Source organism: Uranotaenia lowii, chromosome 2 (genome assembly GCF_029784155.1).
Source record: "Uranotaenia lowii strain MFRU-FL chromosome 2, ASM2978415v1, whole genome shotgun sequence".
Classification (NCBI taxonomy): domain Eukaryota; kingdom Metazoa; phylum Arthropoda; class Insecta; order Diptera; family Culicidae; genus Uranotaenia; species Uranotaenia lowii.
In genome coordinates, this window is record NC_073692.1 from 40,265,733 (window position 1) to 40,409,911 (window position 144,179).

The following is a 144,179-nucleotide window of genomic DNA, read 5'->3' on the forward strand; positions in this document are numbered from 1 at the left end:
AAAAATAATAAATTTAAATAAAATTTTATTATGTGAAATCCACAACTGCATAAGTAGAATAATTTCTCAAATAAAAGTGAAACAGACAGATTGACAGACAGAAGAAATGGACTGCCTAACTTACAGATTTGCGCAAATACCGGAAAAAAATATGGCAAGAATCAGGGATGAGCACTCCTTTATCTTAATGATCCACCAAAATTTTAACCAATTTGAGACCTTGCTTTCCCATATGTTGAATTTTTATTTTCATCGAATACCAACAAAACCTTCCTCTCCTCACAGGCTGAAGTTTGCGGATTTTGCAAAATATGATGATGGGTTCGAGTATGTTTCCAGTTTACAATCCACTCATGATTCTCCCATTATTGTCATAATCACCGATTGATGAAACCCTTCATTGGAACACAATAGATTGAGGTTTTTCTAAGGACAAAACATCACTGGAGTCATCCACATTTATGATTGTTATTATTGTTATCAAAACAATCCCAACAACAAGCATGGAACGTCTTCTTCTGGTTTCCAAAAAAAAAAAACAGCATCAATTCATTCAGAACACACACTAGGAAGAAACTGTCCTTTGGCTATTGTTGGAAGCAATTCTTATCACTGATGTACCCTTCCAATAGAAGCCAGCTAAAAGAGAATCGCTCCCGTCAAAGTGGAAAACAAACGGAACAAAAAGACGGTTCGCTGTCCGTCCAGTCAGCTTGATTCTGTTGTAAAACCGCAAGAAGAAAAAAATATGAACAAGCAAAAATCCTGAAGCAATCTGCCAACAATTTGAAACGATCTCTGATGGGTTTGTCGTGAGTGGAAAATTGAATGAGTTCGTATGTTTGGAGGGGAGTTAGATATCTTCTACCAATATAGGGGAACAATTCGAGTAACGTGAAACCCTAACCATACATTCGCAGATGGAAGTGGTAAGGGGGGATGATCGGTTGGTCAGAATCAGTCCAGGAAAAGTCCCGTCAAGGGAAATGATGGAACACGCTTCGGGGTGTGTTTTCTTATATTGGAAAAAGATTTTCACGATGCGAGCATTGTGAGATTGGAGCGAACACCGAGTTACCCCTCTATTATTGAATCGATTGGTTTCTAAATTAATTTACGTTGAGTTTGGTTTGGTTATGAATGAAAGGAAATAGCATCGTTCTTGAATTGATATATTTAACTCAGAAAATTCAAATCAAATATAAAATACAAATAAATATGAGTTCAAAACTTAAAACATACAAAGCTAGAATTAAAATTGTCGAAATTGTCAAAATTGTCAAAATTGTCAAAATTGTCAAAATTGTCAAAATTGTCAAAATTGAAAAAATTGTCAAAACTGTCAAAATTGTCAAAATTGTCAGAATTTTCTGGGGGGGATTCAATATCTTGTTCAGGAGGAATCAATCAATCAAAGTAATTCTCTCTATTTCAACCAGCTTTCATTCTCAGGTAGCATCAATGTGACATGAAAATATAAACGTTTACATGGAAGGAATATCAAAGGTTTCGATACCGGACACCAATTGTCCCCCTGGAGACAAATTTTGATCCTAAGATCAAAATCCTTGCTAGGATGTTTCCATTTCAGAATCGGGTCCAATCCAATCAGGAGCTTAGAAGAATTCAAGGAATGCCTTCTGATGACTGACTTTGGTACTTTCAAAGAATTTATTGAAAAATTATTGTTTTCAAATTACCTTTTTTAGGACACTGACCCGACAATATCGAAATACCTCCTCTAACTTTCCCTGTTTACTGAAGAAACATTACTCTAATAGCTTTCAAGGAAATATTCATGACTGATAAAAAGGCAAATGACACATTCCTCAAACAGATACCTATACACAAGTATGGATTGCTCTTGGCAAAAACTCACTTAACTTTTAGCTTAATCAATGAAAGGCACCCAGCGCTGGCCACCTAACAAAACATCTATGCTCAGATGCTGTTCAGATGAATGGCTGAGGTCAAGTATTGAGGAGACGACAGTTCAACAAGTTATTACATGATTGAGATGTACAAAGATTCGATGTGGGTAGCACATAATTCCAGTTTGTTGATGCTCTGCACATGAAGGGGTGAAATATGGGCAGATAAACCTCAAACGCAAACAAAATCTTCAGGACATACACATAAACACACACAAATGTTTGTCAACTCTGATCTGAATTTAATTTCGAGAGTACGAAAGCAATCGAGCGTGTGAATTTCATATGAATGATCTTCGATGAGCCGTTTGTCAATATTAAATCACACAAGCTCAGAAAGCTAGGATTTGCCTGTCTGCCTTTTGAAATTCAATTTTCATTTCTGGGAATAATGTAGAGCAGCATTCTGTAATTGCTTTCAAAATCTCATCAACGCCACCATTCCCTGAATTCGAGTTCAAATTTTCGAAAAGAGGCTTACATGAAATAAACAACATTAATTTCCATTAATCATTTGTCAGCTTCTCGGATGAATTTTTGAACTTTTTTGTGATACCACCCATTACCTCATTCGCCATCTTGTTCCACCACTTTTCCATTTGAGCGGAGTTTTTCATGGTTTTGCCTCATTTCTTCAGTTTTCCCTTAACTATCGCCCAATATTTCGCGATGGGACGATAATCCGGACAGTTTGGTGGACTGATACTTTTTTCAACAAAATCGATCTTGTTCTCCTTATACCACTTAACGACATCCCGGCTGTAGTGGCAGCTTGACAGGTCCAGCCAGAACTTCAGCGGACCTTTGTGGGACCGAATGAATGGCAAAACCCTCTTCTTGAGACATTCTTCTTTGTAAACATTTCCATTCATCGTGTCCCCAGTGATGAAAATCTTAGTTTTCTTCCCACAACTACAGATTCCTTGCCAAATCATCAACTTACGAGCAAATTTATCTGCGAAAACAAACTTGAATCTACCCGCAACATTCCCTTTACGCTTCGCAAGGTAAAATTTGTTACCGGGTATTTGTCTAAAATTTATTTTGACGTAAGTTTCGTCGTCCATCAAAATGCATCCGTTGTACTTGGTCAACACTTTCTCGTACAACTTCCTTGTCCTGGTTTTGGCAACCAACCAGGTTCTGTTTCAGCGTCCTGTTGGGGTGTTTGCTTGCATGATACAACCGCAAGCCTTCTCGCAAACAAATTCGTCGAGCAGTACAGTGGTTCGTCTTGAACTTTTTCGCCAAATCACGCAAGGAGATTCCAGGATTATCGTGAACTGATCGAATCACCTTTGCTCGCAGCTTCCGGTCATATGTTCCACTTTTTCGCCTGGTTTGTTTTGCTCGATCCACCGTAAGGATCTTCCGGTAACATTGCAGCACCGAATTCACAGTCGATTTTGGATATTTCAGGAATTTCGCGATCTTTACCCCTGACCACATGCGTCGGTTTCTCTACGTGAGTGTGCAGAATTTTCTCTCGCCTTTCGCGTTCCATCGTCGATAACTTTTGACTGACTGCTTCAATCTTGATGAAATTTTCACCACTAAGTAGACAAACCATCCGGATCAAAACGCTGTCAATAGATTCGCGATGTGACAACTAGGAGCGCTGCAGTAAATGAAAATATGCGACCAGATTCTATGTGAAACAGACTTTATGGATGCGGTATCTTGTTTGTCAACGTTTGTTGAACTGGCGTTCGAGTTCTAAAGAGGTTGCTCCCTCGGCTAGTTTACTTTAGGTTTTATTTTTGACACTTTACCTGCATTGTGGCATTCGTGATGGCTAGTTTACGGTGTAGAGTTTTGTCTACTTGAAATTTTCTTCTAAGCCATGGAAGACATGCAGAGATCTTAAAAACAGCTGTTCTTGGGAGGTGTAGGTCTGAATCGCTCATAACTGATGAGGAAAGAGTTTGCTTGAATCCTGGGTCGTTATCCCACCCCCCCCCCCCCCCAACTTTCTTCGGAGCTCAGATCTTTATCACTATTGCTACTATTACTACGTTCGCTTGTACTGTCATTTGTTCTGGTTACGTGGTTACGTCGGTTTCAATATTAGGCTGCGCTTGGCCTATTGCTAATCGCGTGCCGTGTACAGCATAGTTCGCTGGTCAATTAGTGCTTTTAGACTTGAGATTCCAGTTTCGGCTTGGAGACTTGCAATCGGGTTGATTCTGAACGCTCCTACTATCGTTCTAAGTCCAGCATTATGCACCGTTTCCAGAGATTGAAAAACTTTCCCGTCCATGAATGACAACCTTGGTGTTGCCTACAGAAGTTTCTACTAAATTGTCGCCCGGTACAGTTTGAGCAACGCGTTCCGATCTCCACCCCAGGTCCTTGCAGCTATGCTCCGGATGAAGAGGATTTTTGACGTAGAATTACGTCTTACGGCAACACTATAGGGGGGCAAATTGAAATTTGCGAAAAGATCTCGCGTCACGAAAACTTTCCATTTCACGGACATCCTATCTAACAGATAATGACGTCATCACCAAGCCTGCTTTGATGGATTTTGTTTTCCCTGCCTTAGGAAGGTATAAAACAAAGTGCCCGCCCGTCGTCTCGGTTTGAGTCTCAGCTTGCCCGTCGAGCTGAACAGAGTGCGCTGCTCTTCGATCGGCGTTTGGACCCCCCCCCAGTGGTAATCAAACACCAATATCGAATAGCAGTTTTGTTCGGCATCAAGTGTAGAGGCATGGATCTGCCAGAGACAGCGAGTCGCGCAGACTACAAGCGGCGGAGAGCTCCAGTGGCAGAGAATAGGGTTACATCTTACAGCGTAGCAAGCGGACCGAGTAAGACTTTTAAATTTCGTTGCTGTGCGCACGTAAAATGCATGGCACCGGATACGGACGGAGCTGCTTGGAGTTCTCGTTCGCAAGCAATGTTGCGTGCGGATGTGCTCTGATGGCGGCTGGTCGCTGAATCGGCGCGTATTAGAGGGGCGTAGTCAGGAGAGATGCTGTTTAGGAGAGTGTATATTGGTTATTCGTAATAGGTCATATATTTTTCTTAAGCCTAGTCCGCACTCGGCAACTTGAGCGATTTCGGATTACTGAGACTTGTTTATTTTACATTTAGAACTTAACGAAGAGATGCATGTCTCAAGTGTTCCGACAAGTATGGGAGACTTTCAGCATGCTAAATGTAAACATAAACAAGTCTCATCGACCAGAATCGCAGTTCAAGCAGCCGAGTGTGAACTAGGCTCTACGAGCATGCCCATCTTTGGTTCCACAGTTGCTTCACCGAGAAACTGGGAAAACTCCGAGAATTTCAGCTCAAGACTGAGAAAATTTTTCAAATTTGGCCTATTTATTCTCGATTAAGGTTTAAAAGAGAGATTTTCGCTCGTGATGTGTTCTTAGCTAAAACAAACTCGATGCATTTTTCCGTGAGGTTTTCTTAACGGTGCAAGTTCAGCTCTGTCTCATGTATGATGTTTTATACGAGCTGCAGCTTAAATTACTAGAGCATTTATAATCAAAGCATATCTTCAATACTTCACAATATTTGAACTTTCTAAAAGTTAATTATTGATTCGAACAAATTTCAGATTTGGCTTAATTGTTCCAGACGATTGAAGGCATTTTGTACATAACCTTCGGTGTGCTTAGCGTACCGAACCTTGGCACAGGCGGTTTCCATAGTCTTATTGCTTGACATTTTCCCGTTGATTGTAACTTGAAATGTCCTTATATGTAACATTGCTTTTAAGAAACGCAATATTTTTCCCCTGATACTACTATTTGCCAATTGCTCCCGGTTGTTTCGTAGGCTTTGCTGATATCCAAGAAGGCAACTTGGGCTACCTTGTTTTCATCGAACGCTTTCCGAATGATTTCTTCTAAGGTGCAAAGGTGGTCTGTTGTGCTTCGTCCCTTCCGAAAAGCATATTGGTGCTCGTATAAAAGTCCTTTTGTTTCGAGGAGATGAACCAAGCGGTTGTTGATCATCCTTTAAAAAACCTTGCATATGCAGCTGTTGAGGTAAATTGGGCGATAATTACGTAAGTGGGTTTGATCGTTGCCCTTTCACTTTAAAAATGGGGACGACTAGAGATTTTGTCTATTCCAATGGGAAAATTAATTTCTCCCACAAGCGATTGAATGTTTCTAAGAACAGGACTTTCCCATCAAGAGGTAGGAAATCATCGCAAAACGGATGTTATCTGGCTCAAGTCCTTTGAGTCCTTCCAGGGCTTTGTCGAGTTCATATGCGCTAAATCTTTGGTTGTGTTGGCCTGTATCTTCGAGTATCAACAGAGGATTTGATTCGATGTGCTGATTATGGTTGAGAAATTGTATCGAGAAATTTCCCGCGAGTTCCTCCCAGCTTTTCCTCTTTGTTATGATGATGACCTCTTTAGCTGCGATTTTCGAGTTTCGGAAAACTAACTTGAGTTGCTCGTGGTTTGATCTGATAGACTTTAACTGTCCTAATGTCTTTCTTCTCTTTTATACCAGTTCCTCGATTTCTGCGTTCCACTATGGGACGCATTTTTTCCCTTTAACTCCTTAAGTTTTTGGGATGGAAAGTTCAGCTGCATCTAAAATTGATTGGATCATAATCTCGAGTTGCCATTCAACGTTGTCGTTACGAGAGAAGTTTAGTTGTCCTCGATACTGCTCCCAGTTAGCATCTTCGATTTTCAACCTGGGATGACACTGGTTGGCAAATGATCGCTGCTAAAGGCATCTTCAAGCACACTCTACTCAAGAAGTCCGGCTAGATCGTTGGAGCTAAGAAACTTCTAGACATGAAAGACTTCCGTGGCGTTGGTCGCCATAGGTGGGCTGCACGTTGTTCAAAACAACTAAGCTGCTTTCCTCTAAAAACTCTGCTATCGCGCTACCTCGCACGCTGACGTGGTTCAAGCCCCACAGTTGAAGTCACCGACGATCAATAAAGGTTTCAGAATCTGGGTTATAATCTTGTTAATAATTCTCTCGGTGGCAGGTAGACGTTGAGAACGTTGACATTGAAAGGCGTATCAGTTTTTATGACGATGTAGCATTAAAATTTAGTACTTTTAGTTATTTCGTCTTGAGTGTGTGGTCATTCCTACCAATGGAGTATAAAAGAAGCCAAAGATGCGTGTTTAATTTTAAGAGTGTAAGCTGTCAAACGAAAACCGCATGGAAAAAGTAAACTTTCGAAACCAAAACAACATCAAAACAAGAAGACAAACTCAACAGCCGATCTCGTGATCGTTTTTAATAAATTTCCGAGTGAGCCGTTACTGCGCCGAGAATTTCTGGAGCCGAGAATTTTGCCGTCCGAGAGCTGTGATATTACTGTTATTTGTGTTAGCTGTCAGATGTTTGTATTTAAAATAGGTTCCAGCTCGTGAGTAGAAATTATGTTAAACTAGCTTAGGTTTTGAGAACGTAGTAAAGGTAAATTGTGATTATTGCTACAAAGTTTTGGGTTTCGAGTGTTTGTGTTTTGGGTAAAGTTAGCCGTGCAGCACACACTGAAAGTCAGTGGTGCTCAACTTGTTTCAATGATGGCTTCAAATGGGCGTTCAAGTTCAATTTGATCTTTTCGATGGTTTCCACTACAACCCTTCCCACTTTCTCGGTCGTTTTCCCCTGTGGACAGGGGTGGGGTGGCTACTTTCTCTTCACCAGTCCCCAACCAGTTTTTGTCATTCGTCATATTTTCTGTAGCTCCATTAGTTTCGTCAAAGTTTCCTAAAATGTTGTGTTGATAGATGCCGTGGGTTCGATTTGTTACATTAGAGTTTCCTGTTGGGTCGCGTTCGGTAAAACCAATTATTCCAGTGTCGTTTTCAAGTGCAAGGTCGTTCGAATTCCAATTAGTTTTTTCATTGCTAGCCATTTCTGGTTTTGGTGGTCGGCCTCTACGTTTACCTACAGTTTCAGGTTATGGTTGACTCTCAAAGACATCTTCAGATTCTGTGGAAAGGGTATGACCGTCGAGGTGTTTTACCCCGCTATCTCCAGCTGTCACTTTTATGGAGGCTCGTGGTGTTTTAGGTGTCCAGTGGGTATTCGTATCTTCCCCTATTCTCCAACAGGTGTCTCACAGGCATCAAGGAGACACTGCTGATGATGAAGCTTTTCGCTCGCAACTAGACGGCTAAAGCTTAAGTCAAGCAAGCTTAACTTGCACGCAATTTTGCATGTAGCTGCTTTCTAGTTGGCTTATGATCAGTAAAACACTGAAGACTAATAACACAAGCCGGATCAAACAGAATAGTTTTAAATATTGGTTTTAGAACGCACTTCGCAAAAAACCTTCACTTTCTACTAACACTTCTTTTTCCGTTTGTGGTGACCGAAGAAGGAATTGTGATGACCGGAGACGGAATTACTTATTGATGTTTCTCAACCACTCGCGCACGAACTTTTCTTCCCGAAAGACGCCAAAAGAATGCCCGTTTTTTTTTCATTCGATTGCATCATCCTTTCTCCTCGCACAGACACTTTCAATACCATCTTAATAGGATTCATTCTGCTCATTTTCTCACACCCACACTTCATTCGATCAATGAATGCGTTACCGAATCATAGGCCCAATGATAAATAACATGCCGTGTTGCCAGAGAACGTTTATAAGCATAAATTATAAACAGATTTAAATGTTATATGTATATTATAATTTATTTCATATCGAACTGCTTATTTGTACTCATATCTACCACATTCGCCCTTTCCTCTACTCTTAAAGATTCGGGGTACACATTTATTTTTAAATATGTTCTTGAACAAATAATTATTGATTTTTTTTAAATTTTACTACTGAAAAAAAAAATATATATTTTTATCATAGCATTTGAAAATCCCTTTTTTTGTAAATCGCTAAGCAAATCAAAGTTGGATGAAACTGTTTTTTTTTCTTTCCTCAATCACGTTTTGTTTTCTATGACACAAACAGTTCCATACGAAGATTGCAAATCATTTTTGTAATAGTATTTATGGTACCAATGGTTTTATAGCTATTTTGGAAGATTTTGTTGTTTTGAATTTAAAACATTTGCCATATTCTCGTTTCGAAAAACAACGCTTTAAAAAAAATTCCTATATTTTTTTAAAAATTTGTATCACAACATTCTCTAACATCACTGAAGGACGTCTTTTAATATTTGATATTAAAGATTTTCATTCATTCAAGAACTTTATTGGAGACTTACGATTCTACTTATAATTAATAAAATATCTAATGTTCAATTTGAGTTTAAATTTCTAAAAAAATCGTTTAAATTGCCGTATTTTGCAAAATTGTGAAAATAAACGATAAGAAAACTTATATAACTTTTTCTCAAAAGTCATAATTATTCACGATTTTGGGGAAAATTGGTCATTGATTTAAAATATTTGGTTTATAAATCTGTGTGCAAAATCGATTTATTGATTATTTACAGATTTTCCAAAGTTATCTCGAAAACAAGGTCTGGTACGAAAAAAAAACTATTGCATATTTTGGATAAGTGCCTTTGAATAGATCAAAATTCGATCTTTAGTTCTTGCACTTCGGAAAATGTAAATTGTGTTGCCTTATTGTATCATCAATGTTTTAAAACGTGAAACATTGCAATGCTTTAACACGCTCTGAAGTGCATTTAAGTTTATGAGAATTATTCATTGTCCAACTGCTGGTCTAAGTTCATTAAAACGAAAACCGTATAAAGTCGTCGTAGTCCTTTTACAAATTTACGGGTAAATTGTAGGGTATTTGTGTTGAACAAAAGTGCTCTTGAAATAAATATCTTATAATCTTAAAAAATCGCCAGGTATTAAATAAAACAAATGTAATAATTAAATTGAAATTCAAAAAATTATTCACTACGGTGCTTGATTCTATGAAAAATAATTGGGACTTGTCCTCTGCAAGCCGTCATAGTTCAAATCATTAAAACTTCCATGGGGACTTGTCCTTAGCAAGCCATCTTTTAGTTCAACTCATCCAAACTTCCATGGGGACTTGTTCTTAGCAAGCCGTCTTTAAGTTCAACACATTCCAACTTCCATGGGGACTTGTCCTTAGCAAGCCGTCTTTTAGTTCAATTCATCAAAACTTCCATGGGGACTTGTCCTTAGCAAGCCGTCTTTTAGTTCAATTCATCCAAACTTCCATGGGGACTTGTCCTTAGCAAGCCGTCTTTTAGTTCAACATATTCCAACTTCCATGGGGACTTGTCCTCTGCAAGCCGTCTTTTAGTTCAATTCATCAAAACTTCCATGGGGACTTGTCCTTAGCAAGCCGTCTTTTAGTTCAACTCATCCAAACTTCCATGGGGACTTGTCCTTAGCAAGCCGTCTTTTAGTTCAACATATTCCAACTTCCATGGGGACTTGTCCTTAGCAAGCCGTCTTTTAGTTCAATTCATCAAAACTTCCATGGGGACTTGTCCTTAGCAAGCCGTCTTTTAGTTCAATTCATCCAAACTACCATGGGGACTTGTCCTTAGCAAGCCGTCTTTTAGTTCAACATATTCCAACTTCCATGGGGACTTGTCCCTAGCAAGCCGTATTTTAGTTTATCTTATTCAACTTCTATGGGAGAAAATCGTCTTTAAGTTCAATTCTTTCAATCTTCCATGAGGAGCCCTCTGCAAGCCATTTTTATCAAAATACATAAATATAAGGACAAACTACATAAAAAATTGGGACCTTAAAACTTTTACGGGGACTCTTTGAAAATTGTCTATAAGGTAACAATTTATTTTTAATAGATCCAAAAAATAAATTTTGAGATTTTACATCACCTTCGAGTATGATCAGCAAACCGTCTTTAGGTAAGAAACTATTCGTAAGAAAAGAATGGTCTTTTGCAGACTATAATTAAGTTGAAAATCTGCCATGTTTAGGAACTCATTAATTAACCTTAGTTCAAACCAGTCGACATATCGTAAGAAACTATCTGATGTTATCGTATGTTGTTGTTGTGTAAAGATCTATTCTTAGGTTAAAAGCAGTCTTCCGAAAATCAATCAAAACAAACACTCAGGATGCGTTTCCTGTTGGAAACATTCAGATTGTATAATGGGATAGCGCCTCTCGCAACTGCTTCGCCTGGCTGGTATGCAATCTCGATCAGCGCTCCTATCAGCTATGCAAACCGAGTCGCATCATTCAGAATCATCGGTTTAGCAAACATCGCATATCGGAGATGAGTGAGATACAAACTGATCCATTCTGAATGTAGCTCACTCAGTATCTGCCTGAATTATATGAAATTCAAAATTATGTTTTGCAGGACGAGAAAAATCAAACAGTTGTGCGGGACACCATAAATTCTCAGTAGTTTTAACGTGACGGACGACAGTTTAATAAGAGAACTTGTAAAATTTTGAAAAACATGGCGAAAGTGAACATCTTTCCCTCACAAACACAACTTCAATTTGATTTTGATCATACTGATGTTAAAAAACGTTATAACAACAAATAAATTTATTAATTTGCTATATATCAAATCAAACAAAATACGCTAATGATCGGCTTCATGTATCACTCACTCACTGCCTGATCCATTCACTCCTGATCGAAGACCAACAAGATTCGCCATATGCATTGCGCATTGGTGAGATTCCAATTTGATGATGGTGCTGCACTGTTTTGACAGCAAGCATCGTACGAGGTGATCTGTATTTTAGCGATGAATTGAACGATCGATGATCGGGTAGGTCCAGTAGCAATAAATAACGAAACCCGACCGTTGTACGTTCAGTTGCGAAGTGCAATCAGAAACATTCATCGAAAATGAGTGATATTCGGAACACTGGTTAAAAGCACTCTAATATTCTAACCTTTTAAAAATCAGCGGAGCTTGACATCATTTTAAAAGCCATTGCAGAACTTTCAGAAGCTAGTCGCAAGTACTTCCACTATAAAACTTTCGTGTTTGGTCCATCATCAAATAAATTTCAACAAACAATAGATTCTTTGCAGAAATCATGGGGTATCTGTTTAATTGGAACGTTATCGTTTTTTTTGTAGCCATTCGTTTAGCAGACCATCATTTTGCTAGTCATAGTTTCATTAAAATAAGCTGATTGAAAGCAATGTGTTTTTTATATTGACTTAGAATACCTCTAAGAGATTCTCGAATGAAATTGATTGACATGAAATACATTATAATTGGTATACAAAATAGCATTTTTCATCACTGTCAAAAAACGTTGGAAAAAATCTGTTTAAGCCAAAAAAAGAACTTTTATGGTTAACGTCAATTGAAAAAAAGTATTCAAAAATTACTATTTATTATATTTAGTGACGTAACTTATCAAGTTAAGCTGGATTGGACATTCAGAATTTCTCTTTGACGTATTCAAGTAGATAACGTAATTTCTTTTCGTTTTCCCTTTTTTTATTTGAAGTTTTTTTTCCCAGATTTTAATTTTTTTAAATATCTGTCTATTAAGATTTTTATTTGAAGTACTAAAAATCACTTATGAAGATTTTAAAATGTGCAGCTCACTAATAATATTTTAAGTTAAATTGCTGTCGATGATTAAAATGATTGTTCAACCCAGCTACGAATTGTGTAAGAAATATAATAATCGATTCTTTAGGTCCGGTCAACTTAATTATCTAATTGAATAAGATTATGAAATTGGTATTGTATCTTATATTTATAATATACTAGCTGACCCGGTGTGCTTTGCTACACCTTTCAAAATCGAATGATATTTGCAGAATTTATTCATGTTTTTATTGTTTTGTTGGCATTATTTTAAATCAAACTATAACAAAATTCATAAGCAACCGCTATAAAATGAGAGCTGCAGCTGGAGTTTCGGATTGCAACACAAAAATAACTAAAACTAATATTCTGAATCTTGATTTATAAATTTGTGTTAAAGATCTGACAATTTTAATATGTTTCTATAAGCTTCGCACTAAAAAGGTGGGTCTCGAATAAATCGTACGCAAACAATCCAACTGGTAAAATATGGTTGTTTTTAGTTGATATGTTCTGGATTTAAACTAAAAAACTGATAAGAGAGCCCCCTCCCCATCTGTCCTTCCCTTCCCCCCTCCTTTCTTCCCCTTACTACACTGTAAGGCGTAAGGTTCTATAACAATCGTAGAAACATATCTCGTAACTAAGTACCTCTCCATGCCATATTTGTTTCCATTTGTTGGCTTCGTTAGCATGAATGGAGAACTTAGACTTACAAAATTGTATTGGGCTCATCTCCCTCCTCCTATGTACCTATTCAATGAAAGGAGGATGGTGTGTCAGATAATCATAGAATCATACCAAAATGATTTTCCATGTTAAGTTTTGTCCATTTCTCGGATTTTGTTAAAAAAAAGTTAAATGTAAGCTTTCCTCTTCCCTTCCTTCATTCTCAATTCTATCATCCCTATCATACATGCAAGGAAGGAATTGTTTGACATAATAAAATTTCTCGTATTGAAATACCATTCCATGCCAAATTTGGTTTTATTTGCGTTGTACTTAAATTCTTGAGTTATGCATAAACTTGAAAGGAAGTACCATCCCCCTTCCGTTCTCCCCATTGAATGGAAGTAAGGGATTGAAAGGGAGACCTCTTCTCATCCTTTTCATCCACCTTTTTGAAGGAGTAAGGGATACCAAATATTCATAGAAGCATTTCTCGTACCCAAATATCGTTCCATGCCAAATTTGGCTCCATTTGCTGTTGTAGTTCTTGAGTTATGCAATTAAAATTGTATGAAACTTCCCTACCCCTTTCCTTTCTCCCCGCTGGAAGAAGGAAGGGGTCTCAAACAATCATTAGAACATGTCACGTTCCCAAATAACCGCTCATGCTAAATTTGGTTCCATTTGCTTGATTAGTTTTTGAGATATGTAAAAAATTAAAAAGAGGGCCCCTCCCCCCTTTATATCTCCCTACTGGAAAGAGGGAGGGGTCTCAAATAATCATAGAAATATTTTTCGTATCCAAATACCTTCCCATGCCAAATTTGGTTCCATTTGCTTTATAAGTTTTTGAGTTATGTAAAAAAAATATGAAAGAGGCCCCTCCCTCTTTAAACAACAAAGAGGGAGGGTTCTAAAATGATCATAGAACCATTTCTCGTATTCAACTACCCTCCCATGCCAAATTTGGTTTCAATAGCATGATTATTTTTCCAGTTATGTAAAAATTTGTAAGATAGGCACCCTCCCCCCTTCTTATATCTCCACTGGAAGGAGGGAGGGGTATCAAATATTCTTAGAAACATTCCTCGTCCCCAAATACCCATCCACGCCAAATTTGGTGCCATTTGCTTAACCGGTTCTTGAGTTATGCAAACATTTGTCTTTTGGTTGGGAGGCCCCCTCCCTCCTTCCTGTGAGAGGGAGGGGTCTCAAACCATGATAGGAACCTTCCCTGGCCTCTAATACCCCCAACTGTCAAGTTTCATGCAGATCGGCTCAGTAGTTTCCGAGTTTATAGGGAACAGACAGACAGACAGACAGACAGACAGACAGACAGAAATTCATTTTTATATATATAGATTATTATATTTATATTATATTATTTCATTTATATTATATTATTATATTCATATTATATTTTATTATATTGTATTTTATATTTATATAATTTTTATATTAAATATTTTGCTTGAAATTTACTTGCTTTAAAAGTAATCTGTTTTTTTTTGGTTGACAATTAATCTGTTTTTAAAGTTGAAGAATGATTACAGGAGATATAAATAACGAGCTTTGCCATGCAGTTCAAATTTTCAAGATTTTTGTTTAATGTTTTTAAACTTTCCCCAATTTTTTGATAAATTTTAAAATTTACTTTGATTTTTTTTTTTTTTTGAAGTCAAAGGGATTAATCAGCAGGATAAATTAACAATACTCGAACACCGTACTTTTCATTGAAGTATTCAATGGTGGAAAAAACTTTCAAAAAAATTAAAAAATCTTTTTACAAACCAATATTTTGAAGGTTCTTTTTCAAAAGTGATTTTCGAATCCTACAAATGACCTTAAAGCGAAGATATATGTTTGAACTATTCAACATTCAAAGTTTAGAAAAACGAACCCACTATCAAGTCAAGTGAATATAGGCCTTCTACTGCCTTTAAATTTTAATCAGTGTATTTCGAATTATTGAAAATTATGAATAAATTGTTATTTATTTTCCGGAAATGCTGAAAAATCAAGGCGTTGCCTGCGCTCACATATGTCGGTGCAATAAATAAGATATTGATTTCTTTTAAACAAACAAAAAATACTTAGCTCTGGGTTTTGCAGCCGCCGTCCAATATATAGAGACCTTTAAATCAGAACACTTGGTAATCACCTGGCTAAAACTTTTTTTCAATTATCAAACACTTTCTTTTTCACTACAGATATCCAGTCTTCACATAAAATAAACCAAACTATAACTTATCACCGCCCGAACTTTCTTTTTATTCTCTATTCCGGGAGCATGACTTACGCCATTGTGGTGACCGAAGAAGGAATTGTGATGACCGGAGACGGAATTACTTATTGATGTTTCTCAACCACTCGCGCACGAACTTTTCTTCCCGAAAGACGCCAAAAGAATGCCCGTTTTTTTTTCATTCGATTGCATCATCCTTTCTCCTCGCACAGACACTTTCAATACCATCTTAATAGGATTCATTCTGCTCATTTTCTCACACCCACACTTCATTCGATCAATGAATGCGTTACCGAATCATAGGCCCAATGATAAATAACATGCCGTGTTGCCAGAGAACGTTTATAAGCATAAATTATAAACAGATTTAAATGTTATATGTATATTATAATTTATTTCATATCGAACTGCTTATTTGTACTCATATCTACCACACCGTTGACGATATCGAAACACAATTTTGACAATTTTGACATTTTTTACAATTTTGACAATTTTGATTGGAGGATTCTATAGAATTGATAAACAAAAAAAATCAACTAGAAGTTCAATAACAAGTACAATTCAATTCAATGGTACGGAGCACAAGGAATACCATGTTAAAATGGAAAAGATGACTGTCTAGCAACTGCCATAGTGATGACGATGTTTGTGCAGCGAGCACCAATCCCGTGGGAGATTTTCGGCAAACTCACCAATGGAATTTTTCCGATGCTAACCGATGAGGTGGAAAGTTTTTCCTGTTACATGCAGGTTGAATGTGTGTTTTTTTGTAACCATTCGTTTCCGATAGAGAGATTTGAACTAGCCTCGGGTGGGCTGCTGCATAAGATGAAAATGCTTGTTTTTGTGGAAGTCCTGATGTCTTTTTTTGGCTCTGGATATTCCCGGTGGCAGTTTGGGCAAATGGAGAAACTTTGCCATCGTTGCACATTCCTTGGCTCTGGTGAGCTAAGGACGATTGTTTTTCTTGGAGCTTCCTGCTGGAAGATGTATGGCATCGGTGGGACCAGGAATTGGACAGATACGGTATGTTCCTTTATTTTTTAAAGGTAGGGCGATCAGATTGACGATTGTTAAAAAAAAGAAGCTTCATTTACAGCTTATTTCATCTAAAACTCAAAAAGACACTTTATAAAAAAAATTGAATCGGGAGCCATGTTTAAAAATTTGCTGAAAAATAACTAAAAATTGTGTCATTAACAGAACTATGATTCGAACCATCAGGATCGACAGGTTTAAAAAAAACAAATAATATCAAGCCAAGAGCTACGAAACATGAACATTGGATTGAAATTTGAAAAGTTTAATTCATGCCAAATGTTGATCTGGTCACCCCGAGAGAAGATATTTTCCTTTCAAACCCTCTACCAACAGCATTCCCAAACTAAATCCTCCGAGGGAATGAGCGAAAAGAAAGTAATTTTCAATAAATAAAATTCGATATCATCGTTCGACACTCAACTGGTGAATCGTGTCCAGCATCAGCGCTTCCGTTGAATCATTCCGAAAATTTATTTCTCAAACGGTGCAAAACGCAAGCCGTGGGAAAATGTGCCTGATGCTTTTTCAATGATCTATTTTTTTTTCTCTGGAAAACACCTGTTTAAATGGTCAAATTGAAAGATATGGCATTATTTTTCTCAATGAGAAAAAAATAAATCCTTCTAAAAAAAAAACAAGTTATCAATTAGGTTTGAAAATTATTAAAGAAAGTCATGAACACCTTTTCAGAGTTTTTCTCACCTTCCCTACATATCATCGTGAGATAATTTCCCCGAATAACTCCAAGAATTCGCATCGAAAGTGACAGTTTGCAGGTGGAAAATTACTTTTCACCATTTTCTGAGCCACTTTTTTTCCGCTTGTCTTTCCTTTTTTGGGCCAACTTTTTTCGCCGCAGTCTTCCTTTTACTAGCGCAGCTTGATGAAGTGTGCGACATCACTTTCAATTATCTTGATTCTTTTCGTCCAATTAAATTAAATGAAGTCGTTGAAAGTGATGATTCCGACATTTTGCCGCGCGCTTCTTTGCTACTCATGGTTGTCATTTAATTTTCGTTACGTTTGAAAGATGACATCCGACACTGAACAGAACTTTTCGTTTGACTGCCATACTCCAAGGGCTTTCGAAAGATTTCTCTGAATTATTTAATTAAACTTAGAAAATTCTTTCAAAACTCGTCTAGGACAGAATCCTTGTGAAACCACATATCCCTTTCCTATTTCAAAAATTTCTTAATTTGTTTTGAAACTGATACAAAATCGATGGAAAGGATTTGCAGCTTCCGAAAATAATTTATTTACAATCGCTGATCGGGGAAAGTTTTCTTTCTTAGGGACAAGAATCCCATCCTTTGTCGTCGACTTACAGTTGAAATGTTTCTTTCTTAATGCAGTTCTTTTCTTTGGGACAGTGAGGCACATAATTCTATAAACACATATTTGATTATAAGACTTTCGATCTCTCGACTTTCGAATTTGAACTTTCGAAGCTAAGATTTTCGACTTTCAATTTTCTACTTTGAACTCTCTACTTTCGACGTTCGGCCTTCAACTTTCGGCTTTCGACTTTCTATTTATTTTCGACTTTCGACTTTCAACTTTCGCATTCGATGTTCGACTTTCGACTTTCGACTTTCAACTTTCGACTTTCGACTTTCGACTTTCGACTTTCGACTTTCGACTTTCGACTTTCGACTTTCGACTTTCGACTTTCGACTTTCGACTTTCGACTTTCGGCATTCGACTTTCGACTTTCGACTTTCGACTTTCGACTTTCGACTTTCGACTTTCGACTTTCAATTTTTTACTTTTGACTTTCGAATTTCGACTTTCGACTTTCAACTTTCAACTTTTGACTCTCGACTTTCGACTTTCGACTTTCGATTTTCGGCTTTTGACTTTCGACTTTCGACTTTTGACTTTAGACTTTCGATTTTTGACTTTCGACTTTCGACTTTCGACTTTCGACTTTCGACTTTCGACTTTCGACTTTCGACTTTCGACTTTCGACTTTCGACTTTCGGCTTTCGACTTTCGACTTACGACTTTGACTTGACTTTTGACAATTTTGACAATTTTGACAATTATCAACATTTTGACAATTTTCAACATTTTGACAATTTTCACAATTTTGACAATTTTGACAATTTTGACAATTTTGACAATTTTGACAGTTTTGACAATTTTGGCAATTTTGACAATTTGGACGATTTTAACAATTTTGACAATTTTGACAATGTTGAATATTTTGACAATTTTGACAATTATGACAATTTTGACAATTTTGACAATTTTGACAATTTTGACAATTTTGACAATTTTGACAATTTTGACAATTTTGACAATTTTGACAATTTTGACAATTTTGACAATTTTGACAATTTTGACAATTTTGACAATTTCGACAATTTTGACAATTTTGACAATTTTGACAATTTTGACAATTTTGACAATTTTGACAATTTTGACAATTTTGACAATTTTGACAATTTTGACAATTTTGACAATTTTGACAATTTTGACAATTTTGACAATTTTGACAATTTTGACAATTTTGACAATTTTGACAATTTTGACAGTTTTGACAATTTTGACAATTTTGACAATTTTGACAATTTTGACAATTTTGACAATTTTGACAATTTTGACAATTTTGACAATTTTGACAATTTTGACAATTTTGACAATTTTGACAATTTTGACAATTTTGACAATTTTGACAATTTTGACAATTTTGACAATTTTGACAATTTTGACAATTTTGACAATTTTGACAATTTTGACAATTTTGACAATTTTGACAATTTTGACAATTTTGACAATTTTGACAATTTTGACAATTTTGACAATTTTGACAATTTTGACAATTTTGACAATTTTGACAATTTTGACAATTTTGACAATTTTGACAATTTTGACAATTTTGACAATTTTGACAATTTTGACAATTTTGACAATTTTGACAATTTTGACAATTTTGACAATTTTGACAATTTTGACAATTTTGACAATTTTGACAATTTTGACAATTTTGACAATTTTGACAATTTTGACAATTTTGACAATTTTGACAATTTTGACAATTTTGACAATTTTGACAATTTTGACAATTTTGACAATTTTGACAATTTTGACAATTTTGACAATTTTGACAATTTTGACAATTTTGACAATTTTGACAATTTTGACAATTTTGACAATTTTGACAATTTTGACAATTTTGACAATTTTGACAATTTTGACAAGTTTGACAATTTTGTCAATTTGACAATTTTGACAATTTTGACAATTTTGACAATTTTGACAATTTTGACAATTTTGACAATTTTGACAATTTTGACAATTTTGACAATTTTGACAATTTTGACAATTTTGACAATTTTGACAATTTTGACAATTTTGACAATTTTGACAATTTTGACAATTTTGACAATTTTGACAATTTTGACAATTTTGACAATTTTGACAATTTTGACAATTTTGACAATTTTGACAATTTTGACAATTTTGACAATTTTGACAATTATCAACATTTTGACAATTTTCAACATTTTGACAATTTTCACAATTTTGACAATTTGACAATTTTGACAATTTTGACAGTTTTGACAATTTTGGCAATTTTGACAATTTGGACAATTTTAACAATTTTGACAATTTTGACAATGTTGAATATTTTGACAATTTTGACAATTATGACAATTTTGACAATTTTGACAATTTTGACAATTTTGACAATTTTGACAATTTTGACAATTTTGACAATTTTGACAATTTTGACAATTTTGACAATTTTGACAATTTTGACAATTTTGACAATTTTGACAATTTTGACAATTTCGACAATTTTGACAATTTTGACAATTTTGACAATTTTGACAATTTTGACAATTTTGACAATTTTGACAATTTTGACAATTTTGACAATTTTGACAATTTTGACAATTTTGACAATTTTGACAATTTTGACAATTTTGACAATTTTGACAATTTTGACAATTTTGACAATTTTGACAATTTTGACAATTTTGACAATTTTGACAATTTTGACAGTTTTGACAATTTTGACAATTTTGACAATTTTGACAATTTTGACAATTTTGACAATTTTGACAATTTTGACAATTTTGACAATTTTGACAATTTTGACAATTTTGACAATTTTGACAATTTTGACAATTTTGACAATTTTGACAATTTTGACAATTTTGACAATTTTGACAATTTTGACAATTTTGACAATTTTGACAATTTTGACAATTTTGACAATTTTGACAATTTTGACAATTTTGACAATTTTGACAATTTTGACAATTTTGACAATTTTGACAATTTTGACAATTTTGACAATTTTGACAATTTTGACAATTTTGACAATTTTGACAATTTTGACAATTTTGACAATTTTGACAATTTTGACAATTTTGACAATTTTGACAATTTTGACAATTTTGACAATTTTGACAATTTTGACAATTTTGACAATTTTGACAATTTTGACAATTTTGACAATTTTGACAATTTTGACAATTTTGACAATTTTGACAATTTTGACAATTTTGACAATTTTGACAATTTTGACAATTTTGACAATTTTGACAATTTTGACAATTTTGACAATTTTGACAATTTTGACAATTTTGACAATTTTGACAATTTTGACAATTTTGACAATTTTGACAATTTTGACAATTTTGACAATTTTGACAATTTTGACAATTTTGACAATTTTGACAATTTTGACAATTATCAACATTTTGACAATTTTGACAATTTTGACAATTTTGACAATTTTGACAATTTTGACAATTTTGACAATTTTGACAATTTTGACAATTTTGACAATTTTGACAATTTTGACAATTTTGACAATTTTGACAATTTTGACAATTTTGACAATTTTGACAATTTTGACAATTTTGACAATTTTGACAATTTTGACAATTTTGACAATTTTGACAATTTTGACAATTTTGACAATTTTGACAATTTTGACAATTTTGACAATTTTGACAATTTTGACAATTTTGACAATTTTGACAATTTTGACAATTTTGACAATTTTGACAATTTTGACAATTTTGACAATTTTGACAATTTTGACAATTTTGACAATTTTGACAATTTTGACAATTTTGACAATTTTGACAATTATCAACATTTTGACAATTTTCAACATTTTGACAATTTTCACAATTTTGACAATTTTGACAATTTTGACAATTTTGACAGTTTTGACAATTTTGGCAATTTTGACAATTTGGACAATTTTGACAATTTTGACAATTTTGACAATTTTGACAATTTTGACAATTTTGACAATTTTGACAATTTTGACAATTTTGACAATTTTGACAATTTTGACAATTTTGACAATTTTGACAATTTTGACAATTTTGACAATTGTGACAATTTTGACAATTTTGACAATTTTGACAATTTTGACAATTTTGACAATTTTGACAATTTTGACAATTTTGACAATTTTGACAATTTTGACAATTTTGACAATTTTGACAATTTTGACAATTTTGACAATTTTGACAATTTTGACAATTTTGACAATTTTGACAATTTTGACAATTTTGACAATTTTGACAATTTTGACAATTTTGACAATTTTGACAATTTTGACAATTTTGACAATTTTGACAATTTTGACAATTTTGACAATTTTGACAATTTTGACAATTTTGACAATTTTGACAATTTTGACAATTTTGACAATTTTGACAATTTTGACAATTTTGACAATTTTGACAATTTTGACAATTTTGACAATTTTGACAATTTTGACAATTTTGACAAGTTTGACAATTTTGTCAATTTGGCAATTTTGACAATTTTGACAATTTTGACAATTTTGACAATTTTGACAATTTTGACAATTTTGACAATTTTGACAATTTTGACAATTTTGACAATTTTGACAATTTTGACAATTTTGACAATTTTGACAATTTTGACAATTTTGACAATTTTGACAATTTTGACAATTTTGACAATTTTGACAATTTTGACAATTTTGACAATTTTGACAATTTTGACAATTTTGACAATTTTGACAATTTTGACAATTTTGACAATTTTGACAATTTTGACAATTTTGACAATTTTGACAATTTTGACAATTTTGACAATTTTGACAATTTTGACAATTTTGACAATTTTGACAATTTTGACAATTTTGACAATTTTGACAATTTTGACAATTTTGACAATTTTGACAATTTTGACAATTATCAACATTTTGACAATTTTCAACATTTTGACAATTTTCACAATTTTGACAATTTTGACAATTTTGACAATTTTGACAGTTTTGACAATTTTGGCAATTTTGACAATTTGGACAATTTTAACAATTTTGACAATTTTGACAATGTTGAATATTTTGACAATTTTGACAATTATGACAATTTTGACAATTTTGACAATTTTGACAATTTTGACAATTTTGACAATTTTGACAATTTTGACAATTTTGACAATTTTGACAATTTTGACAATTTTGACAATTTTGACAATTTTGACAATTTTGACAATTTTGACAATTTCGACAATTTTGACAATTTTGACAATTTTGACAATTTTGACAATTTTGACAATTTTGACAATTTTGACAATTTTGACAATTTTGACAATTTTGACAATTTTGACAATTTTGACAATTTTGACAATTTTGACAATTTTGACAATTTTGACAATTTTGACAATTTTGACAATTTTGACAATTTTGACAATTTTGACAGTTTTGACAATTTTGACAATTTTGACAATTTTGACAATTTTGACAATTTTGACAATTTTGACAATTTTGACAATTTTGACAATTTTGACAATTTTGACAATTTTGACAATTTTGACAATTTTGACAATTTTGACAATTTTGACAATTTTGACAATTTTGACAATTTTGACAATTTTGACAATTTTGACAATTTTGACAATTTTGACAATTTTGACAATTTTGACAATTTTGACAATTTTGACAATTTTGACAATTTTGACAATTTTGACAATTTTGACAATTTTGACAATTTTGACAATTTTGACAATTTTGACAATTTTGACAATTTTGACAATTTTGACAATTTTGACAATTTTGACAATTTTGACAATTTTGACAATTTTGACAATTTTGACAATTTTGACAATTTTGACAATTTTGACAATTTTGACAATTTTGACAATTTTGACAATTTTGACAATTTTGCCAATTTTGACAATTTTGACAATTTTGACAATTTTGACAATTTTGACAATTTTGACAATTTTGACAATTTTGACAATTTTGACAATTTTGACAATTTTGACAATTTTGACAATTTTGACAATTTTGACAATTTTGACAATTTTGACAATTTTGACAAGTTTGACAATTTTGTCAATTTGACAATTTTGACAATTTTGACAATTTTGACAATTTTGACAATTTTGACAATTTTGACAATTTTGACAATTTTGACAATTTTGACAATTTTGACAATTTTGACAATTTTGACAATTTTGACAATTTTGACAATTTTGACAATTTTGACAATTTTGACAATTTTGACAATTTTGACAATTTTGACAATTTTGACAATTTTGACAATTTTGACAATTTTGACAATTTTGACAATTTTGACAATTTTGACAATTTTGACAATTTTGACAATTTTGACAATTTTGACAATTTTGACAATTTTGACAATTTTGACAATTTTGACAATTTTGACAATTTTGACAATTTTGACAATTTTGACAATTTTGACAATTTTGACAATTTTGACAATTTTGACAATTTTGACAATTTTGACAATTTTGACAATTTTGACAATTTTGACAATTTTGACAATTTTGACAATTTTGACAATTTTGACAATTTTGACAATTTTGACAATTTTGACAATTTTGACAATTTTGACAATTTTGACAATTTTGACAATTTTGACAATTTTGACAATTTTGACAATTTTGACAATTTTGACAATTTTGACAATTTTGACAATTTTGACAATTTTGACAATTTTGACAATTTTGACAATTTTGACAATTTTGACAATTTTGACAATTTTGACAATTTTGACAATTTTGACAATTTTGACAATTTTGACAATTTTGACAATTTTGACAATTTTGACAATTTTGACAATTTTGACAATTTTGACAATTTTGACAATTTTGACAATTTTGACAATTTTGACAATTTTGACAATTTTGACAATTTTGACAATTTTGACAATTTTGACAATTTTGACAATTTTGACAATTTTGACAATTTTGACAATTTTGACAATTTTGACAATTTTGACAATTTTGACAATTTTTACAATTTTGACAATTTTGACAATTTTGACAATTTTGACAATTTTGACAATTTTGACAATTTTGACAATTTTGACAATTTTGACAATTTTGACAATTTTGACAATTTTGACAATTTTGACAATTTTGACAATTTTGACAATTTTGACAATTTTGACAATTTTGACAATTTTGACAATTTTGACAATTTTGACAATTTTGACAATTTTGACAATTTTGACAATTTTGACAATTTTGACAATTTTGAAAATTTTGAAAATTTTGACAATTTTGACAATTTTGACAATTTTGACAATTTTGACAATTTTGACAATTTTGACAATTTTGACAATTTTGACAATTTTGACAATTTTGAGAATTTTGACAATTTTGACAATTTTGACAATTTTGACAATTTTGACAATTTTGACAATTATGACAATTTTGACAATTTTGACAATTTTGACAATTTTGACAATTTTGACAATTTTGACAATTTTGACAATTTTGACAATTTTGACAATTTTGACAATTTTGACAATTATGACAATTTTGACAATTTTGACAATTTTGACAATTTTGACAATTTTGACAATTTTGACAATTTTGACAATTTTCACAATTTTGACAATTTTGACAATTTTGACAATTTTGACAATTTTGACAATTTTGACAATTTTGACAATTTTGACAATTTTGACAATTTTGACAATTTTGACAATTTTGAAAATTTTGACAATTTTGACAATTTTGACAATTTTGACAATTTTGACAATTTTGACAATTTTGACAATTTTGACAATTTTGACAATTTTGACAATTTTGACAATTTTGACAATTTTGACAATTTTGACAATTTTGACAATTTTGACAATTTTGACAATTTTGACAATTTTGACAATTTTGACAATTTTGACAATTTTGACAATTTTGACAATTTTGACAATTTTAACAATTTTATTTATTTTGACAATTTTGACAATTTTGACAATTTTGACAATTTTGACAATTTTGACAATTTTGACAATTTTGACAATTTTGACAAGTTTGACAATTTTGTCAATTTTGACAATTTTGACAATTTTGACAATTTTGACAATTTTGACAATTTTGACAATTTTGACAATTTTGACAATTTTGACAATTTTGACAATTTTGACAATTTTGACAATTTTGACAATTTTGACAATTTTGACAATTTTGACAATTTTGACAATTTTGACAATTTTGACAATTTTGACAATTTTGACAATTTTGACAATTTTGACAATTTTGACAATTTTGACAATTTTGACAATTTTGACAATTTTGACAATTTTGACAATTTTGACAATTTTGACAATTTTGACAATTTTGACAATTTTGACAATTTTGACAATTTTGACAATTTTGACAATTTTGACAATTTTGACAATTTTGACAATTTTGACAATTTTGACAATTTTGACAATTTTGACAATTTTGACAATTTTGACAATTTTGACAATTTTGACAATTTTGACAATTTTGACAATTTTGACAATTTTAACAATTTTATTTATTTTGACAATTTTGACAATTTTGACAATTTTGACAATTTTGACAATTTTGACAATTTTGACAATTTTGACAATTTTGACAATTTTGACAATTTTGACAAGTTTGACAATTTTGTCAATTTTGACAATTTTGACAATTTTGACAATTTTGACAATTTTGACAATTTTGACAATTTTGACAATTTTGACAATTTTGACAATTTTGACAATTTTGACAATTTTGACAATTTTGACAATTTTGACAATTTTGACAATTTTGACAATTTTGACAATTTTGACAATTTTGACAATTTTGACAATTTTGACAATTTTGACAATTTAGACAATTTTGACAATTTTGACAATTTTGACAATTTTGACAATTTTGACAATTTTGACAATTTTGACAATTTTGACAATTTTGACAATTTTGACAATTTTGACAATTTTGACAATTTTGACAATTTTGACAATTTTGACAATTTTGACAATTTTGACAATTTTGACAATTTTGACAATTTTGACAATTTTGACAATTTTGACAATTTTGACAATTTTGAAAATTTTGAAAATTTTGACAATTTTGACAATTTTGACAATTTTGACAATTTTGACAATTTTGACAATTTTGACAATTTTGACCATTTTGACAATTTTGACAATTTTGACAATTTTGACAATTTTGAAAATTATGACAATTATGACAATTATGACAATTTTGACAATTTTGACCATTTTGACAATTTTGACAATTTTGACAATTTTGACAATTTTGACAATTTTGACAATTTTGACAATTTTGACAATTTTGACAATTTTGACAATTTTGACAATTTTGACAATTTTGACAATTTTGACAATTTTGACAATTTTGACAATTTTGACAATTTTGACAATTTTGACAATTTTGACAATTTTGACAATTTTGACAATTTTGACAATTTTGACAATTTTGACAATTTTGACAATTTTGACAATTTTGACAAGTTTGACAAGTTTGACAATTTTGTCAATTTTGACAATTTTGACAATTTTGACAATTTTGACAATTTTGACAATTTTGACAATTTTGACAATTTTGACAATTTTGACAATTTTGACAATTTTGACAATTTTGACAATTTTGACAATTTTGACAATTTTGACAATTTTGACAATTTTGACAATTTTGACAATTTTGACAATTTTGACAATTTTGACAATTTTGACAATTTTGACAATTTTGACAATTTTGACAATTTTGACAATTTTGACAATTTTGACAATTTTGACAATTTTGACAATTTTGACAATTTTGACAATTTTGACAATTTTGACAATTTTGACAATTTTGACAATTTTGACAATTTTGACAATTTTGACCATTTTGACAATTTTGTAAAACGACTTTCGACTTTCGATTGTCATCGAAAGTAAAATATAAGGTTTAAAATAACTTAATTAGCAACAAAATTCAAATTCGTTGTTAGAAATGGAGGTTTTTAAACATAATCTAAAAAGAATTATCGATTACTCTGTATTTTAAGTAGTTTCATTTAATTCGGGCTTTAAAATATGTCCAATCATTTATTTTTTTTAAGAAGTTTGATCCTTCCGTCAACTTTTCATTTCTCTTTTGAAATTTGAAATTTTTTAAATTTTTGTTTCAGTTTTTCGACTTTTTTCGTTTTTGGCATATTTTTGAATCCCAACGTTTACAATTTTAAAAATATTATATGTTTCTGAATTTAGATTTTTTTTTAAATTTTTTTTATTTAATTTTTTTTTGATATTTTTGCGTATTTGATATTTTTGAGTTATTTTTATTTTTATCTTTTTTGAAATTTTGAATTCTGTTTTGAATTTTTAATTTTTTTTCCTTTTTAACCTTCCAAGGCTTTTGTGAAGTTTTCAACATTTTCGATTTTTTTTCAGCTTTCCAACCTCTTTAACTTATTCACTTCTGCGATTTTTTCTTCGATTTGGCTTCTTCGACTTTCTATTTCTATGAATTATTTCAGATTAGTTTTTAATTGTTATTATCCGACTTTTGACTATTTGAATTTTTTATTGGCTTCCATGAATTTTTCGATTTTTTGACTTTTTTGACATTTTTTACATTTTGGAATATTTTTACTATTTCTACTTTTTCATGTTTCATCCTAACGAGTTCATCGACCTTTTCGTCTTTCTCGATTTTTTTGAGTATTTCGCTTTGTCATTTTTTTTTTGCGTTTCCATATATCCGACCTTTTTGAGCCAAAAAGTCGAAAAATTTCTAAAGTTCTGTATAGAATTTTTCGACTTTTTTACTTCTTTAACAATTTACGTCTTTGTCGATGTGTTCAACTTTTTCAAATATTTTCCAATTTTTTTACTTCTTCTGCTTTTTCGTATTTTTTACTTTTTTTTAATGACATGTTCGACTTTTTAAATGTTTTATATTTTTGGCTTTTTTCGACATATTTTGCTCATTTTACTTTTGCTACTGTTTCGAATTTTATTTCAACTTTTTTCTCAGCTTTGACTTTTTCGATTATTGGGCTTTCAAAATCATTTGGGATTTTTGGTTTTTTTTTCAATATACTGAATTATATGACTATTTCCATATAATAAGTTGTTCATTTTTTTCTCTTTATTTATCCATTTAGAATTTTTCAGCTTTTCAACATATTCGAGCGTTGTTACTTGTTACTATCCTATTTTCTAATTTTTTCGATATATCACTTTTGATTTCTAACTTTGATTTTTTCACCTCGATTTTTCAACTTTGATTTCTAAATTATGATATCTAACTATTGATTTGAGACTTCTGACTTCAATTTTTTATACTTCTGACTTCTGTATTCTGACTTCTAACTTCTGACTTCTGACTTCTGACTTCTTACTTCTAACTTTTGCCTGTTGCCTTCTGACATTAAACTTCAGACTTCTGAATTAGGACTCTAGATTTCAGATTTCTGACTTATGATTTTAGATTTCTGACTTATGATTTCTTATCTCTGACTTCTGACTTCCAATTACTAATTTCTGATTTCTGATTCAAAACTTCTGACTTCTGACTTCTGCCTTTTGACTTTTGAATTCTGACTTCTGACTTTTGACTTCTGACTTTGAATTCTGACTTCTGACTTCTGACTTTTGACTGTTAACTTCTGACTTCTGATTTCTGTCTTATGAAGACTTACTTTTGATTTCTGACTTCTGACTTCTGTCTTCTGAATTCTGACTTCTGACTTTCGACTTCTGACTTCTGACTTTCGACTTCTGACTTCTAACTTTTGCCTTTTGCCTTCTGACATTAGACTTCAGACTTCTGAATTAGGACTTTAGATTTCAGATTTCTGACTTATGATTTCAAATTTCTGACTTATGATTTCTGATCTCTGACTTCTGACTTCCAATTACTAATTTTTGATTTCTGATTCAAGACTTCTGACTTCTGACTTCTGACTTTTGACTTCTGACTTCTGACTTCTGACTTCTGACTTTTGACTTCAGACTTCTGACTTTTGACTTCTTACTTCTGAGTTCGGACTCTAGATTTATGATTTCTGACTTCTGATTTCTGACTTTCTGAGATTTTGATTTCTGACTTCTGACTTCTGACTTTCGACTTCTGACTTCTGACTTCTGACTTCTGACTTCTGACTTCTGACTTCTGACTTCTGACTTCTGACTTCTGACTTCTGACTTCTGATTTCTGACTTCTGACTTCTGACTTCTGACTTCTGATTTGTGACTTAAGAATTCTTAGTTCTGAATTTTGAATTCTGACTTCTGACTTCTGACTTCTTACTTCTGACTTCTGACTTCTGACTTCTGACTTCTGACTTCTGACTTCTGACTTCTGACTTCTGACTTCTGACTTCTAACTTCTGACTTCTGACTTCTGACTTCTGACTTCTGACTTCTGACTTCTGACTTCTGACTTCTGACTTCTGACTTCTGACTTCTGACTTCTGACTTCTGACTTCTAACTTCTGACTTCTGACTTCTGACTTCTGACTTCTGACTTCTGACTTCTGACTTCTGACTTCTGACTTCTGCCTTTTGACTTTTGAATTCTGACTTCTGACTTCTGACTTCTGACTTTGAATTCTGACTTCTGACTTCTGACTTCTGACTTCTGAATACTGACTTCTGACTTCTGACTTCTGACTTCTGACTTCTGACTTCTGACTTCTGACTTCTGACTTCTGACTTCTGACTTTGAATTCTGACTTCAGACTTCTGACTTCAGACTTCTGACTTCTGAATACTGACTTCTGACTTCTGACTTCTGACTTCTGACTTCTAACTTCTGACTTCTGACTTCTGACTTCTGACTTCTGACTTCTGACTTCTGACTTCTGACTTCTGACTTCTGACTTCTGACTTCTGACTTCTGACTTCTGACTTCTGACTTCTGACTTCTGACTTCTGACTTCTGACTTCTGACTTTGAATTCTGACTTCTGACTTCTGACTTCTGACTTCTGACTTCTGACTTCTGACTTTGAATTCTGACTACTGACTTCAGACTTCTGACTTCAGACTTCTGACTTCTGACTTCTGACTTCTGACTTCTGACTTCTGACTTCTGACTTCTAACTTCTGATTTCTGACTTCTGACTTCTAACTTCTGACTATCAACTTTTGACTTCTGACTTCCAAGTTATGACTGCTGACTTCTGATTTCTGACTTCTGAATAATGACTTTTGACTTATGAATTTTGACTTCTGTCCTTTGACTTCTGTCTTCTGACTCCTATCTTTTGACTTCTGACTTCTGACTTCTGATTTCTGATTTCTGATTTTCAACTTTTGATTTCTGACTTCTGACTTCTTAATTCTGACTTTTTATTTATAACTTCTGTTTTCTCACTTCTGACTATCCATTTTTGACTGCCTTCTGACTTTTGTCGTTTGTGAAACAATCTCACAATTTTGAGCGACACTTTAACGGGAAATATAAAATCCTTTCCACCACCCAACTATCCATTGAGAAGAGATCCACGCGAAAACAGTTGCAGAAGTATCGAGTGTTTATTGAAAAGTTTTCCACTTTCGAAAGTTTCACTTTTGTCGTCCGACGCTGCGTCCCATCGACTTTATCGAGCACGTTTATCGGCTTCCAATTGTATCGAATTCCGGGGAGAAAAGACACACACACACAACACAAACAGAGAAAAGCAGTAGTGAATGTCATCATTTCAGCTGTTGGGTTTTTTTGGGATGAAAAACTTAAGCTGGGCTGTTGGGAAAGGCGAAAATCTCATCGATTTCCTCTCGTTTTGATAGTGAATTATTGCAAAAGCGCAGGGAAAAGTCCCTGGCCGGAGCACAAATCACTCAGATTTAGAAAGTTTGTTTCTTACCTTGGCTGCGCTTTGCCCTCGATTTGTCGTGGGAATTCCGTCAGATGCACATCGTTGCGAAGTAAGCTCTTTAGGAGAAAGGATTTTGTGATCATTATTGGAAATAAAGTTTGTAAACTATTTGATAATAAATTATTCTTTCATTTCTAGTGTTATTGTCAGAAAACCCTGATTTCTTTGGCTTTGTACGATTAGTTGCTTCAAATAAATAAAAAATAAATTAAATAAATAGAGAAATAAATAAGCTGCTAACTTCTTCAGGGCCTAACTTCCCTGAAGAGTGACGGGAATGTCATAATTAGTACAGGATTTTGCTGTCCAAAATTGCCAACTCCGCCGAAATTTTGTGGCTGTACCGGTCTCTGTGCTGGTATCTGCCCTGGCTGGCCAACGTTAACTCCGAAAAGATTGATTGATCCCATCGGTTGAGGTTGAATTTGAGGTCGGAAAACCGGAAAATTTTGCACCGGAAACTGGCCTGGGAAAGGACTCTGGGGAAACGGTTGGTTGGGAAACTGCTGTGGAAACTGCTGCGGGAACTGGTTAGGATAGGTTACTGGAAACCGATTGCCGCCAGGGAAATTTCCTTGCGGGAAAGATCCCGGAAACTGCTGCATTGGATCTTGCTGAGCCGGTCGCTTTTGTTTCGGCGCAAATACTTCCACATCCGGATGCAGGGGAATCGCCGCGTCGGCCAACATTTCATTAACTATAATATCGTTTGTAAGATCAACAACCTCACCCCCAGACGAGCCATCGATGTCAAACTGTCCTTGGTTTTGATTTTGATTCCTAACCGGGAATCGATCCCACGATCCGCTTACAATTATCCGTTTTCGGTCGTCTTGGACTTGTTTCCATTCGTCCGGGGAAAATCCTTCGTCGGTTTGCTCGACCGAGTTAGAATCTTCGCGATCGGGTTTCAGCCTTTGAATTTGATTACTTCGCTCCAGCGATTCTTGTCCCGAAGAGAAGATTTTCTGTTGGGGCCTCAGGAAGTCACCCTCGAATGATTCAATGGCCGATGATGATCCCTGTAATTAATTCAAGGTTAAATAATTTTAAATTACATTTAAAGTTAATGAAAAATCTATTTAACTAAGGTCATGTAGCTAATAAAATTTCCCATACAGATAAAATTTGAGATTGAGCTTCTTAAGTCGAAATATGTGGTTATTTATCAACCTGAATTATGAAACACTTTGTCTAATTCTTCTAAAATCCACACGAAAAAATTCAGATATCATTCTGTATAGCTGTAAATTTTATACACGTGAATCCATGACGATAATAATCACGACAACATTCCGTAACTATTGATTAGTTACTTAAACATTTCACATACTGAATCACAAAAATCAGACCCAAGATATATTTAAAATTAATATTGACAAATCCTTTTTCTAGTATTCAGTGTGAGAATTTTCGTATCATTCTGATAGTTAAACAATACAGTCAACAATATACAGTAAGAAAACTTGAACCCAATATCTCAAAACAAATTGTAACCGGTTTGAGAGCCCGAAATAAGGCTTATCTCAAGTGAAAATTTCTAAGGTGTCCAAATTGTAAGATAGGTTTGTCCGGAACAATCTAAGTGAAGTGGGACAAATAACACTCAATTATCCCAAAAAAAAACTTTTCAGGTGTTCTTGTAACACAAATTGAAAGAAACAGTTCCATAAAACGAAAAAAATGCTGTTTATCCGCCATGAATGTTCCTAAGTCATTTTTGTTTTCAAAACAAATATCGTGTTGATGATGAAAAAATTATGCAATATTGGGTAAGAGCTTAATTTTTCAAAAAGGTAAATTATTAAAATATATATATTTTTTTTTATGAAAGTGGGATTATTATTGATACGTGTAACTTCTGTAGCATTTTCCTAGCGGCTTCAAAACAATTCAGATTTGTGTATCTAAAGCTTTGATCATTTAGTATCCGGACACTTCATTTCGGTGATAGCTACGTTACTAGAGATCGGTTATGCAATACTTTAGCAGCGTTGTGTTGGTTTTGAAAAGGACTTTCTTGACGATGCAGAAAGACACGTAACAATAATTATGCACAAATTTGCGCCTTTCGCACATTTTGCGCCACGAGAATTCTTCATTGTCGACTTGAAAACTCATAAACTGATAATTTTTTTTCTTAATCAAAATTTCACCCATCCTAAGATTAATTTTCATGATTTAAGCTAAAAGAATATTTTGTAGTATTTTTTACCCCTAAATGTATGCAGCAGATTAACACTTTTTTCTTAAAAACATTTTTGACAGAAAAAAATTAAAATTTAATTCGAACAAAGCCAAAAATACTGCAATTGTCTGTCTGTCTGTCTGTCTGTCTGTCTGTCTGTCTGTCTGTCTGTCTGTCTGTCTGTCTGTCTGTCTGTCTGTCTGTCTGTCTGTCTGTCTGTCTGTCTGTCTGTCTGTCTGTCTGTCTGTCTGTCTGTCTGTCTGTCTGTCTGTCTGTCTGTCTGTCTGTCTGTCTGTCTGTCTGTCTGTCTGTCTGTCTGTCTGTCTGTCTGTCTGTCTGTCTGTCTGTCTGTCTGTCTGTCTGTCTGTCTGTCTGTCTGTCTGTCTGTCTGTCTGTCTGTCTGTCTGTCTGTCTGTCTGTCTGTCTGTCTGTCTGTCTGTCTGTCTGTCTGTCTGTCTGTCTGTCTGTCTGTCTGTCTGTCTGTCTGTCTGTCTGTCTGTCTGTCTGTCTGTCTGTCTGTCTGTCTGTCTGTCTGTCTGTCTGTCTGTCTGTCTGTCTGTCTGTCTGTCTGTCTGTCTGTCTGTCTGTCTGTCTGTCTGTCTGTCTGTCTGTCTGTCTGTCTGTCTGTCTGTCTGTCTGTCTGTCTGTCTGTCTGTCTGTCTGTCTGTCTGTCTGTCTGTCTGTCTGTCTGTCTGTCTGTCTGTCTGTCTGTCTGTCTGTCTGTCTGTCTGTCTGTCTGTCTGTCTGTCTGTCTGTCTGTCTGTCTGTCTGTCTGTCTGTCTGTCTGTCTGTCTGTCTGTCTGTCTGTCTGTCTGTCTGTCTGTCTGTCTGTCTGTCTGTCTGTCTGTCTGTCTGTCTGTCTGTCTGTCTGTCTGTCTGTCTGTCTGTCTGTCTGTCTGTCTGTCTGTCTGTCTGTCTGTCTGTCTGTCTGTCTGTCTGTCTGTCTGTCTGTCTGTCTGTCTGTCTGTCTGTCTGTCTGTCTGTCTGTCTGTCTGTCTGTCTGTCTGTCTGTCTGTCTGTCTGTCTGTCTGTCTGTCTGTCTGTCTGTCTGTCTGTCTGTCTGTCTGTCTGTCTGTCTGTCTGTCTGTCTGTCTGTCTGTCTGTCTGTCTGTCTGTCTGTCTGTCTGTCTGTCTGTCTGTCTGTCTGTCTGTCTGTCTGTCTGTCTGTCTGTCTGTCTGTCTGTCTGTCTGTCTGTCTGTCTGTCTGTCTGTCTGTCTGTCTGTCTGTCTGTCTGTCTGTCTGTCTGTCTGTCTGTCTGTCTGTCTGTCTGTCTGTCTGTCTGTCTGTCTGTCTGTCTGTCTGTCTGTCTGTCTGTCTGTCTGTCTGTCTGTCTGTCTGTCTGTCTGTCTGTCTGTCTGTCTGTCTGTCTGTCTGTCTGTCTGTCTGTCTGTCTGTCTGTCTGTCTGTCTGTCTGTCTGTCTGTCTGTCTGTCTGTCTGTCTGTCTGTCTGTCTGTCTGTCTGTCTGTCTGTCTGTCTGTCTGTCTGTCTGTCTGTCTGTCTGTCTGTCTGTCTGTCTGTCTGTCTGTCTGTCTGTCTGTCTGTCTGTCTGTCTGTCTGTCTGTCTGTCTGTCTGTCTGTCTGTCTGTCTGTCTGTCTGTCTGTCTGTCTGTCTGTCTGTCTGTCTGTCTGTCTGTCTGTCTGTCTGTCTGTCTGTCTGTCTGTCTGTCTGTCTGTCTGTCTGTCTGTCTGTCTGTCTGTCTGTCTGTCTGTCTGTCTGTCTGTCTGTCTGTCTGTCTGTCTGTCTGTCTGTCTGTCTGTCTGTCTGTCTGTCTGTCTGTCTGTCTGTCTGTCTGTCTGTCTGTCTGTCTGTCTGTCTGTCTGTCTGTCTGTCTGTCTGTCTGTCTGTCTGTCTGTCTGTCTGTCTGTCTGTCTGTCTGTCTGTCTGTCTGTCTGTCTGTCTGTCTGTCTGTCTGTCTGTCTGTCTGTCTGTCTGTCTGTCTGTCTGTCTGTCTGTCTGTCTGTCTGTCTGTCTGTCTGTCTGTCTGTCTGTCTGTCTGTCTGTCTGTCTGTCTGTCTGTCTGTCTGTCTGTCTGTCTGTCTGTCTGTCTGTCTGTCTGTCTGTCTGTCTGTCTGTCTGTCTGTCTGTCTGTCTGTCTGTCTGTCTGTCTGTCTGTCTGTCTGTCTGTCTGTCTGTCTGTCTGTCTGTCTGTCTGTCTGTCTGTCTGTCTGTCTGTCTGTCTGTCTGTCTGTCTGTCTGTCTGTCTGTCTGTCTGTCTGTCTGTCTGTCTGTCTGTCTGTCTGTCTGTCTGTCTGTCTGTCTGTCTGTCTGTCTGTCTGTCTGTCTGTCTGTCTGTCTGTCTGTCTGTCTGTCTGTCTGTCTGTCTGTCTGTCTGTCTGTCTGTCTGTCTGTCTGTCTGTCTGTCTGTCTGTCTGTCTGTCTGTCTGTCTGTCTGTCTGTCTGTCTGTCTGTCTGTCTGTCTGTCTGTCTGTCTGTCTGTCTGTCTGTCTGTCTGTCTGTCTGTCTGTCTGTCTGTCTGTCTGTCTGTCTGTCTGTCTGTCTGTCTGTCTGTCTGTCTGTCTGTCTGTCTGTCTGTCTGTCTGTCTGTCTGTCTGTCTGTCTGTCTGTCTGTCTGTCTGTCTGTCTGTCTGTCTGTCTGTCTGTCTGTCTGTCTGTCTGTCTGTCTGTCTGTCTGTCTGTCTGTCTGTCTGTCTGTCTGTCTGTCTGTCTGTCTGTCTGTCTGTCTGTCTGTCTGTCTGTCTGTCTGTCTGTCTGTCTGTCTGTCTGTCTGTCTGTCTGTCTGTCTGTCTGTCTGTCTGTCTGTCTGTCTGTCTGTCTGTCTGTCTGTCTGTCTGTCTGTCTGTCTGTCTGTCTGTCTGTCTGTCTGTCTGTCTGTCTGTCTGTCTGTCTGTCTGTCTGTCTGTCTGTCTGTCTGTCTGTCTGTCTGTCTGTCTGTCTGTCTGTCTGTCTGTCTGTCTGTCTGTCTGTCTGTCTGTCTGTCTGTCTGTCTGTCTGTCTGTCTGTCTGTCTGTCTGTCTGTCTGTCTGTCTGTCTGTCTGTCTGTCTGTCTGTCTGTCTGTCTGTCTGTCTGTCTGTCTGTCTGTCTGTCTGTCTGTCTGTCTGTCTGTCTGTCTGTCTGTCTGTCTGTCTGTCTGTCTGTCTGTCTGTCTGTCTGTCTGTCTGTCTGTCTGTCTGTCTGTCTGTCTGTCTGTCTGTCTGTCTGTCTGTCTGTCTGTCTGTCTGTCTGTCTGTCTGTCTGTCTGTCTGTCTGTCTGTCTGTCTGTCTGTCTGTCTGTCTGTCTGTCTGTCTGTCTGTCTGTCTGTCTGTCTGTCTGTCTGTCTGTCTGTCTGTCTGTCTGTCTGTCTGTCTGTCTGTCTGTCTGTCTGTCTGTCTGTCTGTCTGTCTGTCTGTCTGTCTGTCTGTCTGTCTGTCTGTCTGTCTGTCTGTCTGTCTGTCTGTCTGTCTGTCTGTCTGTCTGTCTGAGCCGATCTGCATGAAACTTGACAGTTGAGGGTATTGGAGGCCAGGGAACTTTGAGACTCCTCGCTCTCACAGGAAGGGTGGAGGGGGCCTCCCAATCAAAAGACAAATGTTTGCATAACTCAAAAACCGATCAAGCAAATGGAACCAAATTTGGCGTGGGTGGGTATTTGGGTACGAGGAATGTTTCTATGAATATTTGATACCCCTTCCTTCTTCCAGTGGAAATATAGGAAGGGGGGAGGGGGCCTACCTTACAAATTTTTACATAAGTGGAAAACTAATCATGCTAATGAAACCAAATTTGGCATGAGAGGGTAGTTGAATACGAGAAATGGTTCTATGATCATTTTAAACCCCTCCTTTCTTCCAGTGGGGATACACGAAAGAAGAAGGGGGGCTTTCATACCTTTTTTATTGCATAACTTGAAAATTATTCGATCAAATGAAACCAAATTTGGCATGGAAGGATATTTTGGTACGATAAATAGTTCTGTGAGAAGATAAAAAGTGGGGAGGGGTCTTTTTCAGCACAACTGGAAAGCTTATCAAGCAAGTGGAACAAAATTTGGGGTAGGAAGGTATTTGATTACGAAAATTTTTCTTTGATATTACGCTTATCCAGTCGGAAAATCTTAAGGGAGGAGGGTTTTCTCATACAAATTTCTACATCACTCGGGAACTAACCCAGCAAATGGAACGAAATTTAGCTTGGGAGGATATTTGAGCACAAGGAATGTTTCTGTGAATATTTGGTACTACTGTCTTCTTCCAGTGGGGTGATAGGAAGGAGTGGGGGGGCTTTACAATTTTTCGCATAACTCGAGACCTAATAGAGAAATATGGAAACAGTTTTGGCATGAGAAAGCATTTGGATACGTAAAATGGTTACTTGCTTTTTTGAGACTTCTTTCTCCTCAATTGGGGATACAGTTAGGGAAAACGGGAGCTCACATACGATTGTTTTGCATAACCCAAGAACTTATCTAACAAATGGAACCAAATATCACAAGGGAAAAAACATACCATCGAGCAAACGGAACAGAATTTGTCATGGGAGAGTATTCGAACACAAGAAATGTTTTTTCCGGTAGTTTAGCACTCCTTAGTCCATTCAGTGGAACGATAAAAAGTGGGAAGATGGTCACGCATACACTTGTTTTTTTGAATATTTCGGTAACAAATCGAAAACATGGAACCAAATTTGCATGGAAGCATATTATTGTACGGGCAATGTTTCTTCGATGATTTGAAACCCCCTTCTCTTGCCAGGCGAGGTATAAAGAGGGGAGAGAATCACCCATTTTTTTTAATAACACGAGTACTTATTGAGAATGGAGCCATATATGACATAGGATCGAATTAGTATACAAGAAGTTTTTTCTGATGTTATGAGATCCCCCTTTCTTCCATTGGTGATAAAGGAATGGGGAAGGTGGTCACTCTCACAATTTGTATAATAATTTGAGAGCAAATATATAGGTAAAATAAGTATCCCGTGACGTTATTTTGTAACAAAAAATGTTTCAATGATAGTTTGAAAGTCTCTCCACATTAAAAAAAGATAACGAAGATTCCATATATATTAAAAAATATTTTGGCATAAGTTATAACGCAAAGAAATCAAGATTCATAAAAACGATTTAAACACGGATTTCTAAAAAAAAAGTAGCTATTTAATTTTGAAAAAAAACATTTTTTGGTGAATTAAAAAAAAAACTGCAAATAAATGAAAAGTAAAATAACTAGGTACGTACCACAAATTTCAACAATTTTTGGAAGGTGTAGCAAAGCACACCGGGTCAGCTAGTTGTTATATTAATATTAGTCATTGGATTAATATTAATAATTTCGTGCTAAGCAATGGTCAACATCCATTCTGAAGAAAAATATATCTTTTTGGACTCGAGGGATCAAGTGAACCCACAGCACATATTTCCTGTTCCTTAAAAAAAAATTGAGAGTTTACTATTGCTTTGAAAATATGGCATTGATGAAATCGAAATTGACGAAAAACGTCGATAAAATTCAACAACAAAAATATGGCATTGAAAAGTTCATACTTTACTCTAACGATTGACATATTGCAATCAATATTTTTGTTATAAATTTTTCGCATGGGAACCATTTTAAAATGATGATATAAGTTCTTAAAGTCATATTTTATTAGTCTTCCATACAACACAAATACTGTTTTAGCGATATTGCCGTTATTATAAGTTGTATTAAATGACAATTTGCACAATGGAGTTTTGAGGGACACTGACAGGTATTCTATTATAATGAATCTTTAATTTATAACTTTCAGTTGTAGAAGTTTACTGTTGGATGTTTCAGCAATATTGTAGTGAAAATCCATAGACTTCATTATTCAAACGCAAACTCATCTCCGCGTATTAACAATAAAAGGCGAAACGGAGCAGCTCGTGTTAAATGAAATATGAAAAATGAACCTGCCACGTTCTTCCCAATTCAGCTCTTAAAAATGAGGGTTTCAAATTATTTATACGCAAACAACCCAACTTATAAAATCTGGTCCCTTTTTCCTGATATGTTCTCGATTTATGCCAAAAAAAAAAAACTGGAAAGAGATAGATTGTACATTTCCCGGCCATTTTGGCGTTCCCTGCAATAAGGAATGTGGGCCTAAATATACCCGAAAAATCCATATTGAGACTAAATTTGGTTTTAACTGCACGATAGTGCTGCCATCTACGATCTGAATCTGAAGGTGTACTGAAAAAAACCTAAGCTTTTGAATTCCAATCTATTTTTTCAGATTAAAATTAACCCAGAATTCAGAGACAAACCAGCCAAAGGCTGAAGGTCTATATAATTAAGACAAAAAAAAATAACCCAGAATGTTTGTTTCATTATTTCACGTCATGATAACGAAGAAAGTAAACAGTTTGGAAAAACTATCAAAACCTTCTTTAAAACCTTTGGAATGCTGTTAAACGTCTCAAAATGCAGGGATCCATTAAATCAATTAGTAGATTATTATTCACATTTACACAAATAAATATTAAGAAATAATCTTGATTTTCGTAAAAAAAAAAAACATATGTGGTACGGTACTTTTCTCATTTCGCAATTTTTTTTCCATATTTTTGGTCCTCATGCTTTATATATCCGTTGAACAATTTAAAGCAAATTGTAGATTTTTTTTAGTGATTTTCAATCATTCATATTTTAACGTGCAAAACGCATAGTAATACAATTCTTGTTTCGCTTACTGTATACCTTTATTAAAAAAAAAATTTGATGATCTTCCTAAAAATATTGTTACACCAACAGTTTTGGTATAGGATAATAAAAGCAATTTAAAGTTTGAAGGTGATATTATTAAGCCAATCCGTCACATTGCGTATGATAATGTTTTTTAAGGCATCAAAAAATTTATAAACTTGTCCATCTATTGCTCGATTTTTAAAAATTTTCTATAAGAATCAAAAGCTTTCAAAAAAACTATCTCACTATGCAAGAAACTCATCAACATCAACATTTTGTTATCATTAACTCATAGTTTTATCGCATTATATTAAAATAAAAATTGAATAAGTTTTGTGGTATACAAATGTTGCATCTAACACTACTGTTTCATAAGGCACCGTTGGCGGGTATTTTTCGTACTTTGGTACTCTAACGTTTGAAAAAAATATCAAACGTTAGAGTACTTGAAAAAAAATCTCAAAATATGAAAAATAATCACCAAATAGATTTTAAGGTATGACGAATCGTTTGACATAATTAACTCAAAATTTACTATTTTTGCGCTTATACCGTGAAAGCACCAATGGCCGCGCATTTAAGCTATGATGGATGTTCTTTGTGCCGTACAAAAATTATGTTTTGTGCGATTCTGGAAAGAAAAGCACTGACATGTAGTAAAACTTACGTACTTTAAGGGAAAAATTTAAAAGGGAGAAATTTTTCATTGCAACGCCACAAAAAACGGGATTTTGTGACAAGTGCCGGTGTACCAATGGCCGCGCACGTCTTAATTAGGGTTTAAACAGTAAATAAGGTATCCAAAAAGTTTAAAATGTTGTTTGCATGGCTCTAAGGCTCATGTGTTCAAAGGTAATGCTTTTTATGATTCACACATCAAACACCGATTTGTCTCCATTGTTTGTGAAACTAGTCTGGTGCTGAATTAGTATGAGACGCCATTTTTACAGAGCATTATTTTGCCGGAAGATGTTTTGGAACAATGTTTTCGGTTCCGATTTCGATAAATCATCACACATCCGGCGTGCTGTCTGAAAATCCACGGAAAAATTAACCAACTAAAACCAAACAGATCCGAATTGCTATCTAACCTCAAATTTTCAACACTTTGTAGCCATTTTCATTAGATAACCGTTTCTTCTAATATTGTTTTTAAAAATAGTGTTTTTTCAGCCGGTTATATGATGGAAAACATTGATTGGAAAGCTTACCTGTGAATCTTATGCAACCTTTGTGAACTTCCGAACAAACTTCTCTACGTTTAACTGCTGATACATACTAGAAGACTTTCCGTGCGCGGGGATAGAAACATTAAAAAATCAAGTGTACCAATGGCCGTGCACAACAAAATTGTCATTTTTTCCGCAAAAGAACCTTCAAAATGTTCACTTTTTTCACAATTCATTCATTATACAGCCACAAATAATTTACGTTCGAAAATTTTTGCCAAGGTGCTTTAATTCAACACAAAAAACTGAATAACAAAAATGAACCCGCTCAGCTCACTTGCTAAGGACAACAGACAAAATGGCATCCGGCAAAAACGATGTTTGTTTTTATTTTTTCCTGACCTCAAAAGGCAGAATAAATTTATTTCTAGTATGGCAAGTGAAAGATACTTAGCGTAGGTATTAGAAAATGCGAAACATAGAAATTTTCGTTGTTGAATTCCGGAGAAAATTAAGATTAAAGTTGAAAGTGCGCGGCCATTGGTACTGCGCGGCCATTGGTGCTTTCACGGTACCTCTTGGTTAAGGGCCTCAAATATGTTTTATCAAATATTTGTAACTCTTAAACCTCACAAGTTTACAGTTAACCAATTATAGTGATTTGCCCAAAATGCACACGTAACAATCAACGCACCCTCGGTTGTCGGACGCACAATTCGGTCCCAACAGCGTCCGAGTGAGTACTGTATCTGTAATAAGCTGGTTGGCAGTTTGGGTTTAACGAAACGAAGATCTTCTTGCTTTGTTCGTTCAATATAAAAACTAACATTTGAATATGTTCTCTATGGGAAATTTTATGTTAAATGAAGTGTTGATTAAAAAAATACTCACCTTGAGAAACAAGAATTATGGTCAACTAGCAGCTTTGTACACATGCGACGGTTTAGTTTCTAAGCAAAGGTTTCGATTAAAAATGTTTTTTAGTAGAATGTAAAAGTAAGCATCCATCGATGCAGCAGGGAGTTAATGAATTAACTTAGCATAACTAAATTTTTGGTAACAGATTTATTTATTTACATAAAAAATGCTTTCAATTAGATTTGTATCACTGTTTTTTGCTTCGCCTCGGAAATAGTTTCATTTTTTATTCAACCTCTAGACTCCAGAAAACTCAACTCAAGAGAATCTTGATTTTTAATAATTTTTCTTTATCACCGTTCATGTACTGTACAGTCACGTTCCGATGTCCTGTAGAGTTATATAAGCAAACTTCTAGCATGACTTCCGTTACATCCGTCGTTGGATCGATCCCGTTCCGATCTAGTTTCGTTTCGGCTTCATTCGTATCCCCGGGGCGTGGATCAGATGAATGAGACAAAATTTACAAATCAACCTTTTAACAGCTACGTTTCGTTTTTGTTTTGGTTTTCGATACATAGGAGATTATGATTTACAGGTATGGGGGAGAAACTTGAGGAAATGGTTTTGCATGCCTCCATAGAAATATACAGCTGGAAAATCTTCGAAGGAAGTTTTTTTTTGGAAAGTTCATGCATCCAATTGTTTTTGGTCTTGTATTCGAGCCTCAAATGATTTGTTTTTGTTTTCAAAAATGAATGTTAATAGTTATAGAGAGAAAGAGATCAGCTGTACATTGTTAACTAATACTTAAGTAGGTAGTACTGACGTAGGGATAAAAAGACGCCAATAAACCCGGCCTATGGCAAGTTAGGGTATTTTTAAGGGTAAAGAGTTGTTGTTTTAGTAGAGTTAGTTGGAGCCTTCAGATGCGGTAGTTTCTTCTGGGGTAGCAGCAGTAGTAGCTTCTTCCTTAGTAGTAGCGGGTTCGGTATTTACCTCATCCTTCTTGGGTCCGTCGATATCGGAGTTGGACTCAATGGTGTTCAGATTGTCGTCGGCGGTCGTTTTGGTTTCTTCGTCGCTCGATTCCAGCTCGGTGTCCCGGGTTGTGGCCTTGGGGGTTGTGGTAGGTTCCTTATCGTCCGATCCGGCCCGATTTCCCGTCTCCAGGGGTTTGTCCTCGTCCGATTTGCTTCCATCTTCCTCATCCAGAGGCTTGACATCGATGACGCGGACCTTGTACACCGATGTTCCGAATTCGTTCTGCTTGGTGTAGTAGGTATCGTTGATGATCACCTTGTGGCCGTCAATAATCTAAAAATTAGAAAATAATTTTAATTATCACATGAATGTTAGTACAAACTAAAAATTAATTATTTTAGAAAAATAGCTTGTCAACCTCTTAGCCTTCAAAAATCGGACGAACTTTTTTCCTGAGAGTAGGGATTTTTTTTTAAATATTAAAGTTTGTAAGTATGTAATTTAGTTTCAGAATGAAGATTTTCCCAGTACGAATCAAAATTTTATTGAGTTTCTCTTAGGAAATTCCACCCAGTCTTTAAAATTGGATATCGCAACAATTTTCATGGATTCCCTTGAACACCAATTTAATCTATATGCAAGAACGAATATTTACGAATAAATAGTGTATTCGAAAAAAGTGCAATACTTTGTATTGTTAATAATTTCTGCGTGCATGTATGCAAATCTATAAAATTTTCAGTGAAACAACCTACTAGTGTAATGTTTATACGTACATTATTTTGTGACAATCACGGGGGTTTTGAGATATCATACAATACAGAAGGTCATAGAATAAATTGTTTGGGCCGGCTCACGAAAAATTCAGGAAAGTCTTAGTTGGAGACTCAAACACAGCTGGAAATCTTCTATTCGACTAAAATTCGTATGCTAAATCGCTGAAAGAGCTTTAGAGGATCTTATAGTGTGCCAATTCTTTTTTTTTCTCTCTTTCTTTTGGCTGTAGACCTTTCAATCCAGAAATGCCAAGTCTTGTGGATTTTTACTGTTTTGTTTTTATTTACATTTCGCGTGTTATTTAATTCAACGGTTTATTCGGGTTAGTGATTTCATTAGTTAAGTAACATTTACTATTTATTTACTTTAATTTGATGTTCATTTATTGATTAAATATCTTCAGATGTTCCTCTTTGTATTTCTCAAAAAGTCGGACAGATCCTTATACTCTGATATGCTATTGTTTCTAAGTTTTTCAATTAAATCTTTTTTGTTGACCAGTATATTATAATTTGTTCATAGTTGATTGAAGTTGATGCAGTCATATAGTATGTGATTGATGTTTTCTACGGTTCCACAAAACTCACATAGGAGTGTGCCAACTAATTCTAAATTTCGCTTTTCATGAAGTGAAGATTATTGACTCTATGAAGGTAGGCAAAATTAGAAGTTTAATTAAGCGCAAATGAAAAAATGAGATTGGGGAAGTGATAAAAAAAACGCTGTTTCATTTTGACTTCGCTGACGCTGACTTCATTTTTGTAACAATAAAAAGCTGCCGTAGAAATAAACAAAATAAGGTGGTCAAATCGTGCACAAAATATTCGAACCTGTATTTTGAAAATTACGTTAAAAACAGAAAAACGAACTCTAAGCGGGAAATAAACGGAAACTCTCTCTCTTTCAATGTTACATAACTATTGACAGAATTAATGGCTAAATATCCAAAAAAAGTTGCCTCTAAATGCCTTTTTTTTCCTTAAATAACACTTCCATAGATCCTACAAAGTTGATACTATGTTTTGGTTGAATCTGAAATGGTGAAATTACTCTGAAACAGAGGTGAAGTGATTGAGTGGTTTGCTTTTAGCATTTATTTTTCTAAATAATGGGTATCTGTATGTAAAGTAATAGAAAGTTTCCTTGCTCCAAAACTTAAGACGAACTTGATTTCAGCATTATTGCGAAGCAAATAAATTAGTGGTTGTTTTTTTAAGTTGAAAGAGGCCCCCTTTACTGACAATACCTTAATCCTTGTCAAAAAACCAAGAAAAAATGAAGGAAACTTGAAAAATTGTCATCACAGCAAGATTCTCGATCCTAAGTTTTGTCAAAAAATCCTGCAGTAGAATCAAAATTAAACGCTTTTTGATTCTACTGCCAGATATTGCATACTGTTTCGGTTATTTTTTTCTACAATTTTCATTGTTGAAAGTTGTTTCGGAAATATGCTCTAATTATGATATTTATCAAACAGACGGTCTAAAACTTCGGAAACAGGTAGTCTTCAGTCTGATATTGGCAACATTTGATTGGAAATTTTTTAAAAACGGCTTTTGGATTTTCGATGGTCACCATAGAAGAACGTGACTCAAAAAAATCCATCTATCAAATCTTACTATAAACATGATAAGTGTACACTTATGATAATTTTATCAAACGTCTATATCAGTGGTTTTTAAACTTTTTTCCAGGGCAATTTCCACAATTGCACGCGCCTGTCTATCACAAAGTCATTTTTTTATTTTTCATATTCGATAAAATTCATATACACCATTTGAAAAATCAAATTGAACAAATTGAAACGATACACATTCATCAATCGAAAACGTTCACTGAAGAAGGTAGTAAGTTGCTATCGAAATACTGGTATATGAACTTTTCATTTACCGTGGTTGAATTAAAAGGAACCTTTCAAATTGAACTTATAAAAAATGAGATACAAACAATTAACTTAGTTCCTATTATGATGAATGCTTACAATTTTTCGTACTAAACTGGTTGTTAAACTCAAAATAAAAAAAAATACGTCCTGTACCTAAAATCATAAAGAATGCTAACTGTTTTCAGGATGTTCCGTCGTTGAACAGAGCAGAAATCTTTGATACCGTAAAGAATTTTGAAAGGCTGAAAAGTCGGGTGCTGTGACGCTACGGACGAAAATGGCATTATCTGGTAAACCACTGTATAGATAAAACTTTTATTGGTTGCAAATTAAGGGTTAAGCACGATAATATTTCTAATTTAAAATTTGATGAGGTTTGCATTGTTTGATAACAAAACAGTGGCTATCAAAGAACTTCTTGAACATGGTTTGTAAATAAATAATTTGGATTTAGTTTGTGTTGTTTTAAAACACCAGTTTGTTTTTTCTTTGCATTTACGCCTAATGATACATTTAATCTTGATCTCAATGTTGATGCATCAATGGCTTATTGAAAGCAACCATTAACTTTCAAGGAGGTTCAAATCTCCAACATCTCTATTTACAGTTGCGTTCAAGAATGAAATCGCGTGAAGCTGCGCACCCACTTCCAACTTTGACAAGCTGCCATTTCTCTCTCGGTTGATATTTTATCATGAAATTTTCACAAAATCTAGTTCAATTAATCAACTAACGCTCTACAAAATTTGAAATCCTTACGATGACTGGCAACAAAGATACAGCTATTCCAGTTAAAAAGAGAAATTTGGAATTGCTTTACTAAAATTGCTGTATCTTTGAAAATTTTCATTGAAAAATTTTGAATTTTGGTCCAAAGATCAAATGTCCAATCTAGTACCAGGTTAAGTTTCTTGAAAATTGATGAACGTTATCAAAAATGGTGCCTGGTAGAAAATGAGGTCCATTTTCACCCAGCAGACGATTTCATTCTTCTTTGGACGGATGTTTGTATGGAAAACATCGTAATCCATGTATTCTTGGTTTTTTCTATCACAAAATCAAATTTTATCACAAAGAATTTTGTCAAAGTCGGGAGTGGGTGCGCAGCTTCACGCGATTTCATTCTTTTTTGAACGCAACTGTATGTAGGGCTTATCCGTGAATTACGTCACGCAAAAAAATGCACTTTTTATCTGATTTGCACTGATTTTGAGAATTTTTTTTTATTCTAATAACAACTTGATCAATACTCAAAAAACCAATGAATACTGGAGAGCAAACAATTAAAAACGTTCTTTTCTCAAACATAAAACTAAGGTACACCGGGGTAAGCGTGGACGATGGCTATTAAAGCAATACTGTGCACTATTTTTTTTTAACTTTTAATGCAGAAAGTTCAATTTACTTGTAATCGATTCAATAATAGTGAAAATGATACGATTTCGACAGTAACGGATGTTTACAGCTACTTTTTTTGGAATTTTCTATTTTCAACTACGATGTGGAGTTGATGGGCATCTTTGTCAATTGCATATTTCTCATAAACTAGCTGGCTCTTGACGAAAAATTCTACAGAATCCTTACATTCAAAACATCCAGTTAGGGGAAAAAACGGCTGGAAAAAATGAAGAGAAAATTTACAAAAAACTAAAATTAAAGGGTGAATCGGTCAAAATTGGGTCAATATCAACTTGAGGTATTTCTTTCAATTTTACATTTAAAAAACCTGAACATCCCTCATTTTGAAGGTATGTGTGTAGAAAGTTGCTCCTATTTTGATTTTGGAATTCACTCTTCATTTGTCAAAATGCCGTCCAAGGAAGAAGAGCAGCGTATCAAAATTTTGCTCGCGCATCGCGAAAATTCAAGCTACTCGCACGCAAAGCTGGCAAAATCGCTAAAAGTTGCCAAATCAACCGTTACAAATGTAATTAAAGTGTTTGGGGAACGTTTGTCGACAGCCAGGAAGTCTGGATCGGGGGGAAATCGAAAACCGGAAGCCGCTGAGACGACAAAGAGAGTAGCCGGTAGTTTCAAGCGAAACCCTAACCTCTCTCTCCGAGATGCCGCAAATAAGCTGGGTGTATCGCCTACAACCGTGCATCGAGCCAAAAAACGAGCCGGACTATCGACTTACAAGAAGGTAGTGACTCCAAATCGCAATGATAAACAAAATACGACGGCCAAAGCGCGATCCTGGTGGCTGTACACGACGATGCTGACGAAGTTTGACTGCGTGGTAATGGACGACGAAACCTACGTCAAAGCCGACTGTTCCGGCATGGTAATCGAGCAGCGAGCGAGGCATTGAGATTCGACACGGCGCAGTACGCAAAGGCGCGCGCAGCGCGTGAAAGATTTCATCTCCTTTGAAATTATTGTTCTGCAAGCAGCGAATTGTTTGGCGGAAGAAAGGACGCTTTCTTCGCCAGCGAAAAGAAAGCTTGGCTTGGCTTCGAATCGCCATTCTCCATCACTTCGATTTGTTCCAGCGCGACGACTACACGGCCAGGCCGAAAAGTGTCCCAAAATTATTGTTTAAAGTTTCTGTTATTTGTTAAGTGTTAGAAATAAAGTTAATATAAGTCGTTGAAGTTTCTTTAAAGTTTAAAATAAAAGTGTAGTTAATGTGCAATAAATTGTTGAACTGTATGTGAAAGTTGTGTCATCATTGGACCCTAAGAAAGCCGCAAAAGTGAATCCAGAAAACTTACCCGAAAATTTGGGAGCTAGTGTCCGCGTCAAATTAATGTCTGGGAATCACCCACTGCAACCCTGAGCCCTCGACATTTGGTCCTTCGAACCGGATGAGGCCCTGAATCCGGAACGGATCCGGATTAGACCTATTCGGAAGCTACAGTGCCGATAGCCCCAACGCCATCGCAGCCGCGGACGCCAAGCGCCATATTGAGGAACGCAGTTCAACTCGATAAAAAGAAATACAAGGCAGATTTCTTTTATCGAGAAGGTTAGTAGCATTCCAATCCACTTACATTCCGTGATCATCCCTACCGGATCTCTTCTTGTTGCACCTTTCATCACACTCGGCTACAATCATCATCTCATCTCCGTCGGAGCACCGCGGATCGATTCGAGTAACATCCGTGCCTGGAACAAATCATCAGCATCAACTTTCTTCGGTCAAGCACCCCAAATCAGCTGTGACCATCACTCACAACAGAAACACTCAAGCGACACATCAGTAGCAGCAGGATTTATTGAAATACAAGGCAAATTCCTTGCCTTGAAAAGGTAATTAGGATTCCAATAATTTCACTGTTGCTTGCCGAGCTACTTGGTCTGACATTTTAGATCCAACATCGCACATCATGTCGACCACCGAGCGAAAACTGCGCAGCCTCAAAGCCCGTCGGCGCAGTTTATCAGCATCCTTCCTCAACATCAGCAGATTCGTCGATGGTTTCCAAGAACCCCGAGACACCGCAGAGGCACCAGTCCGACTAGAAGCAGTCGTCGAAATCTGGTCCGAGTACGCGAAGGTCCAGTCTGAGTTGGAAACCCTGGACGAAACACCTGAAGCACTAGATAAGTACCTCGAGCAAAAAACTGCCTTTGAAACAGCATACTACAGGGTAAAGGGATTCCTACTGCAAAAATGCCCCCCACAAGCCACAGTACAAACACCATCTCACATCACACAGCCCCATAACACGCACGTCAAATTGCCCGATGTTAAACTGCCCATATTTTGTGGAAATGTTGAGAACTGGCTCAACTTCCACGATTTGTTTGTTTCACTCGTCCACTCGTCGCAGGAATTATCGAGCATCCAAAAATTTTACTATTTGCGCTCATCCCTGTCAGGAGAAGCACTTCAACTTGTGCAAACTATCCCGATATCAGCCACAAATTATTCCGTTGCTTGGAATTTATTATCTCAACATTATCAAAATTCCCGTATGCTAAAAAGAACCTATGTTCAAGCCCTTTTCGACTTCCCGATATTGCGCCGAGAATCACAAAATGACTTGCACTCGTTGGTCGAAAAATTCGAAGCCAACGTCCGTATTTTGAAACAACTAGGGGAAGCCACCGAACATTGGGACTTGCTTTTAATACATCTTCTTGCTAGCCGCTTAGATCCCATCACCCGTCGGGATTGGGAAGAACATTCGTCCGCTTCCGAAAACACAACTTTCCGACAACTTACCGATTTCATCCAGCGCCGAGTTAATGTCCTTGAACAATTATCGTCCAAGCCACAAAACGAATCCCAATCCCAGTCCCAGCCACAATCACAAAATCGCCGCCCCAATTATTCCCGTTCAGCAAATCACACTACACTCCCAGAGCCCAGAATGCAAAAATGCATCGCTTGCCCCCAAGATCACAGCATTTTTCACTGCCCCAGTTTCACCAGATTATCACTTAATGAAAAAACTGCACTCGCGAAACGAAACCGACTTTGTTTAAATTGTTTCCGACGAGGACATTATGCGCGCGAATGTCCGTCGGATAACTGCTGCAAGAACTGCCGATCCAGACATCACACGCTTCTCTGCCCCAACACACATACCCATACCAATTCAAACCCCTCTAGAACAATCGCCAACACACCACCGGTCAACGTCGAACAGCAATCGTCGTCGTCAGCTCCAGCTCCTGCTCCGAGAATCAACGTAGCTCACTCCGGGATCACCAGTACCAGCACCAGTTGCCACTCTCCAACCTTCGATCGATCCCGAGTACTCTTAGCCACGGCCGTTGTGGTGGTAGTCGATGACGTAGGAAACCAACATCTAGCTCGTGCCTTGCTGGATTCTGGCAGCGAATGTTGTTTTGCCACCAGTCGCTTGTACAACCTTATGAAGGTCAGAAGAACCAAGGTTGATGTTCCCATAGCAGGAATAGGAAGCTCATCGACGAAAGTTAAATTCCAATTTCATGCCATCGTAAAATCCCGCACATCAGATTACACAACAACACTACCATTCCTTATTCTGCCCAAAGTTACTATCGATCTTCCAACTATTGACGTTAACATTTCCCAATGGCCCATACCCAAGAACCTACAATTCGCTGATCCGGACTTTTATGAACGACACCCTATTGATCTCGTGCTGGGAGCCGAGATATTTTTCGATATTTTTTCACCCCCTGGGCATATCTACTTGGGTGAGTCGCTGCCGTCGGTAGTTAACTCCGTATTCGGATGGGTCGTCTCGGGAAAAACAACATCCAACGCAAACATTCCACAAACCACCCCAATGATTTGTCAGGTAGCCACTCTCAAAAGATTGGAAAACCAAATGGAAAAATTTTGGTTAATAGACGAAAGCGCATTCCCATCATCATCGTATTCCCCTGAAGAAAGCAAGTGCGAAGAATTTTTTTGCCGTACCGTTAGTCGCAATTCCGAAGGTCGCTACATCGTTCGTTTGCCAGTGAAACGTGACGTCATCGATCAGCTGGGCGACAACTCCAAATCAGCTGTTCGTCGTTTTCAATTGATAGAGAATCGAATTCAAAAAGAATCTTCGCTAGGTGAGAAATACAGAGAGTTCATGACGGAGTATATTCGGCTCGGTCACATGGAACTAGTGACCGAGTGCGAGCATACTACCAAACAGGCATACTATCTCCCTCACCACCCCGTTATCCGAGATTGCAGCACTACGACCAAGGTCCGTGTCGTATTCGATGCGTCAAGCCGATCTTCCACGGGTGTATCGCTCAACAATGCTCTGATGGTGGGCCCCACAATACAGCAAGACTTGCGAGCGATCGTGATGCGCTCTCGTACGTACCCGTTTGTTTTGATTGCTGATATAGAAAAAATGTATCGGCAAATTCTCGTGCATCCTGAAGACACCCCACTACAAAGAATCTTCTGGCGCTCCTCTCCCGATCAACCGATACAAACGTACGAGCTCAAGACGGTGACGTATGGCACAGCTTCAGCTCCTTTTCTGGCGACTAGGGTTCTCAAACAGCTGGCAATTGATGAGGCGGAGGGTTTCCCGAAGGCAGCGAGGGTTATCAGAGAGGATGTTTACATGGACGATATCTTCTCCGGGGCACAGACGGTGGCAGAAGCAGTCGAGCTGCGAGACCAGCTGGTAGCGATGTGCCTCAAGGCTGGCTTTCCGCTGCAAAAATGGGCTTCGAACGACGAAGCAATTATGCATGGCATTCCTGCTGAGCGAAGGGCGCTTCAGCAGTCGATAAATTTTGATCAAGATCAAACACTAAAAACACTTGGGCTACATTGGGAACCGGGCACAGACATACTTAAATTCAATATCGACTTGAAACCTCCGACAGATGCTAAAATTACAAAAAGGGCAACTCTTTCTTGCATTGCGCAACTTTTCGACCCGTTGGGACTTGTGGGTCCAATTTTGGTCACGGCAAAGGCATTCATGCAAAAGCTCTGGACGTTGAAGAACGAAAATGGGTCAATTTGGGATTGGGATCAAGAATTGCCCGACTACCTTAAACATGAATGGGCCAACTATCATACTCAACTCCCCCTGCTAAACGGTGTTCGGCTAGAGAGGTACGTTCTCCTGCGCAAGGCAGTCGAGAGTGAGTTACACATTTTCTCGGACGCATCCGAAACAGCGTATGGTGCCTGCGCTTATATTCGATCTGTTGATAATCAAGGCAAAATTAAAGTGGCTCTCCTTACATCTAAGTCGAGAATCGCCCCCCTCAAGCAAGTTAGCATTCCCCGCCTAGAGCTTTGTGGCGCTCTTCTGGCAGCCGAACTCTATGAAAAGATTCGGTTAGCAATTAATGTTGAGATGAATGTGAAATGTTGGACGGATTCGACAGTGGTACTGAGTTGGCTGAGGGCTATTCCATCAACTTGGACCAACTTTGTGGCAAATAGGGTTTCCAAAATTCAGACTGCGACGGAAGGATGCTCATGGCAACACATTACCGGCGCAGAAAACCCAGCTGATGTCATTTCCCGAGGCTGTTTGCCGTCGGACATTCTTCACAATTCCTTATGGTGGCAGGGACCAGATTGGCTAAACCAAGACAAGGGTTCTTGGCCAACTCCGAACGTTGATATAGTAACCAGCACTGATTTTGAATTGAGAAAATCCGCAATCGTTTCCTCTTCAGCGAACATAGAACCCAGTTTCATTGATGACCTCCTGAAAAAATTTGAAAATTTTCATGCGCTTCTACGCTTCACCGCATATGCGTTGCGGCTCAGCACGAATTTCCGCCTGCCACAGAGCGAGCGCAGGTTCCAGTGGCTCACGACCGACGAATTGAGAACAGCAGAACACACGATTGTCCGACTTATCCAACAGCAGCATTTCCCCGACGAGTGGAGAAGGTTGAAAAAAGGCGAGCCGGTATCGAGTTCTTCGAAGCTAAAGTGGTTCTACCCAATACTTAGCCAACGTGATGACGTCATTAGAATCGGTGGGAGAATTGATCGATCAGCGCAACCGTACGAATCAAAACACCAGATAATTCTCCCAGGATCCCACCCCTTCACCGTTCTTTTGCTCCGCTCTTATCATCATCGTCTACTGCATGCTTCTCCCCAGCTGTTGATAAACATGGTCCGGCTCAAGTATTGGATTTTGGGTGTGAGATCAGCCGCTCGGAAAGTTGTCCACCAATGTATTGCCTGTGTGAGAGCACGACCCCAGCTGATCGAACAGCTGATGGCCGAGTTACCAGCATCTAGAGTTTCTCCCACACGGCCGTTCTCTGTTATTGGTATCGACTATTGGGGACCGATTCAAATCAAACCACGACACCGAAGAGATGCTCCAGGCAAGGCATACGTGGCTGTGTTTGTCTGTTTTTCAACGAAGTCCGTCCACCTTGAACTTGTGGTGGACCTCACTACAGCCAAATTTCTCCAAGCATTCCGACGATTTGTGAGCCGTCGTGGTCTGTGTGCCCATGTTTACACGGACAACGGTCGCAACTTTGTTGGTGCGGCAAACGAGCTACGTAGGTTCCTCCGAAGCAACGACTACAAGAGTCATCTAGCCAAGGAATGCTCCGAGAATGGGATCCAATGGCATTTCAATCCACCGAGGGGATCTCATTTCGGAGGTTTATGGGAGGCAGCGATCAACTCGGCCCAGAAGCATTTCGTCCGTGTTTTGGGAAACCACTTGCTGCCCTTCGATGAAATGGAGACGCTTTTGGTGCAGATCGAAGGTTGTCTCAACTCTCGCCCTATCACCCCTTTGAGTGACGACCCCACCGACTTAGAGCCCCTCACCCCTGGTCATTTTCTCGTCCAATCGGCGCTTAAGGCAGTGCCCGATGACGATTTCCTGTCGGTGCCTACCAACAGGCTGACTCAAATGCAGCTGACCCAGAAGTTGGCGCAAGACATTTGGAAGAGATGGCATGTCGAATATTTAGCTACGCTGCAAACTCGATCGAAATGGTTGAAGGCTCCTGTTAAAATCGAATTGAATCGTCTTGTTCTCATCAAGGATGAGAATCTCCCTTCCACACAATGGGCAACTGGCCGAATCCATAAACTACATCCTGGGGCCGACGGGGTGACTCGGGTTGTAACACTGCAGACAGCAAAGGGTTTCATCGACAGACCGGTTGCAAAGCTCTGTTTGCTGCCAATCGCATCAATGGATGGCGAGATGAATGAAGGCGAGAATTCATCTATCAACGACGAAATCGAGAATGGAAAGCAGCATGAATGATCGAGGATAGCAGATTTTAATAAAAATACAAGGCCCCCTGAAATGGTGGGTCCCAGGTGAGGACCATTCCATTATTTTACCTGCTATTGTCCGGGTCTACCGGGTCTTATTTTTTCCCCAGAATCGGAACCCATGGTTCTACGGCATCAGCGACGCAAGGTCAGGCACGATCCAATGTTACCGAACGAGCGGTGGCATTTCCATACGAGCGATTACAGCGGTATCCAGAAATGGCCATTTCTGGAGGTGGCAGGATGTTCCGGCATGGTAATCGAGCAGCGAGCGAGGCATTGAGATTCGACACGGCGCAGTACGCAAAGGCGCGCGCAGCGCGTGAAAGATTTCATCTCCTTTGAAATTATTGTTCTGCAAGCAGCGAATTGTTTGGCGGAAGAAAGGACGCTTTCTTCGCCAGCGAAAAGAAAGCTTGGCTTGGCTTCGAATCGCCATTCTCCATCACTTCGATTTGTTCCAGCGCGACGACTACACGGCCAGGCCGAAAAGTGTCCCAAAATTATTGTTTAAAGTTTCTGTTATTTGTTAAGTGTTAGAAATAAAGTTAATATAAGTCGTTGAAGTTTCTTTAAAGTTTAAAATAAAAGTGTAGTTAATGTGCAATAAATTGTTGAACTGTATGTGAAAGTTGTGTCATCATTGGACCCTAAGAAAGCCGCAAAAGTGAATCCAGAAAACTTACCCGAAAATTTGGGAGCTAGTGTCCGCGTCAAATTAATGTCTGGGAATCACCCACTGCAACCCTGAGCCCTCGACACCGACTACAAGCAGCTTCCTGGACAGGAGTTTTATACGCCAAAAGGAAGGGGAAAGGTAGCAGATATTTTCAAGCACATGAAACTGTCAAAATTCGCGAAGAAATATCTGGTTTGGCAAGCCATCTGTACTTGTGGCATGAAAAGCAGCATTTTCATAGCTTTCGGAACTGTCAACCAAGAAATTTACGTGAAAGAGTGTTTGAATAAACGTCTGCTGCCTTTCCTGAAGAAACACGGTTGTTCCGTACTGTTTTGACCGGATTTGGCATCTTGCCATTACAGTAAAAAGGTTTGGAGTGATACGCCACCAACAACGTGCAAGTGGTTCCCAAGGACAAGAGCCCTCCCAACACGCCAGAGCTCCGCCCAGTTGAGAAATACTGGGCTATTGACAAGCGGAACCTTAAGAAGACCAAAAAACTGCTAAGGACGAGCAGCAGTTCAAGGCAAACTGGCTTTCTGCGGCGAAGAAAGTGGACAAGGTGGCTGTACAACATCTGATGGCAGGGGTTAAGCGTAAGGCCCGGCAATTCGGATTTGGAAAAGCGGAAGCCTAACTGTATATTTTTCCTGAGTTTTATACTAATTAAACTTGAAAAAGAAATTTAATTTGATTTTTTAAACAAACGATTTCACCGATTTACACGCGTTTTCCTTTGACCAAATTTTGACCGTATCACGCTTTATACATAAAAAACGGCGCCGGCGTCGTCCTAAATAGTAGCCAATGGATAGAAGGATTTAAAGAATAATATTTCATGCCTTTGGACCGAGGTTACCTCTGCATCCTAGCAAATCAATTTGTGTTTGGATAGGGTAAAATGGATATGACCAGGAAACACTTTTGACTAGTGTGATGTAAACAGTGTTGAATTGTATTCCCCTGAGATCCTGTTATTTGGTTTTAAAACTGTTCTTTTCAGATGAGTTTGTTTTAAATAACTACATAATAAAAATTTTATAATTTCATGGACAACAGAATGCTGTTGTGAAAAAAGTTAGTTTGGTGTTAAAATGTTCAAAACGAGTTCGTCGAAAAGAAACGTAAGGCTTCAGTAAGCTTGAAGAATGAAAAAAGGACAGCTTTCAAATTTTACATTGATAAAATTATAGAAAATGGTTAACTTCGCATTCAAAGCTTATCATAAATTGAAGGATCAAAAGTTTCTTATCTTTGGCATGATTACTTTAATTGTATCTACGAACCCCTACTTTTCGGTCATTTTTGAATTAATTCTATATTGTAACGCCTTTAACTTAGGTCCTTGTATTTTTTTTCTAATTAGAAATAAGTCCATCAGGAATGGTTAGATTGACAGAGAAGATAACAAAAATGAAAAATTACTGACGACACTTAGCTGAATTTGAACCAGAAGTTATACGCCGTTAACAGTGTTTTTGTCATTTTTATGGCGATCGTCAAAATTTGAGTCATGATAATGTGCATCTCAAAACAGATACTATTTAAAATGCCCAATAGAGCGAATATTTTTTTTGTTCTTCTGCAATCAACCAGCTTTTCAGCAGCATAAACGCTTGAAATGTTGCATGGGATAAAATTTAATTTTCAAAATGACAACTAACCTGACAAAGAGATGTCTAGTGCCTATTTGTAAAACAGAATACAACTCATGAATTGACTGAATGAAGACGCACAACTCTATCAGGATTACAGAAAAACATGATACTTATTTCTGACGGTCGCCATAGAAGTACAAAAATTACCGCATGTGTCATCCAAGAACGATATCTCTCTAAAAAGTGCATAAATATTATCGGAACCTTACACGGGCAAAATTGTTGGAAAATTGTACAATTGAAGAATATTTATGGACGGAAAATTGAAAGCAAAGCTGTGTGAAGGTGTTAAAAATGACCGTTTTTATCCAGCACCATTTAATTTATCTGTCCTTCATTGCTTTTTGACTTTTTCATTCTTCCTTTTTTTGAATATTTCACATCAATTAAGCTTTTATAATTTTGTTTATAATTATATAAAATATGGCAAACATGCAATATAAGTGTTTAGTAGCAAGAAGAAATAAGATTTCCGAGAATATTGATTTTTTTATTCCTTTTTATAGGAATTTAACCCATTAAGATCATTCTTCCTCGTATATTGGTTTTAAATATTCAGAAAAGCAAGTAACAAATAGAGCAGCTACTTCTATAGCTCTACGTTAACAATAAATGTCTAAAATTTTTAAAGTAGTGTCAGACTCCTCTTCACAATGTTATCACCGGATTGAGATGGTTTTCGTATGAAGAGTCTTAACTTTCTGCAATGATATAGTTGTTATTTTTTTCCTGTCATAATAATCGTCGCTAAGCAATGTTTTTATGTAGTTGCCCAAAGGAGATACAAATGATTTCTATCGAAAGAAAACCATAGGGGATAGTAAGGATACTTGATCTCTGGGGATACTTGATACCTTCTCTATATCTCGAAACAGGAATGTCTATCAAATATCAAATGTTCCAGAAAATTGTGCCAAATAGAACATCTATCACTTTAAAATGTTTTTCATATGAGAAAATTATGATAATAATATTTATTCCAAAATGTCATCCAGTAGAGAATAATTTGAACTTCATTATGTCATATTTTCAAAGCAATAGGAAACTATCAATTTTTAAGAAGAACATTTCCAAAATGTATGTTATGGGTGTATTTGATCCCTAGAGTTCAATAATGATATATTTATCTTCTGAATGGATCGTGATCACTGGTTATCATAAAATAACTTATATTTGTCCAATAACTTTAGGTTAGTAGAAAAAGTTTTGGAGTTCTCTTTGTCTGACCTTTACAAACTGTGTATTACCCTAGCAACCAAAAGTCACATATTTACTTGAATGAAGGCATTGAAAGTTACATATTGGCTGACGAAGAGAATCAACTGCCCAATTCCCTTGAGTGAACTTTATGTACTCATTAATGAACTTGAAAGTTGCAAAAGTAATTAATATGTACGTTGTATGTGACTTGTTTTGCCCAATTCCCATTAGTGAACTATATGTACTCATTAACGAACTTGAAAGCTGTAAAAGTGATCTATACGTACGTTATACGGGACTTATGCACATAAAGGGCACAAAAGTGCTCAATACGGGATGTGGTAAGTCACATAAAGGGCACAAAAGTGCTCAAACGGGTATTAATAAGTCACAAAAGTGCATTGATGTGCTTTCAAAATCAAATAACCTCTTCGAGTTTTAGTTTCAGTTAGAACAACATTTAGGTGTGGTCTCGTGGTAGCGTGTTCGATTCTCACCACGAAGGTCGGGGTTCGTTCCCCAAGCCGGGCAAGTTTTTTTTCAATAAGTAATTTTGTACTTGAGTGACCATTCTGATGCGATGTATGTAGGAAATGTAGGAGTATGTATTGTATGTATGTATGTATGTATGTATTGAGTAATTTGTCGAGTTTGAAATCCGGCGCGTGGCATCATGGCGGCACCGGTACAGAACACAGTAAATAATTAAGAGAAGGTGATATGAACCGAAGCCAACGGGTTCAGTTGAGATAGAGAGAATTTTTTTGCTCATTTTGAGATTTTTCGAAAGCTGAATTAAGAGGCCGCTGGAAGCTGAATAGAAGATCATTAATACTTGTTTTGGAACTTGAAAGAATCAATAAAAACTTGAGCTGCATAGAACGTACTTCATATCAATGATGGGGCTGAGTAAGCGTGTTTGTACCTTTTTTATGGGACTTTTGGTTGCTTGGGTAGTTCTCATTTCACATTATGACAAAAATAGTGGACGGACCTTTTATCTTCAAATTTTACTGAATCTTTGCTCAGGGTCAGGGAACCCTGCATTACGGATCAAGTCTCCTTAAGTAAAGGATCAAGTCTCCTGTAACTTAAAAAATATCACAATTTTTTTTAGTCTCAGGAAAATGCCTCTAGTTCATCTACTGGTTCATGTATCGTTCTTATTTTTGGAGCTATTAACTTGAAATTACACGTTATCAGAAAATGCAAAAGACGATGAGTTGCAAAATTTTACAAAAAAGATATGATGATAATTAGAGAAGAGGATCAAGTATCCCCATTCTCCCATATTGTGTTTTTTATGCAGCTGTGACTTTTTTAGGGAACTTCAATGTCTGAGAATGATTTCTAAAAGGTTTTTTTATTGATGATTGTCCAACTTTCAAAACCTTTTCGACCCCTACAAAATTAATTTCTGTCAGTTTGCTTTTTAAACCTCTAGTGCACAACCCCGTCTTTAGGCGGGGTATACTGAAATAATCATTAAACCTCATGGAATAGTTTGTTTCACATTTTTTATGATAAAGTATCAAAAAATTTTCAATCTTTCAATCCTTGTTTCTGGAAACTGTTTGACAAGCAGTTGTCAAAAGTTACAGCTAAGAGAAGCTTAAAAACATGAAAAACAGTAAATGGAACTGTTTTTCGAAAAAATTATCAGTGATTGACAGTAAGGTCAAAGAGTTACTACTATTCTGGATTTTTTTTTGTCTTGTTGTAGACTTCCAGCCTTTGGCTGGTTCGTCTCTAAGGCTATTCTGGATTGGTTCTTAGAAAAAAAGAACTAATCGTCAAAAGCCGAAATCCAGGAGCAAAATCTTCGAAATCTAAAAGTGCTTTGAAGTTATACCGCAACTCAATACATATGTCATATGCTCTACGATGCTGACGTTCTGATGAGAATAACCCTTGATTTGTTCATAGAATTTGTAAAAATTGAAGTTGAAAGGCTGCAACTTGATTAATTGGAGATCAATTGTTCAATAAATTTGGTTGAAATGCTCGAGAATTCTACATAAATTCTGACAGGACCATAAGTTGCTTAGAGCAAGTTACAAATAAATGTAACCCATTATTTTTGTCACCACATTTTCTTAAGACCTTGGATGCCTTTGATGACTTACGTAGTTGACCGATTTGAGCTTCAAAACTGGAATAGGGGTTCTGCTAGGCCATGGAATAGTTTGAGTCTCCAAGGTTTCTAAATTGCAAACATGCAGCAAATCATTTCCAATGTTATTTGTAGCTTAAAGATTCAAATTTTTAGAACAATATTTTTGACCTAATTATATAGCAGTTAAATTGACAATTTTGGCATTGATGTTAGTTACAGGTCGTTTTTAATTTTTTTTTTCATCTTATTTTTTATAATTTTTTTCTTTATGTACACATAATTTGGAACTATTTAAAATGTTTAAAAAAAACGTGTTGGAAGGTTAACCTTCTTTCATGTCATTCAAAACTTCGGTGCCGTAAAGGGAGGAACTTGAAAATTTATAATTTTTTTTAGCAAATAGTGATGAATCTATGTTTTTCCTTTTGATATTAACTATTCTAGTGATAAGTCTTTTCAACCAAATGCTCTTAAGGGGGGGGTAGGGTCTAACGGGTATAAAAAAACACCATTTTCACGATTTTTTTCTAGAGCTATCGTTCAAACAAATGTATTCAAATTTTTTGCATTATACATAGCATTGTTAAAAGAACATTTAGTAATTTTTTCGTAGAAAAATATTGAAAAATGAGCCGGTGACGGAGCACTTTCGAGGATGCCTTTTAGAAAACAGGATTTGCGGTGGACACTGTATCTCAGCACAGAATCATCTGAAGTCAAAAAATCAGAGCAACATATTTTTAATAGATGTTTTTCTGGACCCCAACGTTTTTATTTAACTTAAAAATATTTTTATGAAATTTTTGTGGCTGTTTGAAGTAAAAACTACGATTTTTCACTTAAAAATCCGCCATTTTTCACCTGTAAAATCTCCCCAAAGTAAAAAAATCAAAAAAGAAAAACGTTGGGGTCTGGTATTTTATATGTAGAAAATATGTTCCAAATTTGAAAAGAATCGGATAAGTAGTTTTCAAATGACGATGTCCACGGACTTTAAAAATGTGCTTCCGAGAAAAACGCGTTTGAAGTTTCTGCTCTTGCTTTCTTGCAGTATTAGATAGGAGGAGATAAAAGCCTATAACTTCTACAGTTTTGCTTCAATTGACTTGAAAATTTGACACAACATTCTTTAAATGGTTTTCAATAAGAAAATAAAAAAATAAAAAAATCGATTTTTTGAAAGTGTTAGACCCTACCCCCCCCTTAAGCAAGGTAGAATTATTTTGAAAATTTAATTGAGTTCTACCAAAAAACCACCATGGGAACAATACTAACCTTCACCGTCGAGGTAGTGTTCTTCTGGCCATCTTCGGAGGAATCATCGGTAGGAATACCAACTGGCCAAAGTCCCGGTCCAGTGGGAACAAAATCGGCAGCGCCACCATAGAAGGGATTCCACGAGCCAGCAAATCGATCACGAAGCCGTTTGATCAGATCTGTCAGTTAAACGAAACAAACGTAAGTCAAACCGTTGAACATTGATGAGCAATCTCCGAGAACGTTCCAGCGAATTGTTGCGTAATTGTTGCAAAACACGTTGAAACGATCTCAGAATCGATTAGAGTGCCACTTTACCGTCAAAGTATGACGAGAACTGCCACGAGAAGGGATTGACCGATGGGAAGAAGATGGGCCCCTGAGCTGGATGTGGGAAATCATCGGTATCTACGACTCCGTCGAATCCATCGAAACTTGTTGGATATCGATCTGCATAGCTAGGGCGCTGATGTTCCAGGGGAACTACGATAAATTCGGCATCGTCAGCTGGATTACTTGAGTCGCTGCCCGGTTTTCGGTCTTTGCTGCCTGTTGTTGGGAGAAAAAAAGAAAATGTTAGATTTAAGATGCTTCTTGGAAATATGTTATAAGTTTTTTTAAATGTTCAACAGACGATTGAAAAAAATGTAGCAATTTTATTTTTAAACTCATTGATAAAGGGTAGATTTCACAATATCATTCCTGTCAAAACGAGATGCACGCATACGCTGCAAAATTTTTCTGCCACTGCCGGTTTTCATGCTGGGTTTTTTTACTCCCTCGCACATGTCAGACGGTTATGAATGAAGACATAGCCATCAACAATGGAAAAAAAATCGCAGCTCGCTAAAATAACAACAACGCGCGTTCAACAGCGTTGACAGGACCCCATCATCTGGTTTTGAAATTATTAACTAACAGGCTCGCAACCGATTCGGAGTAAGCGAAGTTGCGATTTAGTTGTTGCAAATGTTATTTTTCTAATCTCCCCGGGGGCATACATTTATGACATAAGCTGAATCAACGTAATGGGAGATGAATTGCTGTGCTTTATTCGGTTATGAATTGGATAACAATTGAAGGCATTGTTGAAAGCCAATTGTGGAGGTAGTAATAAGCTTATGTAAAATTCTAGAAACATCTTCTTTCAAAATAATAGGAAATAAATATTCAAGAAAAAAAAAGCTGGGCAATGACACTTTTTCTTAAATATTCTAAATGAATATGAACTTTTCGCTGTGAGAGAACATTTGATTCAACTTCACTTTCGAACAAAAGGAAATTTTAATGAGTGTAATGAATAAATTGATAAGATTCCAACATCTTATTTTGAACAGGATCGGGTTGAATAACAGCCATTTGAAAAAGGTTCTAAAATTCTTTTAATGATTTTGAATATTATTCTAATTTTTATATTTTCAATTCCAAGTACATTCAACACTCTTCAGCTGTAGCTATGAGTAAGTCTTAAATTGTTTGCAAATTTACGTGAAAAAATGGTAAAACTACAACCGAAAAAGTATGTACTAAAAAACATGTATCTAAGCCCCTGTGGCTATACCTTTTTTAAAAAATGACAAAAAAAATTTCCCAACCGTAAAGTTTTTCTTTGAACACAAGTTGTATAATCATAAAACTATGCTTCTGTGGATTTCTCAGCGAAATACATGGGGCTTTGAGGTCGCTAAAAGATATGATAACAGAAAACGGGGATCAAGAAATCCAATTCTTCCCTACAGTTTTGACTGGACTACTCTCCAAACTTACAAGTCAATACTATCTGCAACAAAATATTTGAAAAAGATTTTTCAATCAAGCGCATAGAAAAAGGTTGAAATTGTTCAATTTTTGACGAAATGGCATTCAATTCAAATTGAGTGTTCCGGTCAGGGGGGTCGAACAGAAGGTTGCCGAAATCACAGAAAAATGTGTATTATCACAGAATTCGGAGCAAAATTTCGTCACAGAATCTGTGTCACAGATCACAGAATTTTCAAAATTTTCACAGATTTAATAAATTTGTGCAGATTCCAAAAATAATAGACTTTTTTTTTATATTTTAGTTGTCAAAAACACACAATTTTTTGCTGAAATGCCAATTCAGATTAAAATTATTGATAAAAATTAAGCAACCTTGATCGAACATTTCGACGCTTCATTAATAAGGTTGCTAGAATTTTTCACGCACGTATTCGGGCCGGGCAAACCCGGGCAATTTTATCTAAAAACCTGACCAAATCCGGGCATTTGATTTTAAAGTTATCAACCCAAAATCCGGGCAAATTTGGGAAAAACTATGGCGTTTTTCAACAAAAATCAAGAAAGAAAATCGCCTTCTTCATTTTTTTTTCCATCGAAATAACATCAGCACATTTAAATCGTATTTGAGGCTTTCAAAAACCAGTTCAATTTGCTCAAAAAGAAGGAAAAATTAGGTCGCAAAAATGAAAAAAGTATTATGACTTGGTTTGGATTTTTTGTTGGATTAAGAAATTAAAGGGAATACATCCCTCAGAATCCAGGTATTTTTTAACAAAATCAGGACATCCGGGCCTGCCCAAACTTTTCCAAAAAAAAATTTTTTTTTGGAAGTCAAGTCCGGGTAAAACCGGTTGATTTGAAAAGCATACTCTTTAACATAATCCTTAAAAAAGTTAGCCCATTTTTGAAGCCTCCCCGAGCAGACTTCGATGTCTGAATCGATAACAAAAAGTAACAATAATAAGCTATAATGACAAAATGATAGCATAACTTAGTGTCGCATTTTTCCCAATGGCATAATTTGGTTGAATTTAAGCATGCGTGTCCAACATTTTCAACAGGCTAGCCAAATTTCAAAAAAATAAGATTTGCTAGCGAAGCAATAAGAAAAAAAATCGTTGAGATTTAAACAAAGCAAAGTATAACAATTTTTTTAGAACTCTAGAAAAATTAAAGAAAATTATTGTAAGCTTGGGCTTTCTTAAGTATAGATTTATCTTTACAAAAATGATTGTTAAAAATAAAACATTTAACTTAAAGTCCAAAATGAACAAAAGGCCGGTGCAAGGTTTGAATGACAAATTTATAAATATTTCAAAAAAATTTTTTGATGTTTTTACAGCAAGAAAATCCCTTAAGTTTTTGGAAGCGATTCATTCAGTCCAGATTTAGCACAAGAAGCTTTAATATTGTATAGGAAAAAAATATTTTTCATTCGAGCCAAATTTTAACTCCAAGAATATATTCAGTATTGTACAAAAATAAAGTTTTTAAATATTTTGTTTCTTTTGACCGTTTTTGACTGCCTTTCCAAAGGTGATTAACCATAAGATATAAATCCCAAACTTAGCCCAAAAATATTCAAAACGCTAACAAGCTTAGCTTAAGTTTTTAGGCTTACTTTTTAATAAGAATTAGAATTTTTATTTTAAAATTATCCAAATTGTTTTACAAAAAAAAAACACAAAAAAACTTCTACTTATATTAGTAAAAACTGAAGATGAAGAACAGAAAAACGCAATAGTTGAATAATATTCTACTTCGAGCCTATCTGAGTTTTTTTGGATGAACTAGTTTGCTAAAAAGTATTCATACAAATTTGCAATCAAAATTAAAAATTAATGCCCTAATCAAGAATCAAGAATTTGTCCTTAACATTTATAGTTGTTTATTCATTTTGTGAAAACATTTTTTTAAATTTTTCATGATTTCAAATTTTAATTTGATATGTATTTCGGGAAAACTATCCAGAAACAAGTTGATAACGAAAAAACCCATTCCCAGTTGTCATGAAAAACGGACCATTTTTAAAAAGTAAATTAAATTATTTATTTATATTATTATATTATATTATATTATATTATTTAAAAAGTGTATAAAATTTACGTTCGATTGCGTGCCAAAAAAAAGTTAAACCAGAGTTTGGAGGGCTACAGTTCATATTAAAAGTTTTCTGTTGTTGAAATGGTGTTTGATACGTGAATGATTGAAGTTACGATTTCGAAGCTTACGTTTTCATTAAACAAATCATCAAAATAAATCGGTATCGAATTTTGAATGTGGCGAATGTGCCAACATTACTGTTTCGAGAAAAACGCGTTCAAAGTTTGACATAAGGTCCTAGGCAAACATTTTACAAACAGTGATGTTTGAGAAATTACTATATCAACAGTGTAAATTTTTAAATAATGAAGAATAAGAACTGAGGAATTAAGGATGACAGAATTTAGTCAGCAGTTCCCGGGCCGGACAACTCCAAGCAATTTTATATAAAAACCTGGCTTTTGCCGGGCATTTGATATCAAAATTGACCGAAAATCAGGGCAATATCCGGGAAAATTTTGTCAAAACCCAGAAACTACTCAACAAAAATAAAGAAAAATAAATTTAAAAAAAATGCATTTCATCTTAATTTATCGACAGATTTGAAATCGTATTTAAGGCTTCCAAAAAACCTTTCATGATTATTTTTAAAAAACTTGCTTCAAAATTTTGTTTTTAAGGCTTAATAAAATTTCAACAAAATTTGTTATTTTTTTTTATTATTTTGCCAAAAAAGTGAATAAATCCAGACTTAACTGTTTGCAAATTTTACATTAAATATCCTGGCAAACCCTAATAAAACAGGGCAATCTGGCAATCTAAGGAATTGTAAATGGGCACCTGGATCGGGTTCTATGATTGGTTTATAGTCATTGGACTTTTTTTTTTGGAATAAAACAAATTACTAAGAGAAAAATATATTCTCAAATGAGTCGTCCTACTGAAAATAATTGCAGTACTAAACTGGTTCTAGTTAAAACCTGGGGTGAAATTATGAATCCTATTCGATTCGAGTTACCTGTTTCGAGTTGAACTCGAATCGAGTTAGAATCAGTATTACGAATCTCGTTCGAGTTCTAAATTTTAAAGTACTAGATTTCGAGTAAATCGGGTAGTAGATCATCGCGAAACGTTCCATTCGAATCGAGATCGGTAATGCCAAAGTTGGTCGAATCGAACGAAACTCGATTGTTTCGAGTTCCATAATCCCGCCCCTGGAAAAGTTAAGTTTTTTAGTTTGAATAAATATTTTCTGTCTATTGAAGTTAAACAAAAAATAAAATGAAATTTAATATCTTTTACGAGTACAGTTACTTTATTTTAAAATAAATTACAAAGTTGTAAATGTTGCTGGAAAGAAATCAGAAACAGAATTCAAGTAACGACTAGTTTTAGTTTCTGTAAAAATATAGTTTAGATTATGATGTGAATTTGCATGGTAATTTTAAAAATGGGCTTTTCAAATTTCTTTTAAAAAAATTAAAGTCCGCTTGAAACTCTTAATGCTTCCACAACGATAGAAATCACGTTTAATACCAAAGAATGGTATGAAGATAGTAAAATAACAACGGAAAACATTGCAAAAAATGTATTGAAAAGTGCCTTTAGTGGGTTAAATTAATATTGTACAATTTTTGGAATTGATATTTGATATGTTTTTATTTTTTTCAATATCATTATGTGACTGCAAGATTTCTTATACTTTTTTTCAAATTTTGTTGGTGTAGGTTTAGTAACATTTTTTTTTTTCAAATGGTTAAAAAACTTCAATTATGAGAATATTGTGATTTCGGGTAAACCTTCGCGGGCCACAAAAAGTCAGTCGAGGGCCTCATGTGGATCAAAATGATGCCAAACCAATACCTAAATAATGCATAGAGAGTTGAGACCAAAATGAAAGCAATATTTGGTTTGGTTTTTATTTTTTATTTTTTTCAAGATAACAAATCAAGGCATCATCTGTTTTGCAAGTTTGTAACATTTTTAATGATAAAAAAAACCCTTTTTTTTTAATTTTGAATTAGAAATTTTGCTAGGATAAAAGAATTACCTTTTAATGGTTTTCTATAGCTAGGAGTTTGGTCTTCAATTTAAGAACGAATTGAGGAGCTTTGGACTATCAAAGTTTTTTAAATGTGAAAATTTTTCATTTTCCTGATTTGAAGCAGACTCCAATAAGATTTCCTGTGGTTTTTCAATTATTATTGGAAGATCGATAATTTAAATATGCTCTGCTTCGAGCAGTTTTTTTACTGAATCCGTGTAATTTTATTTGAAAGAAGGGTAGCAGTTGCTGTTTTCTATAGATTGGAATAATTTTTATGTTGAAATCTCCTGCAATTTTCGAGAAAACGATTTTTAGTTCAAGTTTTCTAAATTGCCAAACCTCAAATCGTGCGGGCTGAACAAAAATCACTTTCATCAACTGTAGTAATTTTAGCATAATGATTTTTTATATCATAATCAAACCGTTGTTCTCGCTAACAAATGATTCAATAAATTCTTCATAAACATAACATAGAATGCGTTTATATCGGCTTAGAATATAACGTATTTCTTTAAACTTTTTTACAATGCTCATGCACATTCAGTCATGAATATGGATAAGTTTTTCTTTCGAAATAAACCCAGGATTTTTATTGAAAGCTTCCTCAAATTCAATTGTAGCCATGGTTTCTTCAAGCTGTGAAGCTTTGGGCCATTTTTCAGGACTTCTCCGGGTTTCTCATATAGGGTTTTATGAAACCTTTCATAAATATTTTTTAAAATACAAAGTTTAAAAAAATTATCAAGATTTAACTTAAACCCATTCATTTTACAGTTCGTTGAAAATAAAGTTAATATAAAATAAGTTTCAACAACTTTGCGTCAATCATATTAAATTCAAAAATATGCTATGACTTCAATATAATCAAAGCGTCCCTAATTATGAATTTTTTAGTTTAACTTTAAAAAAACATGGTTGTAACATTCTAATTGCAAAAATCTTGCTGGTAAAAAATCCGGCTGAAAATTTAAAAAAAAAATGGTTGGAAAATTCAGCTAGAATCTTCCATTTCTAAAATAGTGTTTTTTTTAAACTTACTAAGAATCCCGTTCAATTCGAACATACTTTGAAACATTCCAATTTTCAATAAAAATCTTGGAGTTAATAAACTAAATAGTATGTTTGATTAAAGATCCGTTACATAATCATTTGTTTCATAGTTGTGACAAGTCGAAAATAACGTCATACTTGCCAAATTAAGATCACCCACTCTGATACACTAAATATGTTCTGGTACAGCAATTTTCCCCGATATGTCTACTTCTTCTACGCAGTGTTCGTTTTACCCTACTGTTTAAAAAAAAAGTGTTATTTGCATATATGTTTAATTTAAGTGCTATAAAAGCAGTAATATAGAAAAAAAAATTGTTGATGCCAATGCTAAATTGGAGAGCATAAGCCCTACAGGAAGACTTCGATGAAAAAAAGGAATACATATCTGATTATCTAATTCTACCTTCTACCTTCGGGTGTCCGGCTAACCAGACTTCCCCCTACATTTTCCTTTAGTTACTTGCAGTTTTCATCTGTTTTAAATTGCTAATTAGGTCGAAGTAAATGATTGACAAAATTGCGGAAAATTACTCTCTGCCTTCCGAGTGCCTAATTCTGCATTTTTAAAGTAATAGTTTCTCTCAGGAAAATATTTTTAATCAAAAAATTTCAATTTCAATTTTATAGTTGGTACTAAGCGAACCCAAATAGCTCAACTCAAGCTTAAGGGGGGGGTAGGGTCTAACACTTTCAAAAAATCGATTTTTTTATTTTTTTATTTTCTTATTGCAAAACATTTCAAGAATGTTGTGTCAAATTTTCAAGTCAATTGAAGCAAAACTGTAGAAGTTATAGGCTTTTATCTCCTCCTATCTAATACTGCAAGAAAGCAAGAGCAGAAACTTCAAACGCGTTTTTCTCGGAAGCACATTTTTAAAGTCCGTGGACATCGTCATTTGAAAACTACTTATCCGATTCTTTTCAAATTTGGAACATATTTTCTACATATAAAATACCAGACCCCAACGTTTTTCTTTTTTGATTTTTTTGTTTTGGGGAGATTTTAGAGGTGAAAAATGGCGGATTTTTAAGTGAAAAATCGTAGTTTTTACTTCAAACAGCCACAAAAATTTCATAAAAATATTTTTAAGTTAAATAAAAACGTTGGGGTCCAGAAAAACATCTATTGAAAATATTTTGCTCTGATTTTTTGACTTCAGATGATTCTGTGCTGAGATACAGTGTCCACCGCAAATCCTGTTTTCTAAAAGGCATCCTCGAAAATGCTCCGTCACCGGCTCATTTTTCAATATTTTTCTACGAAAAAATTACTAAATGATCTTTTAACAATGCTTTGTATAATGCAAAAAAATTGAATACATTTGTTTGAACGATAGCTCTAGAAAAAAATCGTGAAAATGGTGTTTTTTTATACCCGTTAGACCCTACCCCCCCCTTAACCCATTCAGTGAACCACTCTACCGGTCGGATCATCGGAAGCACATTCAGCACACACATTGTCGGCTAGCTAGAAATGTCTGGAAAAAAGTGAGGATTCACCGGAGCGGAAAAATGAGATAATTTGCGTTACATGTTGCTGCTGACTGCCGGCTAAAACCTGGGACTGCGTCGTCGTCGTCGTCGTCGATTACGTTGTTACGTGTAACGAAATTGTTTATCATGCATTGTACATCTTCATTAAATATCACAACGCCGCGCCGCAAAGCCCGGGCCCAAATGACCGGGGGAAAATCGACGGGCTGGGGCTTGAAAAAGTTCTTAGAAATGGGGAAAGATGTATGCAAGGTGATTTAAATTTTTATCAACTGCTAGCAGTTGTGGGAATTTTTTTCTCATTAGTTTTTATATCTAATGGAAAGTGTTTTGGTGACTTTTACTTGGTGAAACTTTTGATCATTCCTTAGTTCTTGGTGATAAGAAATATGCCTTAAATTTGTATTCAAAAAAATTAAAAATTTCAGTGAAAACTAGTCATTACTGAACATTAATGTACGATATATGGATGGGAAACTTTTAATCCGTTTGTCGATGATCCCATGAGAATTGTTTAAGATAATTACTATAACACATGTTTGATTGGCTTTTTCTTACAAGCGTAAATGCCCTGATAAGCTTTAAATTTGTAAAACGCGATTTTTTCGATGCCCAATTAACCAATTTGAATAAAAAAATAAGGAACCCACTTCAACAATCAACCTTGAGCATCTGTGAATCTGTCACCTATTCCATCAGTCCCAGTCCATCTGTCTGCTACCTACTTTAACTACTGATCAATCGATGTTGAGATTAAGCCCTAGTTCCGCCCATCAGTCTTTAGGCCGGTGTATAGAGTGGGCATTCTGGGCAATTACTCACGGAACTGTTCATTGGAACAGAAGCGTGGCAGATGCAGGTGAAGGTTCCGACCTTGATGACACGCGGCGATAAACAGCTGATTGTTTATGGATTTTGAGTTGATTTGTTTTTGGAAATTCATCAGATATTATGAAACTCTTCACCGTTTTCATACTTTTTTCTTTTTTTGGAAGGAAACGACGATCCCACATCCAACCTGTTTCTACATATTCAACTAAAAATTTAAATTTCAGAAATAGTTCAGTAACTAGTATTTAAAAAACCATTTTTCCAGGTTTATACACTCATAAATTACGACGGTGTCTTGTGCGAATCGATCCTGGAGCTTGGCGATAGTGTTGACGATACTGGACTGGAATGTTTAGGGGTCATCCAGAATAGAGGTAACAGGTTTGTTGAAGAATGTTATCGTTTTATTATTTAGCCTTTACCACCGTAAATGACAACGGAAAAGACTTTCTGCTTTTCCGTTGTCATTTACGATGGTGATTGAATTTTGACAATTTTGACAATTTTGACAATTTTGACAATTTTGACAATTTTGACAATTTTGACAATTTTGACAATTTTGACAATTTTGACAATTTTGACAATTTTGACAATTTTGACAATTTTGACAATTTTGACAATTTTGACAATTTTGACAATTTTGACAATTTTGACAATTTTGACAATTTTGACAATTTTGACAATTTTGACAATTTTGACAATTTTGACAATTTTGACAATTTTGACAATTTTGACAATTTTGACAATTTTGACAATTTTGACAATTTTGACAATTTTGACAATTTTGACAATTTTGACAATTTTGACAATTTTGACAATTTTGACAATTTTGACAATTTTGACAATTTTGACAATTTTGATAATTTTGACAATTTTGACAATTTTTACAAATTTTACAATTTAGACCATTTTTAAAATTTAGATTATTTTTACAATTTTGACAATTTTGACAATTTTGACAATTTTGACAATTTTGACAATTTTGACAATTTTGACAATTTTGACAATTTTGACAATTTTGACAATTTTGACAATTTTGACAATTTTGACAATTTTGACAATTTTGACAATTTTGACAATTTTGACAATTTTGACAATTTTGACAATTTTGACAATTTTGACAATTTTGACAATTTTGACAATTTTGACAATTTTGACAATTTTGACAATTTTGACAATTTTGACAATTTTGACAATTTTGACAATTTTGACAATTTTGACAATTTTGACAATTTTGATAATTTTGACAATTTTGACAATTTTTACAAATTTTACAATTTAGACCATTTTTAAAATTTAGATTATTTTTACAATTTTGACAATTTTGACAATTTTGACAATTTTGACAATTTTGACAATTTTGACAATTTTGACAATTTTGACAATTTTGACAATTTTGACAATTTTGACAATTTTGACAATTTTGACAATTTTGACAATTTTGACAATTTTGACAATTTTGACAATTTTGACAATTTTGACAATTTTGACAATTTTGACAATTTTGACAATTTTGACAATTTTGACAATTTTGACAATTTTGACAATTTTGACAATTTTGACAATTTTGACAATTTTGACAATTTTGACAATTTTGACAATTTTGACAATTTTGACAATTTTGACAATTTTGACAATTTTGACAATTTTGACAATTTTGACAATTTTGACAATTTTGACAATTTTGACAATTTTGACAATTTTGACAATTTTGACAATTTTGACAATTTTGACAATTTTGACAATTTTGACAATTTTGACAATTTTGACAATTTTGACAATTTTGACAATTTTGACAATTTTGACAATTTTGACAATTTTGACAATTTTGACAATTTTGACAATTTTGACAATTTTGACAATTTTGACAATTTTGACAATTTTGACAATTTTGACAATTTTGACAATTTTGACAATTTTGACAATTTTGACAATTTTGACAATTTTGACAATTTTGACAATTTTGACAATTTTGACAATTTTGACAATTTTGACAATTTTGACAATTTTGACAATTTTGACAATTTTGACAATTTTGACAATTTTGACAATTTTGACAATTTTGACAATTTTGACAATTTTGACAATTTTGACAATTTTGACAATTTTGACAATTTTGACAATTTTGACAATTTTGACAATTTTGACAATTTTGACAATTTTGACAATTTTGACAATTTTGACATTTTTGACATTTTTGACAATTTCGACAATTTTGACAATTTTAACAACAAATATGGTTTTGGTGATATGGCGTGTGGATTTTTTTTAAATTGACTAGTTTTGAGTTAAATTTTTGATAATTGATAAACTAATAAACTTGTACATGAAAAACTGAAAGCTGATTTTAATGAGTTTATCAATCCATTTCATTTTATCATGTTTTTAGGTTTTTGTCGAAATAATTTTGTTTCACAGATACATCGCTTAATAAATTGATTCTATAGCTCTTAAAAAATAAAATTGATTGGGTTAATTTTTTTTTCTGACATCATCAGAAAGAGAGCCTTTATATAGAAAATTTTAATACTTCCATCAACTTGTTAGAAAACTGTGAAACTATCGTTTTAAAAACATCAAAGATTCAATAAGATAAGTTTAAATCACGATTAAAATTTCGACTAAATTTCTGTTTTTTATTGATTTGGAAAAAAATAACGAGAAAAAAATTCAATAACTGTTCTCTCAAAATTCATAATCACTCGAGGTCTTGGGAATAGTTATTTATTGAGTTGAAGACTTCATTTTCAAATATCTGTGATGTTCTACAATTTTGCAAAAAAGTGCACAAACTTATTTAATGAATTTTTACCTTATTCAAAGGTTATCTAAAAAGTAAACGCTGATAGGCAAAAAAATACTTAATAAATATTGGAGATCAGCTCCTCAAATTTTTTAAATTGGTCTCTTTATATTCCTCCCACAATGGAAATAGTTATTCTTTTCAATTAAATTTCAAACAATCAAATAATTGCTGCAAAAAGCTCTATAGATCCAACGTTCTTCCTTAATTTGTAAATCCGTAATATCTTATATTCAATTTCTGTTTTGAAACAGTTGTATTTTTTTTAATCGTCATATAAAAAAATGTGGAAAAATGTAATTTTTAAATTTAAATACATCATTTTAATTGAAATTATTTAGTGAGTTTGATTTTTTTATAAAGAAAAAGAATGAGGTTGAGAGATGCTTACCGTCAAAAACATGACTTGCAATTAAAAGTGTATCATAGTTCAGAATTGAAAATTTTTAAAGGTTATAACAAAAAAAAAAAAAAAATTGGATCCCTTCATTTAATATTTTTAATTTTTTTTTGTTTAAATAATGTTTAAAAGTCAATTGGCCTATAAACGTGGTTTTTAATTTGTTACGAAGTACCTCACTGAAAAAAAATAAAAAAAATAATTTTATTAACCCTCTAAAACCCTATCCCGCCGGGTTCATTATTTTAACATATTTTTAGCAGAATGTTTAAATGTTTCAAATTCTGTGATTTAATTTTTCATACCGATGACCACTGTTTGAGCAGTTGCCAAAAGCATCATTTTAGAAAAACGTGAGTAAACTGGAAAAGGACCTATTTTTTGAAAAAAAAAAATCATTTCGTTTGCGTCAGAAAACGTAGATCCATGTGTTTCCGATCTAAAATAGCTATTGTTAGCTAAGTCCAAAACTTATCACCGTTCCGGATAATTTTTTGTAAGAAAAAATATTGTAGAAAAAAAGAAATAAAAAGTCTGTCTAAAGGCGGAATTGAAAAAATCGACAGAAAATCTATAAATTTGTTGAATAATTGCAATCAAAAAGTTATTTTAATTAATATAAAAAAATGTTTCCTTACGATACAAATTTTTTAGAACTAGAGTGAAATGTAATCATAAATCTAAACTTTTCAGAATATTTCAGCCAAAAAATGAATACCTAGTTTAAAGTATGTATAACGTTAAATAATGGTTACACTGTAAAAAGAGAGATAAGATAGTTAGATACAGCCAATAAAAGTCCTACGCTTCTGAAACGCCTATTGAAAATTGATTATCCCAAATGGAACATAACTTTTCTTGTTTTATAAACATATCTATGGAATGGACAATTTCAAAATTTCAGAGGTATATCGACTAGGAAAGTTATAAATTTTTATAGAAGTTCGAGCGTGAAATGATGAAAGAAACATTCTGGGTTCATTTTGAATCAGAAAAAAACAGGTTTGAATTCATAAATTTTGAATTTTTTTTCCAGTGAACAACACTTTTATCAGTTTCGTCGTAGATGATAGCACTCTCTTGCAGTTAAAAACCAAATTCATTCTCAATATTTATTTTCCATATTTAGGCCCATATTCATCATTTCGAGGTAGCTTTCGAACACAGTATTGTTGGAGTTCACTCTGCAGAAAGCTTGACCGGATTTGCAAAACAAAATCACCAGCACAAGAATATATCACCGCCAAAGTTTCTGCTCATTTCCACTTCCGATTTGACTGCAAAACAATCCAATGATACTGCTAGTCGTCTTGTCCATCAAGCTCAATCGGAAAGTGCAACATTATTCTGAATAACGGTTCAAGAAATTCACTTGCTAGTGACCTTGATGCAATTCTAATTTTTCGATGAAGTGATCTCAAAATATCCTATGCGTTCACACGGCACCGAGAATACTAATTTATTGACCGAAGTCATCTAGAACACCTGAATAATCCCGAATAGTCGAAAATAGGTCTCAATTCCGTTTAAAAGCATGATAGTGTTGCCCTTTGTAAATCCAAAGTTAGTGGACCTGATGGAATTCCACATTCGTTTCTTAAAAATGCGTTTACACCTTGGGGAGCCATTATTAATACTCTTCTCAACTTCAATTCGTAAAGGTCAGTTTCCGAAATTTTGAGAAATCTTCCACATTTTGCAATCTATGAAAATGTTCCAAAATTGCCAGCCATACCGACATGTCCAAGGATTTTGACGTTAGACATATTTAAATGGTCTCCTGTCTGTGCTGTGTAAAAATGGGATCATCGGAATTTGTCTCCATTGGATTCGTTCGTTCCTGAAAGGAAGAGTCGAATTTGTGAAGAAAGGGAATGCGAGATACAGGGTATTCATGGTCAACAGCAGCGTACCACAAGGGAGTCACTTGGGACCCCTTCTTTTCGTTACTGTTATGAACGAGCTTCCCGGAGTGAGGTGTTTGTGTTGATGCAGGCAGATGGTCTAAAACTGTTCCTCCATGTGCGGCACCCAGGATTGTTTGACCGTACAAAATGCGCTTTATAGATTTTCAGAGTGTTGCAGCAGTTTCGGATTAAAAAATCAATCCCTCAAAATGTAATGTGATTACCTTTTCTCGGAAAGTAAGTAATATTGTGCACGAATATTGTCTCGAGAACAGCTGTACCATAGCTAGAAAATCCTCCGTGAAAGATCTGGGAGTCGAGTTAGATGAAGAACTCAGTTTTTCGAAACATTTTTAATAAGTCGTAGCAAAAGCGAATTCTTAGTACGGAATGGTAAGCAGGATTTGTAACGAGGTAGACAATCCTTACACTATTGTCTCTACCCAGCATACATTTTTGTAGGTATATTTCTCAACAACTTTTTACACGTTTCATATACATTATAGAATGATCGTATGAAACTCGAAAAAACAGCATTTATCTACCAAAGTGAAGGCAATATACATACACATTTTTAAAGCTAAAAGAGTATACGAATTGGACGATATCCGACACCTTATTCATACATACTGAAAGAATGCAAGGGAGAACAAGTTTTTTCTCTCAACTTATGGGAACCGTTGCCAGCGAGAATATATGCTACCTCTGCCATTGGGCAATTCTTGCAAATACACCATTCGATTTTTAGCAATCTGGTTGCACTGCTGGTCGTAGAGAGAACAACAAAGCTGTTCTCTCACTTGACCCACGCCGGAGATAAAAATTAACGAAATCGTTTTCAAAATCTGCACACATGGCGAACTTATTATCGTATCCGATTTAAACTATTTAATCCGACTTCGAGTAACGATTTTTACGACCTTTTACTTGCGTTAGTTGGAATTACGATTCGCAGAAACGTTTTCAATTACTTCAGTTATCATTTTTAATGCGATTTCATGTTTGCTGGGTATTAATGTTGGGCTTATCGCTTATCCACTATTAAATATGCCAGTATAAAGTTGTAGCCGTGTTATTACGTTCATAAAAACAGAATTGCAAGGGTTCAAAAGAGATTTCTGAGATACGCCTTAAGGAACCTTGGATGGCAAGAAGAAATGCCGGAATATCGATCCTTGTGTACGTTAGTTGGACTGGGGTCACTCGAAGCTCGGAGGAAATCAACAGATGCCCTGTTTTTAAAGAACTTGACCAGTGAAAAGTACTTTTCACCATATTTAGTATCACAAATTTCTCCAAACGCACGACGTAGCAGTTGCGCAACGTGAGACCGTTTTAGCTTCCAAATCGAGTACAGAACTAGGTACGTTCGTAATGAACCAATCTATAGAATGATGACGCTATACAACGCACATGCTGATGTAATCAAACTTATTATGTCCAGAAAACTTATATAAAATAGTCTTAAGATGTTTTTATCATAGATATTTTGTAACTAGTTAGGTTCAAAGGCTGAAGCCTAGGATCTGATTAATATAAATAAACAAAATTAACCAAATCTATGACTTGAAATGGGAGAAATAGTATTTGGCTGTTTTTAACATTTATATTTTTGAATGAGAACCCTAAATATTAAATGGATTCAAAATCAGCCCAGATTCTAAGTTTCATCATTTTACGTCATGTCATGAATGTTGATGAAGAAATTAAGCAAATTCTTTAGTGTTAGAGAGCGCGTCTTAGAACCTTCTTTAAAACCTTTGGAATAATAGGAAACGCCTAACAATGCAGTCACTATTCAAATAGTTTGTAGATGCATTTTTATTCACTTTTGCACAGTTAATTTTAAGAAATAATCTTGATTTAAGTGGGACTATTCTTATTCCGCACCCTTGTTTCATATTTTTGGTCCTCAACGCCAATTGCTTCGCCCAAAAAGAGTAAACATATACTTGATTTATTCGATGAACAATTTAAAACAAAGTGTTAAAGAAATTTTTGGTGATTTTCAATCATTCAAATTTTAACATGCAAAGCACATAAATAGTGGAACTGGGTGGTACTATTGTTGTTTTGGTCACTGCAGTATTCTTTCTGGGGGTCGGTGGTTTCAGCATTTGTAAGATGCTAGCCTTCATATCCAAGAAAGATGTTTGCCTTAAAGTTAAGTGAATTAGATCTCTTCAAAGAAACATGAAGTTTCACTGAGATCCTTTATGTGTGTGTTCGTTAAAAAAACAGGGGTTTGAAACTTTTAATGCGTTGCTAGAATTGAGTGAAGAAAAAATGTTCCAATATTGCAGAAAGCCAAATATTTTTTTTTACTATTTAAATTAATATCAAAATAAATTAAACTGTTATTTTACACTTCTTCATTGGCAGAAGAAAATCCTATTTTAAATTTGTTTATGGCATACAATGTCTTGAGCAATAAATCATATTCTAACAAGTGGTTCTCCTTCATAACAGAATGCCATCGGAGATTTGTGCTATAGCCTCCTTAACGGTCTTTTAGAAGTTCTCCCCCATCTGAAGAAGACATCTCACAACAAGTTTAGTGACCCATGTTCAGCTAGCCACCTCGTCACTATACAGCAGGTACAATGCTCATACAGTTGTATCTCTGTCTAGCTCAGCCGGTCAATCAGTCAGTTAGTCAACCGTAGTGTCACATGTCGCTGCCAGCAGATGAAATTGCGTTGCGCAGCCAATTGTCGTCGGCGCAGACCAGGTTCGGTTTAAATTGAATTGATCATTCGAGGTCTGCTGCTGCTGCTGATGATGATGATGATGCGTCTTCATTTCCCAGTTGAACCCCCTAACTGGGTGAATTGCTTGTGATTAAGCCTAAATCATTTTGTATCCAACGCCGTATTTACGCGCCCACATGACTCTCTAAGTATGGCGGATTAGCGTCGTCGTTGTCGTGATTGTATGATAGATTGACTGTAGATGTACGGTTCTGTCAAAGGTTAAACTGGTGAGAGCTATTAACGCCGGAATACTTATAGTTGAAAAGGGCAGAGAGTAGAACCTCTGTAAGGAAGCTATCAACGACTTTGGAAAGAATGCTGAGCGCATACATATGTTAGATTAGGTTGGGGGCATTTTCTTTCAAAGTGGACAGGCATATTCCTATAGATTAAGTGTGAGCCATAAAGGCGAGTCTAATGTGGTCAATAATATCCGCTGTGATGAGGTCATTCGTCTGTTCTAGAATGTGAACCTGTATAAATTACTGTTCCGTGATGCTTCTTCGAAGCTAAGAGAGATGGGATCCCTGTTTGTGGAAGCTATTTCGCAATTCTGATGAGATGTATTATTCCGTAGATTAGCCCTCGCGACGATAATGGGTCTTTGAGCGTTATCGGAAGCCCAATGGGGAACAAGGCTGCTCATTGACTAGAAAATTGATTCCAACAGTTTCGCACAGCTGGAATCGAATTGTACACTGAAAGATCGGTGTCAATGCCTGATGGCCGGCCTAGCTCATCTAACAACAATGACAAACTGTTGCTTCGACTTCTGGTGAACAGAGCTACTTTTCATCTTCTGAACTTTTAATGTTCCAGAGTAGGTTTGTATGGGACACCTATCCCGAGCAGACTTTTATGGCAAAATTATACCTAATCTTGCTATCATGCCTTGAAAGTAAAATGAGGTATCATTTTGCCCGAATAAAGGTGGTACAATGCCAAAATTTGGGTCTCACTTTTCATATGCCGATACCACAATTATACCAACTGTAGGTTTCACTGAAACCTTAATGATACCTCGTTTAACCACCATTTCAAAACGCGTTTTGAGAGCATAATGATGCCCATTTTTGGTTTCGATTCCATCCTAAATTTGGCATCGGTGTGCTTTCAAAATTCATTTGAAAAGGTTGGTTTAACGAGGTGTCAATGAGCTTTCATTACAACCAAAATAAGGCATAGCTGTGCAAACCGTGTATAAGTAATGAGAGCAATGTTGGGGCATTGTCTCACCGTTATTCGGGCAAAACTGGACCAAATTTAACTAACAAAGCATGAAAGCGAATAAACAATTAAAGTTTGTTCTGGATTGTGTAATGCCCCATGAGGTAATTCAAAGAATTTCTTAAATCGCCTGTCTTTATGCAATCACCCAGCGTTACACCGTTACACTTATACGAAATTCCTCATTTACAAAATCGCCTTCAGTTATGCAGCGTTTAGCGTCGGTTTGGCAGTAGTCTGTTTTTTTTTCGGGGATGAAAACCAAAATGTTCATAACAAATTAACAAGATTTGTGAACTTCAAAAAACATTTAAAACATAATTAAAACCCCTATAACTGGCGATTTTTTTTTAAATTAGGATGATTAAAATCCAAGTTTTCTAAAATCACTTTTGGTAGAGGTTTTAATTGTAGTTGATTTTTTTTTTAATTTCTTAAATCTTTTTACTTTTGAATGAACATTTTGGTTTTCATCACATACAACTTCAAAAACTCTTTTCAATTCATCAAATCATTGTGCAATCTTTATTGAGTTATTTAAAATATGTTGTGAACCTAATTATAAAACCATATTTTTATGTGGTGATCTTTAAAAAAAACAAACGCTACCAGAAGTTGTAATGATTAAAAAGAAATGGCTCATGCTATTGTTTTTATCAAATTCTTATTATAAAGTTAAAAATTTGAGATGATATAAAAAAATGCCAATTTATTCAACACTTCTATGCATAATGTTTATTCAAACCTACCACACATCAAAGAATAAAAAATATTATTTTGAATTTATTGCAATAACATTTTAAAAAAAATGTCTAACCATGTGGATATTTATGATTCATAGAGACTCAAATTTATGTTGGAATTTTCAAACAGGTAGAATTTACAGCGACTTGGCAAAAAACAGATAAAAAATAAGTTAATTTGATTTTTGCAATTGTTTTGAAAACCTTTTCCAATATCTCACACATAAATAAAAATTCGATGAAATGAATATCATAAATCAATTTAAAACATTATGAAAAATGGAGTTATTACAATAAAAGGACAAAATAAATTAATGAACAATGTTTGGAAGAAACTTGCAAAAACAAATTGAAATTTATCAATAATAATTCCTAAAATAATTTATTAACTTTGGTAAAAAAAAAACTTTCCTAGTTCAAGATAACAGCTTCAATGTATTCAGTTGTGTTATTTCAATTAAAATAATAGATATAATTGGACTGCATCAATAATTACCAGTTGTAAGATCATTATTCTAAGCATAAAAAAAGCTTAAGCATAACAAATTGCATACATTAAGGTGTTTTATGTGTTAGGGACATAAGGGCTGTTATAAGTTTTAGTGACAATCATTTTTTTCAATTACCAATCAATAATTAGATAAACGGCATAGCCTTGGCATGTAATTAAGAAAAATGTGCATTTAACACCAGTATACATGTAACGTTATATCAGATTATTACATCTAAATGTTTTGAACACTTTTATGAGCTCATACATTTTCTTTTTTCGTGCATGTTACGCTAAGCTTCAGACGGAACTAATTTTATACGTCAATTATATATCTTTTACTTTATCCAATGGGTAGTATGTTATAGTTGATGCCGCTTAATTTAAATGTTTCATGAGTATTTCTCCACTTAGAACAAATGAGGGTTATATATGTTCACAATACAATGTTCATAATATCGTCTATTTTTTTACAGTGTTCATGGTACATTAGTCATAATGAAAAATAATTTTGATATTGAATGCGAATATCATATTACTTTAATTATTTACCAGTTGACAAAAACCAGTAGGAACCTATTTCTACTTACGAGTGAACGAAGCTATTGTTAATTTTTAACGCAAGATCCGGTTGGAAATCAGAAAAAAAACACGTACCATTACATCTGATGTACCTACTTATAAACAACATCCATGTTTCCCAAGCGTTTTCTCCTGAGCGGATCTGATGTTGACGATACTGGACATATTTCTATCTCGGTGTCTGGACCGTGTTGTTGCGGGTTCTTCGGTTTCAAGATGCTGTTTCTTCTTTGTGCCAATTTTTTTTTCCGCTAACTTTGCCCATCTACTTAGTGCGATGGTTCTTGCATTGGTTGATGATGACATTTTCCGGCATACTTTCTTCTTCTTCTTCAGCTGCTGTTCTAAGAGTAGAACTCCCGTATGGTTCAAAACAATCATATCCCGCCAAAGTCCCGGGATGGGCGACGGGATTAACATTCCTGATTTTCTGCGGCTGGTGCAATGGTAATTACTATGAGTAAAGCGAAATTTTTGTTGTTAGTTGTTACCGATTTTTGCCAAACTTCAGGAATATACCTTTTCTACTCACCACAACACCGCTAAGATGCTGAGATCAAACGATTGTGACTGAATCTCCAACTACCTTTGCCAACGTCCTAGAATGTTAGTCGATCCGGTTATCGTTACTGCAGTCTCGGATGATATAGAAATTCGTCGCGGCGTAAAACAAAAAACGATTTAAACATTTCACTTCACATCAAAACGGATCAAAACAAACCAAGTGCTTGGATCGGTAGCTTAACCATATGCCCACTGCCTCTGTATATCATGATGCAATTATTTCTCCTATAGGAGCTAAAGTTAAAATGATCTTTAATATTTTCTTCACAGTTTTTCAGTTGTTTAAAAATAGTTGTTGAAGACTAATAAATAAATAAATAAATAATTTATTGCTGTAGTAAATTTAAATATCGATCGTAGCATTTTCATCAGAACATAGCCACTAGCGAAAAAAATGACTGAATTTGTTTGTTGATGTTAATTTCTTCTATGTTATTAATTCTAATCAGTTTGCCGTTACGTGAAATGAAACATGCAGTCCAATTTTACAAAAAAAACCTGTTTATAAATAAACAAAGTAGAACTGACTGAGAATTTCATGGATTATTCTTACAATTCAAATTCTTACAAATTTAAAATAAAGATTTTCAAAGAAAAAAAATGACAAATCCTGTTTTAAAATTTTAGAGTACATTTCATAAGGGCGAAACTGCCAAATGTAAACAAATCGAGTTAACAGTCATTCTGGATGTACGCGGTAGCACTTTACTTAATAAAAGCGGTTTCATCTTAAAATCACTTGAAACTTTAAAAAATTGATAAAATTCAATTCAACTTCAATTCAATTCAATTTCCTGTTGATGAATTTTCGTTGAAACATGAAGTTACGCGTACTCAAAATGGGGTTAATATTTCTATTCGTGTAGGGCCAATTGGCGTAATTGAGTTGACCGTGTGTGACAAAACGGCCTAATTAGTTTTTTCGTGTACGACCAAAGGGCGTAACTGCAAAACCAAAACTTAAACAACCGATGAATCGGAAGAAACTTGCAGGCATAACTGGAATCGAAAAAAAGAAGGACAAAACTCGAAAATATCTGAAATTTGTGAAAAAAGTTAAAATTCTTGATTTGATTTTCAAATAGGATTTAATTAGATGTACTAAAATTTCAAACGCGTTTTTCTCGTTTCAAGCTAACTGCTAGTAACGCCCTTATGAAATGTTACGCTAGAATTCTTGATTTAAACGTTTGTGGAATATCTTCTTTGGATTCTATCGTGTAAATTTTATATCACATTATGCTTTTATTTTGATCCTGAGTTCAATTTCCATTTAAATAAAGTAATGCCAATTTCTACTATCCCATCGAATTCTACTCTGCTCGGGTTTGTTTCCAGTTTAAATTTTACAACTTCAAAAAAAAATTCTTAGCAGTAAATAGCATACCAAATTATACTATAATTCTGATCTCACTTTTCTGTTCTGTTTAAATAAATGAATGCTCAATGATGCCTTATTGAGCTGTCACCGAAAATTCCACACCTAATAGTGCTATCATTTTGCTATCAATACCTTACAATGGTCTTGTTTTGCCATCATCTTTCAACATATTGATACTTAAATGAAACCTAATTTTGCCTTCGATCGAAATACAACACCAAATAATGCTATCATTTTGGCATTGATAGCTGATTATGGTTACATTATGCTATCAATTCTGGCATCAAAGTCTGCTCGGGATAGTAAAGCTTTAATTGGTTGAGTCACGACTTGTCGAGTTGTAATTTGAATGATGAATAGGAAATGTTCACAATGTAGCGTGTCCTCGTAATTTCATAAAAAATGTACACGAGTCCAGTTTTGTTCAACCGACTGTTTTACAATAAAAAAAAGTCTGTTAGTTGATGAGAATACAAACAACTGAACCATTTCAAGAATCCGTCAATAATTGCGTCGTAAAATCAAAAATGCATATCCAACCAACCAACACAGATTCCGGCAGCAGCAAACTCATCAACGCTAATAATAATTGATCATGGAGCGTGTTCGAAAGATTTTATCTCCACCCAAGTAAGCTAAAATCGCTAATTGTTATATAAGAGCCACGAGTACCGGAATCGGTTCTACGGACTCTGAGTCCCCCTCGGAAAAATGAAGATGACTGGCGCATTCTTTCGGCCTGAAATTGTTTTACCTACTCATTAGACTGTTTTTTCAACGATTCAATCATTTAACTAGAGATTGATGAAGAACTTGATCAAGGTGATTCCACACCGGGCCCGAAATCAGAACCGGGTGTCGATTGGTGCTCAAGCTGACTGATGATGGGCAAGTGGATTTCTATTTTATTTTTCATTGTTTACATCTCAAGGTGTTGGGTAAGCAATGATTGCTCTCTGACTCAAGGTGCTAATCGATCTGACTGGAATCCAGAGAAATTTGCATGATTCAAGAGGGAAGCTGCTTGTCTTGTGGTAGATCGAAAGATCCATTTGAATCAGATACCTTTGCTCAAACTATTTTATTCATCTGATTTGAAACAGCAAAAAGCAACACTACATTCAAAGCTGATAAAAAAACAAAAAAAAAATCAATAGTTTTTTTACTACATAAACTCGACATTTAAAACAGACCTTCGATTGATTTTAAAGAGTTTGGATGTACTCATTGAAGATTGAACTTTTTTTTATATTTTTATGAACCATTTGTTTGAGCGGAAAACTCTGAGTAAAGTGTAAAAACGCTCATGTCGACATTTTTGTAAGGCCTCGCAGTACTTGTTTGATTGCTTTTCAAGAACTAGTATGAAATTTGAATTCATGGGAATATAGTTTCTTTACGAATAAAGTTGTTGGAATAATCTGATAGAAGCAGATTGACAAAATTTAAATCCACTATTCGAAATTTCTCTACTGTGGCTGAACCCATTTTATGGACGATTGATTGAAACGTACGGTTTTAATACCAAATTTTTTAAAGTCATGATCTTGAAAAAAATATGCTTATTTGTATGTGCAATGAATAGCTTCTTATATAAGCTTTCTCACGTTTTTGATTTTTTTTTTTTATCCTGGGCAGATACAGCAGTTATATACAGGAGTGTCAAATTTGAACTCCTAGAACTGTGATGTTTGATCGCGCTAATCTACGACGAACCTAGTACCCAGAAAATGGGGAAGTCTGAATGGATATGCTGGGCAGGACATGTTGCGAGAATGTTATGCAAAACAGGTGTTCTCCACAAATCCGGTAGGTATACGACTGAAAAACGTTAACTCGACACCTTTTGAAATCTTTTCTGAAGTTCCCCAGGGAATCGATTTAGGACCTTTGATCTTTCTTCTCTTCATCGACGGCCTAAACTCCATGATAAGCTACTGTACGACAATGATCTCAAAATTTTTCGAACAATTTCCTCTCTGGTTGATTGTTGTGCTCTTTAAAAGGACATAGACATACTTTCAAGTTGGTGCGGAATGGCACCCAATGTTACTAAGTGCTGTGTCATCTTGTTCTCTCGTCTACGTCGTTCACTGAATTTCGAATATAAAGTACAAACGATCGTATCGAACCGCACCTCTACTGTCAAGTACCATGGAATAATTTTGGACAGTAAGCTAGACTTTTTCCCCGCATATCTCCGCAACAGTGGCGAAAGGTTTTTGCAGTTCTTGCCTTTATACGACGCAAAACATAATTCTTCAATGACTTCAACAGTTTAAAATTTTGTACTGTGCTCTTGTGCGAAGTATTATGGAGTACGGGGTGCAAAGTTGGGCACCACATCAGACATGGTCGAGAGAGAACAGCGTTGCTTCTTGAGATATGCCCTGCGTCAACTACCATGGATCGACGCTCATAAACTCCCGCTTTATGAAAAACGCTGTTTGTTTTTGAATTTGCCAACATTGGAATCAAGGCGCGTTAACCTACTACGGCTTTTCATCTTCGACCTTCTGCAAAACAACATGGATTGCTCAGAACTGCTATCATTACTGCCGTTAAATGCTCCCATGAGAACATGCCGGACGCGCGATTTTCTTAGATTTGCTCTGCAACGAACCCAACACGGTCAAAACAATCTGTTGGATGTATGATGTGCGCGTTTCAATGGTATATCTAGTGACTTTGGTATCAATGTTTCGAAAACTGTTTTTTAATCTGAAATAATATAGAAAATGAAACAGGACGTTTGTTCGACCTCTGTTTCGTTAACGAAGATTTCAGGATTCCTACGATTGACCTAGCTCCCGCTCCCCTTGTCAAAGCTGTTCCACATCACCCAGCTTTATTAGTAGTCTCTCTCGATACCGCAAGGATATATGCTCCCGTGCAGAGAATACCATCCTTCTGTCAAGATTTCAAGAACGTGGATTTTAAAGCTATCTCCCTCGCCCTTGAGTTCATCGAATGGAAAGTTGAGCTCGATTCTTCTGATCCAAACGCAGCTGCTGAGACATTTTCGAACACTCTCAACTACATTATTGATTGCCATGTTCCGAAACGTAGGATGGCCTACAAATCTGCGTGCTCCCAGGGTCACTAAAGATATGCGGCGACTGAAGACGGCCAAAAAACGTGCTCTCCGAAACAAGCACAAATCCCCTTACACTAAGGGAGAATACCGCGTACTAAACTGTGCTTATAAAAAAGTCAGTAAGCGTTGCTAGCTAAATTATCTAAACCAGTTATAAAGGAATTTCAAGACCAGTCCGAAATCTTTTTGGAAGCACGTTAAAAATCAACGGAGAAAACCAGGGCTTTCGTTCTACATGTTCCTTGACAGTTCTACATGTTCCTTGACAGTGGAAAGAAGCTCACATGTTTCCTCCTGTCCACAAAAGGGAGCTAAGAAAGATGTGAGCAACTACCGCGGAATCTCCGCTCTATGCGCGATCGCCAAATTAATTGTTTTGGAACCAGTTTTTTTGCGAGCATCACTTCTCCAGAGAGGGGTCTCAGAGAAACTAGTCCATCTTATCGAAGCACAGTACGAGGCATTTTCGTGCAAGGTCTTGCATGACGGTGTCTTGTCCGAACCAATCCCGGTAACTGCTGGAGTGAGACAAGGATGTATTTTTTCACCGCTGCTTTTTCTCATCGTATAGGATGAGATCTTGACTGGATCGATTGAATGTGGACCAAACCGAGGATTGACGTGGAATCCTTCAACAACCTTACCGAAAGCTAAAAGGCAGCAGGTCTCACAGTCAATGTCGGAAAGACCAAGTCGATGGAAATCAACACAGAATATCGTTCCAATTTCCTGGTAGCTGGACAACAGGTTGAGACAATGGAGTGCTTCCAGTATCTTGATAGCCAGATTACGCCTGATGGTGGTACCAAGAAGGACGTCGGAACCCGGATCAGAAAAGCCCGATTTGCGTTTGCGAGTCTCCGAAACATCTGGCGCTCACTTCAGATCTCTCTATGAACATAGATCCGAATCTTCAACTCAAACGTCAAAACCGTACTGTTGTACGGTTGTGAAACTTGGTGCACACATGCGGTGACGACGCGAAAACTGCAAGTTTTTTGTGAATCGTTGCCTGCGGAACATCATCCGCGCGCTTGGTGGCCTGGCAACTGGATCTCAAACGTGGAACTTCATCACCGGTGTTATAAAAAGGCGATAGAAATCGAGGTTCGGGAACGTAAGTGAAGATGGATTGGGCACACTCTGCGAAGAGATGAAAACGAGATTTGCAGAGAGGCGATTGACTGGAATCCAGAAGGACAACGAAGAAGAGGCAGGCCCAAAAGCTCGTGGCGGCGAAGTCTAGCCGCTGAAATCCGCACAGTTGACGAGAACCTTGGCTGGCAGCAAGTGAAGACGCTGTTTCCGGATCGCCAGCAGTGGAGATCTTTTATCTCAGCCCTATGAGTCGGTCAATCGGCACCGGACCCTTTGGTAGATAGGATCACTTCTCCAACGATCAGCACAGGTTCAAGCCTTAACGATTCACGACTACAAACCTACTGAGTTTTACATCGTTCGTACGGGACAGCTATGCTAAGAAAACTCAAACTGACGCCATTTAACAGATCTCTCTGAGGAGTTCGATAAGGTGAACCACGATATTTTTATCGTAAAGCTCTAACATTTAGGCTTCTGTGGTTCCCTATTGGATTTGTTCCGGAGCTACTTAATGGGACAAAAATTATCCGTTCGTATTGGTGAATCCTTTCCTAGGCAGCTCGTTGCCTCTTCAGGAGTGCCCCAAGGAATCCATTTGGGACCGATCATTTTCGTGACCTATTTTAATGATCGACCGAGACGGCTGGATTTCAGACTCATATGAACTATGTTGTCGACTAGGCTTCTCGCCAGAAAAGTCTGTATTGTTGCATAGTTCGTTCTATTCTCGAGTACGCTTCAGCTGTTTGGTGCCCTTTCTACCAGAATGGATCTGGAAGAATCTAGGCTACCCAGCGGCGCTTCTTGCGGTAAACTCTACGACACCTAAACTGGCAAAATCCGTTTCGTTTACCAAGCTATGAAAACCACTGCCGTCTCATAGTCTTAGATACGTTTCCAGTTCGCCAAAAGCTTCTCTTGGCTTAGTTGTCGCGGACCTTCGCACATCAAGAATCGATTGTTCTGAACTGTTTAAGGCCATTCTGCTATGCGTACGATTCCGAGGATTACGAAACCAGAACCTGCAGCTCTACATTCTGATTTGCCTGAACGATAACGAGGCTAACAGCGCTTTCATCGGCATTCTAAAAACTTTTAATCGCTTTTCCGAACATTTCGACTTCGTTCCGAAGAAAAATTTTAAGTGTATCAAAAATTGTGTAGTTTTATGTTGATATTATTTTCAAATCGTTAGTTATAGTGTAATCATTAGGATCAACATGAGATCCGTTGATGTTTTAACAGTAAACAATAAGATAATTTCAATATTTTCATTTTAATTATACTTAGTTTTAGAGCATCTTCAAGGATTAAATAAATAAATAAAAATTAAACAAATCGGCATAGGACCCATGTTAATTGGGTTGGAAAAAATGACAACGAATCGATAAATGTGTTTTAAGTTCACTTTTTGCATGAGTTGAAGTATCTTAGTAATTAACACAAGAATTTTTACAAAAATTATATAACAATAAAGCTATGAAGCATTTAAATATGTTTAGAAATTCAAGAAAAAATGGTTCAGTTTTCAGTAGAACAAAAGTAACTTCTGTGAATGTTTTCAGCAAAAATAATTGAGTATTACTCTCTCAAGGATTACAACACGAATTCAGAACTAAGATCTAGAATTAAAATCAGGATTCAGTAATTAAATTACAGTTTGAGATAGATCAAATTCATAACTTATCATTCTTTTCAGAATTCAGGTTATAAACTAGACTTCGAAAAAGAATACGAATTCAAATTCTGAAGTACCTATTTGTATTAAGTTTCGGATGATTCCTTAGTTTTTGCGATATTTACGTTATTAAATGGTCGGGATTCGGCCAGACCGAACTAAAAGCCGTCATCATTTTTTCGAGTCACTTGTGCTTAATGTACAAATATTTTCAACAATAGAAGAAATATGTGAATCTACCGTCGTGAAATATGTGAAACGACCAGAAACACTAGTTTATAATCCAAGAAACACATCCCAGAGAATTATTTTAGTTTTTTCGGTCTCTCATGGAAATACCATAAGTTTTAAAATTTGTAGTTTAATTTTTTTTTTCATGGCGTTCAGTTCGGTCTGGTCGAACCCAGGCCATATACATAAAATTAAATCGGAATTTTCCATATAGGACTTTTGTGGGATGATCTATTGCCTTCAGATTTCATATTTTGGGTCAAGGGTCGGCAAAAGAGGTCGTCCTTATCTGTTCACTGTTTTTACGATGTTGTCTTGATTATGCATCAGATTTTAATGAAAATTTTGCACATGTGTGTTTAATAGCACGGGAAATTGATTTACGGATGTTCTTTTTGTTGGCCAATCAATTTCTTATTTTGAATTTCAATTTGAAAGACAAGCAATCAAATCGCTAATAAATACTGTTAAGTATTTTAAGCAACTTTGTAGTGAAAATGGGTCCAAATTGCAGTGATCGGCATCGCTAACTGAAAAGTTAGCGGCGCTAATTAGATCGCTATCTCGGTCGAAGATAGCGATCACTAATTAAAACCGTTAAATGTTGCGTTAAAGTTATCGATCTATAATAAAGCGCTAATCGCTAATCGATAGTAGAAAGTTTTGAAAAAGATAAGCAAAACACAAATTTTGCAGCAATCTTTAATTATGATATTGACTAAGAAGTTGTTAAATGATTCAATAGGGGCAGTTTTCGAACTTATTTTGTAATATTTATGTCCATATCCGTTGCGTCAGTCCACTTTTAGTTTTAGTTTGCGTATTTGGTGGAAAGTTAAAGAAAAAAAATTGAATTAAATTTTTCAAAATATTTAACCGTTTATTAACTTTTTTACATCAGTTAATGCAAAGATTCGCTTTAGCAAGATGTTTTGTTTCGTCCGAAATAGTTTTTTTTATCTTTTTTGACATTAATGCTCAAAAGATTTATTGATTTATTGTCTTATTTTGTCCTGGAAATTTTGATTTTTCACAACTTTTTATTTCTTTTATTTCAAAGAAGGCTTATGCTTAAGACATAATTTCAAGTGAAGACAATTCAAAAAGACGCTAATTCCTTTGATTCCAGTCAAAATCGAGATCGAATAGCTTCTAAAATCAATTTAACGAAAATTCAAATACCTGGTCGGATTCAAAATTTTAAATCTGAATGATGCCGAATTTATGATTTATAAGTCTATGGCCAAATTAACACTTCAAAGAGGTAGCGTTCTTCAGTTAGCGGAGCTAAAATTAGCGGAACTTTCTTATCCGCTAGCTGAAGAAAAATATAGCGAGAAAATTAATTCGCAAACCGAAAGTTAGCGGACTAATTAGCGATTAGCGGATTAGCGTTTTTGTGCCGGCCACTGCCAAATTGCCATTCGAACACGAACCCCTCAGCATTGAAGTTAAAAGCGAAAGAAGTTCAGTTTAGCCGGACTCTTAGTTTAGATTTTGAATTTCTTTTCGGAATTCAGATCAAGATTTCAAAACCATATTCACAATCAAAACTCGAATTCCAATTTAGAATGCAGACTGAAAAGTTATATTAAGTACAAACATTCTGAATTCAGATTTAGAACCAGAACTGAGATTGAGAAGTCATATTTACCCTTTAAAACCAAATCCGAGATTCACACTCAAGTTTAGATTAAGAAGACAGATTCATAATTCAAATATAGAACTTATGTTGAAAACTTTGATTCAGATTTATCATACAAAATTTAAATTTTTAAATCAGATTAGTTTAAATTTTGAAATCAGATTAAGATTTCAGATTTAGATTTCAGAATCAATTTAATGAGTTGTTATTCGTATTACTATCCTCTTCTTCTGAACCATTTTTTTCTGCAAAGTTGAACTCCAAACAGGTATCATCCTAGGCTATGCGCCATCAATATTTTAGTTGGTGTCATTTATGTAAAGAGAATACATAAAAACTAGCAAGATTCGAACACGCGAGCAGCAGCGTGAGACTTCCCAGCGCTACTACGACACCAATTTAACATCTGTTCTTATAATAAATTTAACGGTTTAAAAACCAGTCTATCCAACCATAAAACGAATCCTTGAAATACCAGTTCGCCTTCACCCAAAAAAAAATGAATAGAATTTTTCTTTAATCATAATTGTGTCATTCAGAGGTAAGGAGTCAATCATTTGTCTTCTATATTCTGTTATTTGTTTCCAAATATTATTTACACTCTGTAAGATAGGCTTAAATCCACTGTCAAGTGTATTAAATCAGGATTTTATAATATAGAGGGCTCCACTCTTGATACCAACAAAATATTATGAACTCTTAGTTTAAAGCAGATCTTGAAAAATTAATAATTTAATCAGGTTTTGCATCAAGTAGTGCCTTTGTTTAAAGTTGCTCCAGGTTGCGGTTCATTATTCTCGAAAAGCCATCCTCGCCTTTAAAACTATTTTCAATTTTGATTTGAACTGTTAATGGGTTACATGACGGTTTTTGAAAAAAAAAAATTAAATTAATTTATCCAGTAAAGCCAGTTCCACAAATTTTTTCATTTATTTTCACAAAATGCTCAAGTTTTCATTATCCTTTTGTAAAAAATCATTTTAACTCTACAAGATAAAGGATGGAACATTTTTTTAGAAAGCTGATTCCTAGAAAACCCATTCCCTATCCTTTAATAAGTTTAAACTAACAGTTGCGTAGCCACTGTACGGACCCTTTCTTACTTATGATTAAAATGCTTTAATGAATAAACTTGCAAATTGAAAAAAAAAATAATAAAGTCTACGAATTGATGGAAATTTTAGTTCTAGCTCAATTGGTTACGAAACCATTCAAAAAAGTTGAGAGGCGGGTTCCAAAAACCCCCTGTAAAAATGATATTAGCATCTCCATTATTCAGTAAAACAATAGCAATGCGTAACATATTGTGTTAGTCTCTATTAAATGTAAATTAATTTGTATTTTAAAATGACAACGACTTCTCAAAAGCGCTCATTATTCTCAAGTCATCAAATTTTCATAATTGAATTCGAAACAACAGTCTTTTGTTTCTTAGTTGTAGAAAGTAGTTTTGGATTGTATAGGTACTTGTCTTAGAACTCGAGAAAATTTCACAGTTGGAAATTACTTTCTCGAACGCTAAGTAGAATGAGTGTTCCAAGACCATTGTAATATGTTAACCTTTGGAAAAAATCTAAAGGCAAAATCGAAAGAAAAAGGAAGTTGCATTCTTTGTTTCTTTACGCCAAAGAAATGTTTGGCATAACTTCATACGTTTGCTATGTTTGCCCAACCGCCAAATACCTTAAACTTAGTTCTATCGTAACAACCGACAAAAAATTCCACCAGTTTACCGGCTGGACAGGCCTCTAATATCGAAGCTAACTGACGAAAACTGAAGCACCCCAACAACTCGACAACGCCAACTCAATTGCCGCTTATTCATTTCCCGCGCAAAACGGTTACGCGACCGAAAGTTACGACTTAAATGTATGTAGTGATAAAACTTGTAGCTTTGCCGCGGCCGGCTTAGCGCTTAAAAAAAGTAACATCAAATGCATCGCACTAGTAGTGATTGTACACACTTAGTTACGATTGTGATTGATTAACTGACTTAAGTTTGAACATCAATTTTTGCATGTAACATCACTGGTGAAGTGGCGTTTGGGACTAGTTAAACATTGTGTTTTTTGACCGCACAAAAATTGTTAGAACGAACTGAAAAAACTTTAGTCCGAGTTAGCTACTGTGCGGTAATATGATATAGTCGATCTTCCAGACTATTCGACGAACTGTCTGTCTGGCTAGCTGATGATGACGGTCGCAATTCGATCAATTGACGTGGGAAATAAAACGTCAAAACATTTTATGTACTGTTTACGGTATACGATTCCCAAAACAGCGCCCGTCTTTGGGTGGGAACAATCCATGTGACTGCTCTGGGATTTCAGAAAAAATCCCGTTTTTGGAACGTGTTTTGCAGCTACCATCTGCCAACCCACCCACCCACGTAAGCTTCCTCCTCCCACCTAAATTGATTCATCTCCGCGCCCATCCCCCCCCCCCCCCCAAAACAAGCTAACCCATAAAAACTGACAAAGTACTCACTTGGAAAAGCAAAACCGGAAGCCAACAGCATTGCTCCGATCAGCAGAATGCCGGTCCCAAAGCTCTTCATCTTCGCTTTTGCGTTTTGTGTTTTTCGCTCTCCAAAGAAACTGGTCGATTCTGCAAATAGGTAGAGGAATCCAATTGAAGGTTTTTCTAGAACGAACCGGAAACAAATCACACTTCACACTAATGATAGTCACACTGCTGTTCAATATGGAAAATCGGCACGACACCCGAAGAAAATTACGAAACCGGAAGTTGACAAGTTACACGCCAAGCAGAGCCCTCACAACAATAACAAAAACAGCCTACTTCTCCAATTGCTTTCGTGCCAAAAACTTTCACTGATCGAAGAAGATGCACGACGACGAATTGCTAAAAATAGCTTCGCGATTAAAATTTTGGATGTTGCAGCAGCCGAATTCCGGGCAAAAAATGTCGTGAAAGAAAAGAAATTATTGGAGACATTTTCAAAATTTTCTTATCTTGGAATTCCGGTGAATTTCAAGAAGACATTTTTTGACGTTTAAAACAGAAAACATAATTTTCAATCTCTTCGGATTTTTTTCGTTGCGAAATTTTCTTAGATTGACATTCCGGTCAATTCAAAGAAGACAATTTTTGACGTTTGAAATAGAAAACGAGAATTTTAATTTCTTCGGCGTTTTTGCTTCGGAAATTTCAAGAGACATTTCTTTTCAGTGAGGATTTTTGTTAAATTATACGTTAATACCTATTAAAACTTTAAAATAATGGAGCAAATGATTGGATCATATTACTATGTAAAAAAAGTGGTATAAACGCCTAGAAAAAATCGAACTACTTCGGCATCGTCGTTATTTGAGAGATATTAGTATATCCATTTGATTAGAAGTTTATTAACTTACTGGATCAACAATTGAACGTTATCCCATTAAAGGATGAAAGATCCACAATAATTCCGGTACATTTAAAAGTTCTAACAACATTGCGATATCTTGGCTCAGGTTATCGATTAAACCTAATTAATCTAAATCAATAAGTATGACACTTTCGAATGTACAACTATAACATATTTCATCATATCAACACATCCGATTGTTTACAAACACGTAACTTTCTAGATTCATTTTTCAAAACTTCCAATTATGCCTTCAACACTCAACGATATGTTTTTTTCATATTTAATTGCATGCACGATGAGCAAGATTTGAAGTATTTTATCTAACGATATTGAATATTGCTGTTATAAATAGTTTTCAGTATTACAAATATAATTTTATTCTAATTACCATGCTAAATATCGGGAAACATGGGAGAAAGACGGTGCCATCAAAAAGTCGTTTTGAAAAGTCTCACCGACAACAAACGTCAAAGACGTCTAGCGGTGAATAGGTGAACTATACTTTTTTCTTCTCTTACATTTGGTTTTTTTTTCTTTCTCTTTACTTTTTCGGAATCAGCCAAGAAGAAAAGACATTTTTCTGAAGAGAACGACAATTTTAGAATTTCTTTTCTAGAAGAGATTTTCGGAGATTTTCTTCAAGTACCGGAATTCGGCTGCAGGTGTGCTACTTGCTTTCAACTTCCCACGGAATCTGTCAGTGCAAAAAAAAAAACAAACTCAACGATGTCACATGCACAAATTTTCCCCAGCTTGAGATTCGCACCTGTACAAAATTTATCACTCAAGACTTTTCACTCCAGACGCTGCGCTGCTTTTCGAGGTGACTTGACGCTTTTCTCTTCGATTCTCAACTAACTCGCGTTCGGCGGCTGGAACTCTCTTTATATAGCCGGTGTGCGGTAAAACGAAACGCGCTGAGTTGGGGTTGTAAATTTCAAACATGAGTCATGATGGGGCGCGAGAGCAAACCAAACCAGTTAGGAGGAGCCGTCGTAGTAGCTGTTTGGGGCGCGAGAATTGTTCGAAACGAATGTTCTTTATTTTGATTTTAACGTGTTTGGAAATAATTATTGATTGAACCAAACATCAAACGGTTTTGGCTTTTTTATTCTAAATTTGTTATCTTTGTATTTTAAAGTTATTTTTAACAACAACAAAAATTGTAAATGAACACGATTTTTGTGTACATTAAAATTTTCATGATTTTCTCGATAATCTTATACATTTTCTTCACTTTCTTGAATTTTTTCATTTCTTTGATTTTCTGGGTTTATAATTTTTTTTTTATTTCTTTATTTGCTTGCCTTTCTTTAATTTTTGTTTCTGAAAATTTGATTGCTTCAATTTTCTTGATTTACTTGATTTATGTGATTTTTCAGAATTGCTTGATTTTGTTGATACTTTTGATTTTCTTGATTTTTATAATTTTCTTGATATTTTTATTTTTTTTATTTCCTTGATTTTCTTAATTTTATTGTTTTTTTTTTAATTTTTTTGATTTTCTTGATTCTCTTAATTAACTTGATTGCCTAGACATTCCTGATTTTCTTTATTATCATTCATTCTTGTTTTCCTTAGTTTCCTTGGTATTTTTGTTTTTTTTTATTTTCTTGTTGTTTTTAATTTTTTTGATTTTTATGATTTTGCATATTTTCTTATTTTCTTTGATTTTCAATATTTGAATGTTTCTCTTGAGTTTGTTGTTTTTCATGATTTTCATGATATTTTTATTTATACGATTATCTTGTTTCTCTTTTTTAACTAAATTTCCGTGATTTTCTTGATTTTCTTGATTTCTTGATTTTCTTGATTTCATTGATTTTCTTGTTTTTTTTTTTTTCTTGATTTTTTTATTTTATTGATAATCCTGAAATTATTGGTTTTCTTAATATTAGTGATTTTCTTGATTTTCTTGATATTCTTGATTTTCTTGATTTTCTTGATTTTCTTGATTTTCTTGATTTTCTTGATTTTCTTGATTTTCTTGATTTTCTTGATTTTCTTGATTTTCTTGATTTTCTTGATTTTCTTGATTTTCTTGATTTTCTTGATTTTCTTGATTTTCTTGATTTTCTTGATTTTCTTGATTTTCTTGATTTTCTTAATTTTCTTGATTTTCTTGATTTTCTTGATTTTCTTGATTTTCTTTATTTCCTTGATTTTCTTGATTTTCTTGATTTTCTTGATTTTCTTGATTTTCTTGATTTTCTTGATTTTCTTGATTTTCTTGATTTTCTTGATTTTCTTGATTTTCTTGATTTTCTATATTTTCTTAATTTTCCCGATTATCATGATTTTTTTGATTATCTTGATTTTCTTATTTTTCTTGATTTTCTCGATTTTCTTGATTTTATTGATTTTATTGATGTTATTGATTTTCTTAAATTTCTCGATTTTCTCGATTTTCTTGATTTTTTTTGATTTTCTTGATTTTCTTGATTTTCTCGATTATCTTGATTTTCTTGATTTTCTTACTTTTTTAATTTCCTAAATTTTCTTGATTATTCATTTCTCCAATATTTTCTTGATATTCCTGATTTTCTAATTTTCCTCATCTCATCGATTTCCTTGACTTTCTTGATTTTCTGGATTTTTTTTTGTTTTTTTTATTTTTTTTATTTACTTGATTTTCTTGATTTTCTCGATTCTCTTGATTTTCTTGATTTTCTCGATTTTCTTGATTTTCTCGATTCTCTTGATTTTCTTGATTTTCTCGATTTTCTTGATTTTCTTGATTTTCTTGATTTTCTTGATTTTCTTATTTTCTTGATTTTCTTGATTTTCTTGATTTTCATGATTTTCTTGATTTTCTTGATTTTCTTGATTTTTTTTTTGATTTTCTTGATTTCGTGATTTTTTTCATTTTTCTTTTGATTTTCTTTGTTTTCTTGATTTTCTTAAATATCTTGTTTTTTTGATTTTCTTGATATTCTAAATTTTCTTGATTTTCTTGATTTTCTTGATTTTTTTGATGATCTAGATTTTCTTGATTTCCTTGAATTCCTATTTTTTCTTGATTTCCTAGTTTTACTTGATTTCCTAGATTTTCTTGATTTTCTTGTTTTTCATAATTTTCTAGATTTTCTTGATTTTCTTGATTTTCTGGATTATCTTTATTTTCTTTATTTTCTTGATTTTCTTGATTTTCTTGATTTTCTTGATTTTCTTGATTTTCTTGATTTTCTTGATTTTCTTGATTTTCTTGATTTTCTTGATTTTCTTGATTTTCTTGATTTTCTTGATTTTCTTGATTTTCTTGATTTTTTGTTTTTTTTGGTTTTCTTGATTTTCTTGATTCTCTTAATTTGCTTGATTTCCTGGATTTTCTTTATTATCTTGATTTTCTTGATTTTCTGTATTTTCTGGATTTTCTTGATTTTCATGATTCTCTTGATTTCCTTGATTTTCCTAATTTTCTTAATTTTCTTGATATTCTTCTTGATTTCTTGATTTTTTTGATTTTTTTTATTTTAATGATTTTATTGATTCTCTTGATTTTCTTGATTTTCTTGATTTTCTTGATTTTCTTGATTTTCTTGATTTTCTATATTTTCTTGACTTTCTTGATTTTCTTGATTTTCTTGATTTTCTCGATTTTCTTGGTTTTCTTGATTTTCTTGATTTGCTTGATTTTCTTGGTTTTCATGATTTTCTTGATCTTCTTGATTTTCTTGATTTTCTTTGATTATATTTTGTTTTTTTTCAATTTCATGGATTTTTTTGATTTTCTTGATTTTTTCGATTTTTTTTAATATTTTTATCCTTTTGATTTTCATGATTTTTTTTTTATTTTCTTAGTTTTTATGTTTTTGGATTTTTTTTTAATTTTTTCTCTATCTCGATTTTTGATTTTTTTTCTGTTTTTTTTTTTTTTGATTTTCTTAATTTTCTTAATTTTTATGATTTTCTTTATGATCTTATTTTTCTTGATTTTCTTGTAGTCTTTATTTTCATGTTTTGTATACTCTTCATTTTTTCCAATTTTAACAATAATTTTGATCTTATGATTTTCATTTTTTTTTTATTACCTTGATTTCTTTGATTTTCTTGATTTTCTTGATTTTCTTGATTTTCTTGATTTTCATAATTTTCATGATTTTCTTGATTTTCTTGATTTTCTTGATTTTCTTGATTTTCTTGATTTTTTTGATTTTCTTGATTTTCTTGATTTTCTTGATTTTCTTGATTTTCTTGATTTTCTTGATTTTCTTGATTTTCTTGATTTTCTTGATTTTCTTGATTTTCTTGATTTTCTTGATTTTCTTGATTTTCTTAATTTTCTTGATTTTCTTGATTTTCTTGATTTTCTTGATTTTCTTGATTTTCTTGATTTTCTTGATTTTCTTGATTTTCTTGATTTTCTTGATTTTCTTGATTTTCTTAATTTTCTTGATTTTCTTGATTTTCTTGGTTTTCTTTATTTTCTTGATTTTTTTGATTTTCTTGATTTTCTTGATTTTCTTGATTTTCTCGATTTTCTTGATTTTCCTTATTTTCTTGATTTTCTTGATTTTCTAGATTTTCTTGATTTTCTTGATTTTCTTTATTTTGTTGATTTTTCTGATTTTCTTGATCATCTTTGATTTCTTGATGTGCTCTGCTTTCCTTATTTACTTTGATTTTAATGATTTGCTTGATTATCTTGATTTTATTTATTTTCTTGATTTTCTTAATTTTCTCGATTTTCTTAATTTTCTTGCTTTTCTTGATTTTCTTGTTTTTTTTATTTTCTTGATTTTCTTGTTTTTTTTTATTTTCTTGATTTTCTTGATAGTCTTATTTTCTTGATTTTCTTTATTTTCATAAAGTTTTTGATTTTCTTGATTTTATTTTCGTTCATTCTCTTGATATTTTTATTTTCTTATTTTCTTGTATACTTATATTTATTGATTCTCTTGTTTGTTTTTATTTTCCTGATTTTCTTTAATAAATTGATTTTCATGAGTTATTCAATTTTGAGATTATTGAAGGGATTTTCCTTAGTTTTTGTTTTTTTATATACCTTTATTTTCATGATTTTATCTAAATTTTTCTATTCCCAAAATCTTCTTGTTTTTTTTTTAGATTTATTTGTGTTTTTTAAATTTTTTTTCATGATTTTTATGATTTTCTCAATTTTTATTGTTTTGTTTTCCTATTTCGTGGTTCATTGATTGTCTTTATTTCCTAGATATTTCAAGCTTTCTTGATTTTAATACATTTTTGATTTTGTTGATTTTTTCAAATTTTTTGACATTCTGTTGGTTTCCTTTTTATTCGTTAGTTTAGTCAGTTTTATTAATTTTCTCGGTAATCTCAATTGATTTTCTTGATTTAATTTTCCTTCATTTTCTTGATATTCTCATTCTTTTATTTTCTTGTTTTTTTTTATATCGATTCTCTTGGACTTTTTTAATTTAATTAATGATATTTACGAGTTATTTTCTTTTTTCATATTCTTGCTATTTTAAAATTTCTTGTTTGTTTTTAATATTGTCTTAATTTTCTTGTTTTTCTTAATTTTCTAGTTTTTCTTGATTTTTTTTAAATTTTTCTGTTTCTAAGATTTTTTAATATGCTTTTTATTCTTGATTTTTTAATTTTCTGAATTTTCGACATTTTTTATGGTTTTTATGATTTTATCACTTTTTTGATATCTTAATTTTCCTTAATCTTTGGATTTTCTTAGTTTTTTGATTTCTTGATTGTCTTGATTCTCAAGATATTTTTAATTTTCTTGTTTTTCTTCACATTTATTATTTCCTTCATATTTTTTTTTATTTTTATGATTTTCTGCAGATTTCCTTAATTTTCGTTATTTTCTGTTTTTTGTTGATTTTTTTTTGATTTTCTCAGTCTCAAATGATTTACATGATTTTTTTTTATTTCTCTGACATTCATGCTATTTTTTATTTTCTTTTTTTATTGTCTGTATATTCAAATTTTCTGGATTTATTTTATTTTATTTTTTTTATTTTCTTTATTTTCAGGATTTTCTTGATCCTATTTACTTTCTTGATTTTCATAACTTCCCTTATTTTAATGATTTTTTTCGAGGAATTCTTCGATCTTAAACTCAAAACAAATAACAAAAAAAAACAAAAAAAAATAGATATTAATATGCTGATAACATTAAATAATTTTATGTAATTTAATTTTCCTAAAAATTCATTCGAATATTTATTTACTGATTGAAGTTGGAGACCAACATTTTATACCCCACTAAAGCCACTGGATCAAGTTTACGAGGTGGTTGGTTGATGGAAAAATTCGAGTATCTCTCTGTTATTGTCAGATGGTAGAGGATTTCTCTACCGATTGCTGACGTAGTTTTTCGTGAGAGAGATCAATAATTACGTGGACTATGGAGGAACAAAACAAACTAACGCGCCGGAGAGCTTTTTTTTCCTTCTCGCGAGCGGGCGGCTGATTTTTGATATTCGATTGAGGGAGTTGGGTGACTCTCTGCTTTTTCCGGGCGGCTTTTTTGGGTTCTGTTATGACGCGGGGATTCCCGATTTTAGTGGGGTGTCAATTCAGAACTTGAAATGTTATGTTGATGATTTTTATCAAAATTGATTTTGATCAAAATCAAAACCAACTAAGGATATGACATGATATGATATGATATGACACACTTGAAAATGAAACTTTGAAAAATACTTACGATTGAAACTGTAATAATGACATTGTTTGAATACAAGTTTTGGTCAAATTTATCGAAAAAAAAGACAATACCAGGAACGATCTTAATTTCTTACATTAATTTGTTACTTTACAACTTATCTTACTTTGTTGTGAATCAAAATCAGGATTAATCATTTCACTACGATTTCAGAGCAAATAAAAAGCCCTACATGAGTAACGGTTATTAGCAAGCATCCGCTAATAATTCCTTCACATTTTTTTCTCTAACGGTTGAACTGATCACTTTCTGCTTGAAACGCTGCCGGGAGGCGTCGTCGTCATATTACAGTTTCCATTTTTTTTTTTCGCAACGCCAATAAATCACTCACATTTGGAGCATTCCTGCAATGATTGTGTTCCGTGAGCTTAAACGGCTTGGCAGCGATTATAGGACTTAAAATGGAATCCTCTCCTCTCGGAAGTAGGCATAACATTGATCGATTGACTTTAAATGATAGAGATGCTTCACATTCTTCGAACAGAGGATGCGGCACCTTGTATGAAAGTGCAAAGCCTACTACGACATAAAATGTTGACCAGATGAGACACACATGAGCAATATTTTTGAAGCGATAAGAAAGACGATGCAACTTGCAGCTGTTTTAGGTTGAAATTACCTTCAAACGTCATTCTAGAGTAGATGATGACTTCCCCATTGCTTATTGACGAAAACGAATAATAACTTTCTAAGGCGTTTCAGGAGAACTAATATGCGCGAACTATTAATACTTCATGGTATTCAGCGTGGACTTTTCAATGCACCTTCTATCCTATCCAAAGCCAAACGCCGAGCCAGATCTGGAAGAAAAATCAGAAAAGGGTAATTTTTCTGGAGCTAGCAGACTGCTACGATGCTTAGTCACGATGCGGCCTGTAACGATTGGCGCAAAGTTCTCACGTGGTTGGGCGAAACAGAAGGTAATTAAAATAAGCGGATGACACATTGATATAAGTTGAGCATTCTAGAAGCGCTCAGAACGGAAACCATTCTAAGCAGCAGTCGTTGGTTCGTCTTAAAATTGCGGTTGACTAATTAGCAATTTGTGTTTACTGAAACTTGAGGAACAAAAGAATCGAGAAACGTATGTAAATTTTCTGAAGGGTAGTCACGCATCTCATAACAAATTTGAACTGTTTTAATCGAAAAAGTTAAACAAAACTCCTTAAGATTGTTTTTCTTTTGATGATAAGAATTTGTTCTTTAGGATAAGTTCTATACATAACATAAGGATTGGGAAGATTAGTTGAAAAACGTTTCTTTTACAGATATCAGAAGTTCAAAGACGCTTTTCTGTAACTTCGACTTTCTCAGTCACGATTCATAGGAATTGACACTTCCTTCGAATTCTGTTGCTTAACACTTGCAACATTCTAAGAAAATTACCTGATCCTTCTGAATCGTGAGAGATCGTGATTATGCCGGGTTTTAATTATAACTTATTTCAAATGAAATTGGCTTCTTCAGCTGAATAGATATTTGGCCTAAGTTCTGAAAACTAATATTCCAGCTTTTAGAAACCAACCTTTTCCATATTTTTGGAATTTCTCATAGGGAAATAAACATTGATTCAATTGATCTATAAGTTGCAGGTTACACTTTGAGAGCCGTCGGAGAATTTAACAATTTAACGTGCGTTATCTGGAAAACCTTAAAACTAAATCCAACGCTTGAAACTTTTAAGAAATTAAACCAAAAGTCAAGCCCTATAATTTGATTTTTTCTATTATTTGCAAACTGCGTAGAAGGTATCTTCAAATAAAAATAGTCCAGCACGTGCAAACAGTGCGGAATAGTTAAGCAACTTATAAAAAATTAATGCTCTTGTTAACGCCCAGCAAACATAAAATCGCATTAAAAATGATAATTCAAGTCATTTAAAACGTTACTGTGAATCGTAATTCCAACTAACGCAAGTATAAGCTCGTAAAAATCGTTACTCTAAGTCGGATTAAATGGTTTAAATCGGATATGATCAAAAGTCCGCCATGATTGCAGATTTTGAAGACGATTTCGTTCTTTTTTTTTCTCCGTGTGGATCTAAAGAGAGAACAGCCTTGTTGTTCTCTCTGCGACCATCAGTGCAACCAGGTTGCTTAAAATCAGATGGTGTATATGCAAGAATTACCAAATGACAGAGGCAGATAATGTACATATATGAATCGTATAACGAAATTTTTGAGAAATATCTACACGTACAAAAATGTTAAATGCATGCGAGTTTTTTTACTTTACACTTCAAATTTGAAATTCTTAATCGAATTTTGATGATTGTGTAAGGTTGTTCATGAGTAGCAATCTTAATTCAGGGATACTGTCAAAATCTTGAAAACTAAACCTTGGTTCAGAAATCTGCTTCAGTTTTTTTTTTTAAATTTTCTTGCTTGTTTTTAGAAATTGTTTTTAAACATTAAACTCTGAATGAGTTCCATTCCAGAGGTCCTGGTTCCATATTATTAATATCTTCATTGCATTTTCGTTTTTATATTTCGGATTCTGTATCCAGTTTCGGATTCTAGATTTTCGGTTCGAATTTTCATAAGAAAATTAAAATCAAAAGCTATTTTGTAATCGATCAAGTTTGGTTTTGAATTTCATTCAAAATTGGATACATGATTTTCGAAACTCATATGCATTTTCAATATTCAGAACATAATTTTCCAAATTTTAAAAAGAAATAAAATTTTAAACCATCAAAGTTTTCAAACCCAATTCTACAAAATTCCATTTATAAAAAAGTTGAAATTATTTCTTTTGCTAAATCTAAACATTATTAAGCTTCAAACTGGTGATCCCGAATTGTAAATTTGAAATCAGGTTATTTTTTTTAATTCATATTTTATTTTAATTTTTCAAGTCGTATGAAAAATAATAGTGAAAATAATAAATTTAGATTTAAACCCAAAACATCACAGAATTGAATTTATACGCTCATGGTTGAGAGTCGTAATCAAATTTAAAATCTTGGCTTCTAATGGAAATACTGATTTGGAATCTGAATTCAAGAATCGTTTTTATTTATTTTTCAGTATTCGCAATCGCATCAAAAATTCAAATTTTGAGTTCAGGTGCAGAAATAAAATTTGATATTAACATTCAAAATTTAGAGCAGGGTCGCAACGAGCGAGGTAGTTAGACCAAGTGGAGCATGATCAGGCGAATGTGGAATGTCATAGGATTTTAGAACGATTGCCATGGACCGAGTGAATTGTACAAGTTTTGTTCATCAGGTTATGTCGTGAGACAGAAAACCCCATAAAAAAATATAATATTTCAAAATTAAGAATCAAATTCAGCTTGTTAACGAGTTTCACTATCGAGATGAAAAATATCATGATGACTTTTTCTATATTTTTTTTAATAAATTTCTTTATTTGAAACGGCTCATACCTTTGAGTTTTAAGGAACCAAACTCGTTTCGTGTTTATAACAATTGATTACTTAGTTCTAGCACTTTTTGTTTCAAGAAGGGAAAAAGATAGAAAGGGAAATAGAAAATTAAAAAGAATTATAGAATGATGACTTTTTCGTTGGGGAATTTATATTTCAAGAGAGCGCATGTTTATAATTTTAATTCTTAGTTTAATTTCAAAATTTCAAATTCTTCAACAAATCATTTAAAATATATAATTCAGATGAAAATTAAAAATCTTAAGCAAAATTTGAGTTTGTGTTCTCATTTTTCCAATAAAAAACTTGATTTTTATTTTTTTAAAGTCATCCTGAGGTTTTTTTTTTCTATTACGGAATTGATTTTCGAAGAAAAATATTTTCTGCATTATTCCTGTAAAACAAATAACAGGGAATTAAACATTTTTTGTGTTTTGTTTAGCATCTGCAATTGCAGTTTTTTTCAAAAGACAAATTTCAAACTAAAATCTAAAACTGGGAATGAGTTTGAAACAATCAGATTTAAACACAAAATTTCAATCTTTTTCTTAAATTTTTAAATTTTTTATTTTTTTTGAAGGGTTTCTTAAAAAGAACTTATTTGATGTAAAAATCCAATAATATAAGCTCACCCGTTTTTTTGAGCAAATTAAAAAAAACAGTGTGTTACAAAAGGATTCCTTTTTCAAATAAAGCTTATCATTTCAAAGATTTAAGGATGTGTTTCTAAAAGCTTAAATTTTACACAAAAAACTTGAATGTTAAAGAATTTAAAATGAAATGATCAAAAAGTATAAAAAAATATTTTTTTAATATGTTTTATATGTTTAATATGCATTGTTTGAGCAAAAATATCAAAGTAAAAAATTGGTCTCCAACCAGCTCCAACAGCTTGGTTTCCTGAAGTTTCACATAACCTGGCAGTTCTTCCTGGCTGCATTGCTCCACGGGTGCATGACAATGGCCCGAAGCACCTCAAACATCTGCTTCCGGCCTTATCGTGCGATGGCTTATCGGCTCGCCAAAAAAAAGGAGTTCAGATCTCAAACAACGACCCTATAGAAATATGAGAAACGAAGAAAACAAACATTGGTTCACTGTTTCTCAAGAATTTCTGCAGCGCTAATTCTTCACTCACCCAGGGGGGGTCGTCGGTATTGGTAAGCTGGTTCTACCTTCCGCTTCGTTGGGCCCGGGAGTTGGGAAGAATTAATCGACAATCAGGTGAAGTGTAATGGTCCGGTCCTTACAATTTAGCGCCATTTATCTTCTTCTTCTATTTTCTTGCCGATGCTATTTTTAGCACGACTCGGTCTTATCGACTAGCCCCTATTATGGTCCAGTTACTGAGACTATATGACCAGCTTCTCGTTTTATACTCCGTAGAGTTTACAATCTTTTATACTCCGTAGAGATATTTTGCATTTTTTTACACTCGGTAGAGTTTACAATTTTCGTTACATTGTTATTAATGTTCATTAGTCTAGTTCACTTTCCGGCTTTTTTCGCAGATCAAAGCCGGACTCATATGGGTTGAGCCTCATGCATTTTCAAGTATTTATGGCAAATTTGAGATCATTTGAACTAATCTCTGTTTTGCGCAATAAGTTTTTTTGAAAAAAGTCCATTTTTCTGGAAATTTTTTTATGAGAGTTCTAGCAAGTCCCTGTTAATATAAAACGATAATTTTAAGATACATGGTGGTTGATATTATTAGCATATTTATGGATCTGTTTTAGATAATCGTACAAAATAAACCGAAAAAATTTAAAAAATCATAAATTACCAACTTGTTCAGAAATTTTACTTACAAGTTGAAAGTAAAAAATCTGCAGTAAATCAGAAAAAAAATTTTTCACAAAAGCTTTTTTTGCTAAGCTAGCCCTTTTTATTACCTTTCTTTTGATGTAATAAATATACAAATTGGATTTTTAGCAGCCAAGTTATTTACAGATGTTTGCAACAAATTTGAATTGATACAATATTTTTCATTCAAGTTTTCTCAACACCAACTTGTGCACAAGCAAAGGTATTTTATTCAATCAAGTACCCCATGACTGAGCCAGGAGTTAAAAAAGCGCGCGCTTTGATCAAGTTGTATGCAAGTCCTCTTGATGCCATGTTTTTCAGGTTGCATGAAGCTAGAACTTGAATAGGAACACTGTTATGATTTGAAAACTGATGCATGCATATTTGAATAACTTTGCTCCTATTCAGGTGATAATTACATTTTAAACATCAAATGAATTGTTATAAACAGGGTGCTACGTATCGGAAATTATCTTACGAGGTTAAAAGGCGCAAACTATACCGTCGGCACTTAAGCGCCATCCACTAAGAGTAGATGTGCCAACGGTCATCAATCAGTTAGCCCGGACTCTTACCCCAGGGGGGGACAATTTAAATTTGCGCGGATCTCGTTTGTTGAAACTAGGCAATCTCAAGGGAAATATCGGAAGAATAACAAACAAATTTTAGAAGTAAAATAAACTTACCGACGGCGCGCCAATCACTTCCGCCCAGCGTCTTAGCGCAGACCTTCAATTGGCCTCCAAGGACCAGGTTCAACAACCAGTAGGCACTTCCGCTACCCGAAAGATCCCGTTAACCGAACTGAATGCACAATAACGTGTCGGAGACTACCAGCTTCAACAATTTTCAGATTTCCGATTCTATAGATGTAGATCCAACGACTACGGACTACGAATTTTTCGACTTCAGAGCGACTTTTCCAATCAGTGTCTCGAGCCCGGTTTTCAGTTCCCAGCTAGCAAGAAGGCTTCCCGATCGCATCCCCCTATGAGGTTGGCTTCGGGTTTTTGCCAAGGCAATGCTAGTAGATCGCGCGCGAAATTCCAGCATTTCTTCTTAGCGGTTGTATGGACGCTACACCGACAAGCCATTTTACTTCTGGTAGCCCTCTTGATGTCGGATCGTGAAGTTCAATCCGCTTCAACAGGGCCGGTTCATTATTCGCTACCTAGAGATATTAAACTTGAGATTGCCAGTAAAAAGAATTCAAATATAAAAATAAGTTGCAACGCAACAAGGGGTATCTTAATAAGAAAAGATTTTGCGATAAATATTTTTTCCGGATTTACTGCAGAATTTAAACTTTTAACTTGTAAGTTAAATTTCTGTACAAGTTGGTACCGTAAACTGGGAGAACTTTGATCAGCGGGGTAACTTTGATCAACATGAATTTTTTGCAGATAATCATCATTAACTAAGTATAAAATTAAAATACCGGAAAACTGTTGACTACATTTGAAGGCCTATAAAATGAGTTGCAAATAAGCTAAGTTTGGTTTGTATTAGGAGATTTTTTTATATTTCTTAAAATATCATTTAAAAATCTTAAAATATCTGGTTTTTTGAAGGCTCACAAACAAACATCTCTCCTAATTAAATTTAAGCATTTAGGAGCAGATGGGTTGTTTAATGTGAAAGTTCAACTTTTTTCTTGGTTTAGATTCAGTTTAAGTGTTGTTTTTATGGTCATTTGATAATAATTTTTGGATATTGAAAAAAAAAAACGGCAATTTTCCATGAAAAAGCCCGTTTAGAAAAAATGGCTAAAAACCCTATCAAATGATTAAGTTTGAAGAAATAAAGAACATGGGAACAGTACAAGAACTTAGGGAATTGCGTGAAGGTAAAATTTTGTTTGTTTTTGAGGCCAAAAAATATTGAGAAATGTTTATAATTTTTGCCCCTAAATGTATGCAGCAACATCATCCATCTTTCGAGTAGGGGAGATTGGGGATACTTGATCCCCTTTTCTTATATCCACCATATCTTTTTGGAAAAATTCAGCAACTCGCCGTCTTTGACATTTTCTGACAGCTTGTAACTTCAAGTTTCTATGCTCCAAAAATTGGAACGATACTTGAACCCGTTGATGAACTAGAAGCATTTTCGTGGGAGTAAAAAAATTGCGATTTTTCTGAGTTTAGGGGAGACTTGATCCCCTATTGAAGGAGACTTGATCTTTTATTCAGGAAGCCCTAATCTTTGTATAAAAATCAAACAAAACCCCAAGATAGAATGTTAATTGACTATTTTGGTCATGTTTGATCTCATTTCACAATTTATAGCAGACATAAGAAGAAAATTCTATAACTTTGTCTCAACGCTAAAAACATTGCATACTTAAAGGCGCTATTTTTTATAATTAAGAGAAAATTAATTATTTTTGCTCTTTTCTTCAGACAATTGTTCGATAAATATTAGTTTTTGGATAAATATTAGTAATTTCGTAATCAGCAATCATAACGTTCAATTCAGAAGAAGAATATGTCGTTTGGAAGGGGGATCAATTGTACCCAACTCTAGGGGATCAATTGTACCCATAATCAACATTTTAGAAAACTTTTTCTGAAAAAAGTTGAGAGTTTTCCATTACTTTAAAATATGGCATTATGAAGTTCATTTTACGCTCGAACGATTGATACATTGGGATACATTGGAACAAATATTTTTTTCATAATTTTCCCATGTAAGGAACATTTTAAAGTGATGAAAAAAGATCTTCAAGTTACATTTTGTGAAATTTTGCAAACAAAGTTCAATAACTCAAACAAGTATTTTGTTAAAAAATTTTAAACTACAAGCAATGTTATTTTGCTCATTTTGGCACATTTTTATAGAACATTTGATCTTTGTAAGACATTCCATTTTCGAGATATAGCTAAGGAATCAAGTATACCCAGGGATCAAGTATCCTCATTCTCCCCTATATTTGTTTTTGAAAGAAAACGTTGAAAAGATCGATTGAGTCCAAACAAAAAATACTTTTATCGATTTTTTGAGCCTTCTGTGCTTAATGCCATCAAAACAATAAATTTGAAGATGTTGAGATTCGTAAAAACCGTACTGATCAAAGTTACCCCGAACCTCGAAATCTGGTTTTGTAACAAACATTTAATTATAACCACCAATGTCGTTTGAATTTCCTGCAATCAATGATCATGTTTAATACTCCTCACCTCAGTAAGGGTTTTAAAGTTTATAGATATTACAAAAAAGCAACTCCTTCCAAAATATAGAAAAATGAATAAAAAAAAGTGATCAAAGTTCCCCCAGTTTACGGTACTTTATGATTTTTAAAATTTTTTCGGTTTGTTTTGAATGATTATCTTAAACAGATCTATTATTATGCTAATAATATCAACCACCATGCATCTTAAAATTATCGTTTTATAATAACAAGGGCTTGCTAGAACTCTCATGAGAAAATTTTGAAGAAAAATTGACTTTTTTCACAAAAACTCATTGCGCAGAACAGAGATTAGTTCAATAGATCTCAAATTTGAGCTTGAGCTTGAGCTTGAGCTTGCTATCAACTACGGTCCACCTGCGGCCCCATGGCCAATGGCATAATGGTTGCACTCCGTGATTGGTTCGAGATAATCAATGTTGTACAATGAACCAAATGAAAGGTGCTGGGAACAAGCATCACAATCTCACTGTACACTTTTGAGAATCTCCTACTTGAAAATGAACCAATAACGACGCCGGCCAAGTCCATGTAGTCGATAGGAGGAAAGGAAGTGCAGCACATGTGGAGATATGTTTAGCGGAGACCGGCTGTACGCCATCCCTCCACAAATCTCCACGCTGAATGTTTGGGGAAAAGGTAGTGTGGCATGGAAAATCACCTTGGTAGGCGATTAAGCCACTTGAGACCTAAGCTCCTAATATCTGAAAAACCTACGTTTCCTATTGAAACTCCTGTTTGAACCTAGAGGCCTTTTTTATCTTACAAATTGGCGTGTTACTTTGATATTGTACAATATATGCCTAGATTGTATTTAATGTTTTTAAAGATACTAAATATATGAAACATATAAGAAAAATAAATTATTTTTAATGTGTCCCTAGCTGCACTTGGCCTCATATAATTGATTGTCTAAATTTGGTATTGTAGACTATTCTATCAATTTGAAATTCATAGGAAATGGTATTATGATAACACGGTGGCACAATTTTTTTCAAAATATTTACAAAAATCAAGTAAAACTTCTTGGCAAATTAAAAGGTCATTTAAGCTTGAAACTAAATACTTTCCTCCTAGTTTCACTGTTTTTTGGTCTAAATTTTTACCATTATACTATTTTGATTTGATGAAACATTGATAAGAGATCTATTGTCAAGAACTAAACGGTTTTATTTGGAATTTTTTAAACAGTTCAATAGATCTCAAATTTGGCAGAAATACTTGAAAATGCATGAGAAACAACCCATATGAGTCCGGCTGTGATCTGCGAAAAAAAGCCGAAAAGTGAACTAGTCTAATGTTCATTTTAACGTCCTTGGACTTACAAAATTTCCTTTACCTAGATTTTAGGGTGGCGGAATTCGATCCCTGGACCTATGACTTATAAGCCAAAGACCACTTTTTGAAACAAATAAAATTTTAACTTCAAATGAGGAAAACATTGACTGCTTGATGCAATATCACATAGAAGGTTGTGATATTACATCACACGACGAATTCGCATTGTGTACATCGTTTAAATGTATTTTTGCAACAAAAATCGCCAATACTACATTATCTCCAGAAATTACATCGTTCATTGTGAGATTTTTGTGCTGTGTCGATTCTTTTAAAAAGCTGAATACATCAAGACGATGTGACATTCACGAACATTTGCGACTCAAGTTATGTGCAGGTATTTGATGAAATATCGCAAAACATTTTTTGCTGTATATTCTGTTCTGAAAATTTTCGTGAAAAATCTCGTTGTTTATAGTAATTTACATATCCTTATTTTGACGTTACATTTTTTTTAAGTCTTTCAAACTAAAGTGAATAAGTATTATTAAAAATCCAAAAATTCAAATAAGGCTCAGTTTTTTGAGCGAGTTTTATAAAAATTGATTTTTATTTCGGAGTTTGACAATCGATTTGAATTTTTCTGACGTGTAAGGTATTTTTGCACATTTTCTTCACTATTAAGTCACTTAATTCTGCTCAGGTATGTCCTTATTTTGTGATAAAAGTTTGGAGTCGAAAAATCAGATTTTGGCAGGTTTTGAACAACATTATTTTGATCTGCTTAGCCCACAAAATGCGGGAAAATTTCTCAATGCTTGTACTAGGAAGCTGCCCAACTTATCTTAGAGCGAGACTATTCGAGATAATTTTCACGAAGCCTCTTTAGTTATTATTTTTCAAGTTTTCATTCCCGTTTTCTAGTTTTGATGCCTGTTCCTTGATTTCTGTTTTTGTAAATAGAAAAATAAGCATTAAAGGTGAGTTATTTTATATTTCTATAAGCAAACCTCATAAGTTTTACAAAAATATTAAACGATAAACTTTGTAAATATGTAATCCCAACCAACACTTTAAAAAGACTAGCAAAACTTCCAAAGCTTACATAGCCTACTATGGACAAAGTTGTTTTTATGATAGCTTCCAAAGGTTATAAAAGTGTGGGATGAATCATCAAAAAGGATGAAAATCTCTGAAAAAAAAAGTTTTAATAGTCAAACGACTCATTTTAATCTGTATTTTATGTAAACCTGAGCAAGGGCGAGATAAACTAGCTAATAATATTTCAATTTGAGATTTTCGGTAAATTTTTGGGTAACTGTGCTAGACCGAATTTTGTTTTGAATGTTGCTTTGAACATCAGGACAAGTCCGAATTAAACTGGATAGTTTGAAAAGCTTTGATTAAAAGCATGTTTTAAAAATAAATTGAATAAGACAATAGGATTCAACTCTAGAAATAGCTCACCTTAAAATAAGCAGAAACACTTAATATAAATAGATGAAGATTTTCTTTACAAATAAACATGTTAAAAATTCTTGATTCAGAGGTTTGAATTATGGAATAAAAATTATCCAAATATTCCTGAATTATATCTTGAATTCAGGATTCCCGAGGCAAGAAATCACTTCGAATTGTGATTGACCAGTGGTTTTCGAAATTTTTTTACTCACCGGCATTAACGGGTCTTAAAGTTTAAATTAGATACTAATTACCAACTGAATTCCGATAATGTTATTGATACTAAAATGAACAAACAAGAGCTTTAAATAAAAATTTTCTTGCCTTAAAAAAAATTTGTCGTATAATTTTTCCCAAAAATCTATCACTCAATCATAAATAACGCCTTTTTACATAGATTTTTTCGAAGTTTTTTTTTCTGTTTAGCAATGTTTTTTAATAAAATACATTTTGAAGATAACCAAGCATTTCCATCTAAAATAAATCTTTTTCAGTATAAACCAAAATAATCCTACAAAATAAAATCAACATGTAGTTAGGGCGAATACAAAATCTGTGACAATTAAAAAAAATCCTTAAGACACATTTTAAGAAAATAATATTGCGATACTGGAACAATAATTAGCTTGGAGCTCTGTGAAGTTATAGATAATTCAGTCTTGAACCTGATACATATTTAGTTCTGTAACGTTATTTTATTGTTTTGCATCGAATCGCTTCTCGGCCTAAAGGTTAAGATCAAAGTGTACTGTTTTGCATCGAACTTACTCGTTTTTATTTAAAATCTACGTTTTCCGTTATTTGTGAAAATGTAAATTACGACCTCAACGCCCCCTTGAGATCTACCAACACCCCCCCCCCCCCCCCCCCCATTTTAACAAAAATCTATTTCAAATGCTCCAACAAACATAATTTGAAATCTCTAAATTTAGGGATAAGAATCTTTACTAAACTTAAATGATTTTCGATAGTCTTAAAGATATTTGAATTTCTAGCAATAATTTGATATTATCGAGTTTTAAATCTCTCTAGATGGTTCAAATTAACCTCTTTTGTACTCGTAAAATCTGAATTGTGAAAGGTTTCTTAAAAATAAATATTGTTTAACTTCAAAACTAACTTATTCTGCTACTGTTAAGCATTTTATGAAAAGGACTTTCAAAAGTTGGAAAGGAGTGACAGTGTTTGCATACTTTTGCACCAATCATACACAGCAATTCTTTGAATAATCAACGGTTTTGACAGCTATCAATTTGAAAATGATAGACTTTGAAGGAAACTGTGCAACATATTTTTTTTCTTTTTCTCTCTCATAAAAAATATCTCAAAAACGTGTAAATTAAAAATTTTGATAAAAATAGTTCTGAAACTACTTTTTATAAGCAGCCAAATGCTGTTAAAATTATGAATATCCGACCACTAGTAAATGACCTATCAGCAAAAGGAAGTGTCCGATTTCTAAAAGAACTAAGCTTTATAAACTTTGTTACAATATAACAGCATTGTCAAACGAAAAATGAAGTTCCAATACCAAAATTATGTAACGAATGAATTTGTCCCAACACTCTGCAGCTTAAGCGCCACCTTCGTTAATGAAGGGCTGCGGAGGCGTTCTTTAAGGGTGCCCGGCTTAAGCCTCCCTCTCAGGGCAGGTTGAAATTTTAAATCAAACGCACTCAATCACCATTCAGCGCTTCCAACAACTTCTAAGAAGGGTCCTAACGTTTCACCCAGGATAATCGAAGAGGAAATCTCAAAGCAGTGCAATATTCAAAAAAATCTACGATCCCGTCCCGGAAGATTCGTCAACCCTTCCTCCAAATAGGCCAATCAGCATAAATACCATTCAACAAAAAAAAACGGTCTGGCCTAATATCTCAATCAGTACGTAAGGTCACGTGGTTGAGCTTTTTAAACACTTTTCCCCTTACAAGCTATCAAACCTGTTTCTTGTGGATCTCCTTCCGGGAGTCCTGGCATCCCTGGTCGAGGCTGCGATGATTTAGCGATTCAGCTTTTCCGATGAAGAGCTTTTTATAAGATGGAAGCTCTATCACTTGACGACGCTTTTAGTTCGAGAACCGCCCACGCGGTAGCAGTAGTAACGGAAGGGAGGCGGAAATGTTGTCGAGCGCCACCTGAGACCGGAATTGCCACGGGAAAATTGCCTGAACCAGTAACTCTTTGGTCGTATAGTCAAACCAGGGGATGGATGAGTGCCACGTTTTTCTTTTCAGCAATAGGGTGACCAACGCAAGCGATCAGATGAGGTTTTCATACATAGCTTTATTCCAAAAGTTGTTGATTTTGGGAACTCTAGATTTACACCCACGTTGAACGGTGGGATTAACCTGTTCAACGTTAAATATACAATTTTTAGTCACTTTTGTACAATTATTAGGCCGATATTTTCTTACCTCAAACTCTTCAATAATATGCACCGATGAATGTGATGCACCTACTCGCTCGATTAAGAAAAATCTGACTATAAAAAATGAGGTTCATGAAACACATGTCTCTTCACATATCTTTTTGTAATTTGACTCACAATGTTCGATTCGGTTTACAATTTTATTTTAGCTTTTTATCGAACTCTGATTTTTTTCGAGCAATCAGAACGCTTTAGGAAGCCTATAAATAAAATCTTTAATCTATAATCTGATTAAAAACTTCCTTAAAATTGCAAACTTACTTTAGCGCGTCTTAACAGTTGCACGGCACCACACCTTTTGACTCTACTATCAGTTGAGCTGACGGTCTTCCAACAAAGAAAATGAACACCCCATTGCTTCAAACAATGCCCGAAGGCATTGGATGCTGTTGAAGTTTCCTCTCTTCTCATCTCTTTTGATCCCTAAGCTACATGGGGCTGATCTCCTCTCCCACACAATCTTTTTGGGAGGAACCACGACCTTCATCAAATTTCCCGCTAACAAGCCCATCTTTTGCCTTTTAGATATCGTTAGAAAATCTGAATGAGATCCCTGGCGGAACTCAGTAGGTAGGAAACTTTTTAGCCTCAGGAGTTCTTCTATTAACCAACAGATGGCAGTTAGAGCAGCTGATAGTAAGTCGGCCACTTAGAGTCAAATGGACAACATAGTTGATTCCAAATTCATGTGTTACATTTCGAGCAAGGTAGGGAAATAAAAATTTTGAAATTAAAAATTTCAAAATTTTTATTTGTTTGAATTTAAGATCAGTCTTATTACAACTCAACAACTTAAGGTTTTACGTCCAGGATACTTGAAATCTGGTGACTTTTACTGTTAAGATAAATTATTTTTCTAAGGTTTACCAATACCTTTACCGATTCTTGGTTTTTAAACTTTGTCTATTTTTTTTTTTTCAAATATTCTCAAAAATCTTTGAGCAAAATATTTTCCGATTACGTAAGTGTTCTCTAATAACCTCAGATACTTCTGAATAATATAACTACCAATAAAAAAATAGAGTTAAGTGCTTTAGTGCATCTTTCATATTCCCGAAAACGTTCGAGTAGACCAAATTCGTATTATATCTTACCTCAGTCATTTACTGAGAAAAACGATTTTCCAATCTTACCTCAGATATTATCTGAGCACCTATCAACTATAGAAACATGATTTCTGGTCACCCTAATGGCTTACAGCTAATGTTTCAATACTGAGTGCAAAGTTTCGTTAAAAAGCTTCAGGCACTCTCAGAGCTAGAAACGTCAATTATGATCTAAACAATCAAACGATTAGGTCTCTGGATTGATTTATTCTGAGAAAAAATTTGGAAATGCGATAAACTGGTAGGTATTTTGAGTAATTACAGCTAATATTTTCTATTTCAGCTAAAGGGATTACAATGAAATGACTGTGAAAAAATACAAGAAGAATCTTATGTGAATGAATGTGTAGTGAACTGATGATTAATGAATAGGAAAAATATGCGAGCTATTTGAATGGATTGGTTTCTAAATGTAAACAACGGATAAGCGATGGTTATTTTGTGATCGGAAGGCTTTATCAACGGATTAAAACTTTTATGTTACATCTCGACGTTAGAAAAATTCGTGGGAGAAACTTCGAAGTATTTTCTACGGTTTGTTAAGTGCATCCGACGATAGCACCGTCATAGCTATACGAATTTTTTTTTTTACGCTTTCTTCAGAAAAGAACCGTGATACGCGCCGCCGATTCGGTTCCCGGTTAAATCCTCCAGCACATACGTGTTCGTACCGAGGACGTCGCGGATTCGCACTTTTTCGAATTTCGTACCAAATTTACCGACGAAATTTTTGGATTTATCCGAAAGGTTCACGTTCTTTTTGAACACTAAATCGCCTTTTTCAAAGACATGATTTACATTGCTTCGCGTATTGTAAGATCGTTGATACTGATTATAAGCTTTCGACAAATTTTCTTTTACAAGTCTGAATAATTTTTCCATTTCGATCCCGTGTTGGCCCGGAGACGTTACTTCATTTTCGCTTTGTAATCGTTCATATTCAGCTCCGTTGCTGATCATGTTCCGTCCGAAGTTGACGAAGTATGGTGAAAAACCAATACTATCGTGGGAGTGAGTCCTAATCGCGCGCGCTATTTGATGGACAGACTCATCCCAGTCGCGGTGATCCTTTTTCCGGTTAAGGGTACACCTTATCGCGGTTACAATGACCCTATTAACGCGCTCGGTAGGGTTGGGTCCCGGGTGATACACGGCCAAGTTCCAGTGTGTTACCGAATATTTATGGAGAAGATTGATAAAGAGAGTCGATTTAAAGACCTGGGCGTTATCCGTGATACACACTGCTGGTGCTCCGAACAAATTGAATATCAAGTTTTCTACAAAAGAACAGACTGCAGGTGCAGTTGCAGAACGCATACACTGCACCATGACAAATTTTGAAAATGTGTCACATACTACCAAAAGCCATATATTTCCTTTCTTTGAACGTGGGTAAGGGCCAAGGAAGTCCATGGAAATCATTTCCCATGGCCGTGAACACAATTTCTGTTTGCCACAGACTGGCTGTACATTTACATTGGGAATCTTTGACTCTTTACACACCAAGCATGCATAGCAGAACCTTTTTACGTCAGAAGCCATTCGGGGCCAATAAAATCTTTCGCGAACCTTACTTAAAGTTTTCAAATAACCAAAATGAGCCTCGTTATGGATAGATTTCAAAACGATTTCCCTTTCATTAGTAGGGACGACTATTTTCCACCGAAAATCTGAATCTTCAGGTAGATCTGCTGTATTCGTAACGTATTTATAAACTCGTCCGTCCTTGATTTGGAAATCTGGATACTTTGATGGATACTTTTGGACCATTTGCCTTAAACCTTCGGTATAACTATCGGTACTCTTAACGTCAATCGAATTGATGATCCTAGACAAAAAATCCGCGGGGATGTTCTCCGAGCCTTTCCGGTACTCGAGAACCATATCGTATTTCGACAATTTTAGAGCCCATCTGGCAATTCTCGGTGATTTACTTTCAATGGACATCGTGCGTAGGAACGTCAAGCTCATGGCATCGGTTTGCACAATGAACCTGCTTCCCTCGACAAAATGTTTGAAATGCTCGATGCTCATCAAGACCGCCAAGCATTCTCTTTCCGTTGCACTGTACCTGCGCTGGGTACTGGACAACTTCTTTGAGAAGTACGCGATGGGACGACGTTCTCCTTCTTGCACCTGTACAAGAACCGCTCCTATAGCTAGATCTGAGCTATCACTTTCGATAATAAAAGGTTCGGAAAAGTTAGGATTAGCAAGTACTGGTGCCGTTACGAGAGCGGTTTTCAATCGAACCAGCGCCTCGTCGGCTTCTCTATCCCATTCAAATTTCTTTTTACTTTTTTTAAGGATGTTCGTTATTGGTGTCGCAATTTCAGAATACCTGGCAATAAACTTTTGATAGAATCCAGCTAAACCTAAAAGTCTTCGGACTTCTTTTACCGATTTGGGTGCTGGATAATCCAATATCGGCTGTATCTTGCTCACATCCATTGAAAGACCTTCCTCCGACAGAACATATCCCAGATAACGAATGTGGGTCTTGCAAAACTTGCTTTTTTCCAAGTTTATAGTAAGACCGGCTCTTTTCAAGCGCTCGGCCACTATGCGTATAAGTCTCAAGTGTTCATCAAAACTGTTGGACAAAATGATGATGTCATCTAAGTATACATACACCCAGGGCTCCAGATCATGACCTAGTACGATCGACATACATCTTTGCATGCACGCAGGTGCATTTCGAAGACCGAAGGCCATCACTTCGAAGAAATACACATTTTTGTTGGTTCGGAATGCTGTTTTCAATTTGGAACTAGCGTCTAATGGGATCTGATAATATGATTCAGATAAATCTATTACGGAGAAATATTTCGATTTCTCGATTCTCTGCAATATCCCCATCATATTAGGGAATGGAAACTCATCCCGTTTTGTGCACTGATTCAAATTCCGCGAGTCCAGGCAGATTCTCCATTTTCCGTTGGCTTTTTTAATCGGCAATAAAGGGTTAAGAAAGTCAACCGCCGTATGGCATTCTTTGATAACCCCCAAGGCTAACATGCGTTCTACTTCCTGATCGATAACCGTTTCTACCGCGGGAGACCAACGATAATAAGGGACTTTTTTTGGTTTTGTACCTGGAATAAGTTCAATATGGTGTTCGAGTATAGCTGTTCTTCCTAGTTTCCCATTTAGAGTGGCAGGAAGCTCCTGAACAGCTTCGAATAAGATTGATTTCTGTAGCTCGGTTAATTGATGCTCGGTAGTAATATCGTCAGGATTTTTCCAGGTGCATTCGGGAATTTCGATGGTTGGCATCTCTAAACTTTCGTCAACAAGAATTTCTAGTTCTTTGTTAATACAGTTCGGTACATTTGGTTCGAGACTAAAACATATTCCTTCGGTTCTTTCTCCATAAAAATTTTCGATCCAGGTTAGAGGATTCAAATTTATTGCTGATTCCTTCGTTTCAGCTGGTAATCCAGAGACGGGGATTTCAGAGGGAATTGTTAAACGAAATCCGAATCGTTTCAAGAAGTCGACACCTAATATCAATTCTTTGGTCAATTCAGGGACTACAACGGTCGGTATTATATGTGTAGAGGCACGATAAGTAAAGGGGGCATTAACGTAACCTAAACAGCTATGAGGGGTCCCATCGGCCGTTGATATACGCATAGGTAAAGGATGAATTTTCAAACCAACTTTGTCAAGCAGTTTGACTGAGCTGATCACGGTTACACTTGCTCCTGTATCAGCCAATCCTTCGACTTCTTCTGACAGAATTCGAACTTTCAAATGTGGGCAACGATGAAATTTGGTGTCAATGTGAAGACAGTGATTAAATAACGAATAATTTTTATTGGGAGGTTCAACTTGATTTTCTAGAGGGTCAAGGCTCCCTACATGGCCCTCGTTTATTCGTTTTTTTCTTCGTGATTAATTTCATTGATCGAAACAAAATGGCGGTTAGGACATTTAGGTGGAGTAACGTTAGCATGACCGCATATATGGCAAAATATTTTTTTAGTTTCCCCACAATCACGCCAACGGTGACCTGTGGTTCCACAGTTCCAACACTTTCCTGTCTGCAAGGATGGTTGATCGGTTCTTCTGTCTCCACTAAGAGGTAAATTTCTTGAATCCATTCTTTTGGAATTTTCGACGGCGAAAACCTCCTCGTCTCGTTCTAAAAATTCGAAAGGATCGCCCATAGCCAACTGATTAATCGTGGGTTTCAAATATCCAGGGGTTGTGAACAGGTGAGTTTCTATCGCGTCTAATTTAAAACAGAGTTGTGCTAAGTGATCTAACGAAAGAATATTTTCTAACGCAAGTCTTCTTTTGTAGGAAAGTTTCATATTCTCTACAATAAGCTCAAATTTTTCTTCTTCGGGCATCTTTCTTATCATTCGCTGAGCTAGAACCTCCATATCGGTTAGGAACGCGCTGAAAAGCTCGTTCGGTTTCTGTTTGCGGTTACGCATCTCCTCCTTAATCAAACGATCTCGGTTAGGATTATCGTACCTTCTACGTAAATGAACTTCTAAACTTTCCCAGTCACGAAACTTTTCTTCATAAGTTATAAACCAGATATAAGCACTATCTTTAAATAGCAGGTGAGCATGCATTCGCAGATCCATTTTACTGATAGCATATGATCGACATAAAATGTCAATTTGCTTTAAAAAATCGGTCACTGGTATCAAATTTGTATCCCCGGTGAACTTGGGCCACTTTTCAATGATACTACATTGCTGATGGGGTAAACGTCGAAAGTAACCATAACCGGAAGTGTCTTCTTGTCTCACATTTGGAAAGATGGGTTGGTCTGGGTAAGTTTCACTAACGGAAAACTGAGCACGTGGCCTCGAATTGTGAAATGACGTATTAGGACGCGGAGAAAATATAAAAGGACTACCAAGTCCACTATTCCATGGGTTAGCTTCTGGTATAAACGGATTTTGAGATTGTCGTAAGGGTTGAGAAGGGGGAATTTGAGCGTGGCTCGGCATCTGAGCTTCTAGTTGGAAAGGGTATGAAAATTTTGAATCGGAGAAAGGCTTCCCTTCGGGTTGCACTTCCTTGTTCAACAGTTGCATCTGGTGAAACTGCTGAGCCAGTTGTCCAATAGGGACGCATGGTCTTTTTACTTCCGGTGTTAGAACAGATCTTTGTTGCAGTTGTTTTTGATCAAAGTAATCATCTAAATACGTTTTCATGTATGCTTCGACTTCGGTCACATGGATGTAACCACTAGCTTGAGGATCAATAGGGACATAAGGTTGAGTTTTAATCTCATCATTTATTCCGTACTTAAACGATGTTTCAACCGTATCTACTAAGGGCTGATCTAACTTGTCTCCACTCCTTTTGAAATGTTCGGGAGTAGGAGTGAAGAAGTTCACCTTTTGAACATTCTTCCTAGCGCTCAAAGTTTCTTTGGTGATTCCTAGCTCGTTCCATCGTCTTTCCGGTAATGTATGGAAAAACGGTTTCTTTGGATACGCGCCTAAGGTCGAAAATGGATTAGGAAGAGGCTTATCTTCTGGCATCGTGTTAGTTAACGGTTTACTTATCGGGCCCATAGCACCGGTACATGGCTCATCTTCAGGGTTGAATTCCCGCGCTTCCGGTCCGACTTCAGTAGAATTTTTCCAGTCGATTAAGTCTGCGGCACCTTTTTCAGTTCGATTTTTTTCTGACACGCGCTGTTTAAACAAGGGTAACGAATCGAAGTCAATTTGGAAATATTTCGTCGATATACGTCTTAATAAATCTAAGAGTAACTTTTTGTTTTCCGTTTGAGTCCGATCGCGAGTCACGTAACGATGGATTCTTTGATGATAGTGAACTAATCGACTTAAACAGTTTTTAGAACCAACTCTTGATAACTGTTGTTCTATTTCTTGAAGTTTATAAGGGATCGAATTTATGTCACCTTCCAATGCACCATCCGGAGTGCTAAGAGTTTGACCGGTTATTTCCGCGCGTAATAAATTCCGTAAGGTTCGTTTAAGAGATTCGATAGGGCCTTCTAGAGGCTGACCGCGAAGTAACAACTCATAATTGATTTCATCGTCTTCTAAATCATTCACATTCATCCGATAAAATTCCATTTTATCAATGCAAAAAAAAAATAAGGAAATTAAAATTTATAAAATTAATCCAAAATTATACTTATATTATTACGAAAAAATAGTTATGAAATAGAACTGAAAATTCAATCCACTTAAGCTCAATAAATCAATCCAAGACTTCTAAACTAAAAAATACAAAGCTAATTCAGAAACAATAAAGCTACGAAAAAAAAATTAAAAATCTAACCAAAATAATTTTTTTTCAATCAATTCGAATTGAAAGAATTTATAAAACCAATTTAAAATGCCACACCAATATGCCAACTATTTCAATCAGGCCCCACGTTGGGCGCCAAAATGTAACGAATGAATTTGTCCCAACACTCTGCAGCTTAAGCGCCACCTTCGTTAATGAAGGGCTGCGGAGGCGTTCTTTAAGGGTGCCCGGCTTAAGCCTCCCTCTCAGGGCAGGTTGAAATTTTAAATCAAACGCACTCAATCACCATTCAGCGCTTCCAACAACTTCTAAGAAGGGTCCTAACGTTTCACCCAGGATAATCGAAGAGGAAATCTCAAAGCAGTGCAATATTCAAAAAAATCTACGATCCCGTCCCGGAAGATTCGTCAACCCTTCCTCCAAATAGGCCAATCAGCATAAATACCATTCAACAAAAAAAAACGGTCTGGCCTAATATCTCAATCAGTACGTAAGGTCACGTGGTTGAGCTTTTTAAACACTTTTCCCCTTACAAGCTATCAAACCTGTTTCTTGTGGATCTCCTTCCGGGAGTCCTGGCATCCCTGGTCGAGGCTGCGATGATTTAGCGATTCAGCTTTTCCGATGAAGAGCTTTTTATAAGATGGAAGCTCTATCACTTGACGACGCTTTTAGTTCGAGAACCGCCCACGCGGTAGCAGTAGTAACGGAAGGGAGGCGGAAATGTTGTCGAGCGCCACCTGAGACCGGAATTGCCACGGGAAAATTGCCTGAACCAGTAACTCTTTGGTCGTATAGTCAAACCAGGGGATGGATGAGTGCCACGTTTTTCTTTTCAGCAATAGGGTGACCAACGCAAGCGATCAGATGAGGTTTTCATACATAGCTTTATTCCAAAAGTTGTTGATTTTGGGAACTCTAGATTTACACCCACGTTGAACGGTGGGATTAACCTGTTCAACGTTAAATATACAATTTTTAGTCACTTTTGTACAATTATTAGGCCGATATTTTCTTACCTCAAACTCTTCAATAATATGCACCGATGAATGTGATGCACCTACTCGCTCGATTAAGAAAAATCTGACTATAAAAAATGAGGTTCATGAAACACATGTCTCTTCACATATCTTTTTGTAATTTGACTCACAATGTTCGATTCGGTTTACAATTTTATTTTTGCTTTTTATCGAACTCTGATTTTTTTCGAGCAATCAGAACGCTTTAGGAAGCCTATAAATAAAATCTTTAATCTATAATCTGATTAAAAACTTCCTTAAAATTGCAAACTTACTTTAGCGCGTCTTAACAGTTGCACGGCACCACACCTTTTGACTCTACTATCAGTTGAGCTGACGGTCTTCCAACAAAGAAAATGAACACCCCATTGCTTCAAACAATGCCCGAAGGCATTGGATGCTGTTGAAGTTTCCTCTCTTCTCATCTCTTTTGATCCCTAAGCTACATGGGGCTGATCTCCTCTCCCACACAATCTTTTTGGGAGGAACCACGACCTTCATCAAATTTCCCGCTAACAAGCCCATCTTTTGCCTTTTAGATATCGTTAGAAAATCTGAATGAGATCCCTGGCGGAACTCAGTAGGTAGGAAACTTTTTAGCCTCAGGAGTTCTTCTATTAACCAACAGATGGCAGTTAGAGCAGCTGATAGTAAGTCGGCCACTTAGAGTCAAATGGACAACATAGTTGATTCCAAATTCATGTGTTACAATTAAAATGTTCGGGTGGTATTTCAATTTTTCTTGAAGCCTTTTAAATATATCTAAATGAATCCAGAGAAAGGATTCAAGTTCACTCCACACATGATGAAAGTATAAGCTTAGCTTTGCCCCAAGCTTTTTTCCAAAGCACGAGCCAACCATCAAAGTTCGATTCGACTCCGATGCTTAACCTTTCAAGTTCATGAATTATTAGAATGGCACAAAAGCCACAATTAACTCCCCTTCAGCATCTCGATTGAGCTCAAAACGGATCATCAACCTTCTGCCGGTTGTTTATTGATTTACGAATGTGCACTTTCAATTGATTGAGCTTCAACAGTGAGTCGTGATTTATCCGTGCACCCTGCCCATCTTTAAAACCGGCCATTCTCACCCCATTCAAATGGCGCATTAACCGCGACCCAGCCCGAGGAGCCTCAACTCAATTGATAACTTCTGCCCATCATCGTCCCTCGCAAAGCTTCGATGGGCCAGTCGAATCGATCCGGGTCGTGATAAATTTCGAGCGGATCTTGAAAGATGAATGGCACCTCCGGTTTGTCGATTTCGACCGATTGAGCGAATAAACAGAAAGAACGTGTTCTGAGAGAAACGTGACCGATCGAATTAATTTCCCCCCGTAATCAGAAACTACCTGCAGTTGAGAACGTGGATGATAATTGACTTATTTTGTTGCCTTTGAAGGATTTTTAATACGTTGTACATTCGTCTTGAGGAAATCCTTTAAAATTTAAAAAATTAGAGAAAAAACCCTTTTAAACAGCTTATCCATAAGAATTCATATAGGGAAATGAGTAAACCACCTTCTACTGCAATCGGAAACGTTCTAGAAGGTGGCAGCTGAACAAACTTGCGGCAGAGGATTACTCATTGAAACAAAAATGTTTAGAATTGTAATTGTCTGTTTCATTCCAAGCCGCATTTTCATCCGAAGCTACTTGTACAAATGTTTGAACATTGTCCCACTCTGTTTGTTCAAACAGATGTGGAATAATTCTAGAAATCGTTATCACATGATCATTGGGGAACTTAATCATAAAAAAGTGTTTAACGATAGTAAAATTTGTGAAAGTTTTATCAACATTGTGATTCAGCTGATAAGTTTATTTTTTTTTCATCATGTCTAATAAATAAACTGTTAAATTTCTGTTCACTGATCATAAAAAATTATTTAAGGGTTCTAAATTTTAAAATTTGAACGCATGAAAATAGCTATCGAATTGAAATTTTTAATAATAATGAATTTTATTAACAAAAAACTTGATTAGATATATGGAGACTTGTTAGAAAATATTAAGACTTCAATAAAAAGTTCTATTCTATTTATGGTAAAATTTGTAACACCTTTTATTCAAAATAAAATGTAAGATATTTTTTGCCAACACAAGAAACTAAATAAAGATGTTGTAATCCAATTTTGTGTAATTTTCAAATAATTAACAAGATATTTTTGTTTAAGTTTTGTGTCATTTATGTGAAGCTGTTTTGTAAATTTTGTCATTTTTGTCATTTTTGTCATTTTTGTCATTTTTGTCAATTTTGTCATTTTTGTCAATTTTGTCAATTTGGTCAATTTTGTCAATTTTGTCAATTTTGTCAATTTTGTCAATTTTGTCAATTTTGTCAATTTTGTCAATTTTGTCAATTTTGTCAAATTTGTCAATTTTTTCAATTTTGTCAATTTTGTCAATTTTGTCATTTTTGTCATTTTTGTCATTTTTGTCATTTTTGTCATTTTTGTCATTTTTGTCATTTTTGTCATTTTTGTCATTTTTGTCATTTTTGTCATTTTTGTCATTTTTGTCATTTTTGTCATTTTTGTCATTTTTGTCATTTTTGTCATTTTTGTCATTTTTGTCATTTTTGTCATTTTTGTCATTTTTGTCATTTTTGTCATTTTTGTCATTTTTGTCATTTTTGTCATTTTTGTCATTTTTGTCATTTTTGTCATTTTTGTCATTTTTGTCATTTTTGTCATTTTTGTCATTTTTGTCATTTTTGTCATTTTTGTCATTTTTGTCATTTTTGTCATTTTTGTCATTTTTGTCATTTTTGTCATTTTTGTCATTTTTGTCATTTTTGTCATTTTTGTCATTTTTGTCATTTTTGTCATTTTTGTCATTTTTGTCATTTTTGTCATTTTTGTCATTTTTGTCATTTTTGTCATTTTTGTCATTTTTGTCATTTTTGTCATTTTTGTCATTTTTGTCATTTTTGTCATTTTTGTCATTTTTGTCATTTTTGTAATTTTTGTAATTTATGTAATTTTTGTAATTTTTGTCATTTTGTCATTTTTTTCTTTTTTGTCATTTTTGTCATTTTTGTCATTTTTGTCATTTTTGTCATTTTTGTCATTTTTGTCATTTTTGTCATTTTTGTCATTTTTGTCATTTTTGTCATTTTTGTCATTTTTGTCATTTTTGTCATTTTTGTCATTTTTGTCATTTTTGTCATTTTTGTCATTTTTGTCATTTTTGTCATTTTTGTCATTTTTGTCATTTTTGTCATTTTTGTCATTTTTGTCATTTTTGTCATTTTTGTCATTTTTGTCATTTTTGTCATTTTTGTCATTTTTGTCATTTTTGTCATTTTTGTCATTTTTGTCATTTTTGTCATTTTTGTCATTTTTGTCATTTTTGTCATTTTTGTCATTTTTGTCATTTTGTCATTTTTGTCATTTTTGTCATTTTTGTCATTTTTGTCATTTTTGTCATTTTTGTCATTTTTGTCATTTTTGTCATTTTTGTCATTTTTGTCATTTTTGTCATTTTTGTCATTTTTGTCATTTTTGTCATTTTTGTCATTTTTGTCATTTTTGTCATTTTTGTCATTTTTGTCATTTTTGTCATTTTTGTCATTTTTGTCATTTTTGTCATTTTTGTCATTTTTGTCATTTTTGTCATTTTTGTAATTTTTGTCATTTTTGTCATTTTTGTCATTTTTGTAATTTTTGTAATTTTTGTCATTTTTGACATTTTTGTCATTTTTGTCATTTTTGTCATTTTTGTCATTTTTGTAATTTTTGTAATTTTTGTAATTTTTGTAATTTTTGTAATTTTTGTCATTTTTGCCATTTTTGTCATTTTTGTCATTTTTGTCATTTTTGTCATTTTTGTCATTTTTGTCATTTTTGTCATTTTTGTCATTTTTGTCATTTTTGTCATTTTTGTCATTTTTGTCATTTTTGTCATTTTTGTCATTTTTGTCATTTTTGTCATTTTTGTCATTTTTGTCATTTTTGTCATTTTTGTCATTTTTGTCATTTTTGTCATTTTTGTCATTTTTGTCATTTTTGTCATTTTTGTCATTTTTGTCATTTTTGTCATTTTTGTCATTTTTGTCATTTTTGTCATTTTTGTCATTTTTGTCATTTTTGTCATTTTTGTCATTTTTGTCATTTTTGTCATTTTTGTCATTTTTGTCATTTTTGTCATTTTTGTCATTTTTGTCATTTTTGTCATTTTTGTCATTTTTGTCATTTTTGTCATTTTTGTCATTTTTGTCATTTTTGTCATTTTTGTCATTTTTGTCATTTTTGTCATTTTTGTCATTTTTGTCATTTTTGTCATTTTTGTCATTTTTGTCATTTTTGTCATTTTTGTCATTTTTGTCATTTTTGTCATTTTTGTCATTTTTGTCATTTTTGTCATTTTTGTCATTTTTGTCATTTTTGTCATTTTTGTCATTTTTGTCATTTTTGTCATTTTTGTCATTTTTGTCATTTTTGTCATTTTTGTCATTTTTGTCATTTTTGTCATTTTTGTCATTTTTGTCATTTTTGTCATTTTTGTCATTTTTGTCATTTTTGTCATTTTTGTCATTTTTGTCATTTTTGTCATTTTTGTCATTTTTGTCATTTTTGTCATTTTTGTCATTTTTGTCATTTTTGTCATTTTTGTCATTTTTGTCATTTTTGTCATTTTTGTCATTTTTGTCATTTTTGTCATTTTTGTCATTTTTGTCATTTTTGTCATTTTTGTCATTTTTGTCATTTTTGTCATTTTTGTCATTTTTGTCATTTTTGTCATTTTTGTCATTTTTGTCATTTTTGTCATTTTTGTCATTTTTGTCATTTTTGTCATTTTTGTCATTTTTGTCATTTTTGTCATTTTTGTCATTTTTGTCATTTTTGTCATTTTTGTAATTTTTGTCATTTTTGTAATTTTTGTCATTTTTGTAATTTTTGTCATTTTTGACATTTTTGTCAGTTTTGTCATTTTTGTAATTTTTGTAATTTTTGTAATTTTTGTAATTTTTGTAATTTTTGTAATTTTTGTAATTTTTGTAATTTTTGTAATTTTTGTAATATTTGTCATTTTTGCCATTTTTGTCATTTTTGTCATTTTTGTCATTTTTGTCATTTTTGTCATTTTTGTCATTTTTGTCATTTTTGTCATTTTTGTCATTTTTGTCATTTTTGTCATTTTTGTCATTTTTGTCATTTTTGTCATTTTTGTCATTTTTGTCATTTTTGTCATTTTTGTCATTTTTGTCATTTTTGTCATTTTTGTCATTTTTGTCATTTTTGTCATTTTTGTCATTTTTGTCATTTTTGTCATTTTTGTCATTTTTGTCATTTTTGTCATTTTTGTCATTTTTGTCATTTTTGTCATTTTTGTCATTTTTGTCATTTTTGTCATTTTTGTCATTTTTGTCATTTTTGTCATTTTTGTCATTTTTGTCATTTTTGTCATTTTTGTCATTTTTGTCATTTTTGTCATTTTTGTCATTTTTGTCATTTTTGTCAATTTTGTCAATTTTGTCAATTTTGTCAATTTTGTCAATTTTGTCAATTTTGTCAGTTTTGTCAATTTTGTCCATATTGACAATTTTGTCAATTTTGGCAATTTTTGTCAATTTTGTCAATTTGGCAGTTTTGTCAATTTTGTCAATTTTGTCAATTTTGTCAATTTTGTCAATTTTGTCAATTTTGTCAATTTTGTCAATTTTGTCAATTTTGTCAATTTTGTCAATTTTGTCAATTTTGTCAATTTTGTCAATTTTGTCAATTTTGTCAATTTTGTCAATTTTGTCAATTTTGTCAATTTTGTCAATTTTGTCAATTTTGTCAAATTTGTCAATTTTGTCAATTTTGTCAATTTTGTCAATTTTGTCAATTTTGTCAATTTTGTCAATTTTGTCAATTTTGTCAATTTTGTCAATTTTGTCAATTTTGTCAATTTTGTCAATTTTGTCAATTTTGTCAATTTTGTCAATTTTGTCAATTTTGTCAATTTTGTCAATTTTGTCAATTTTGTCAATTTTGTCAATTTTGTCAATTTTGTCAATTTTGTCAATTTTGTCAATTTTGTCAATTTTGTCAATTTTGTCAATTTTGTCAATTTTGTCAATTTTGTCAATTTTGTCAATTTTGTCAATTTTGTCAATTTTGTCAATTTTGTCAATTTTGTCAATTTTGTCAATTTTGTCAATTTTGTCAATTTTATCAATTTTGTCAATTTTGTCAATTTTGTCAATTTTGTCAATTTTGTCAATTTTGTCAATTTTTTCAATTTTGTCTATTTTGTCAATTTTGTCTATTTTGTCAATTTTGTCAATTTTGTCAATTTTGTCAATTTTGTCAATTTTGTCAATTTTGTCAATTTTTTCAATTTTTTCAATTTTTTCAATTTTGTCAATTTTGTCAATTTTGTCAATTTTGTCAGTTTTGTCAATTTTGTCAATTTTGTCAATTTTGTCAATTTTATCGATTTTGTCAATTTTGTCAATTTTGTCAATTTTGTCAATTTTGTCAATTTTGTCAATTTTGTCAATTTTGTCAATTTTGTCAATTTTGTCAATTTTGTCAATTTTGTCAATTTTTTCAATTTTGTCAATTTTTTCAATTTTGTCAATTTTGTCAATTTTGTCAATTTTGTCAATTTTGTCAATTTTGTCAATTTTGTCAATTTTGTCAATTTTGTCAATTTTGTCAATTTTGTCAATTTTGTCAATTTTGTCAATTTTGTCAATTTTGTCATTTTTTTCAATTTTGTCAATTTTGTCAATTTTGTCAATTTTTTTCAATTTTGTCAATTTTGATAATTTTGTCAATTTTTTCAGTTTTGTCAATTTTGTCAATTTTGTCAACTTTTTCAATTTTGTCAATTTTGTCAATTTTGTCAATTTTGCCAATTTTGTCAATTTTGTCAATTTTGTCAATTTTGTCAATTTTGTCAATTTTGTCAATTTTGTCAATTTTGTCAATTTTGTCAATTTTGTCAATTTTGTCAATTTTGTCAATTTTGTCAATTTTGTCAATTTTGTCAATTTTGTCAATTTTGTCAATTTTGTCAATTTTGTCAATTTTGTCAATTTTGTCAATTTTGTCAATTTTGTCAATTTTGTCAATTTTGTCAATTTTGTCAATTTTGTCAATTTTGTCAATTTTGTCAATTTTGTCAATTTTGTCAATTTTGTCAATTTTGTCAATTTTGTCAATTTTGTCAATTTTGTCAATTTTGTCAATTTTGTCAATTTTGTCATTTTTGTGATTTTTGTCATTTTTGTCATTTTTTGTCACTTTTGTCATTTTTTGTTATTTTTGTCATTTTTGTTATTTTTGTCATTTTTGTTATTTTTGTCATTTTTGTCATTTTTGTCATTTTTGTCATTTTTGTCATTTTTGTCATTTTTGTCATTTTTGTCATTTTTGTCATTTTTGTCGTTTTAGTCATTTTTGTCATTTTTGTCATTTTTGTCATTTTTGTCATTTTTGTCATTTTTGTCATTTTTGTCATTTTTGTCATTTTTGTCATTTTTATCATTTTTGTCATTTTTGTCATTTTTGTCATTTTTGTCATTTTTGTCATTTTTGTCATTTTTGTCATTTTTGTCATTTTTGTCATTTTTGTCATTTTTGTCATTTTTGTCATTTTTGTCATTTTTGTCATTTTTGTCATTTTTGTCATTTTTGTCATTTTTGTCATTTTTGTCATTTTTGTCATTTTTGTCATTTTTGTCATTTTTGCCATTTTTGTCATTTTTGTCATTTTTGTCATTTTTGTCATTTTTGTCATTTTTGTCATTTTTGTCATTTTTGTCATTTTTGTCATTTTTGTCATTTTTGTCATTTTTGTCATTTTTGTCATTTTTGTCATTTTTGTCATTTTTGTCATTTTTGTCATTTTTGTCATTTTTGTCATTTTTGTCATAGATTTTTGTCAGTTTTTGTTCATTCTTTCGCTCGTTTTGACCATCAAAGAAATTTTCTTGACTACAGGGTTTTTAAAATGCGAAAAAGATTTAAATCGACACACCATGTTCATAATTTTTTGATGATTTCGTTCGGCATGAATTAAAGAAATTTTTTTTATAAAAATCTTTATAATGTGGACGATTTATTCCTGATTCTTCCCGAAGACTCTGTGGAATATGTCCAAAGCGTTTTCAACTCACAACGTAGAAACATACAATTCACCGTTGAGGTTGAAAAAGACAGAAGTTTGCCATTTTTAGACATGATGTTGCACCGAAATGAAGAAGGAAAAATCACCACCGATTGGTACATGAAACCGATCGCGTCTGGCCGCTTTTTGAATTTCTACTCTTTCCATCCACTCCATCAAAAGTTAAACGTCGCAACCGCCTTTGCAAAACGTGTTTCATTGTTTTCATCCCGAGCAAACAACAATGAAATCCACGAAATTATTCGCACCAACTTGAGACTGAATGATTACCCAATCGGTTTAATCAATGGGATTATCAATCGTCTCAACGAAAAAAGTGACATCCAAACAGCTATGGTAGCAGAAGAAAATAAAATTTCACGCTCGCTCACAAATATTGATGGTCTAAGCGCAAACATAACAAAAACATTGCGTTCGGAATACGCAGATATACGAACAGCAAGTAAACAAGCAAAGACTATTGGATGCCTTTTCCCGATAATAAAAGACAAAACACCACGGGACGAACAAACAAATGTAATTTACAGGATAAATTGCAAAGGACATTGGAAAGAGGAGGAAACACAAGAAACGGAAAACTGCGAAGCATGCTACATTGGATGCACTACGAGGAAACTAAAACAACGGATTTCACAGCACAGGACCCAAACAAATGAACTCAAGCGATTATGGAACATCGGATACACGAAACAGGATTATGCAATTCAACAACTTCGCCAACAAACAGCCTTACTGGAACATGAAATAGCTATGGATCATCTGTTCGACATCGATAAAGCGGATATCATCGACAGATGTGACAACGAAAACAAATTGTTAATACTGGAGAGTTGCCACATTAAAACAACAAAACATGCAATAAACCTAAAAAAAGACACCGAAAACATACATACATCATACGCAAACATTTTTAAAACCATCCAACACATACGAAAAATAAACCAAAAACATAAAACTACCAACACAGAAACACAAATCCAACAACATTCAGAAAACAATAGCACGGACTAGTAATAACAGATCAAAGCAAAACAAAAAGTGAAAAGTAGTGACTGTGGAAAATCGATGCTGCGGAAATTTAATACAGAAAAAAGGAGGAAGTACGGATTTTTTCACAACACAAATGACAGCTTTACCCGATCAGCCGAATCAAACCTGACAAGAAATACGACACATTTTAGGTAAGAATCAGTTAATTTCGTGAAGATTTTTTGATATTTTGTTAACACACAATAAACATTAGGGGAGAATGAGGATACTTGATCCCTAGGGATACTTGATTCCTTAGCTATATCTCGAAACTGGAATGTCTTACAAAGATCAAATGTTCTAGAAAAATGTGCCAAAATGAGCAAAATAACAATGCTTGTAGTTTGAAAAATTTAAACAAAATAATTGTATGAGAAATTGAACTTTGTTTGAAAAATTTCACAAAATGTAACTTGAAGATCTTTTTTCATCACTTTAAAATGTTTCTTACATGGGAAAATCATGAAAAAAATATTTGTTCCAATGTATCAACCGTTCGAGTGTAAAATGAACTTCATAATGCCATATTTTCAAAGCAATGGAAAACTCTCAACTTTTTTCAGGAAAAGTTTTCTAAAATGTTGATTTGGGGTACAATTGATCCCCTAGAATTGGGTACAATTGATCCCCTTTCCAAACGGCATATTCTTCTTCTGAATTGATCGTTATGATTGCTGATTACGAAATTACTAATATTTATCCAAAAACTGATATTTATCAAACAATTTTCTGAAGAAAAGAGCAAAAATAATTAATTTTTTCTAAATTATAAAAAATAGCGCCTTTACGTATGCAATGTTGTTAGCGTTGAGACAAAGTTATAGAATTTTCTTCTTATGTCTGCTATAAATTGTGAAATGAGAACAAACATGACCGAAATAGTCAATTAACATTCTATCTTGGGGTTTTGTTTGATTTTAATACAAGGATTAGGGCTTCCTGAATAAAAGATCAAGTCTCCTTCAATAGGGGATCAAGTCTCCCCTAACTTCAGAAAAATCGCATTTTTTTTTACTCCCACAAAAATGCTTCTAGTTCTTCAACGGGTTCAAGTATCGTTCTAATTTTTGGAGCATAGAAACTTGAAGTTACAAGCTGTCAGAAAATGTCAAAGACGGCGAGTTGCCAAATTTTCCCAAAAAGATATGGTGAAAATAAGAAAAAGGGATCAAGTATCCCCACTCTCCCCTACAGTCCCTGATGACGATCCTATATGGATTGAAACGTTGGAACGTTAAATAAATAGTCGTTTTTGCTATTTGAATAGACTGAAAGCCGAAAAATCACCTTAAATATACATTACTCTGAAACAAAGTTCCTTGCACCGAAATGATTGTTCAACTTCTGTTTGTAAACTAAAATAAACATACTGACTTAGTGTTATTTTTTCAGATCTTCCTTTCTTCGAGTCCTATTGAACTGATCTACTGGTTCCATCTTAATCTCAACCGTAAACTTATGTATAACAAAATGTGCAACACAACAATCCAGACTCCAAGACCAGCCAAGTCTATCCAATAGTTGCCTTGATCGATCTCCAACATTTCCATCACCTTTTTGGGCTTCCGATAGTAGCAAAACATATCTTCGCAACCAATCTCTGTCCGATTGAACCCATAACTGGTCAGAGCTAGTCCTTCAAATCCGTACCGGAAGTGGGAAACATATGTCAACGGCTTGAACACATCCAGCAGTTCACTGTATCGGATGAAGAATCCGGAGAACAAAATCATCGGAATTAATGAGCTCGGTACAACGAACGGACTAACATCGACAGGAAAAATACTTCCGGCAACCATTCCGTACATCTGGGCCGTCCACCCCATCAGTGCGCATATCGCCCAAAACTGCACGATTCGAGTAGTTTCGTTCGGCTGCCCAGTCAGATAGTAGGCGATCAGCATGAAACAAGTCACTCCAGCTAGCATCAGTGGGAAGTCAGCTACAATTTTAGACCAATAGTAGGCACCGACAGTGTAGCAGTTGCTTTTGTGCTCCCGAACAAAGACGGCCATCTCCATGGGAACTGTTGAAGTTTATAACAAAAATTTCATATGAAAAAGGCCCATATAAAAATGCATCCCATCCCACGCTACTCACACGTCAGCACCACGGTCATAGAATTGGAGAACATGATAAACATGAGCACCATCACCAGACAGCTCACGTTCGAAAGCACCTTGGCGCCATTGTCACCCACGTTGTAGAAAACGGCTCCGATGATCAGCCCGAACAGAATGTGCCCAATGAATCGTAACAGCGTCAGGGCCAGATTTCGAATCGTTCCCAGTGCGGTGCGGCGGGTTAGAACCGAGAATTGGCGCAACGCAGAAATCGGGTACTGGGGACTGCGATTTGGTTTTTCCATATCAACGGTGGTATCATCATGAAGGTAGCCCGTTTCGAGCAGTTTTTTCTCGTTTACCGACTGTCGTTCGTCATGGATGCCTATGGGAGGGAAAAGTTCATCGTGATTAGTAGTATGCTTTCGAGGTCTGGTATACTTTCAGGCGTTTTTCATACGACAAATGTGAAGAACGGTGTCTTCATATGGGGTTTTGGTATTTTTCAAAACTTGTCTGATGGAATTTTTTATTCCTGATTTTTACATTATCATTCCAATATCATATTTATGACTTTCAGATTGTTCAAAACAACTATGATTAGAAAAAATCAGCACTCACCATTCTTTTCCTCAAGTAGGGACGGTTCCAGCATACAGTGCATGAGAGTCTCCAGTTTATCAGGATCTGTTTTTATTGTTGACGCCACTTTCAGAGCTAAAAGAAAGAACAGCAGCTGTTATACACACTTTGAATCTTTAAAGAATGAAAAAAATCTATGTTCAACCCTATTGCATTTTATTCTAAGAAGTTAAATCATTTTCACCTCGATTTTTTGTATCAATTGAATATCAAAGATTTTAATTAACAATAAATGCAGTTTTAAATGTGAAGTCATCAAAAAAGAGCTTTGATTCCATCCATCTTCTAACTTATAGCCACTAAAACATTAGTTTCATGATCAGCATGCTCCAGGAAGTTTCTATTTACGATAATTATGAACAGCATAAGTTCGTAGAAATGACAAAAAAATTGACATATTATTTACGATCAACTCGCTATTATCGCTTACAATTGCAATGCATGAATTAATCTCACTTCTTAAAATATATCAAACGAAAATAGAAAAAAATTGAAACATACACAAAGTTTGAGTTTATGTTATTAAAATATTGATCTTCAATTTTTTCATGCTCAATTAAATGCATTCTATTTGACTCGATGTTTGAAAATCTTTTTTTTTATTTCAATTCAAAATTAAAATTTTATATTGTACTTGCTGACGCTGTGTGCTGTCCTACACCGTAAAATTATTCAAATTTCGATTTTTATTGAATATGCAGTAAAGGCAAACGGGCGTTCTTACATTCAACAACGAACACACACATTTAGGATCTCAGTGAAACTTTATGATTCTTTGAAGAGATCTAATTTCTTACTTAACTCTAAGGCGTATACAAATGCTAAAACCACCAGTCCACAGAAAGATTCCATATACCATGACCGAGATCTTATTCTTCAACAATTAGTTGAAAAGTTCTTTTTAATTCAGCAGAAGTTGTCCCAAAAATTATGTCTGTACATTGGTCCGTAACTGGTTTAATTGCTCTATTTTTCTTCAGATCGCAACCAAACTTTCAGGGATTTTTTTTCTAATGCCAGGCCTAATAGTAATGTCAAATTTAAAAACGTTATTCCTAATACCTACTCCTACCAAATTTGGATGAAATTTTTGAAAGTTTGTTTGACATCAGAAAAAATAGAAAGAAAAAGTAGAGACCCGCTGTCCGACGCCATCATGAAATCTTCAAAATATTTGGTGAAATCTAATTCCGTTTACCAAATATTGAAAATAAAATACAGAATAAACTAATAAAACGTGTTTTAAGCGACCGTGCAAAGTAGATGTGTTCATATATAAAAGCTTTTGCTCATCTACGAAATCTATGCAAAGCTCGGTTAAGTAATCGGTATAATAAACCTGTTTATCGATTCCCATGAACATCACTAATTAAAATGAAAACGGTTCAATTGATTAGTTGGTGATCACCGAAAATGCACCGAAACGGTTTCAGAGATCTAGACAAAAAAAAAGTTCGTATGGAGTTAAAATAGGCTTTCCAGATAGGTACTTTCGAAAAAAAGCAGGAAATTTCACAGAAAAAATTGGGACACAGTCGAAAAAAGCGACACATTTGAAAGACTTTGAAAACCCCTAATTTTAATAGCCAAATACATACAATACCGTTCATAAAAATAAGATGCAAGCGCATTTTACTTCAACTTTGAATTTCCATGACTTTCAACTGTGATGATATTTTTAGTTCATTTTTTTCTTATAACGATAGATAAAATATTATCACAAGAAAGTTGAAACTTCTCAATTATGAGTCCGACTGTTACCAATCATATCTCAGGATATATAGGAGAGAGTGGGGATACTTGATCCCCTTTTCTTATTTTCACCATATCTTTTTGGAAAAATTTAGCAACTTGCCGTCTTTGACATTATCAGACAGCTTGTAACTTCAAGTTTCTGTGCTCCAAAAATAAGAACGGTACTTGAACCCGTTGATGAACTAGAAGCATTTTCGTGGGAGTAAAAAAATTGCGATTTTTCTGAAGTTAGGGGAGACTTGATCCCCTAATGAAGGAGACTTGATCTTTTATTCAGGAAGCCCTAATCCTTGTATGAAAATCAAACAAAACGCCAAGATAGAATGTTAATTGACTATTTTGGTCATGTTTGTTCTCATTTCACAATTTATAGCAGACATATGAAGAAAATTCTATAACTTTGTCTCAACGCTAATAACATTGCATACTTAAAGGCGCTATTTTTTATAATTCATAGAAAATTAATTATTTTTGCTCTTTTCTTTAGACAATTGTTTGATAAATATTAGTTTTTGGATATATATTAGTAATTTTGTAATCAGCAATCATAACGATTAATTCAGAAGAATAATATGCCGTTTGGAAGGGGGATCAATTGTACCCAACTCTAGGGGATCAATTGTACCCATAATCAACATTTTAGAAAACTTTTTCTGAAAAAAGTTGAGAGTTTTCCATTGCTTTGAACATATGGCATTATGAAGTTCATTTTACGCTCGAACGATTGATACATTGGAACAAATATTTTTTTTCATAATTTTCCCATGTAAGGAACATTTTAAAGTGATGAAAAAAGATCTTCAAGTTACATTTTGGTAAATTTTTCAAACAAAGTTCAATAACTCAAACAATTATTTTGTTTAAAAAAATTTAAACTTCAAGCATTGTTATTTTGTTTATTTTGGCACATTTTTGTAGAACATGTGATCTTTGTAAGACATTCCAGTTTCGAGATATAACTAAGGGATCAAGTATCCTCATTCTCCCCTACCTAGCATAATAATAAAATTTTTTGAGACGGTTTTTGTAAAATAAAACGAACATGAGTAAAGTGTACCAAAATTCTCTCAGCATGATCAAAATTTACGCGAAGCACAATATTTCAATACATCTTTTATTGAAATTTGGACGAATGATATTTGAAAATCCTATTTCTATCCAAAATTTTGCAAATTATTCTAAATAAATATTTTTTAATATGAAATTCTGCTTTTTAAATTCGAAACAATTATAATAATTATAATAATTATAATAATGAATAATTCATTTTATCTTTTCTTTTCATTAAAATTGATTAGTGAGTGGAAAAATTTTGTTCTCACAAAACGTAAAAAATTCAACAAAAACCGCATTTCTCAGTTAAAGCCATAAATATTGTACCCCGCGTAATCGCAAGAACTTTCCAAGAAATTGCCCCATTTTAGAATTATTTTTAGCCATTAATTCTGCAGAATTTGAAAAAAGCCATTCCGTTATTTCTGAAATATTGCAGTTTGAATTTTTGTAGAATTCCAGTACCTTAAGTAAAAATAGCTTTAATTCTCGTACGATAATGATATGATAGTTGATCTAAATTTTAAAGACAAGTTGAACTAAAAATATTATCAGAGTAAAATGTTATAGTTACATACATTCTTTTTCAATGATTTTTAAACTGCACTGTATACCTTCAACCAATGTTGTTCAGATGAAGTAATAAGTAATATAAATTGGATACTTCAAAATTGTTTTAAATATTTCAATAGTCAATAAAACTTCCATCTTTGTATTCTTTAAGCTCTGGAGTCGAAAATTATGTAGTTGAGAGCAATTGTAAAGAGAGGAATCGATTTTGTTGAACCAAACTGAGAAAAAATAACAAAATTTTGATCAGTTTTATACAGAGAGGTATGAATTGTTTTGCATGTTTCAATAAAATTGCTGTTAAAGTTTTATAACACTTTCATCCGGTTGCATAATGGAAACATATCTTAAAAGTTAATCACTATTTCTTTCAAGCTAGAAGTGCTAAATTTTGGACAATGGGATGCAAAAGTAATACTTGAAAATAACCCCCTTCGAGATGTCTAGAATCAGTTCTGATGGGTAAGACTGATCGTTTAGAATGTTCATAATTGACTGGATATAGCCAATTCGTCCTCTGACAATAACCAAGTTTTTTTTTACTATTAGTTATTTGGACTACCTCAGTAGTTAAAAATAAAGGAATGAATAAAGGTTTATCACCGGTCCGGTACTTTTTATACGGTTTTTACTTATTACCTTTTTTCAGTGAGTGAAACATTTTTTTTTTAATTTTTAAATTTACGTAACGTTTCGGGAAACTCTGGGGGACATCTGATGATAGGTGAAGAAAAGTAGCCCGAAACCTTATGTAACTGATGGAATTGGCAGAAACTTTGGAAGAGGAAAAATGATGAAGACCTTCGACCTGAATCAACAACAGTCGGGAGGATCTGCAAGTATAAACAAAGTGAATAATGGTGCAAACAAATGTTTTCGCTGTCGTTCTTTGAAACTTTGTGTCAATGACATGAAGTTCTGTGCATGAAAAGAAAAGTCCAATAAATGAGGAATAAAGAGACACTATAAAAATCAATGTAAGACGAATAACTTCTCGGCGAATATAAAGAAGAAAGTGCGACAAGTGGAAGAGTCCGAAGACGGAGAAGAGGGCGACGGAAAAACCAATAGTGATGATGAAAGTGATAGTAACGCGAGTGATACGTGCCATGTATTTGCGACGAAGAACGAAGAATCAACTTGAATGCCGGAGATTCAAGAAGTGAACAGTTACAAATATAATTCGAAGGTTAAGTACTTGGCTGGAGGTGTGCCTTTGGAATGGTTTATTGATTCCGGTGCCTCAGTGAATGCCATCGACGAAAATACCTGGCGGAAGCTGAAAAGTAGAATATGTAAGGTAAGCTGTGAAAGTGTCGAGTCGAAATATAAACTGCTGAAATACGGCAACCGCCTTTTGGAAGTGAAAGGAGTGTTCAATATGAATATTTTCCACATAGCGATAACGGTTCATCGGGAAGTGTATGTGAGTAAAAGACATGACACAAATGTAATGGTCAAGACTACTTCGATGGATCTTGGAATATAACTAATAACTGCAGATGTGTAAGCGTCAGATAACACTTCCATCGAGGTTGTGGTGATTGGTCGCGAGTAAATTTAGTTTTAAAATTTCGCAGTGAGAGAGAATGATGGGTGATGGTTTTCTCCAAATAATGCAGCCTTCAAAGCCGACGACAGCGCCACAAGCCACCAGTATGCAGCCAGGAAGCTTCAATACGCCACAACCAGAGGGCCGTCCATGGTAACCCGCGATGCTTGGTAACCACCCCGATCGGTAGCGACACCCGACGAATGGACGATGGCGGAGCGATCGTGTCCACCATAATGGGAGAGCAACGACCTGTTGTCTCGGGTCAAGGCCGGTCAAATGCGGATACCTGGTGCTGGCTCACTTCAATTAGTACCACGAAACGTAGAAGTACAAATGCGAATACAAACATGGCACACAATGAAGCTAAAGTGTTACAAGCCAAACACCAGGTAAGCCATGCGACGCCGAACCGCCATTTTGTTCCCGCTGAAACACGGAACACTAACGCCTGATTTCCACAATTGAACCCCTAAGTATTGGTCAAAATCAATCATTTGGTGGGCCACAAGCCTACCTTTGTCCGTGATTCCTGGTCCCTGAATCAGCCGTAGTTTGGTCACAATCGCCAGGGATAGCCGTTACCGTCCGGGTGATCATTGGTTGAAGGTTGTGGTCGATTCCTAACTAATAACCTTCGGATCCACCAATCAAGCTCTCCAACCTTTTCCTCCGTCCTCGTAGCCGAGATTCCCGGAACGAACACCCCGGTTTCCGGTTGGGATGGCCGACAGAGCAGTTGGTCAGCAGCAGCAGCGTCACCCTCGTCGAAGCTCTGCCATCTTTAAACCCGACAACCAGGGTGTGGCCCATAGAAGGTACCGTAACCATTTTGTTAAGTGAGCATTTGTTGTGGCAATTAATAAATAAAAATTCGAGATGTGCATATTTGGGGTTTATTCCTGATCTTAGAGTTCGAACGCCCTGCGATTTCCTTTGGTTAAGCGAGCCGTCCTGAGGCCTAATAAAGGGAATCCCTGTAACGCCGGTGGGATGGTAGGTTTTAAACTCACAGATATTTTGGAGATCGCAGACGTAAAGCCAGTGTAAATTGGAAGGGCAAGGGATTTCCAGGTGAAGATCAACATAAACCGGAGCATTCGTCATGTCCAGCAGCCATGTCGAAGGCTACCCATCCCGTTGCAGAAGTTGTTGACGAAGAAATTCAAAAACTTCTCAATTAAGATATAATAGAGCTGGTGACTGATAAAATTACCTGTGCTACACCTCTAGTCGTTGCACCGAATGACGGAGGTCGTCGAGGGCGATTATGCGTGGACATGAGTAAGGCAAACACAGCAAATCCCAGAGCGACACCATATACCTGTGTTCGAGGACATGATGCCTTACCTTAACGGCTGTAGGTTTTGCTCGAAAGTTTAGATGAACCAGGCCTTCCATCAGCTAGAGCTACATCCATATTTTTGAGAGATAATCACGTTCGTCACGACCAAATGATTCTACCTATTCAGAAGACTGATGTTCGGTATGAACTGCGCTACTGAAGTGTTTCAGCGCGAAATGGAGAAGATATTCAAAGGACTGTATGATCATCTTCATAGACGACATCTTACTCTATGGTCGAACGAAAGCCGAGCATAATCAACTGGTCACAGCCGTGATGGAAAGATTGAAAGATCACGGTCAAAAAACGTAAATGGTAATTCAAACCTGAAAAGGTTAATACGAACTGTCGTCTCAAGAAATTTTGCCCATGAAGTAGAAAATAAACGCTGTAAAAACGTTTCTTCGCTCAGAGACAACTGAAGAAGTCCGTGGCCTCCTGGGCTTAGCCAACTACGTTGGGAAGTTCATCCCGAACCTATGGAGCATCAGCGCGCCCCTGCGCGACCTGACACGGGAGTGACTCAAATTCCAGTGGACCAAGCAGGTGTCCGAGGCCAGTGCTCTCGAATCCCAAACATCTTGAATTCTACAATTCCAAAAGCAAAATATTTGCCACGGACTCCTCGCCGAACACAAGACAATAGTGATAGGTACTTCATCTTCAAGCGTACTCGTACAAATTATTATATGTCCCGGGAAAAGACAATAATGCTATCCGCCTTTCGCGTCTCGTCGAAATTGGTGAGGGTCTCAGCTGTGACCGTGGATTTATGTGCCATTGACAAAAGCACTTTTCCGAATACTGTGACGATGACGGAACTAATTCTGTTCTCTGAAGATGATCCAGCACTTGAACTGCTCTGTCAGAGAATCGATCAACTCTGGAAAATGGGATCCCGAACTGTAGCCATACTGGCCGGCCTCTAACGGAGAAGTCGAACGACAGAATCGGTCAATGAATTCTTGAAAGCTTAAATTTTGCATCATTACTTGTTTTATGGACGCACCCTCAAATCCCAGGAATATAACAACCTAATCAGACCTTGAGTATAAATTTCGCACTCCTCGCTCAAAACCGCTATATCTCTCTTGCTTCTCAATCTATTTTAACAAAATTCATAGTTTTGGAAACCTCGTGATGTAACTCAAATTCTAATTTAAAAAAAAAAACCGGAAAACATGCTTCGGAAAATACTGTTGATCAACTATGGAATGCTAAAATTCATTCAATGTCATTCAGTTTTCAAGAAGTTATAAGCTGTACGTTTCATGCAAGGATATTTTTTTCAATTTTTTTTTTAAGATCATGACCACAAAAAATGTTAAAATCGGTGTGAAAACGTACTTGTTTAAGTCACACCAGATAAAGTATCGCATCAATAGAATCGGTATAAAATTTGCTTTCTGATCGGATCGGAAATCGGAATTTTTTTTTTGAGAATTCCTTAGCTGATCTTCATTCTTTTTTTTCCGAAGCATGTTTTTTCGGTTTTTTTTTCTTAGACTTTGAATAGCGGAAAACTGAAGTATTTTAGCTGAATATTGTCTGAGAAACATATTTGAGTTACATTACGAGGATTCCACAACTAAAACATTTTGTGAAAATAGGTTGTCAATCAAGAGAGTTATATTGGTTCAAGGCAGGAGAAGTGTCAAATTGACACTCCAGAGACTGGAATTTCTGGGACGGATGAGGGTTGATAACTTTTATTTTTTTCTATTTCTTCTTTCTTTATCCTTTCTTTCTTTAATGTAGTGATGCCTTCTTACGGTTTATATTAAATTTAAACTTTCATATTTTGTAAAAAAATAAACTAGTTTCAGACTTTAATTTTTATTCCTCTCATATCTTGTCTCATCACTACACGAGCCCCTGAAACAATTGTTTTATAAAGATTTTTAAAGAGGATTTGTAGAATTTACGTTGAGGCAGGTAAAACCGGCAGCGAAGAAGGAATTTTGATGTGCCTCGAGGATCAAGAAAAATGAGCACCATCTGATAGTGTTTACTTGGAAGGAGACTTATTCGAGAGATGATATGCAAAACAACTCACCGAAATCAGCTCGATTGTAATACTGGGGGCACACGAACCCCGCCGTCTCCAACGTTGGTATCAGTCGCTCCAAAGATCCCTTGTACATACACCGTCCATCAGCCACTACGTAGATATCGTCAAACAGCTCCAGAAGATCGGAACTAGGCTGATGAATTACACTGATCACACACCGACCCTGTTTCGCCAAATCCTTCATGTAGGATATCACTTGGAAAGAAGACTCACTGTCCAGCCCGCTAGTCGGTTCATCGAAGAACATGATTTTAGGATTGGATACCAGTTCTAAGCCAATGGAAAGTCGTTTGCGTTCTCCTCCGGAAAGAACTTTCACTTGATTGTGAACACATTTTTCCAAACCGAGTAACGTAATTATATCGTTGACGATTTTGGTTTTATGGATTTGGGTTACGCTAACTGGAAGCTTTAGATCTGCCGCATAATGGAGGGTTTCGTGAACCGTAATGTTCTGAAGTAACGGGACATCTTGAGCGGTATAAGCTATAAGCTGCCGGTACTTTACCCGATCGATCGGCTCATTGTTGATCAGTATTCTACCCTTGACGCCTTTCGTTCTAAAATTATAAGTTATTATTAGTAAAAGGATTGTTAA

General features: G+C 34.4%; 2 protein-coding genes across 3 annotated transcripts in view; both read right to left on the reverse strand.

The window, feature by feature from the left end:
* Window positions 1–31,560: 31,560 nt before the first annotated feature.
* Window positions 31,561–95,678, reverse strand: LOC129744262 (uncharacterized). 2 transcript variants are annotated; one of them, XM_055736700.1, is made up of 6 exons: window positions 95,532–95,678; window positions 93,880–93,999; window positions 61,880–62,110; window positions 61,580–61,740; window positions 43,319–43,636; window positions 31,561–32,474 (listed from the first exon to the last, which is right to left on the reverse strand). In XM_055736700.1, the coding sequence occupies exons 2-6, from the start codon at window positions 93,947–93,949 to the stop codon at window positions 31,698–31,700; spliced, it is 1,557 nt and encodes a 518-aa protein (XP_055592675.1). In that variant the 5' UTR covers window positions 93,950–93,999; window positions 95,532–95,678; the 3' UTR covers window positions 31,561–31,697. The 2 variants fall into 2 exon arrangements, with proteins under 2 accessions (XP_055592675.1, XP_055592676.1); XM_055736701.1 differs by having other exon boundaries at window positions 93,880–94,035; window positions 95,532–95,615.
* Window positions 95,679–131,121: 35,443 nt separating this feature from the next.
* Window positions 131,122–144,179, reverse strand: part of LOC129748564 (ATP-binding cassette sub-family G member 4-like) — a 14,233-nt gene continuing 1,175 nt past the window's right edge. Inside the window, exons 2-5 of the mRNA XM_055743215.1 lie at window positions 143,567–144,141; window positions 135,215–135,310; window positions 134,631–134,978; window positions 131,122–134,556 (exon numbers count right to left, since the gene is read on the reverse strand). Of these exons, the coding sequence (XP_055599190.1) occupies window positions 133,955–134,556; window positions 134,631–134,978; window positions 135,215–135,310; window positions 143,567–144,141 (1,621 nt within the window). The 3' untranslated portion in view covers window positions 131,122–133,954. The remainder of the gene's footprint in view (window positions 134,557–134,630; window positions 134,979–135,214; window positions 135,311–143,566; window positions 144,142–144,179) is intronic.

Coding starts and splice junctions, on each gene's coding strand:
- LOC129744262 (XM_055736700.1), bottom strand. CDS start 93,949: ATGAAGAGCTTTGGGACCGGCATTCTGCTGATCGGAGCAATGCTGTTG. Junction 61,741..61,879: donor GTTCTCGTCATACTTTGACG/GTAAAGTGGCAC, acceptor TTTAACTGACAG/ATCTGATCAAACGGCTTCGT. Junction 32,475..43,318: donor ACGGACCCAAGAAGGATGAG/GTAAATACCGAA, acceptor AATTAATTACAG/GGATCATCATCGGCCATTGA.